Source organism: Rosa chinensis, chromosome 6 (genome assembly GCF_002994745.2).
Source record: "Rosa chinensis cultivar Old Blush chromosome 6, RchiOBHm-V2, whole genome shotgun sequence".
In the NCBI taxonomy this organism is placed as follows: Eukaryota; Viridiplantae; Streptophyta; class Magnoliopsida; order Rosales; family Rosaceae; genus Rosa; species Rosa chinensis.
This window is the reverse complement of record NC_037093.1, coordinates 47,314,885-47,454,349: the sequence shown is the minus strand read 5'-3', so window position 1 is coordinate 47,454,349 and position 139,465 is coordinate 47,314,885. Positions and strand designations below refer to the sequence as shown.

The 139,465-nt window shown below is 39.5% G+C and overlaps 12 protein-coding genes across 18 annotated transcripts; 5 read left to right on the top strand and 7 right to left on the bottom strand.

The window, feature by feature from the left end:
• Positions 1-19,293: 19,293 nt before the first annotated feature.
• LOC112171447 (membrane protein of ER body-like protein) lies at positions 19,294-21,179 on the top strand. Its single transcript, XM_024308630.2, has 3 exons — positions 19,294-19,393; positions 20,554-20,615; positions 20,739-21,179. The coding sequence occupies exons 1-3, from the start codon at positions 19,294-19,296 to the stop codon at positions 21,177-21,179; spliced, it is 603 nt and encodes a 200-aa protein (XP_024164398.1).
• Positions 21,180-43,773: 22,594 nt separating this feature from the next.
• On the top strand, positions 43,774-47,455 carry LOC112174234 (membrane protein of ER body 2-like). 3 transcript variants are annotated; one of them, XM_040509786.1, is made up of 7 exons: positions 43,774-43,956; positions 44,147-44,575; positions 44,688-44,762; positions 44,931-44,969; positions 45,225-45,413; positions 46,685-46,746; positions 46,870-47,455. In XM_040509786.1, exons 1-7 carry the CDS (start codon positions 43,812-43,814, stop codon positions 47,308-47,310), a joined length of 1,380 nt encoding a protein of 459 aa, XP_040365720.1. In that variant the 5' UTR covers positions 43,774-43,811; the 3' UTR covers positions 47,311-47,455. The 3 variants fall into 3 exon arrangements, with proteins under 3 accessions (XP_040365720.1, XP_040365719.1, XP_040365721.1); XM_040509785.1 differs by having other exon boundaries at positions 44,132-44,575; XM_040509787.1 differs by lacking the exon at positions 44,688-44,762 and having other exon boundaries at positions 44,132-44,575.
• A 5,344-nt stretch (positions 47,456-52,799) lies between these two features.
• On the top strand, positions 52,800-56,847 carry LOC112172898 (membrane protein of ER body-like protein). Of its 2 annotated transcripts, none has more exons than XM_040507848.1 (7): positions 52,800-53,106; positions 53,450-53,914; positions 54,247-54,291; positions 54,640-55,098; positions 55,519-55,707; positions 56,011-56,072; positions 56,191-56,847. In XM_040507848.1, exons 1-7 carry the CDS (start codon positions 52,887-52,889, stop codon positions 56,653-56,655), a joined length of 1,905 nt encoding a protein of 634 aa, XP_040363782.1. In that variant the 5' UTR covers positions 52,800-52,886; the 3' UTR covers positions 56,656-56,847. The 2 variants fall into 2 exon arrangements, with proteins under 2 accessions (XP_040363782.1, XP_024166169.2); XM_024310401.2 differs by having other exon boundaries at positions 54,637-55,098.
• Positions 56,848-57,159: 312 nt separating this feature from the next.
• LOC112169311 lies at positions 57,160-60,456 on the bottom strand. The gene is made up of 2 exons (XM_024306323.2): positions 59,860-60,456; positions 57,160-58,788 (listed from the first exon to the last, which is right to left on the bottom strand). The coding sequence occupies exons 1-2, from the start codon at positions 60,114-60,116 to the stop codon at positions 57,390-57,392; spliced, it is 1,656 nt and encodes a 551-aa protein (XP_024162091.1). The 5' UTR covers positions 60,117-60,456; the 3' UTR covers positions 57,160-57,389.
• A 1,036-nt stretch (positions 60,457-61,492) lies between these two features.
• Positions 61,493-64,456, bottom strand: LOC112172977 (dolichol-phosphate mannose synthase subunit 3). Its single transcript, XM_024310515.2, has 4 exons — positions 64,315-64,456; positions 62,057-62,178; positions 61,855-61,962; positions 61,493-61,719 (listed from the first exon to the last, which is right to left on the bottom strand). The coding sequence occupies exons 2-4, from the start codon at positions 62,156-62,158 to the stop codon at positions 61,657-61,659; spliced, it is 273 nt and encodes a 90-aa protein (XP_024166283.1). The 5' UTR covers positions 62,159-62,178; positions 64,315-64,456; the 3' UTR covers positions 61,493-61,656.
• A 37-nt stretch (positions 64,457-64,493) lies between these two features.
• LOC112173428 (FHA domain-containing protein FHA2) lies at positions 64,494-68,063 on the top strand. The gene is made up of 3 exons (XM_024311048.2): positions 64,494-65,211; positions 66,943-67,100; positions 67,517-68,063. The coding sequence occupies exons 1-3, from the start codon at positions 64,569-64,571 to the stop codon at positions 67,724-67,726; spliced, it is 1,011 nt and encodes a 336-aa protein (XP_024166816.1). The 5' UTR covers positions 64,494-64,568; the 3' UTR covers positions 67,727-68,063.
• Positions 68,064-68,633: 570 nt separating this feature from the next.
• On the bottom strand, positions 68,634-70,345 carry LOC112170438. Its single transcript, XM_024307733.2, has 3 exons — positions 70,040-70,345; positions 69,833-69,937; positions 68,634-69,152 (listed from the first exon to the last, which is right to left on the bottom strand). The coding sequence occupies exons 1-3, from the start codon at positions 70,248-70,250 to the stop codon at positions 68,875-68,877; spliced, it is 594 nt and encodes a 197-aa protein (XP_024163501.1). The 5' UTR covers positions 70,251-70,345; the 3' UTR covers positions 68,634-68,874.
• Positions 70,346-74,786: 4,441 nt separating this feature from the next.
• Positions 74,787-78,924, bottom strand: LOC112170436 (ethylene-responsive transcription factor-like protein At4g13040). 3 transcript variants are annotated; one of them, XM_024307731.2, is made up of 7 exons: positions 78,681-78,924; positions 77,525-77,595; positions 77,198-77,298; positions 76,790-76,874; positions 76,084-76,264; positions 75,341-75,462; positions 74,787-75,253 (listed from the first exon to the last, which is right to left on the bottom strand). In XM_024307731.2, exons 2-7 carry the CDS (start codon positions 77,565-77,567, stop codon positions 75,114-75,116), a joined length of 672 nt encoding a protein of 223 aa, XP_024163499.1. In that variant the 5' UTR covers positions 77,568-77,595; positions 78,681-78,924; the 3' UTR covers positions 74,787-75,113. The 3 variants fall into 3 exon arrangements, with proteins under 3 accessions (XP_024163499.1, XP_024163498.1, XP_024163500.1); XM_024307730.2 differs by lacking the exon at positions 78,681-78,924 and adding an exon at positions 78,520-78,641; XM_024307732.2 differs by lacking the exon at positions 78,681-78,924 and adding an exon at positions 78,377-78,510.
• Positions 78,925-86,031: 7,107 nt separating this feature from the next.
• Positions 86,032-87,507, top strand: LOC112170439 (wound-induced basic protein). The gene is made up of 2 exons (XM_024307734.2): positions 86,032-86,192; positions 87,138-87,507. Exons 1-2 carry the CDS (start codon positions 86,122-86,124, stop codon positions 87,208-87,210), a joined length of 144 nt encoding a protein of 47 aa, XP_024163502.1. The 5' UTR covers positions 86,032-86,121; the 3' UTR covers positions 87,211-87,507.
• A 10,897-nt stretch (positions 87,508-98,404) lies between these two features.
• Positions 98,405-100,034, bottom strand: LOC121049758. Its single transcript, XM_040507835.1, has 2 exons — positions 98,847-100,034; positions 98,405-98,548 (listed from the first exon to the last, which is right to left on the bottom strand). The coding sequence occupies exons 1-2, from the start codon at positions 99,781-99,783 to the stop codon at positions 98,514-98,516; spliced, it is 972 nt and encodes a 323-aa protein (XP_040363769.1). The 5' UTR covers positions 99,784-100,034; the 3' UTR covers positions 98,405-98,513.
• Positions 100,035-102,404: 2,370 nt separating this feature from the next.
• Positions 102,405-105,540, bottom strand: LOC112174350 (uncharacterized abhydrolase domain-containing protein DDB_G0269086). 2 transcript variants are annotated; one of them, XM_024312092.2, is made up of 4 exons: positions 105,419-105,540; positions 104,447-104,503; positions 104,089-104,216; positions 102,405-103,764 (listed from the first exon to the last, which is right to left on the bottom strand). In XM_024312092.2, exons 2-4 carry the CDS (start codon positions 104,487-104,489, stop codon positions 102,766-102,768), a joined length of 1,170 nt encoding a protein of 389 aa, XP_024167860.1. In that variant the 5' UTR covers positions 104,490-104,503; positions 105,419-105,540; the 3' UTR covers positions 102,405-102,765. The 2 variants fall into 2 exon arrangements, with proteins under 2 accessions (XP_024167860.1, XP_024167861.1); XM_024312093.2 differs by having other exon boundaries at positions 104,089-104,207.
• Positions 105,541-136,770: 31,230 nt separating this feature from the next.
• Positions 136,771-139,011, bottom strand: LOC112171445 (L10-interacting MYB domain-containing protein-like). The gene is made up of 3 exons (XM_024308628.1): positions 138,661-139,011; positions 137,459-137,657; positions 136,771-136,793 (listed from the first exon to the last, which is right to left on the bottom strand). Exons 1-3 carry the CDS (start codon positions 139,009-139,011, stop codon positions 136,771-136,773), a joined length of 573 nt encoding a protein of 190 aa, XP_024164396.1.
• Between the last annotated feature and the right edge of the window lie 454 nt (positions 139,012-139,465).

The window sequence follows — 139,465 nt, the reverse complement described above, 5'->3', positions numbered from 1 at the left end:
CTTTTGGAGCTTCTAATGCTGTCTTGGCGCGGCGTGTGGTGGCACGTCAGAGGTGATATGGGGGTGAGCCGGGGCTCGGACGGTAACCTGTTTGGCTGTGTTCTGGTAGGTCACTCTTTTGGCGGGAGTTGGTACCGCTGGCGGTAGCATGAGCATGGCTCATTATAGCTAATTATGCTTACAAATGCCTATGTAAGTACAAGTCCCCCAAGTCCCCAGTCAAGGAGGGCAATCTTAGTTGGGGAGTTGCCTAGCAGTTCGCAGCGTTACTTCCGTCAGACTTGCAAGAGCATAATTAGCGTCAGTGCTCTGTCAACCATGGACTTACTAAACGAACGCTTTATACCCTTTCGGGTGGGCCCCTGCTAGGCCCCCAGGAAGTCCCCCACTCCCCAGCGAAGATAGACCTCCTTTTGGCAGGTGTATTGTTTGTTGAGGGGAGCTGCGCTGAGCAGAGGGTGTTGGGTAGCGAACCCAATCTTTGATACCCAAGTGATGGGTGTCAATGTGCCTGATTAGGGCTGTCGAAGACTTTTGACTTGTCCCCTTACTTGTCCCGGAGGACTTTGGTTTGGCTGTAACACCGCCTGGCGGTCATTGTCAGAGTTAGGCATTGCCTCGGGAATCTTTGTTGGTGGAGGTCCATCCGCTGATAGCAAGTGGCCGGCAGTGATGCGGGAACCTGACTGGCTATGGCCTAGTAAATGGCGTTGCGGTCAACGGTGACTGCCTTATTTGCAAGGTCCGCTAGTGGAGATTCGCCTAGCGGAGAGTATCGCTTGCAAGATGAAGAGGAAGAAGTTCCTCTAGCGGGTTTGCACTTAGCGGAGACTCACTTGCAAGATGAAAGGGGAGAAGTTCCACTAGCGGAGTTGCGCCTAGCGGAGACTATCTTGCTTGCAAGATGAAAGGGGAGAAGTTCCACTAGAGGAGTTGTGCTTAGATGAGACTATCTCGCTTGCAAGATGAAAGGGGAGAAGTTCCACTAGCAGAGTTGCGCCTAGCGGAGACTATCTCGCTTGCAAGATGAAAGGGGAGAAGTTCAGCTAGCGGAATTGCGCTTAGCGGAGACTCTGGACGATTTGTTTTCTGCCCATTTCAATGGTTACTTTGGTTAGACGTTTCGGCTGATGGTGTCCAACACATGGCAAGCATGTATTGGGTTGGCGTGTGCAGTGATGTCTCTGCATCATGCCCGTCTCCTCACCATTAATGCGAGTAATTATTGATTTTGTAACTGAGCGACGCCTCGGTTAATCCGGAGAGTAAGTGTGATCGTGGGCCACGTGTATGGCTATCGTGTGATGTCGTTTTTCAGCGGACGGTCAAGATTGGGTTGATGTTGACATAAAAGAGAGGGAAACTTGGTGGTTTGGCACTTTGCACTTTGAACTAGTATTGTCGTCTGCAAGCTTCGCTCTGAGATCCCTGAAGAGATTTCGACGATTCCGTGAAGTTATCGATCTTTGAAGGATGAAGCTCTCTTGCAGCGAAGACAAGCGCCCTCGATCACACTAAAGTTTTCATCTTTGAGGTTGGTATCTTGAATACTATCCCTGTTTTACTGGATTTTCGTGTTTTTGCTTCTGCCAGTTTCTGGGTTTTTGAATTTGACATGGTTTCTGTTACTCACCGGTGTCTCTAAGGGTCTAGAGTTGTGTTTGGGGGGTGGGTTTTAGGTGTTTGATAGAAGAATGGGGTTTTCTACCTTGCTAGATGGTCGAATATGGGTTTTGGTGTGGATGCTCGTCGTTCTTGTTTTGGTATTTTCTGAGTTTTCTAGGTATGGGTTATCTTGATGTTCTTAGGTGAAAACGGAGATGAGGGTGGGTGTAGATCCTGTTGGAACTGACTGATTTTGGGTTTTATGGTTTGTGATGGCTAGCGTTATAGAGATCTAGAGCAATGAGGATTCTGGGTCTGACGTGTCGCTCAACATGGCGGATAAGATGTTTATTGATTCATTGCGTCCGTCTGGCCCTGCAAGAACCTCACTGTCTGAACCGCTAGACATCGTGCCGCTACAAACCATTCCCTGAGAGGTTGCAATGGGTCGTGCCGGTCGTCCTGAGAGTTCAAGGGAGATGGAGGAAGTCGCTGCGCGTGATAGGCGGGAGGAGACGCTGGCGAGCAATAGCGCTGCTAGCGGCTCCGCTGGTGGGGTGAGGGAGACTGGCGGGGAAGAGGTTGAGTCAGCTTGGGTTCTTGGTGACAGCACATCAGTCGATGAGGCGGGAGGGTCGATGACGGTGGCTGCCGTCAATCGTGTGAAGCTGGTGTTCCGCTTGCCAGGTGTAGTGAAACTGTGACCGCCGCTGAAGGAGGAAAGAGCATTGTTCCTACCAGCGGGGCATGCCCCGTGCACGAGACGATCTTCTGCCAGGGTGTGACATTCCTGCTACTGCCAAACCTCCAAATCTTGGTTTATGAGTTTGGCCTCGCCTTTGGGCAAATTTGCCCTAATATGTGGAGGTTGCTGATGGCGCTCAATTCGCTATGGCGCTTGTCTGGCTATGAGGGTCCAACTGTGGCGGAGGTGCTACATTTCTACGAATTAGTATACATGAAGCACCAAGGTCACAGCGGGCAAGTGAACCTGAGTCGACTCCAGGGGGCACCCAAGTTAATAGAGAACCTGAAGGATTCCATGTCACCTTGGCAGGGGACCTTATGTGTTGCCACTGCCGGATGGGAATATCAGGCTGGGTCGAATGATGGAGAGCCGACATTCAGGATTAAGTCGAAATTCCAACCTATCCTAGGTTATCGCTGGTTGTCGCCGTTTAGAGTTGATTTTTGTTGCGCAATAATTCCTTCTGTTGTAATGACAACTTCATTTTTTTTTTCTTTTACTTTTTTGTAGCGGGCCTGCGCTATAACCTGACACTAGAAGAAGAGTGCCGCATAGCAAAGATCCGCGGCTGCTGGCAGAACTGCAACTTGCTAGATCTCCGCTTACTTACCAGGTGGGAGCTGTTGGTCGATCAACAGTTGACATGAGCCCTTGGTAAGTATCCTCTGCTGATGTGTTATAGTTAGGTTTTCGTCAGGCTAACCTGTTGTTTTTTTTTTTTTACAGACTCTCCGCCGGTAATAAAGCTAGTCGTGAGGCATTTGAGAAATCTATGGATCGTGCAGAGATCAACAATTTCCTGGAGAGTATGTACGCCGCTGGGCTGGAGGCCTAACAGACTGTCGTCGACCCTCAGACATTGGCGGTGAGCCAATCTGAGGTTCCTGTGGTGTTGCTGATGCCTCATCACTCACACCTCAGCCCTGATGGCTCGCCCGTGGTGCAGGCGGGAGCTGGCGCCGCTCAGGGTTCAGTTGGCGGGAGCAAGGCCTCTGCTGCGCCAGTGCAGCAGAAAGACAGGGTGCCTGCCAATAGGCTTGGGTCCCAGAAGGAGAGGGTGGCATCCTCAAAGAAGCCAGTGACTATTGCGGGGCTGGAGTCGCAGATAGGAGCGCTTCCAGTCGCCTTCGGTACCACACGGGTGGTACCGCAACGGAAGCGGCTGCAAAACGACACGGTTGACGAGGATGATGCGGCCGATGCGGAGACTATTGGGGTCCGCCAACGGAAGAAGGCAAGGCAAGCCCCTCCGAAGGCGACTGTGACAGCTGGGCCGGAGGTGCAGACGAGCGACCTCGACTCGTTTGCCGCATATGCCGAGTTCCTGACAGAGACTGAGCGGGAGTTTATCTTCCACCTCTGCAAGCGATTGGGGTTCGGCGGGCTGGAGGGGATCGTGCGCTCAACCGCCATTGACCAGTCGCCCTACATCTCGGCCTTCAGGCACTTGTCCATTTGGTTACATGAGATGTTCCTGGCAGCCTCGAAACAGCCCCAGGTGGAGCGACAGCTGAATAAGGAAATTAGAGGTCTTCAAAGGGAGCTACATGAGGCCAAGGATAGATTGGCGGATACTAAGCGGCGCCTAACCAAGGCGGACTGTGACACCATGGACTCCCGAGGCAAGTTGTCTGTCACTGTTCAACGGGATGTCAAGCGGAACAACCAAGTTGCCAAGCAAGAACAGGACATGGCCCTGCTCAAGGATCAAGTGGCGGCCAAAGATAAGAAAGTTGAGATCCTTCAACGGTACGCTACCGCCAAGTCTGTTGAGGTGAAAAGGCTGGAGGGCGAGGTTGCCCACCGGGAGGCTGAGAAGGGCTCTCGGAGGCCGCTGCTGTAGAGTCCTTCAAGCAGTCTGCTGAGTACAAGAAGGCCATGATGGAGGCGACGAAGGCTGTGCCACCTCTAATTTTGACCTGCTGAAGCAGAAGGGCGCCATTGATTAGGCGAAGGTGACCCAACCTGTCAGGCAGATGGGTCAGCGGGAACTTGCGAGTAGCGTGGCCCCTGCTGGAGTTGAGGGTGTCCGCTCAGGTAGTGGAGAAAGTGGTGAGCGTCCGGCAGACGATTCTCAGCGGACCCCTCCTCCGACTCTGTCAGAAGTGTTTCGCGCAGGTTTTATGGCCACCCATACTCGAGCGAATGGCACCATAGTGACGCTGAGCCCTATCGCTCATAGATCTGATCAGATGAGCCGCCTGGCTGGGTAACAACCGCCGCCGGTTGGGGATAATGTTGTTGCTACTCCGGAACCTTTGTAGTGCCGCTGAGGCTTTGTTTATTCTTCCTTTTACTGCCGCTCTGGCTCTATGTATTTTGACAATATTCTTGGGTGGGGAGTCCCGACCATATATAAATGCAGTTTGCTTTTGTGTTTGAAATTTCGAAGTGTTGTATTCTTTATGTTGTTTGCATGTTGTGGTGCCGCCAGAATTTTTGACTTTTGCTTTTGGTAATCAAGGAAACATTAAAGGAGTTAAAATTGTTCCAAGTGCACGATTTAGGGGACGTAGTCCGCCGAATTTTCTTGGCATTGCCAGTTAATTCTTATGCTTGGACTTGGCAACAATGGTTTAAATGGCGCCAAGCTGCTGACAGGGGCGGATCCACATAGAGCCCAGCTTGGGCACTTGCCTAGATTGGATTTTTGATTTTACATTGATTTGGTGTAGGCAAGGGATGTGAAAATGGCAAAAATAGGTGAATTGGGGAAGAAAATGACAGAAATTAGGCAAAATCAAGGCAAAAACTTCACAATTGCCTCCAAAATCTGCAGCTTCTCTCTAATTTTCCTCCCTTCCCCTCCTGCCATTGACTTGCCTTACCTGAAAAAAAATTCTGGATCCGCCCCTGGCTGCTGATAATGGAGCAGTTCCCGGAGACCGCTGCCTCCATCGTCTCCTTTAAGGTCGACTCCGACATCATGTTCCTCAACGGTGGCGACTTCCTCAAAACCGACGTCGAGATCGGCGACGATGGCAAGCTCCACGTCAAGGTGAGGAAGTCCAATGTGTCCAGACAGTCGCTCTCAACAATGACGCCTCGCCCGTCCAACCTCACCGGAGCGTGAAGCAGAGAGAGAGAGAGAGAGAGAGAGAGAGAGAGAGAGAGAGAGAGAGAGAGAGAGAGAGAGAGAGAGAGAGAGAGAGAGAGAGAGAGAGAGAGAGAGTATGAGGGCAATACTGTCAAACACTGTTAGATTGGGTAAATAAGGTTAAAAAACTCTTAGTGGAGTGAGTGGACAATTTTTTAGTCTAAAATTGGGTAAGTGGTCACGGCCCCCAAAAAATAGGGGAAAGAACGATAGAAACAAGAGAAGAAAATATTGTAAGCAAAGAAGAAATGGAGAAGAAAATGGTTGAGAAAATAGAAAACCAGAAAAAGAGGCAGAAAACACAAAAAATTGGACAAGTGGGGGATCAAACATGTCATAGAAAGGTCACACATACAGCAACTTAGCCAACTGAATCAATTGTAGCTCCATGTAAAGGGACGCACATATAATATATAAAACATACGAATAAATTTGAGTTGGGCTATAGCCCAAACAGCCTCCAACGTGGTTCCGCTAGTGGTCTAGTGGTAGATGTCTTCGTTGGTATAAGCTTATTACCCTAGGTACCAACATCAATTATTCCCCTTGTCATAAAAAAAAATTAAAAAAAAAAAACATCAATTATTCCCCTGGGATTCGGTTCAAGTTACCAACATCAATCTTATTCTTAAGATTATTTGAGCCTTTGACTGCGTTTCCCATGCTCAAAGATGCAAGGGTCTCCCCCGGTGCGAGAAGAAAGTAGGACCAACTTAGAATAGACAACAAAAGAAGTCTTGTGGGCCTAAGAATCAACAAACAAATTAAGGTCTGTTTAAGGATATCTCTATTTGTGTTTAATCCAAACTCTAGGTTACTTGACCTAGTGTTAATAGGGTTCAATTAGAAGAATCTAGAGATTCTCTTTCCTTGTATGATTCTATCTCTATGCATTGTAATCCTCTATATAAAGAGGCCCCTATTATCAATGAGAATACACAGCAAATTCCTCTCAATTTCTGATTCCCTAAAACACGTTATCAGCACGAAGCCCTAACCCTGAAATCCTAAATTCGTAGCCTTCAAATCCCAGAAACCACCGCCGCCTACCTTGAAGATCTCAACTCCAGGAGTCTAGAACCGGCGGCCCCACCCCCAGAACTGGCCGGCAAACCACCGAACCGGCCACCGGAAGTAGCTAAAGTCCCTCTGCCCGGTTCGAAGCTTTCCTCCCTGCCTACTGCTACGAAACTTCACCAGCAGCTGTAGCCGGACCCCAGATCACCGGAGCCGAAAAATCAAAACAGGAACCGGCCTAGAACCACGTGAACCGGCCGCCTGAACCACCAAACCATCAAACCGCCGCCTGAACCTGTGCTTCAGTCAACATCAACCTCCGATCAGCCCTAGGCCCAGATACTGAAGCCCAAGTCCAACTGCTGAAGCCCAAGTCGAGCCCACATGCAACTGGCCCAAGCGGAGCCCACGTGAACCAGCCGAGCTGCCGAGCCGCCAAGCCACAGAATCCCCTGCCACGTCAGCTGCCACGTCATCATCCGGACTACCACGTCAGCACCCCCGGTCAACACTTTTCCCGCAACTTTTCAGGCACTTTCCGGCGACTTTTCGGGCCACTTTTCCGGCAACTACAATAACTTTCCAGGCGACATTTTTCGGTCAACTTCCGGTGACTTTTCCGGTAGCTACGGTAATTTCCGGTCCAGATTTCCGGCAACTTTTCAAGGTAAACTTTTCTAAAAGTTCCCGTTTTTGAAGTTTTTTTTTCAATTTCTTCTTCTTTTCTCGGGGACTTCCATCATCCCTTCTCCTACCCCCCTTTCTTCTTCATAGGGGAGACCAAAAGCCAGACTGTGGGGGTTCGTGCTCACTCCAAGCTTGGAGCTTGTAGAGTCCTCCAAACTTAGAGTTTGTTGAGACGAAAACGATCGACCACATACATCGTTGTTTAGATCTAAACCAAAACCCCTCTTGGAATCGGATTTTCTTGGAAGCGACTACGCTCAGAAAATCCCTAATTTCTTGGAAGCGACTACGCTCAGAAATTTAATAGTTTTTCGTGGTAGCCTTTTCGCTCCAAAACTAACCCTAATCTTGTGTTGTTTTTCAGGATAAGTAACCTGAACAAGTTGAACTTCGTTCCACTAGAGACAACTGGCGCAGGATAACATAGGTGGGTCCGAGATGTGCGCCAATATCTTAAGGCTGATGGACTTCTGGGAGCCATCCAAGAGCCTGGTCAAAACGTGCTCTCCATTGAGCAAGCTACTGCTTTCGAAGCAAAACAAGCTACATCCATAATTCTCATGACAAGGCACATGAATGACGTACTCTAAAATGAGTACCTCAATGAGGAAGACCCAAGAAAGCTATGGGTAGAACTTGAGCAGCGATTTGGCAACGTTCGTGACTCCCTGCTTCCTGATTTAGAAGTGCGATGGCATAGCCTCCGTTTTTGTGATTTCAAGTCTGTGCTTGATTATAACTCGGAAGCCCTTCGTATCAAGTCTCTGATGGAGTTTTGTGGCCAAGCCATAACTGATACGATGTTGATCGAGAAGACTCTCTCTACCTTCCCCGTCTCTGCACTGATGATTTCAAAGAATTATCGGATTGATGTAAATGCAGGGCGTATCACAAGGTTTCATGAGCTCATTGGCGCCATGAACGTAGCTGAAAAGCACGACAATATTCTTGTGAAGAACTATAATGCAAGACCCGTGGAAACTAAGTCTATTCCGCAGTCTAACTATAGTCACGCCCCCAATGGAGGACGCAAGGAGCGAAACCCTAAGAGTAGGGACAATTCTGGACATTCTGGTCCATATGTTCGCCCTAAAGAGGAAGGAAATCGCCAAGAGAGGCGTGCACGGAACCGTAGAGGTCAACGTGTGAAGAGAGAGAGGAGGAGCCTCCGACCATGGTGGTAACGCCACCAAGAGCATTGGTTGTCCAAATCGCGCCCCAATGGCGCCTCGATCAAGGGAGCCTGACCATAATGATGTTTGTTTTTGATGTGGATCAACTGAACATTGGGCCAAAGCATGTACAGTACCCCAGAATGTTGCAAATGCATACAAGACGTATCGTGAAGCAAGGGAAGCAAATTACATGGAACAAGAAGATCAAGATGGCGATCTCGATCTAAGGGTGGAAGACTATAAGGATCAAGACCCAGAAACTGGCGATTTTGATTAAGTCTTTTTATTTTTCAAGAGATGTAGGCGATTGCCATGTTTATTGGATTAGATTTTCTTTGATCAAAGAAACAATGATGTACTCCATTGGCTTATGAATAAAATTTCGAGTTCTTTTCATTATGACTCAATTTTGATTCTGAGCATATTACTTTGTGACTACAGATGGCTGGGCCATCAATATTAATTCAAGGACATGGAATAGCCTAAGTTCCACTTGCCAAATGGCACCTTAATTACTGTCACAGAAACTCTCTACGCTCTTAGGGCAAATTGCCCTATGAATAGCCAATGGATTCCATGCGAAAACGCATGTAGAATGGAGATGAGTTCCTTTGCGAATACCTCTAACGATTGCGAACAAAGGCGCATCTTAGAGAAGTTTATGTGTCTCTCTAGTGGACTCTATGTCACTATTCGAGCTATTAAATCCAATAAAGTTATGAGAGAAGATCTCTTGGATTTAGACACATATTGGCTTTGTCATGACAGGATAGGTCATCCTAGTCATGATATGATGATCCGTCTACTAAAGACTTCACTCGGACATCCATCATTTTGAGCAAAACGAAGCAAGAATCTGATGACGCCATAAAAGGCGCCAACCATGAGCATAACGCCATGGTTGTTCCTCCTTGTGGCCATGACGCCATACATGCTAATTTCCATGGCTCCAACGCCATGATGGGAGATGTAGTCACACATTTTGCTTCTAATAGCGCTACAGACGCTCAGGCCCAACCAAAATCCTCATTGATCGCTTCTATGGCCTCTCGCTCATTTTGCAAAGCCAGTTCATTAGGGAAATTAGGACTGAGACCGTCTTACGCAAAGGATATGAAAATACTCATTCTGTTCTTACATCAAATCCATGAGGATTCTATGGACTGATTCAACCAACTTGCGGACGTTTAAATATCTCATGATGTTGGTTGACACGCAAACACGCTGGTCACGTGTCGTGCCATTGTCTACTTGTAATGCTGCTTATGCTACACTCCTAGCACATATCATATGACAACGGGCTCACTCCCCAAATCATCATATTCAGTCAATTGGATTTGACTATGCTGGAGAGTTTACATCGAAGACTTTCGATGGTTATTGCATTGGGATTGATGTTGGACATTATATTCCCATGTACACCCCAAATGGTCTCGCGAAAACGACTACGAGGATAGTCTGGACATTGGTAATGCGCACCATTCTCCTTATATCCGCTTGAGGTGATGCAATATCGCATGTAGCTATGCTAATTCGTCTACGACCGACCGCCACTCAATGTACCCCTGCGTTACAGTTGGTGACTAGGTACAACTATTTTGTACTTACGCACATTTGAGTGAGCCATTTATGTGCCCATTGCGCTGCCACAGCGCACTATGATAGGTCCTTACAGACGAATGGGCAACTCAGTTGGATTTGAGACTCCAACAATCGTCCTCCACTTAATGCCCTTGTAAGGCGATCTCCTTACCGCTAGATTTGCGGATGTCACTTTGATGAAACAGTCTTCCAATCGTTCGGGGGAGATAAGAACACAGATGTTCAACAGGAACGACAAGAATTGTCGAGGTCTGTCCCCACTATGTCTCATCTTGATCCCTATTAAAGTGACGAGATCACACAAATATGCTGCAAACATGCCTGCAAGGAAGTACGCCCCTACGAGAGGACATAGCGCCACCCTACACGGAGGTAGGCATGGTGCCAACGCCAAAGAGAGTGGCACTCTGGCGTTACAGGCCATGGCCCCAGCTAGGATGCGTGGGAGGCCCGTGAGTTCGAAGGATACTTTGGCACATTTCAATCCTTTGATCATCAAGACTCAAAATCCGTCTTATGAGAATCTTCCGGGTTATGGTTATCGTTGGGGGACGCCTCAACGTCAGAACCTATTCCTGAGAATATAGAGCTCTATGAAACTTACACTAGTGTACATGAGACGTGGGATAGAAACTCCATCATAATTGGTGATGTAGTTGCGTATTTCGTTGCGCATGAGTTTGTTGAGTCAGATGATATCGAACCACGCTCCGTTGATGAATGAATGCCAACGTAGAGAGATTTTCCCTAAATGGAAAGATGCGATCCAGGTTAAGATGGATTCTCTAACGAACAGGAAGGTTTTCGAGCTAGAGATGCTAACACCTCCTGACATAAAACCTATTGACTAATGGGTCTTCGTTAGAAACCGTGATGAGAAAAAGAGATGGTAATCTCGCCTTATGGAGCAAGGCTTCTCACAAAACGCCCTGGAATCGACTACGATGAGACATATTCTCTCGTAATGGATGTCATTGCACTCCACTACCTTGTCAGTTTGGTAGTTTCCGAATAACTGAACATGCAGCTTACAAATGTGGTCACTACGTATCTCTATGGGGATCTAGATACGGAATATACATGAAGGTTCATGGTGAACTTCATTTACCTAAGTCAAGAGGCTCTAGACCACGGAGCGCGTTTATAATAAGATTGAAACGCTCACTAAAGTGACTACTTGATTGGGATTGGGAAGGGATATGCCCACGCGTTTCTATGACAAGTTTCGGAGTCTATCGCGGTTCATGTTGGACATGATATTCATTAGAAGCCCTTAAAGAGTTAAGGGAAACCGCTGAACACTTGAAATCCGAGTTTGAGATGAAGGATTTTGGGAGAACACGATTATGTCTCGGTTTAGAACTTGAGCATCGTGTCGATAGATGCTTAAGCATTTTGACAAGGTCAAGCTTTCAAGCACCCCCATGATCGTCCATAGTCTTGATCCTAAAAAGGATCCCCTTCGTCGAAAGGATGATGACGAAGATGTGCTAGAGGCAGAAGTGCCTTATGTAGTACAATAGGCGTATTATTGTACTTATCCCAATGCACAAGACCGGACATCTCATATGTTGTGAACTTGTTAGCTAGATATAGCTCTACGCCAACGCGATGCCATTGGATTGGTGTAAAAGATATCTTTCGATATTTGAGATGTATGATTGATATGGGCTTGCTCTATCCCTACAAAGAGATGATGGATTCAGACCCATCACACACCAGGTACGCCGCCAACACTGGCCTGCGTCCACTACCCCCATCCCAAAACGACATGTGTTTTGGAAGGTTTTGCTAATGTTGGGTATCTCTCTGACCCACACAAAGGTCATTCCCAATTCGGTCAAGTGTTCACCATGGGAAAAGACCGTGACATCTTGGAGGTCTACAGAATAGACCCTAGTCTCTATATCTTTGAACAATGCAGAGATCATTTGACAGGACCCGCCCCGGATTTCACCTTGAAATCCGAAGTGACCCTGCGGGGCCCACCTTAGAAGAAATTCTACCAAAAGTTTGGCGGAACTTCCCCTAAAATGGGCTACCCAAACCTGTAGAAAACATTTACACTCCTCAATCAATTCATCCTTATGCTCCTGGAGCCACCCTGCTCCCCAAATCGACATCAGTCTCCAATTCACAAAACACGCATCCCAACTCAAATATCATAAATCCCATAGGTAATCAGAGCAATTCTAATAGAAAGGTATAAGAGGAAAACCTAATTCAACGACAGATGCGGAAGCCATGCTGTTGACTATGCCTCAACTCCTTGTACGCCCGACCTCAACCAATTCGCCTGCAAACTGGGCATTTGAAACCGAAGGGCCCAGGGAAAAGTACATAAAATACGTTAGCGTGAGTGGACAAAAATAAACAATTTTTAAACCAAGTGGATTTTATACTTTCCCATATATATATTTCCTTAAAAACTCTCGATGCATGTAACGATTCAGAAAACAATTCACGAGAAGCCCTGCTCAAGAAAAATCGATTAGCCCCGCTAGTCACAAACATCCGAGAGGAAAGATCGAAACTCTGATACTCGACAGGATAAAACCAGCCCCGCTGGTTACAAGGAAATCAGACTAGGCCCCACTAGTCGAGAAATGGTAAGATATAAGGAAGAGATATCACCATACGGGAAATGGAGCCTCTCAGGCTCTACCTACCCTCAACTGCCACTCACACATAGATTGTGCGAGGAGGAGAACTAATAACCTCAACTTCCACTCACACATAGATTGTGCGAGGAGGAGACCAAATGACCTCGACTGCCACCCACGTGAGGAGGAGAATAAATCACCTCTACTGCCACTCACCAACACAAAGTAGGTGAGGAGGAGAACAAGCTACCTCAACTGCCACTCACCAACACAAAGTCAGTGAGGAGGAGACCTAATAACATAACCCGCGTATGGTGAGGAAAAATCATCGAAAACCAGTAAATCCATGTAGCTTCCCCATATTTCTCACGAGATAGAAACCATGTATTCAACGACTTGACCCCGCACGTCAAGATTACTCTCAATCTCAAAATGGATAAGTGAGAAATAGGAATAAATCGACGGCGTGTCCCACACGCCCAAAATATTCTTATATCCGTAACCGAAACCGGAAATTAATATAAGCAAATCCCATTTCCAAAAAAAATCTCTCAAAATCTCCAAGAAACCAACCAAATCCAAAATCCTTAATTAGGCACTTCCGATGCCAAAACCAAAGGTCAATAAATAAATGAGAAAATCCAACTCCATCAAAACTCATCTCGAGAACCTTCCAGGAACTTAAATCGGCATTTAGAAATATACTTAATTTCGGAAAATTACCTCGGAAATAAGCAATTTGTCAAATAATATTATAAATCATAATCAACCTTTGAAACTCATTATCAAGAGCAAATCCACGAGATAAACCGAGATCGAATTTCCGAAAATCAAATCATTTGCTCAATAAGTAATATGATTAAAACTAGAGCATTATTTAAGAAAATAATTGCATGCATCAATATTTAAAAATAAAAGTCCACTCACAGTACTATTGGGCAACCACGCAAACGAGTTCCTTCATCTAACCGTAGCTCGCGACATTGCCCTGTACACAATTATATTTCCGTAAACGGCAATCCGATAAAATAATTACGAACTTAAACGAAATCCGAAAATCTCTATCTCCATTACTTCTCAAATTCACCCCAAACCTCTTCCACAACACCAATTCCTCAATTTATATATTCCACAACGAAAACGAGGGAGATCCAACGGCCGGATTTCCCACAATTCAATCACAAAACTCCAAATTTCGGAAATTCACAAACAATTCCAAACTCCTCCAAAATTCACCAAACTTCACATACAAGCTCTATGATAATTATAGAATTTAACTAGCCAGAAATTGAAATTAAAAAGCTACCCTAGCCGCCGTTAAAGCCGCCCACAGTGGCGGCGCCGCCGCCACTGCCACCAACTCCAATGGACACCAAAATTTGACAGCGGCACCTACTCAACACACTGATTCAACTTCTCAACTACAACATTCCCAAATAACAATTAAAAACAGCCGAAATCGATCAATGAACAAAACCCAGAAATCCTCAAGAACCCTAGAATTTCAATTCGTCGATTCGGCATCTACACAATAAATCGTGATACAAGGCCATAGGGGAAATGATCAGTGATGAAAACCGAACCTTCGACGGCGAGATGGGGACCGGAGGTGGCCGAAACAGCCGGAAATCGGCAAAAACCTCAAATTGCAGCCGGAGGGGATTTTGCTTCGATCCGTGCTTTTCCGGTCAAATCGTCGAAAACCAAGGTTACTAGGGTGATCGAAGGGAGGAGGCGCTCCTCTGATGACCGGTGGCACGCCGGTTGGTGGCCGGAAAGTGGCAAATCGAAAGGGAGAAGAAAAATGGCCGAACCGGAGAAGAGAGAGGTCGGGGGAGTGGAGAGAGAAGAGGAAGGGTGGGTTTCCGGAAATGGAAACCTACCCTGGGTAAATTTCTATTTTAATCAAAAATTACCATGAACAGTAACTTCACATTTTTGGCCATAACTCTCGCATACTAAGTCCGATTTTTACGCACCACATATGCACGCGCTCGGTTTAACGTCCCCTACAACTTTCATGAAGAACCTTTCCTCAAATTTTGACCCGAACAAAAAGTCAACTTTTAGGGCCACTAAAATACCGAATTAGGGTAAAAAGTAAGAGCAGTTGTCGTTTACCGTCCAAATGACTAGTAAACGGGTAAGTGAAAATACGGGATGTTACATCATTGCTCTTCACGAAGTGGTTCGTGAATGTATATGGATTGGATCCATAATTACGCATGTTCGCACAATTGTGGTTTGAAGTCTACCACAGATGTGCCTACGAGCGTTTAGGATAATGCTGCTTGTTTTGAACAAATGAGGCAAGGCTACATCAAAAGCGACAAAACCAAGCATAATCAGGAACAACAGACTCTCCTCGAGATCAAAGTGAACTAGATTCAATATGAGGATAGTGAGGCAGACTTGTTTATTAAGTCATTGCCCAAATCCACGTTCGAGAAACATGTGGCAAGAATTGACTTGCGGAAATTATCTGAACTCCCATGATCGTAGTCATCAGGGGGAGGAGCAAACATCAGGGGGAGATGTCTACATGTTCATCTCGACCGAGGTTATTTTTGTCCCACTGGGTTTTTGTTACTCGGCAAGGTTTTTAACGAGGCAACGAGAGAAGCATCGCGTTTGGAGAACAGAAGGGGGAGTGTTTAAGGATATCTCTATTTGTGTTTAATCCAAACTCTAGGTTACTTGACCTAGTGTTAATAGGGTTCAATTAGAAGAATCTAGAGATTCTCTTTCCTTGTATGATTCTATCTCTATACATTGTAATCCTCTATATAAAGAGGCCCCTATTATCAATGAGAATACACAGCAAATTCCTCTCAATTTCTGATTCCCTAAAACAAGGTCATATTTTTCTCTGTCCTTTAGAGTTTTAGTCCTGGGAAGATGAATTATTCTAGCTTATCTTCTATATTTGGGTTTAGATTTGAGTTACCAAATTTTTTTTCTTTTCTTTTTTGATAGGCGAAATGACACAGAAATTTTCAGGTCATGAATGCAAAGTTTTTAATTATCAGTTCCATGCTTTGTGCTTTAGTGCATTAAAGAGTTGTTGAAGTTATTTTAAGTCGGGTCTTGATTAAAGTGTGATATATATCAAATGTAATCTTTGATTTAATATATTATTATTTTTTCATAAATAAATAAATAAATAAAATATCCGTGCGTAAGTTAATGGATGTAAAATAAATTATAAAATATTACACATGGAGATTTTCTACATCTTATTGTGTAAAATTTACACACGATTGTTTATTGCCATTACCTCGCGCCTCTGCACAATAAAATTTACATCTTATTGTAGTTCTCTGCAACGTGTCTGTTTGGTCTTTGCCCTTGTTAGCCTACCTACCCCTAAAACGTTGTTTATACACATAAGATGAAATAACTCGTTTTACTTCTTGTATCACAACCAAAAAAAAAACTCGTTACTCACGAGAATCCAAATCGAGCAATTCTTATATTAGGGGTTACACCTTTAGGGACCCATTTGGTGAAGATGTTACCCTAATCTAATGCTCGAGTCATTATCCACCAATTAGTTTCAAGCTTTTCGTCAACCTAGTATGATCAATCATTCAGGTGAACATATTAAAGATTTAAAGTAGTACAGAAATTTTGACAATAAGTTATGGTCTTTCTATATTGCAAATTGAGTTGATTGATTAAGACCAATGAAAACTGTAGGCATATCCCTGATCAAAAAAAAAAAAAACTGTAGGCATATCCTAGGTAATATGTGATCAGAGATCATGGTTTTGTTTGTTTCAAAGATGTGTTTATATATTTAGCCAAAAAAAAAGGATGCGTTTATAGAAATAGCAAAGTATATTTCTTTGATTCTAGGATCTGCACAGAAACAAAATAAACCTTAGCGGAGTCCTATGAGTTGTGATTGTGAAGTCATGCATGTAAATTGGTGCTGCCTGAGCGGTTTGATATAGTTGTGTTTAAATTAACAATGAGTAATTTAGTACAGCTGTGCTTAAATAATAAACAACTAGTCTTTATTGACACATGCGATGTACGTGTTAAACAGTTTTTGTTTTTATTTTTATTTTTATTTTTATTTTTATTGTTATTTTTACTTTTCAGAGGGGAAAAAAGAATTACATCCGTATTCCGTAAGATGTGGGCAGTTATATATGTAGATGGTGGGATTGAGAAGTTATATTTAGAGAATGTGGGATGAGAAATTATCATTTCCTACTTTTTCTGATTTATATTTTGTTATTTACCATAATATCCCTCATATATTAAAGACTATTTAAAATTAAACTATAGTTTAAAGATATTTACGTTATTTCACACCCACTTTGACCGACAAAGTGGGTGGTCACAGTGGGTTCTCTTAATAATAGTATAGATTATAGTTTTTAATTAGTTTATAAAAGTTGTATGCTGTTAAATGATGATGATGAATTCAACTTTAAAACCTACGTGACCTTGTATATAAGAAATGATACATCTTATTATTACGTACTGAAATTAGTTGGAATACTTTAACCATAAAAAATTCTTGATGTAAGACTAATAGCATTCGAAAATATGATCAACAACCAATTGACTTCAATTTTCTTAGTCTTCTTCAGATCTTTCTTAATCACTGAAGTAATTGATTATTTGCCAACATTGGATCCAAATCATATGTATTCACATGTAGAGATATCCAAAATCTTAGATGGTACGTTTAATCTGACTGTTAGTTGGATCGAGAATTCTATGAAAGGGTGATAAATTGAGTTGGGTAAGAAAAATTGGATCACATGTTGTTTTTGGCTAAACAATTTGTGAACCACTGAACCTTCAAGGACATTGTCCCCAAAGAAAATGCTTTAATTGAAGAGCAAGGACGCACATAGATCAAGGGGGCTGTTCTATCAATGTTCTGTTTGGTAGTTCAACTTCAAGGGGATCACACATTGTTTTTGGCTAAACAATTTGTGAACCACTGAACCCTGAAGGATATTGTCCCCAAAGAAAATGACTTAAGGATCAAAAACTTCTCCAAAAAAAAAGAGAGAGAGACTAATTAATGAACCACAACATGTATAAATATGTACCCTTAATTTTTCTACTGCTTATTTCTTCACTTTCCATTTCAAACGGGATCTGTACTTAATTACAAAGACATGTGATCGACTCTTATATTTTCTTAATGCAAAGTCTGTGTATATACTAACTTTTTGAATTATGATTCTTGATTCTCTTATATAGTTTACACAACCACATAGCTCATCACATTGAACAACCAACTCAGAAACTTGATTTGAAGTCAACTATACGTCTATACTGGTAATTAATTTCTTGGTCCAAAAAAATTAAAAACAAAAACAAAAACTAACTAAAATAAAGTCTAGTAAAACTATGATGAAGACACACTCCAATGCTTATATATTAGAGTTCACACAAGCAGAGTCGACCTAGACCTTCCTTCACAATAACGCAATAGAGACTGTATCTGTGCAGCTGTTAGCTGAAAATGGAAGCACCATTAGAAAGGCTGCCTCGCCAAAACAGCAACACAGACATTACCACCAATAATGGTGGGAATGTTGTCTATTCCTTAGAAGAAGGGAAGAGAAGCCCAAGAAATGGTACTCACATAGTCTCTGATAAAAGAGCAGGTAAAGATATATGTGAAATTTGTAAATGAGTTTATTAATATGTTTACGTATCAAAACTGCCAGTAGGAATATAAATATCAATTGCTGGACTTTAATCCAACATTTGGTGAATGGATATATAGGAAGATCCATGATAAGAGTTTCTAACTTTTCTGATAAATTGTTTAATTTGCTGAATGACCCGTTTCAGGTACTGAATTGCTATACGGAGCTACATCCAATAGTGGACATGGAATAGTGACTGTTGGAGTAGAGAGCGTACGTTTTCAAAAGAGTGTTGGGACCAAGCACCAAGACGAGGATACTAGGAAGTTGAAGGATCTTGGCTCTTCATCCTCCGAGCAGACGGAGCAGTCCCCTGAGGAAAATGGAGTGGCTAAGCATCGAAAAATTAAGTTGAGAGATCTTGAAGGGGTGTTTGAGAAGACGGCTGCGCATGAATTCTACTGTCCTAATTGCAATGCTTGCATCACCGAGGTTATAGTCCGCGATAGAGAATCAAAACCTCCTACTCCACCACTTATTGAGGCAGATGAACCCGCCAGATGCACTTCGTGCTTTGGTCTCCTATTTCGTGCAGGTACTTTTATATAAGAAGTTTTGTTTCTATTGCACTGTATCTATACTGTAATGAAATACGGTTTCCATTTTCTAATGGGCTGGCATATATGTTACTGTTGACGTCGCATTAGTTGTTTCGATCAAGTTTTGGTCAATACGTACATTAACTACTCTTTCACTTTGACAGGCACTGGGATCTTTCGTCGACCAGGGCAAGGTAAACAATCTCTTGATACTATATATTCTTCAAAATTTTTGGGCAATTCTCGATAAAACTTTTTGGTGTAGTTAGATCCCATAATCATGTAGTTCTATGATTTTTTTTGTATTTGTCAGATGCCTGTCTGGTAATTTCTGAAAAACGTTTGTTAACCCTACCAATTTGTCATTCTATTCACACCTACAATCTTATATGCATGTCATGTTTGTTCTCACTTTTGGTTTCTCGATCTCTTTATATTGTGTTGATGCAAAACCTACGGAGAGCACAACAGTTATTACTGTGATCACACCGGAACAAACGCCGGCAGGGTCTGAATTACCACGAGATGCTAATAAGATGTTAGAAATCCTTAAAAGCATCGTTTACGGTGGTTTAAATGAAGCAATTGCAAGCTTAAGTATTGTGGCATCTGCAGCTAGTACTGATACTGCCACATGTAAGTACTGGTTTCTACTCTCTCTCTCTCTCTCTCTCTCTCTCTCTCTCTCTCTCTCTCTCTCTCTCTCTCTCTCTCTCTCTCTATATATATATATATATATATATATATATATATATATATATATCCAGAGCGGAGTTCCGTTTTGAAATTAACGTGTGAAGTTCAAGTTTTTGGTTACTTTTTGGTCGCATATCTACATCTCGATCGTTCAGTTTTTAGGTACTAGTGTATAGATCATCTCTGCAAATTTTCAGCCAAATTGATGACCGTTAAGGCATTGATAACTGCCTTAAAGCTAGTACGGTTCAGGTTGGACAGATTCAGTTCGTCGATTGGTTCAAGCGAGTTAGATACCCATCAATTTGGCTGAAAATTTGTAGAGATGATCTATACACTAGTACCTAAAAACTGAATGGTCAAGATGTGGATATGCGACCTAAAAGTGACCAAAAACTCGAAGTTCACTCCGTAATTTCAAAGCGGAGCTCCGCTCTGGATATGATCTATACACACACACACACACACACACACACACACACACACACACACACACACACACACACACACACATATATATATATATATATATATATACACACGGAGCTGTTCCAAAGAGGACGTCCGCATTGTTGTTAAAGTGCGGACGTCGACGCTGCAGCTCTGCTCGGAGGGCGACGAAGCTGCGGGGCTTGCCAGACGGACCTCAGGGATCGGACGGAGCGGTTTGTAGTCAGTGGAGTCGCCGGCGACAGGGTTGCAGCTCGCTGCAGAAAACCTGCAGTTGCAGGTCTGGTTGATGCCCATAACCTACAACCCCGACCTCCTCCGACCTCAAACGCTACCCAGAATAGTCCGGGATGCCTCCGGCCTCCCTTCTGCAAGCCTCGCGCTGTCGTCGCATCCTGGAACGTCTCAGCTGCGTCGACGTCCGCACTTTAGTGCGGAAGTCCGCTTCAGAACGGACCCATATATATATATATATATATATATATATATATATATATATGACTGGTCCTTTCTAGAAAGAATCTCCTTACTTTTAAAATTTAAATTTTATTATTATTTTACACTAGATATGACATAATTCAACTATTTCAACCGTTGATATAAGTAATGAGCATAATATATGTATTAATAACCATATTGTATATTTGCAGTGAACATTTTCGTTTTGGCACTGGCAAACTTGCTGGGTGGTCTTTTCGTCATCGGACACAATGTCAGTATATTACATCTGAATATTAACCAGATCCCAATTAAACCTCAAAGTTAGCATAGTTTGTGAGATTTAAAAATATGTTTCTTATTGATTGTAATAACTAATTAAAATGATATATTACAGCTCTGGGACCTGAAAGCTAATCAAGTAGACAGCAAATACAAAGAAGTACTAGGGAACAAAGATAATTTCTTTTTTCATGCCCCGGTTGCCATACTCTCGTTCCTCATTTTCGGGTTAGTACCTCCTTTGGTTTATGGCTTCTCGTTCTCTCATAGCGACGACAGCGACCTAAAGATTGCAGCAGTTGCATCATCTTCTATTTTATGCATCATACTTCTCGCAATTGGAAAGGCTTACATCCAGACGCCACCAAAGTACATCAAAAATGTGTTGTACTATATCGTCATAGGGGTTGGCGCTGCCGGTGTTTCTTACTTGGTAGGTGACTTAATTGACAAACTTGTAGAGAAGCTTGGCTGGTTCAACTCAACTGTAGATGGCTCTCTGCCTCTTCCTCATCTGACTATGAGTACAGTGAAACCTGCATGGGAATCCTGGTGACATTCTATATCTCTCAATGGAATCCCAGCATGCACTTGCCATTGTTTAGCTAAGTAACTTTCTTACACAATAAAGTGGCTGAAAACGTTTTGCTCAGCTGGTTTGTAATTGTAGGATTTTTTTTATTTTTATTTTTGGTTGAGATCGAATAATGCCATAGTGCACGTGCAAGACGATTTTAATGCTCTGTAATTTTAGACTGTTTATGTTGAAGTTGTATGTGCAATAATGAGACCGTCTCCTCTATGGGTGGTGTTTGCCAAGTACAGGTTCTATGCCCTAAATCATAGAATTTAGAATAATTTTTAAGTTCACCCTTATGATGAATGAGCAAATGCACCATCTCTTGTGATTAACGCATAATAATTTTATAATTTTCTAATCCAACCATTTATATTGTATAACGTAATATAAAGATTAGCTCTATAAAAAATCAATCAAATTGAAGATCTTTTAGTTATTCATTTGTATGAAATACATGGATGGTTCATCATAGTAGTAGTAAGTATTGTTAAAACCATCCATTTGTTTGATTCAATTAGATAATTAAATGATTTCCGATTCGATTGATTTTTTACAGAGATGATCTTTAAAGGATAATTTAAGATATAGACCGTTGGATTATAAATTTATTAAGTAAAAATATATTAATCGACAACGGGGGTGAATATGCTCATTCATCCTAGGGGTGAACCTAAGAATTGTTCTAGAATTTATATGTATCAATTAATCTTAGAGTGGTTCGTGTGCGTATTATATATTCGTTGATCAAATTAGTATCTCGATGAAATATATTTTTAAATTTAAAATTATAAAATTTTATTGTCACACAACTTGGTATCTCATCCACATTACTGTTAAATGTGAACACATGATTCCAAATTACAATTTTGGACAAATTTAAATATGAAGGTCTAATTATAATAGAAAATTACATATAAGTGTCATTTTGAAACTTGTTCAAGGAAAACCTATTTTGTGTTTAGCCCAAACTCTAGGTTACTTGACCTAGTGGTAATAGGATTTAATTAGAAGAATCTAGAATCCTAATCAATGTAGAATTACTTTCCTTGTATGATTGAGATTCTATGCATTGTAATCCTCTATATAAAGAGGCCCCTATTATCAATGAGAATACACAGCAAATTCCTCTCAATTTCTGATTCCCTAAAACACATTATCAGCATGAGTCCTAACCCTAACCCTAAAAACAAAAAACCCGAAAACTCTTCTCACCAAAACTGCCGCAAGCTCCTAGCCCTTGTTAGCTATGCCCTATGCTGCCCCTGCAGTCCTTGCGCACCCGTGTGCCGCCTACTGCACCTGCAGCATTGCCGCATGCCTGCTGCCCCCTGCAACACAGCAGCACGCTCGTTTCTGTGCAGATCAGTCTGATTTCACAAGCCGAAACGTCTTGTTCGGAACCTCTGATGAAAATACTTTCTTCATCAAAGTTGTTCATCTATGTCTCTTCTATCTGACCTCTAAATTTCAGCCCTATTGGAGTCGTTTTGAGACACGTACACCATTCGAGGTGGGAGCTGTTCAGCATGCTCGTTCCTGTGCATATCAGTCAGTTTGCAAGCCCCAAAACGCCTAGTTCAGAACTTCAGATCAAAATTATTCCTTCATCAAAGTTGTTCAAGTCTGTATCTTCTATTTAACCTCCAAATTTAAGCCCTATTGGAGTCTTTTTGAAACCTGTACACTAATCGGAGTGGGAGCTGTTCAGAAGCGAATTTGCTCCGAATTTCAACAAGTTTGATTCACCTAGGACTGAAGCTCGTCTGCAATCCTACAATAAGGATCGAATACGCTCTGCAATCCTAAAAGGTATGGTTTACTAAAAGTTCCCGTTTTTTAAGTTTTTTTTTATTCTTTTTCGCTTCTTTTTCTCGGGGACTTGCAACCTCCCTTCTTCTACCCCCCCTTTCTTCATTATAGGGGAGACCAAATTAAGCCGAACTGTGGGGGTTCGTGCTCACTCCAAGCTTAGAGCTTGTTGAGATCTCCAAACTTAGAGTTTGTAGAGAATTTATGATCGACCACTTACATCATTGTTTCGATCTAATCCAATATCTCTTGGAATCGAATTTCTTGGAAGCGACTACGCTCCGAAATTCCTAATTTCTTGGAAGCGATTACGCTCAGAAATTTCATATGTTTTCGTGGTAGCCTATTTCGCTCCGAAACTAACCCTAATTTCTTGTTCTCTTTCAGGATGAGTAACCTGAACAAATTGGACTTTGCTCCATTGGGAACAACTGGCTCTGGATATCACAGGTGGGTTCGTGATATCCGCCAGCATCTCAAGGCTGATGGAATCCTGGATATGATTCTCGAGCCTAGCCAGGACGTGATAACTGTTGAGCAAGCTCAAGCTTTGGAAGCAAATAGAGCAGCCTTAGAGGCAAATAAGGCGAAAGCCATCATCCTAATGACTCGTCATATGGATGATTCGCTCCAGTACGAGTGTATGAATGAAGAAGACCCCAGAAGGCTGTGGTTCTCACTCGAAGAAAGATTTGGCAACGTCCGTGACTCCTTGCTTCCTGACCTAGAAGTGAGATGGCATAGCCTCGGCTTCTGTGATTTCAAGTCAATTCTTGACTATAACTCGGAAGCACTTCACATTAAATCCTTAATGGAATTCTGTGGTAAAGAGATCACAGATGCGATGTTGATTGAGAAGACTCTCTCTACCTTCCCCGTCTCTGTATTGATGGTTGCTAAGAACTATCGAATCGATGTTAATGCAAGACGGATCACAAGGTTTCATGAGCTCATTGGAGCTATGAATGTCGCTGAAAAGCATGACAATATCCTTGTGAAGAACTATAATTCGAGATCCGTGGAAATAGAGCATATTCCGGAATCCAATTATAGTCGCACCTCTAAGAGAGGGCGCCAAGAGCGAAACCCTAATATTAGGTATACTTCTGGACTATAATTGCTCTACTTGGGAAGGTAACCGCCAAAATAGGCGAACATGGAACCGAAGAGGTAAACGTGGAAAGAGAGAGGGAGGCAACGCCTCTGGCCATGTTGGTGGCGCCACCAACACTAAGAGCCATCTAAATGACGCTTTCAAAGCGCCTCAATCAATGGAGTTCGAGCAAAGAGATGTATATTCTCGATGTGGAGTGTCTGATCATTGGGCACACATTTGTAGAGCTCGTGAAGAACTTGTCACCGCCTACAAAGCATATTGTGAAGCAAGAGAAACTCACTATATGGAACAAGAAGATCAAGAAGATGATCTAAAGTGAAGGGTTGGAAACTACAAATATGGCTGGGATCAATAGATCGCCAATTCTGTTTAAGTCTTTATTTTTCCAAGAGATGTAATAGGCAATTGCCATATACTTTGTAGTAAATGCCAATGGTTTAGTCTTTCTTCAAAGTAGGCTCACCCACAGTAAGTGTGATGTCTAGGAAGGTTTTGAGATTAGTGGTACTTAAGTGAGCCTTGCTCCACCGACATCTCTCTACTCACCTGGTCACATTTATTTTGGAATTACCGAAAGAAGTTAGACGACTACCATTGTTTTGCATTAGCTAGCATTTGGATTAGATTCTCCTAATGGTTAAGAGACAATGATGTACTATGTTGGCTTATGAATAAAATTTCGAGTTCTTTTCATTATAACTCCATTTTGATTCTGAGCGTATGACTTTGTGACTACGGTGGCTAGACCATCAATATTAATTCAAGGACGTGGAATAGCCCAAGTTCCACTTGCCAAATGGCACCTTGATTACAGTTGTCACAGAAACTCTCTACGCTCTTAGGGCACATAGTACCCTATGAATAGCCAACGAATTCCATGCGAAAATGCATGTAGAGAACGGAAATGAGTTCTTTTGCGTTACCTCTAATGATTGCGAACAAAGACGCATCTTAGAGAAGTTTATGTGTCTCTCTAGTGGACTCTATGTCACTATTCGAGCTATTAAATCTAATAAAGTTATGAGAGAAGATCTCTTGGATTTAGACACATATTGGCTTTGTCACGACAGGATAGATCATCCTAGTCATGATATGATGATCCGTCTACAAAGACTTCACACAGACATCTTTACAAAGCCCGTTCCTTAGGAAAATTAGGACTTAGACCGTCCTATTCAAAGGATATGACAATACTCATTCTGTTCTTACAAAGAATCCGTAGGGATTTTGTGGATTGATTCAACCAACTTGCGGACGCTTAAATATCTCATAATATTGGTTGACACGCAAACACGCTGGTCACGTGTTGTGCCATTGTCCACCTATAAATGCTGCTTACGCTACACTCCTAGCACATATCATATGACAATGGGCTCACTCCCCAAATCATCCTATTCAGTCAATTAGATTTGACTATGCTAGTGAGTTTACATCGAAGACTTTCGATGGTTATTGCATTTGGGACTGATGTTGGACATCATATTCCCATGAGCACACCCAAATGGTCTCGCGGAAACGACTACGATGGTAGTCCGGACATTGGTAATGCGCACCAACCTCCTTATATCTGCTTGGGGTGATTCAATATCACATGCAGCTATGCTAATTCATCTACGACCTACCGCCACTCAATGTACTTCTGCATTACAGCTACTGACTGGGTACACGTATTTTGTACTTACGCACATTTGAGTGAGCCATTTATGTGCCAATCGCGCCGCCACAGCGCTCGATGATGGGTCCTTACAGACGAATGGGCAACTACGTTGGATTTGGGACTCCAACAATCGTCCGCCACTTAATGCCTTTGCAAGGCGATCTCTTTACAGCTAGATTTGCGGGTTGTCACTTTGATGAGACAGTCTTCCCGTCGTTAGGGGGAGATAAGAACACGAATGTTCAACAGGAACGACAGGAATTGTCGTAGTCTGTCCCCACTATGTCTCATCTTGATCCCTATTAAAGTGACGAGATCACACAAATATGCTGCAAACATGCCTGCAAGGAAGGACGTCCCTACGAGAGGACGTAGCGCCACCCTACATGGAGGTAGGCATGGCGCCAATGCCAAAGAGAGTGGCACTCTGGCGTTACAGGCCATGGCCCCAACGAGGATGCGTGGGAGGCCCGTGCATTCGAAGGATACATTGGCACAAACCAATCCTTGAATCATCGACACTCAAAATCCGCCTCATGAGAATCTTCCAGGTTATGGTTATCGTTGGGGGACGCCTCAACGTCAGAACCTATTCCTGAGAATATAGAGCTCTATGAAACTTACACTAGTGTACATGAGACGTGGGATAGAAACTCCATCAGAATTGATGATGTAGTTGCGTATTTTGTTGCGCATGAGTTTTTGAGTTAGATGATATCGAACCACGCTCCGTTGATGAATGAATGACAACGTAGAGAGTTTTTGGCCTAAATGGAAAGATGCGATCCAGGTTAAGATGGATTCTCTAACGAAGAGGAAGGTTTTCGAGCTAGAGATGCCAACACCTCCTAACATAGAACCTGTTGACTAATGGGTCTTCGTTAGAAAGCGTAGTGAGAAAAAGAGATGGTAATCTCGCCTTATGGCGCAAGACTTCTCACAAAACGCCCTGGAATCGACTACGATGAGACATATTCTCTCGTAATGGATGTCATTGCACTCCACTACCCTGTCAGTTTGGTAGTTTCCGAATAACTGAACATGCAGCTTACAAATATGGTCACTACGTATCTCTATAGGGATCTAGATACGGAATATACATGAAGGTTCATGGTGAACTTCATTTATCCAAGTCAAGTGGCTCTAGACCATGGAGCGCGTTTACAAAGAGGTTGAAACGCTCACTAAAGTGACTACTTGATTGGGAAGGGATATGCCCACGCGTTTCTATGACAAGTTTCAGATTCTATCGTGGTTCATGTTGGACATGAACTTCATTAGAAGCCCTTAAAGAGTTAAGGGAAACCGCTGAACACTTGAAATCCGAGTTTGAGATGAAGGATTTTGGGAGAACACGATTATGTCTCTGTTTGGAACTTGAGCATCGTGTCGATAGATGCTTAGGCATTTTTGACAAGGTCAAGCCTTCAAGCACCCCCATGATCATCCGTAGTCTTGATCCTGAAAAGGATCCTCTTCGTCAAAAGGATGATGACGAAGATTTGCTAGAGGCAGAAGTGCCTTACTTAGTACAATAGGCGCATTATTGTACTTATCTCAATGCACAAGACCAGACATCTCATATGTCGTGAACTTGTTAGCTAGATATAGCTCTGCGCCAACGCGACGCCATTGGATTGGTGTAAAAGAAATCTTTCGATACTTGAGATGTATGTATGATATGGGCTTGTTCTATCCCTATAGAGAGATGATGGATTTGGACCCATCACACACCAGAAACGCCGCCAACGCTGACCTGCGTTCTCTATCCCCATCCCAAAACGACATGTGTTTTGGAAGGTTTTGCTAATGTTGGGTATCTCTCTGACCCACACAATGGTCATTCCCAATCCGGTTAAGTGTTCACCATGGGAAAAGACCGTGACACCTTGGAGGTCTACATAATAGATCCTATTCGCTATATCTTCGAACAATGCAGAGATCATTGCTCTTCACGAAGTGGTTCGTGAATGTATATGGATTAGATCCATAATTACGCATGTTCGAACAATTGTGGTTTGAAGTCTACCACAGATGAGCCTACGAGCATTTAGGATAATGTTACTTGTTTTGAACAAATGAGGCAAGGCTACATCAAAAGCGACAACACCAAGCATAATCAGCAACAACAGACACTCCTCGAGATCAAAGTGAACTAGGTTCGATCTGAGGACAGTGAGGCAGACTTGTTTATTAAGTCATTGCCCAATTCCACGTTCAAGAAACATGTGGCAAGAATTGGCTTGCGGAAATTATCTGAACTCCCATGATCGTAGTCATCAGGGGGAGGTGCAGACATCAGGGGGAGATGTCTACATGTTCGTCTCGAATCGTGAAGGGTGTGTTGTGCTCTTTTTCCCCTTCGACCGAGGTTATTTTTGTCCCACTGGGTTTTTGTTACTCGGCAAGGTTTTTAACGAGGCAACGAGAGAAGCACCGCGTTTGGGCAACACAAGGGGGAGTGTTCAAGGAAAACCTATTTTGTGTTTAGCCCAAACTCTAGGTTACTTGACCTAGTGGTAATAGGATTTAATTAGAAGAATCTAGAATCCTAATCAATGTAGAATTACTTTCCTTGTATGATTGAGATTCTATGCATTGTAATCCTCTATATAAAGAGACCCCTATTATCAATGAGAATACACAGCAAATTCCTCTCAATTTTTGATTCCCTAAAACAAAACTTTAATTATCAATAGAGCCACTAAATCTTTTTTGTCAACATAAGGCCACTTTGAAGCTAAAAATGTGATTACTTTGACTATTATACCCCTCTGGAATTATATCGGAGAAAATTCTTATCCGGGTAGATTTCAAAACCAGATCTCATTGCTCTCTCTCTCTCTCTCTCTGGCGAAATCAACATGAACAATCTCCTCTCTTTCTTGCCGGCGAAATCAACCCCAACTATCTCTTTAAATACCAATTTCCAGACCTCAGGATCTGAAAGACCGATTCGAATATCATAAAAATGGTCAATTTCTCAGCCGAAACTCTTCGGCGAATCGTTTTCTTCAGCCGCCGAATATGCCACCGGCGGGAGTCCAGATTAAGGTAGATTTGACGGCGAGTCTTCGATGATGATTCCGATTGCTGGTGAGTGTTCATTTTGACCTGAAATTCTTTGATTCTTTTAGGGATGTGATATCAATTGAGTGTGATTTTGATTTTAATTGAGTGTGATTTTCAGGTAAGCTAGAGTGCAGAAGAACAACTCGCTAAAGGCCAAGCTCACTTTAATGAGGCTAGCTCAGGTTTGTTCGAGTGATTGTTGACTTCTCTTCATACTTGAAAATATAATTGCTCATGTATTTTCATTTTGGACAAGTTAATTCTTCTGCTTTGATTTCAATTTTGAATTCAACTAAAGGAATCTTCTTGTGCCCGTTATCAAACTTGGAAGAGCTTGTCGAATTATGATCTATTGGTCATGGATGATTCAATCTTAGCATTATCTCTTCTTTTCCTTCTGTCTTCATAATCGCTAACATCATTATCATTTCACTATAGCTCCTTTTGTTCAACAAAATTCATTAGGAATCTAATATCTGTGTCTATTAATCATGATGTGAAAGCTTTGCATAAAACCAGTACTTGAGAGGCTTGGTGTGAAATTCAAGCTAGATTCATCCCTACTTGCTAGCTTGTAGTTGCTTGTGCCTATGTATATATTTAGAGAAGCCAGAGCAGATAGCATGGTTAGCAATTCAAGAATATATTATGGCTTATGCTATGACCAGGGAGCTAGAGAATTAGAAGTTAACCAAGACATCATGCATGACAAGACTGAACACCAAAGAGAACTAACCAAATTAAAGTTTTGAGAAAATACATAATGGAGATCAGGATTTATATAAAACTTTGGAAAAAAGATGGGATTGTCTATTTCAGTTTTGTTTTAAGATTGATAAAAATATTACAAATAGTCTATCATTGAATCATACTGCCTTGCAATTATTATTTGCTGGAACTTACATTTTTAATTGCATTTGGCATTCACATTCTATGCATTTTGATGGAATGGAGGCAGAGATTTTGCTTTATAAACTGAAATTGTGAGGCCAATGCGGTGATGGTAAGAAACGTTTTGAGTTTCGTGATTGAGTCATTCGTAGATTTCTGTTTGGCTGAACTTGTGCTTAATAGGAGGTCTATTTTACTGAATTTTTGCCTAATCAGAGCTTTGTTTGGTTGAATTTTTTTCCTAATTAGAGTTGTGTTTGGTTGAAATCGGAGTGTTTTGATTCAAGCATTTGACATTGTAAATTTATAGTTTTGATGGAGTAGCTTCTGTATTGGTTAATAATAGTTTTCTCAGTCACTGGGAGTAGCTTTGTTTGTCTCTGGGAATAGCTTTTAAGTCTCTTGGAGCTCAACTTCTGTTCTGTTTGGTAGTAGCTTTCTCGATTGTTGGAAACAGTTTTGTTAGTGTTTGGGAGTAGTTTTATTAATTTCTGGGAGTAGCTTTTGTTCTGCTTGGGAGTAGCTTTCTATCCCATTGTTAGTATCTTTTTAATCTGATGTCAGTAGTTTTTTTTGTTTTCATTTTGATTGATTTCAAGTGGTCTTTTGTTTTCATTTTGATTGATTTCAAATTGGAAAATCATGATCTTGAATGAAATTCAATTTTCTTCTTGTTGTGATTTAATATCTCTACCATTTCTTGTTTGGAATTTGTGTTACACTAGTAACATGTATAATCAGTTGGTTTTGTATAATCAGTATCTATGTCAATAGCTTTTTATTACTGGTTCAGTAACTTTGTAAATATGTTAAAGTAGTTTCTGTACCTATGTTAGTAGTTTTTTATTACTAGTCCAGTAGATTTGTACATGTGTTATTGTAATTTGTTGTATCTATGTCAATAGATTTTTATTATTGGTCTAGTAACTTTATACATGTTTTATAGTAGCTTTATGTACCTATGTCAGTAGTTTTTTGTTATTGGTCCAATAACTTTGTACGTATGTTATAGTAGCTTTATGTACATACGTTAGTAGCTTTTTATTATTGGTCCAGTAACTTTGTACGTGTGTTATAGTAGCTTTATAGATTGCTTATTTTTTATTCTCAAGTTGATAAAGAGTGCCACGTTTGCAGCGCAGCGGTTAGTTTTCATTTTAAATACTAATATTTTGTTGTATCTTTGTTCTTGCAGGATTCTTTCCCTTTGTATTTGTAGTAGTAGATTTCGAAAATCATGTGAATTTGGATATTGAAGCCTCCATTGACCAAGAGATCATTCGGCCAGCTAAGAAATGTGGAAATGAAGTCTCATGCTGAATGTGGCAAAATTATGCTTATGGGCTTAGAGCGTCACCATTGAAAAATGACAATAGCATTATAACATTGACAGTAGTTTTATACAACTATTGCAATAGATTTTCACAACTATATTAGTGGCTTTTTACAACTATGGAAGTAGCTTTTTATATAGTTATATTATTGTTGAACCCTGTATACTTTTTATTATTGAATATGATTTCTTTTCTCCATTGTACTATAATTTTTATTATAGTGATAGTAGCTTTTGTTGCTGGCGACAGTAGCTTAGTGTTGGTGGGAGAGAGTAGCTTTTAGTGTTGGTGAGAGTAGATTTTGTTGTTGGGGACAGTAGATTTTGTGACTTTGCCGAAAATCTCACCATAATAGCTTTTGTTGCGGGTGACAGTAGTTTTTCTTGCTGGTGACAGTAGCTTTTGCGACCTCGCAAGCGGTTGCCGGAAATCTCATCAGAGTAGTTTTTTTTGCTAGTCACTGCAGTTTTTTGTGTTAGTGACAGTAACTTTTGTGGTCCTCAGAGTTCGCCGGAAGTTAGCCGGAGACCCGCCGGAGGTCGGCCGGAGTTAACCGGAGACCTCGCCGGAGAGGAGAGAGATAATTATTGTTGACTTTGTACTCTAGTGGCATTTATATAAATATATTGGTTTTTAATATCCAAAATATAACACCATTTTTAATCTAGTGTCCTTATGAGGGGAAAAAACTAGTTAGTGGCCTTATAGCTAAAAAAACATTCAAAGTTACACTAACATGTAATTAACCCTAATTATAATCTTTTTTTTTTTTTAATTATATGTACACTCACTTCAGAAGGAATCCATTTTGCAAATAAAATTCTTTTAATAGTCGTGGTGTAATGATCCAAAACGTAGTTTATCAAACTACTCTTTTTCATGGGACAGCGAGTTTTGTTTGTAACTTTAGTCTATGTTTGTAGCTTTCCTCTATCTAGAAAAAAAAAAACAACCCTGTCTTTTTCATATATATTAAAATGGGCACATGATTAAAAATTTAAAATAGTGTAGAAAATCTTACTAGAAAGTTTTTTTTTTCTTTTTTCTTTAAAGGCTGGGCCTAGGCTCCCTTTGCCAGTGATGTTGCGCTTTCTGTTTTGGTTGCTAGTTACTCAGTTGGTTTTACCGACCAAAAAAAAAATACTCAGTTGGTTTTGATGCTGTTTTTTGTTGCTTCTGTTTGTCAGTTCTTGAATAAGTCTATACTCTATCGAGTTATGGTTGTCGTCGTGGATTCTAGCGTATGGATTGATTTGGATAGCTGGTTCGTAGTTAACAGGACCCAGTCTTACTATGGCTTAACGCCGGGTGTTTCTTTATCAGCTTGTGTTGAGGAGAATGGGAGATCCTGGGATAGCCCGCTCAATAGTCTTCTATTGTGGTCAGTTCCTATTCCAGTAATTGCTACTTATTGTGGTCAATTTAGCAAGATCAGCGACTCAAATTGGTCTCCGTTGTTGGATTCATTGACGCGTCAATCTCTCTTTGTTAGAGTGAGGATACGTGTGGGTAGTCTTTTGTTGTTGTTCCTTGATGTAACCCTAGTTGGGTGCTGTGATTGCTTTGTAATTGCAGTTTATGAATGAAGTTATTTCCAATAAAAAAAAGTTGGGTCCTTTTTTATTGTCAATTAATTAAGTTAGGTTATAAATGATCACCATCCTTTAGAGATTGTCATGATTTTGTTTGTTTTGAAAATTTGCTTGTACTATGTTTAGATCTCGTAAAGCTATTTCCTGATATTCTAATCTATACAGAAACAAAATAAAACAAAATGGACTCCCAAGGGTTATGATTGTGGGATTCTCGATTTTTTGCATTTTTCTTTTCATGAATTGATATTTCATTATTCTGAGACTATGTCTTCTTCTCTTCTTTAAATTCCCTTATTTCATTAGATTGATCAACAGGCTAATGAAGTTGTCTATAACCTTAGCTCGTTTTTCAGCACCATGGCTCTGCTGCCCATAAGAAATAGATAATTCAAATTTATCAACATCGCAAATGAGAAATACATCTTTCATTATTCAGGTACAAATATGAGAAGTGTGTTTTTATGATACATACATCCCTTGCATTCAAAGCATTTAATGTTTTGAACTATAACCTTAAAAAGGTCACAAGTAACACCTCAAAAATGTGAGACACGCTACTTGACTTCAATTTCTTTTTTTTCTCTTTCCACATTAAATTGTCAGCATTGGATCCAAAATCATGTGTAACACATCACATAATCACATGTAGAAATATCTGGTAAATTAATCTGACTGTTAGTTGAGAGTTTCATTAAGTGGTCATAAATAGCTGAGTTGGGTAAGAAGAAATGGGTTCACACAGCTTACGTATGATCAAGAACCACCGAACCCTAAAGGTAGGCCTGTAAATGGACCGGGTTCGGATCGGATCGACCGAAATCCAAATCCATTTACTAAAAAAAAATTCGATCCAAACCCGCTCCGTTAATACGGCTGATCATTGATACCTCGATCCAAATCCGTATCCGTCGGATTAACGGATACCCGATCCGCTAATCCGATCCGTTTATAATTTCAAATATTTTTAAATTTTAAATAGTAATATTAAATTTATATCATAATATCTCATAAGATATTAATAAAATATTAAAATAACCTGATCTACATGAAGAGTATCACCAAAAATAAAATTACGAAGACTGCCTCTTAGATTTCTGCTAAAAAGTAATATTAGAAATCTTTAATATTTTATATTTTTAAATAATAATAATATATTAATAAAAAATAATATTTTTTTTTATTACTAAAACAAGTCGGATCATTAACGGATCGGATCGACCTAAATCCAAATCCAATCCGTTTATTAAACGGGTTAACGGATTCGGATCATTAGCGGATCAACGGATCAAAATGTTCCATCCAAACCCGTTTAATAGCTACGGATCTGGAGCGGGTCCAGATCAAAATCCAGTCCATTTACATGTCTACCTAAAGGACATTATCCCCAGAGAAGGTGACTTTTAGGACACACATTCATGGTTTCCTTGTACGTTCAACTTCAATATGTGTTTGGTAGGAGGACTAAATAAGTGCACCAATTAATTTTTCTACGGCTCATTTATTCCACTTCCCGTTTAAACGGGATCTGTTCCTAGATTTGGCACATGGGCAACTCTTAACTATTACCATGCTTCCCGGCCATGATGCCCCATCCCTCATAATTTTTCTTACTAAAATCCTTTTCAGATCTTGATGACACCAAGATCCGAATTTTGTAACATTGTCTTATACCACTCAAGTGTTCGATTCTGACAGACTCCTTGGTGGCAGACTCCACCAGCCCTCCTCGAGCTTTATTTACCATGTCATTGCATGAGTCAAAATCAGTCTCATGAAAATCTTCCGGATTATGGTTATCGTTGGAGGACGCCTCAACGTCAGAATCTATTCCTGATAATATAGAGTTCTATGAAAATTACACTAATGTACATGAGATGTGGGATAGAAACTCCATCATAATTGATGATGTAGTTGTGCATTTCGTTGTGTATGAGTTTGTTTGAGTCCGATGACATCGAACCACGCTCCGTTGATGAATGAATGCCAACATAGAGAGATTTGACCTAAATGGAAAGATGCGATCCATGTTAAGTTGAATTCTCTAACGTTTTTGAGCCGGTGATGCCAACACCTCCTAACATAAAACATGTTGACTAATGGGTCTTCGTTAGAAAGCGTGATGAGAAAAAGAGATGACAATCTCGCCTTCTGGCGCAAGGCTTCTCACAAAATGGCCTGGAATCGACTACGATGAGACATATTCTCTTGTAATGGATGTCATTGCACTCCACTACCCTGTCAGTTTGGTAGTTTCTGAATAACTGATTATGCAGCTAACAAATGTGGTCACTACGTATCTCTATGGGGATCTAGATACGGAATATACATGAAGGTCCATGGTGAACTTCATTTTCCCAAGTCAAGGCTCTATGAAAATTACACTAGTGTACATGAGATGTGGGATAGAAACTTCATCATAATTGATGATAGTTAATGCTTAAGATTTAATGGTAGCTAAATCTTGTTTAACGCTGATCCGATGGGCGGAACGCTACTTGTAATATTCTCAGAGCTTCCGCTACCTGTCAAGTAAAATACAGGGGGTGTCAGAGGGAGACCGCGTTGGGCAGTCTTCTCTTCTCTGATGCCTAAGTTAGTCAATGTATTTATGTTGACAAAGTAACAGTAGGTAAGTAGTAAATGCGTAATTAATGAGGAGAGAGGAGAGAACATTTTGTAGGTGAGGAGGAAGCTGATCTTCTCCATGTTTTCGATGTGGGACTGATATGCTTCAGTCCCCCAGCTTCTAGAGCTTCTAATACTGTCTTGGTGCGGCGCGTGGCGGCGTGTCAGAGGTGATCTGGGGTTGAGCTGGGGCTCGGACGGTAGCCTGTTGGGCTATGTTCCCGTAGGTCACTCTTTTGGCGTGAGTTGGTACCGCTGGTGGTAGCATGAGCGTGGCTCATTATAGCTAATTATGCTTGTAGATGCCTATGTAAGTACAAGTCCCCAGTCAAGGAGGGCAATCTTGGTTGGAGAGTTGCCTAGCGGTTCGAAGCGTTACTTCCGTCAGACTTGCAAGAGCATAATTAGCGTCAGTGCGCTGTCAACCATGGACTTGCTGAACGAACGCTTTATACCCTTTCGGGTGGGCACCTGCTAGGCCCTCTAGGGAGTCTCCCACTCCCCAGCAAAGATAGACCTTCTTTTGGCCAGTGTATTGTTTGTTGAGGGGAGCTGCGCTGAGCAGAAGGTGTTGGGTAGCGAACCCAATCTTTGATACCCAAGTGATGGGTGTCAACGTGCCTGATCAGGGCTGTCGAAGACTGTTGACGTGTCCCCTTACTTGTCCTGGAGGACCTTGGTTTGGCTGTAACGCCGCGTGGCGGTCATTGTCAGAGTTAGGCGTTGCCTCGGGAATCTCTGTTGGAGGAGGTCCATCCGCTGATAGCAAGTGGCCGATAGTGATGCAGGAACCTGACTGGCAGTGGCCTAGTGAATGGCGTTGCGGTCAGCGGTGATGACCTTATTTGCAAGGTCCGCTAGTGGAGATTTGCCTAGCGGAGAGTATCTCGGAAAATAATTTATGGTTGTTGGGCGGTTTCGTGGCTCGTGGATGGAGCGGAAGTGTTTCGGACGAATTTCTATTTGAAAAATGTGACTTTAGGGGTGCCGCAAAGGTTGACTTTTTATTCGTTGGGATTCTCCGAAAACTTCCTTCACGAAAGTTGTAGAGCGCGTCGATACGAGTTCGTGGACATATGGAACGTGAGAATCGGAGTTCGTATGAAGAAGTTATGGTTATGGGAAGAAGTTTCCATTTTAGTATAAATAGAGGAAAATCAGAAATTATTTTCATTTTCTCACTTTCCATTTCCGGAAAGATTTTTCTCTCTCTCTTCTCTCTCGGCTGCTACCTTCAGAAACGAAATTTTCCTTCTGACCCGACCCGAACCCGGGCGATCCGACCCGGTCATAACTCGTAGCTCCGGCGACCTCTTCCGGTGAAACGAGCCCAGATCAGTTCGCCTCCTTGCTCCGGTCGTCTCTGTGGTGGTCTCTAGTGGCGATTCTCCTGCACGGCAGCGCTGCAAGACGGCACAGGTTGAGGAAATCGGACCCGACCGGAAAACGCAGCTCTGGCAATGGCACGGCTTCAAGTTTCCTTCCTTGGCTTCGTGGGGGTCGTCTGAGTCGATCCATGGTGTTTGTTTTGATCGGTTTACGTGGAAATCGGTTCAACTCAGTTTGGATTACTGTTCATGGCTTGTGAGGTAGTTTTCGACCCTTTATGCTTGTTTTCTGACTTCGAGCTAGTTAGGAAAGTTCACAAGCATGCTTAGATGAAGAACTTTGATGTTGGGAGTTTTGTGAAATATTGAGTTTTGGCCGGCGGCGGTGCGCCTCCGTCTGTGGTGGCGTTCCGGCGGTGTTCCGGCCACTTAAGGAACTATTTTTGGTATTATATATGTTCTACTCGTTGATACGAGCGTTTCGATATATAATATGCAAATTTTGGAGTTCGTATGGAATTGTTATGATTTTTGCAGTTTCATACCGATCGATTATTCTATCCGTGAGGATTTGAGCGTCCGATCGACTTGTGGTTTGGTCACATCGATCGTGGACGTATTCCAGAGACTTTGGGAGGTCTCGGATGTGGTTTCGCCTCGATTGGCGCCACTTTGGGGAATTTTAGTTCAAAACAGGGGTTTCGGACTTAATTTGGTTATGAATCGTTACTGATTTGAGATCATTGGTGAATAGGTGCTTCTAAAAGGTGAATTGGACGAGTTGTTGGTGATAGTGTTAGTTCGGTTTTGTATAGAAGACGCAGCGGGATTCTGAGGTGAGTAATCTCACGAAGTTCATTCACGAACGGGAATACCTTATTGTTTTGAGAGTTATTAGTTAACTGCAAACTATAGTTAGTATTAGTGGTATTTTTGAGTAGATGACTATGTGTGTATATATATATATATTATGGGATGTATATATATACATACGTATTCATGTATTAGTAGATATATATTTACGTGAAATATATATGTTTTGGGTGGTTTGTGGATTTATGAAAACAATATGCATGAAATGATGCTTTTTATTGTTTTGGGGTGTGGCTTTTGGAAAACAAATGATTTGTGGAAATGATTGATTTCGATTTGTTTTGAAAAGCGTTGAGATTTGAGAAAAGTGTTGAGATTTGGGTATGAAAACAATAGGCATGAATTGATGCTTTTTATTGTTTTGTGTTATGGCTTTTCGGAAAACAATAATTATGGAAATGTTGATTTCGATTGTTTTCAAAAGCGTTGCGATTTGTGCAACATTTTGGGTCCGATGCGACTCCTTTAATGATTTGCTCCAAGGGACAGTGCGGCCCGAGGATCAAAGGTCTAAGACCTTGGGCAGAATCTCAGGTGACCACGTCTTTGGCCGGACGAGTGGTTACGTTTTCAGTTAGAGCTCTAATATGTCTGCCATATAGGTAATTCATGGGTTAACGGGAATTGGTTATTTACAACTCATGACATTACGTATTTTTAGGGAACAAGGTGTGAGTTGCTTCCTTATTAATGGTTTTTAAGGGGACAAGGTGTGAGTTGTTTTCCTTATTAACGTTTTGATAGAAATCAAGGTGTGAGTTGCTTTCTATGGTACGATTATGGTACATTTGATAGGAAACAAGGTGTGAGTTGTTTTCTATGTTTTACTGATAGAAATCAAGGAGTGAGTTGCTTTCTATGTTTTACTGATAGAAATCAAGGAGTGAGTTGCTTTCTATGTTTTATTGATAGAATTCAAGTGTGAGTTGTTTTCTATGTTTCGTTTTAAAAGAAAACAAGGTGTGAGTTGCTTTCTTTTATTTCGATTTGGAAGGAAATTAAAGTGTGAGTTATTCTCCTTTATTTCGTGTTTTAGGAATGCAAAGCGTGAGTTGTTTTCCTTATTTTGGCGTGAGTTGTGCATGTGTGTTTGAGTTACTCATACGGGCTTGCAAAAGCTTACCGGGTTTGTTGTGTGGCAACCCGGTACACTATTCAAACGGTGTAGGGGTTAATCCTACAGGTTAGGATAATCAAGGTTGAGGCAGCGAGCTAGCAGCTTTACGGTAGGAAACCATTTTTGTAACTTTACCGTTGATAAGGACTTCCGTTGTATAGTTAACTCTGAGCAGCATTTACGTTTTATTTTGTTGTTGACAATTTAATTCGTATGCTTGTGTAATATATAACTCTATGGACGAGTGTATATTAACTTTGAGGGTTCAGGGCATCAATATCTGTGTAAGTTAAAGGGAAAAAGATTCCAGGTATTTTGTATTGATGACTGGACGTTCACGCATATATAATTATGGGGTTATATATATCGATTTTCATGTGTGTAAAATCTGGGGCGTGACAGTATCGCTTGCAAGATGAAGAGGGAGAAGTTCCGCTAGTGGGTTTGCACTTAGCAGAGACTCGCTTGCAAGATGAAAGGGGAGAAGTTCCACTAGAGGAGTTGCGCTTAGTGGAGACTATCTCGCTTGCAAGATGAAAGGGGAGAAGTTCCGCTAGCAGAGTTGCCACCAGATCATATTATTGCCCCCCAGTAATCATATTATTGCTCTCCAGAAACCATATTATTGGCATCCAGTAATCATATTATTGTCCCCCAGTAATCATATTGTTGCCTCCCAATACTCATATTATTGCCTCCACTAATCATATTATTGCCCTCCAGTGAATTGTATAAACTCGCGAAACCAAAATGAATACACTACAGACACAAATGATCAATTTATATGCATATTTTTGCCCCCCCCCCCCCAATACTCATATTATTGCCTCCTAATAATCATATTATTGTCGGCAATAGACATGTATAACCACTCAAAAACTTGTTTTTTCATTCTTCTTTCTTCTTTCCTTACAAGCCTTCTGCCAAATTTACCAAAAAAAAAAAAAAGGACCCGGACTTGGACTCAAACTCAAACTCTCTCTGTGTTTCGCTTTTCTCTCTCTCACATCACCCATATCACAGCCAGCAGAGATACTCAGAAACAGAGCAGCTAGCAACTCTAGCAGAGAGTACGTATATATACATATCTGCATCTTCTCTCCCAATTTGTTATCTAACGATTTTTCCCTTCTCTACCACTTCTGCCCTTTCCCTCTCCTCTAATTCTCACCCTAATGCCATCCCCACTCTGCCACCAGATCTGAAACAACCCGAGAATCGACACGACCACCCTTGACAACTCCTCGAGTGGATGATCACGATTTTCTCGCTCTCCATGCTTCCCAATACTCTGGTCATGGGAATCCCACTGCTGATAGCCATGTACGGCCACCGAATCCCGGAGTCCGGCAGCCTGATGGTCCAGGTCGTCGTGCTCCGGTGTATCATTTGGTACACTCTGTTACTCTTCCTCTTCGAGTACCGCAACGCCAAGCTGCTGTTAATGGAGCAGTTCCCGGAGACCGCCGCTTCCATAGTCTCCTTCAAGGTCGACTCCGACGTCATGTTCCTTGACGGCCGCGACTTCCTCAAAACCAACTCCAAGATCGGAGACGATGGCAAGCTCCACGTCAAGGTGAGGAAGTCCAACGCGTCCAGACGGTCGCTCTCGGCAATGACGCCTCGCCCGTCCAACCTCACCGGAGCGTGAAGCAGAGAGAGAGAGAGAGAGAGAAAGAGTATGAGGGCAATACTGTCAAACACTATTAGATTGGGTAAATGAGGTTAAAAAACTCTTAGTGGAGTGAGTGGACAATTTTTAGTCTAAAATTGGGTAAGTGGTCACAGCCCCAAAAAAATGGGGGAAAGAACGATAGAAACAAGAGAAGAAAATATTGTCAGCAAAGAAGAAATGGAGAAGAAAATGGGTGAGAAAATAGAAAACCAGAAAAAGAGGCAGAAAACACAAAAAATTGGACAAGCAGGGGATCAAACATGTCATAGAAAGGTCACACATACAACAACTTAGCCAACTGAATCAATTTCAGCTCCATGTAAAGGGATGCACATATAATATATAAAACATACGAATAAATTTGGGTTAGGCTATAGCCCAAACAGCCTCCAACGTGGTTCCGCCAGTGGTCTGGTGGTAGATGTCTTCGTTGGTATAAGCTTATTGCCCTAGGTACCAACATCAATTATTCCCCTTGTCATAAAAAAAAATTAAAAAAAAAACATCAACTATTCCCCTGGGATTTGGTTCAAGTTACCAACGTCAATCTTATTCTTAGAGTATTTGAGCCTTTGACTTCGTTTCCTATGCTCAAAGATGCAAGGGTCTCCCCCGGTGCGAGAAGAAAGTATGACCAATTTTTTTTTTTTTGATCAAGAACAACTTCATTAATAATGAACTGCTTACAATGAGTTTTAGCAACATTTCTTACACAGAAATGGCCACAAGACTTCACACTGGAACTCTATATTGACTGACTCAAATGACCAAAGGACTCTGACTGCAAACTTGCACTACAACTATATGGCAAAGACAATAAACACAGGAGCAATGAATCTTGACATCTCACCTCTCGTCCAGCCAAAAAGAACCCTGAAACTAGACAACTCACCTGTGTCAACACTAACTCGCCACTCAGAGTCCACCTGACCAGCTTTTGATCGACCAAGGCGACACTCGTTGTGACTTAAACCCGACCAAAAGGATTGCCTGACATTTAGACCTGGGACTAAAGGAAACCCAATCCCGTCACCGCCCCATTGTCAACACCGTCAACCCACAACTGCTCCAAATCGCCATCGCCTCCAACCCAAAACCAAACAGGAACGACCCACTAGAAGGCCAATAATGCTCATCTATGGCACAGCCAGACTTTTTTGCTGACCCAAAACTAGATAGGAACGACCCACTGGAAGGTCGAAGAGAAGATTGTCACTGCCACATCCTGTAGTGCACTCGACCCAAAAGCTAATACCTAACACAACTGGAACACTAGCTAAAACGCAGCAGAATTAAACAACGAAAGTAAATAACAACTAAAAATAAAAAACAGCATGATCTAGGCCAAAAAAATGAACCCAAGCCCAACCACAATTCCAGGCAGCAAAGAGGCCATATCTCCCAAGCCAGGCCCAGCGCAACTCTGGTGCCCCAACCAATAGCCCAAAGTAGGCTCACCACCGTTGTCGCCACCATCCGTGCTTCAGCAATCTGAAAAACCCAAAACAGTTTTGCCACCGCCGGGTCTCCAACCGGCCGGACGCTCCACCGACGGAGTTTCCCAGTCCATCCTCTTCCGATCCAGAGCACCTCCCTTTCGATCGGATCTGGGGTTATCCACAGATCCAACCCAGAAAAACTGCCCCAAGAGCCCTCCGATTTCACTCGCGCTGGTGTCCAACATTAGGCACAAACCGACAACCTCAAGAGAGACCCACAACCACGAAGTCCACCACCAACCCGGTAACCAGAATTGAGCCTTCTCCTGACAGAGATTACGATCTCCTCCACCACCTCCCTCTACTTGCGGCGGTCCAGGACCCCCCCTATCACCACCTCAGCCAACTCAGACAATGAAGCCCGTCTGACGACAACGTCCCGTGGACGCGCCGTCGGACGGAGAGGAGGAGAATTTTTTGAAACCCTAGTTCTTACTTTCGGAGGACTGTTTACGCAAGAGAAGTAGAGAACAGTGGCAAAAGTTAATTAAGTAGGACCAACTTAGAATAAACAACAAAAGAAGTCTTGTGGGCCTAAGAATCAACAAACAAATTAAGGTCATATTTTTCTCTGTCCTTTAGAGTTTTAGTCCTATTCTAGCTTCTCTTCTATATTTGGGTTTAGATTTGAGTTACCAAATCTTTTTTCTTTTCTTTTTTGATAGGCGAAATGACACAGAAATTTTCAGGTCAGGAATGCAAAGTTTTTAATTATCAGTTCCATGCTTTGTGCTTTATGTTAGTGCATCAAAGAGTTGTTGAAGTTATTTTAAGTCGGGTCTTGATTAAAGTGTGATATATATCAAATGTAATCTTTGATTTAATATATTATTATTTTTTCATAAATAAATAAATAAATAAAATATTCGTGCGTAAGTTAATGGATGTAAAATAAATTATACAATATGTGAAATAAATTATATAATATTACACATGGAGATTTTCTACATCTAATTGTGTAAAATTTACACATGATTGTTTATTGCCATTACCTCGCGCCTCTGCACAATAAAATTTACATCTTATTGTAGTTCTCTGCAACGTTTCTGTTTGGTCTTTGCCCTTGTTAGCCTACCTACCCCTAAAACGTTGTTTATTCACATAAGATGAAATAACTCGTTTTACTTCTTGTATCACAACCAAAAAAAAAAAACTCGTTACTCACGAGAATCCAAATCGAGCAATTCTTATATTAGGGGTTACACCTTAACAGAGAATATACAATGTAGCCCGGTCCGTTTTATACGCTTTCTCTCGCCCTCTCTCTCTGTTTTTCTCATCTTCTTCTTCCTTCATCTTTGGTTCAATAGCTCAGCTTTCACCACTGAACCTTCAAGGACATTGTCCCCAAAGAAAATGCTTTAATTGAAGAGCAAGGACGCACATAGATCAAGGGGGCTGTTCTATCAATGTTCTGTTTGGTAGTTCAACTTCAACGGGATCACACATTGTTTTTGGCTAAACAATTTGTGAACCACTGAACCCTGAAGGATATTGTCCCCAAAGAAAATGACTTAAGGATCAAAAACTTCTCCAAAAAAAAAAACAGAGAGAGAGAGAGACTAATTAATGAACCACAACATGTATAAGTATGTACCCCTTAATTTTTCTACTGCTTATTTCTTCACTTTCCATTTCAAACGGGATCTGTACTTAATTACAAAGACATGTGATCGACTCTTATATTTTCTTAATGCATAGTCTATGTATATACTAACTTTTTGAATTATGATTCTTGATTCTCTTATATAGTTTACACAACCACATAGCTCATCACATTGAACAACCAACTCAGAAACTTGATTTGAAGTCAACTATACGTCTATACTGGTAATTAATTTCTTGGTCCAAAAAAATAAAAACAAAAACAAAAACTAACTAAAATAAAGTCTAGTAAAACTATGATGAGGACACACTCCAATGCTTATATATTAGAGTTCACACAAGCAGAGTCGACCTAGACCTTCCTTCACAATAAAGCAATAGAGACTGTATCTGTGCTGCTGTTAGCTGAAAATGGAAGCACCATTAGAAAGGCTGCCTCGCCAAAACAGCAACACAGACATTACCACCAATAATGGTGGGAATGTTGTCTATTCCTTAGAAGAAGGGAAGAGAAGCCCAAGAAATGGTACTCACATGGTCTCTGATAAAAGAGCAGGTAAAGATATATTTGAAATTTGTAAATGAGTTTATTAATATGTTTACGTATCAAAACTGCCAGTAGGAATATAAATATCAATTGCTGGACTTTAATCCAACATTTGGTGAATGGATATATAGGAAGATCCATGATAAGAGTTTGTAACTTTTCTGATAAATTGTTTAATTTGCAGAATGGCCCGTTTCAGGTACTGAATTGCTATACGGAGCTACATCCAATAGTGGACACGGAATAGTGACTGTTGGAGTAGAGAGCGTACGTTTTCAAAAGAGTGTTGAGACCAAGCACCAAGACGAGGATACTAGGAAGTTGAAGGATCTTGGCTCTTCATCCTCCGAGCAGACGGAGCAGTCCCCTGAGGAAAATGGAGTGGCTAAGCATCGAAAAATTAAGTTGAGAGATCTTGAAGGGGTGTTTGAGAAGACGGCTGCGCATGAATTCTACTGTCCTAATTGCAATGCTTGCATCACCGAGGTTATAGTCCGCGATAGAGAATCAAAACCTCCTACCCCACCACTTATTGAGCCAGATGAACCAAAACCTCCTACTCCACCACTTATTGAGCCAGAAGAACGCGTCAGATGCACTTCGTGCTTTGGTCTCCTATTTCGTGCAGGTACTTTTACATGTTAGTTCTCTTATATAAGAAGTTTTGTTTCTATTGCACTGTATCTATATTGTAATGAAATACGGTTTCCATTTTCTAATGGGCTGGCATATTGAGGCAGATGAACCAAAACCTCCTACTCCACCACTTATTGTGGCAGATGAACCCTCGTGCTTTGGTCTCCTATTTCGTGCAGGTACTTTTATATAAGAAGTTTTGTTTCTATTGCACTGTATCTATACTGTAATGAAATACGGTTTCCATTTTCTAATGGGCTGGCATATATGTTACTGTTGACGTCGCATTAGTTGTTTCGATCAAGTTTTGGTTGATACGTACATTAACTACTCTTTCACTTTGACAGGCACTCAAGGTAAACAATCTCTTGATACAGGCACTCAAGGTAAACAATCTCTTGATACTATATATTCTTCAAAATTTTTGGGCAATTCTCGATAAAACTTTTTGGTGTAGTTAGATCCCATAATCATGTTGTTCTATGATTTTTTTGTATTTGTCAGATGCCTGTCTGGTAATTTCTGAAAAACGTTTGTTAACCCTACCAATTTGTCATTCTATTCACACCTACAATCTTATATGCATGTCATGTTTGTTCTCACTTTTGGTTTCTCGATCTCTTTATATTGTGTTGATGCAGAACCTACAGAGGGCACAACAGTTATTACTGTGATCAAACCGCCGGAACAAACGCCGGCAGGGTCTGAATTACCACGAGATGCTAATAATATGTTAGAAATCCTCAAAAGCATCGTTTACGGTGGTTTAAATGAAGCAATTGCAAGCTTAAGCATTGTGGCCTCTGCAGCTAGTACTGATACTGCCACATGTAAGTACTGGTTTCTACTCTCTCTCTCTCTCTCTCTCTCTCTCTCTCTCTCTCTCTCTCTCTCTCTATATATATATATATATATATATATCCAAAGCGGAGTTCCACTTTGAAATTAACGTGTGAAGTTCAAGTTTTTTGTCACTTTTCGGTCGCATATCCACATCTCGACCGTTCAGTTTTTAGGTAATAGTGTATAGATCATCTCTACAAATTTTCAGCCAAATTGATGACCGTTAAGGCATTGATAACTGCCTTAAAGCTAGTACGGTTCAGGTTGGACAGATTCAGTTCGTCGATTGGTTTAAGCGAGTTAGATACCCATCAATTTGGCTAAAAATTTGTTGAGATGATCTATACACTAGTACCTAAAAACTGAACGGTCGAGATGTGGATATGCGACCTAAAAGTGACCCAAAACTCAAAGTTCACTCCGTAATTTCAAAGCGGAGCTCCGCTCTGGATATGATACACACACACACACACACACAGAGCCGTTCCAAAGAGGACGTCCACACTGTTGTTAAAGTGCGGACGTCGACGCTGCAGCTCTGCTCGGAGCGCGACGGAGCTGCGGGGCTTGCCTGAAGGACGTCAGGGATCAGACGGAGCGGTTTATAGTCGGTGGAGTCGCCGGCGACAGGGTTGCAGCTCGCTGCAGAAAACGGGTTGATGCCCAGAACCTGCAACCCCCACCTCCTCCGACCTCTAACGCTGCCCAGAACAATCTGGGATGCCTCCGGCCTCCCTCTTGCAAGTCGCGCGCTGCCGTCGCATCCTGAAACGCCTCAGCTACGTCGACGTCCGCACTTTAGAGAAGTGCGGACGTTCGCTTCAGAACGGGCCCATATATATATATATATATCTATATATATATCTATACTATTATTAAGAGAAGAGAGCTTGCTCTCCAAAACAGTAATTTTTTTTTTACCAATTTAACCTTTATATATTAAAAATCTATGAAATATAATTAATCAATAAAGATAATATGGTAAATTGTAAAATAGAAGAAGAAAAATTAAAAAGCAGAAAATGTGGTAGTTGTATCGGAAGTTTTTCCACTACTTTAACTTCTCTCCACACACTTAGTGGGTGGGGCCTGCTAATATATATATATGACAGGTCATTTCTAGAAAGAATCTCCTTACTTTTAAAATTTAAATTTTATTATTATTTTACACTAGATATGACATAATTCAACGATTTCAACTGTTGATATAAATAATGAGCATAATATATGTATTCATAACCATATTGTATATTTGCAGTGAACATTTTCGTTTTGGCACTGGCAAACTTGTTGGGTGGTCTTTTCGTCATCGGACACAATGTTAGTATATTACATCTGAATATTAACCAGATCCCAATTAAACCTCAAAGTTAGCGTAGTTTGTGAGATTTAAAAATATGTTTCTTATTGATTGTAATAACTAATTAAAATGATATATTACAGCTCTGGGACCTGAAAGCTGATCAAGTAGACAGTAAATACAAAGAAGTACTAGGGAACAAAGATAATTTCTTTTTTCATGTCCCGGTTGCCATACTCTCGTTCCTCATTTTCGGGTTAGTACCTCCTTTGGTTTATGGCTTCTCGTTCTCTCAGAGCGACGACAGCAACCTAAAGATTGCAGCAGTTGCAGCATCTTCTATTTTATGCATCATACTTCTCGCAATTGGAAAGGCTTACATCCAGACGCCACCAAAGTACATCAAAACTGTGCTGTACTATATCGTCATAGGGGTTGGCGCCGCCGGTGTTTCTTACTTGGTAGGTGACTTAATTGACAAACTTGTAGAGAAGCTTGGCTGGTTCAACTCAACTGTAGCTGGCTCTCTGCCTCTTCCTCATCTGACTATGAGTACAGTGAAACCTGCATGGGAATCCTGGTGACATTCTATATCTCTCAATGGAATCCCAGCATGCACTTGCCATTTTTCAGCTAAGTAACTTTCTTACACAATAAAGTGGCTGAAAATGTTTTGCTCAGCTGGTTTGTAATTCTAGGATTTTTTTTTTTTTTTTTTTGGTTGAGATCGAATAATGCCATAGTGCACGTGCAAGACGATTTTAATGCTCTGTAATTTTAGACTGTTTCTGTTGAAGTTGTATGTGCAATAATGAGACCGTTTCCTCTATGGGTGGTGTTTGCCAAGTACGGGTTCTACGCCCTAAATCATAGAATTTAGAACAATTTTTAAGTTCACCCTTATGATGAATGAGCAAATGCACCATCTCTTGTGATTAACGCATAATAACTTTATAATTTTCTAATCCAACCATTTATGTTGTATAACGTAATATAAAGATTAGCTCTATAAAAAATCAATCAAATTGAAGATCTTTTAGTTATTCATTTGTATGAAATACATGGATGGTTCATCATAGTAGTAGTAAGTATTGTTAAAACCATCCATTTGTTTGATTCAATTAGATAATTAAATGATTTCCGATTTGATTGATTTTTACAGAGATGATCTTTAAAGGATAATTTAAGATATAGACCGTTGGATATAAATTTATTAAGTAAAAATATGTTAATCGACAACGGGGGTGAATATGCTCATTCATCCTAGGGGTGAACCTAAGAATTGTTCTAGAATTTATATGTATCAATTAATCTTAGAGTGGTTTGTGTGCGTATTATATATTCGTTGATCAAATTAGTATCTAGATGAAATATATTTTTAAATTTAAAATTATAAAATTTTATTATCACGCAACTTGGTATCTCATCCACATTACTGTTAAATTTTTTTTGAGGGAAATGGAATCAGGTTCCATATATATTACGACGTCACTGCGTCAAGCTAGAGGGTTTCACGAAACCACTCATAATACAAGTTCAAGCACAATACAGACTGCACAAAGCAGCCAAAAACTAAAAAACTGCCCAAAGCAGCCAGATTATTACTAGCCAACAAAACTAAAACCTAAAGGAACTGCTGAAAAAAAAAAACTAAATCTCTAACCCTACCCTATCCAAAGATGGAACCACTGCCTTGAGCATCTTGACGCCTCAGACCCAAATGGTGTACGTCGCAACAAATCAACACAGTTACACGGTAACATCAAAGAGACAGAAATAGGGCTAGAAAAAAATTGACTACCTCCCAAAAGCCTAGACCAGCCCGAACTAGGTGAAAAGAAATAGGAGAATTGGGCCCAAATAGACCCAGATCACTAGGCTGCACAATACAACCCAGCAAGGCAGAGGCCCAAGCCCGCAGCCAAAATCCAACTTCCTCACACCATCCGGGCCCGACCAACCTTCCCGGAAGGCAACCCCGCCCTTCACAGATCCGGCGGCCTCCATCGCTCCTCCACCATCACTGGGTCCTCCTTGAGTCCTACCCGAGAGCCTGCCTCAAAAAGACGATCAACGGAGGCCTGGATAACCTCCCCCGCCGATTGAGAAACCTGCACCCGCTCCGCCTAAGATCCGAGACCCCAACCGGTGATCAAGCAACCACGATCAGATCGCCTCCCCCAAGCAAGCCAATCTGCTAGCAACCGAACCAACGCCGTCGACGAACCAAGGAGAAAACACCGCCTCTCCGTATCCACGTCGTCGCTGTCTTGTCGCCGCCTGGTCTGGGGACCGTGAGATCGCCGCCGCCAGCACGCGAAACCCTAGGTTTCACCAAAACGAGGTCGCTCCGAAATCCCCGGAGGCCTCAACTCTTCCCCACTCAACTCTCTATGTCCAATGTGCTATCCACATTACTGTTAAATGTGAACACATGATGTGCATATAATCTTTCCAAATTACAATTTTGGAAGAAAAGAAGAGTTTTAAATTTAAATATGAAGGTCTAATTAAATTACAATTTTGGAAGAAAAGAAGAGTTTTAAATTTAAATATGAAGGTCCAATTATAATCCTTTTTTTTTTAATTATATGTACACTCACTTTAGAAGGACTCCATTTTGCAAATAAAATTCTTTTAATAGTCGTGGTGTAATGATCCAAAACGTAGTTTTATCAGAGTTGGGACAGTGAGTTTTGTTTGTAACTTTAGTCTATGTTTGTAGCTTTCCTCTATCTAGAAAAAAAAAACAACCCTGTCTTTTTCATATATATTAAAATGGGCACATGATTAAAAATTTAAAATAGTGCAGAAAAATCTGACAAGAAAGTTCTTTTACTTTTTCTTTTTCTTTAAAGACTAGGCCTAGGCTCCCTTTGCCAATGATGCTGCGCGTTCTGTTTTACCGACCAAAAAAAAAAATACTCAGTTGGTTTTGATGCTGTTTTTTGTTGCTTCTGTTTGTCAGTTCTTGAATAAGTCTATACTCTATCGAGTTATGGTTGTCGTCGTGGATTCTAGCATACGGATTGATTTGGATAGCTGGTTCGCAGTTAACAGGACCCAGTCTTACTCTGGCTTAACGCCGGGTGTTTCTTTATCAGCCTGTGTTGAGGAGAATGGGAGATCCTGGGATAGCCCGCCCAATAGTCTTCTATGGTCAGTTCCTATTCCAGTAATTGCTACTTATTTTGGTCAATTTAGCAAGATCAACGACTCAAATTGGTCTCCGTTGTTGGATTCATTGTCGCGTCAATCTCTCTTTGTTAGAGTGAGGATACGTGTGAGTAGTCTTTTGTTGTTGTTCCTTGATGTAACCCTAGTTTGGTGCTGTGATTGCTTTGTAATTGCAGTTTATGAATGAAGTTATTTCCAATAAAGAAAAAAGTTGGGGTGCTTTTTTATTGTCAATTAATTAAGTTAGGTCATAAATGATCACCATCCTTGAGAGATTGTCATGATTTTGTTTGTTTTGAAAATTTGCTTGTACTATGTTTAGATCTCGTAAAGCTATTTCCTGATATTCTATCTATACAGAAACAAAATAAAACATGATGGAGTCCCAAGAGTTATGATTGTGGGATTCTCGATTTTTTGCATTTTTCTTTTCATGAATTGATATTTCATTATTCTGAGACTATGTCTTCTTCTCTTCTTTAAATTCCCTTATTTCATTAGATTGATCAATAGGCTAATGAAGTTGTCTATGACCTTAGCTCGTTTTTTCAGCACCATGGCTCTGCTGCCCATAAGAAAAAGATAATTCAAATTTAGCACTTTAATCAACATCGCAAATGATGATTATTCATCTTTCATTGTTAAGGTACAAATATGAGAAGTGTATTGTTTTTAAGATACATACATCCCTTGCATTCAAAGCATTTAATGTTTTGAACTATAACCTTAAAAAGGTCATAAGTAACACCTCAAAAATGTGAGACACGCTACTTGACTTCAATTTCTTTTCTTTTTTTTCTCTTTCCACATTAAATTGTCAGCATTGGATCCAAAATCATGTGTAACACATTACATAATCACATGTAGAAATATCTGGTACATTAATCTGAGTGTTAGTTGAGAGTTTCATTAAGTGGTCCTAAATAGCTGAGTTGGGTAAGAAGAAATGGGTTCACACACCTTATGTATGGTCAAGAACCTACCACCAAACCCTAAAGGACATTATCCCCAGAGAAGGTGACTTTTAGGACACACATTCATGGTTTGCTTGTACGTTCAACTTCAATATGTGTTTGGTAGGAGGATTAAATAAGTTATAAGTGCACCAATTAATTTTTCTAGGGCTCATTTATTCCACTTCCCGTTTAAACGGGATCTGTCCCTATTTGGCACGTGGGCAGCTCTTACCTATTACCACGCTTCCCGGCCATGATGCCCCATCCCTCATAATTTTTCTGCACTATATTTATTTTTCCTTTTCTTTCTGAACAAGATTATGACGAAAATCCTTTTCAGATCTTGATGACACCAAGATCCGGGTTTTGTAAACATTGTTTTATACCACTCAAGCGTTCGAGTCTGACAGACTCCTTGGTGGCAGACTCCACCAGCCCTCCGCGAGCTTTATTTACCGTGTCATTGCATGAGTTGTGGAGTCATGAATACACCAATTTGGAATTGTTGGGATATGGTTTTGTACTATTGCAGCAAAGAGACTTCCATGGACCAAGGTCCACCTGCATCTGGGCAGAAAAATCAGATATTTTGCAACCAAATGCCCTATTTTACCTATGGTCTACCTGCACTTGGTCCATATTAGAATTTTTCCTATTGCAGGGGTAGTGATGATTGCGTTTAACTGTAATTAAAGTTATCCAAGTTTAACTTAAATTGAAAATTGAATTTCAAACATTTTTGATACTAGTGAAGTTTGATTGATAGCTTGATCATAATATGAGCTGTAAGCTCAAACACAAACAATAGATGTCAATTTTTTGCTAACTTTATGAATTTTGATTTAATCATTACATAAATTGTGAGCAGTAACGTAATTTGTAAAGTTATTTGTAAAAGTGTGAAAACAAATAAACAATTATAAAGATATTTTAATCAATTTATAGTTTTTTCATTGTATGAAATAAAAAGACTATATTGTGTAAATCTAATTGAAAGGAGTTACTGAAATCAATCAAAAAGAGATGATTATCTCAGGTCCTCATTACACGTTTCACCATTGGTTGTAAGATCGATTTGTCTGCATCAATGAGATTTATCTTGCTTGATATACTCTCAAAAACTTTGAATACCATTCTAATCATCTATGACTACAAAATTATTTGGTTATTTAGAGCATTTTTAGCAACTCTCTATTTTGACTCCTTAGCTATTTTAGAGAGCATGTTTAACTTTTTATCTATTTTAGCAGCTGCACCAGACTCCTAAGTGGCTCTCCATTATAACTTTTAGCTATCTCGCTCCTAAATATAAAGAGCAAGATAAAGCTCTCTATAATTTAAAACATTTATTTTGAGTTATTTTATGTAATTTATTTTTTTGAATATATTTTATGTAATTTATTTTTTTGAATATATTTTATGTAATTTATGTATTTAATGATTTTAATCTTCACTTAAAAAATAATATAAATTTAAAATTAGTTAAAATAAAGAGCACTGACACAGACATATTTCTAAAGTGGCTAGCCAAAATGACTTTTCAGTTACTTTAACTAAAATTTAACTCAAAAATAACTAAGATTGCTCAAAATGCTCTTATTTATTACCCCCTGCAAAACTTTGAATACTGTTGTAATCATCTTGATGAGACAAGGACCGGAAAGTGAAATGTTTTTTTTTTTTTTGCAGCAGGATTCCTGAATTTTTTTTTGTTCTTACTTTATCTTACGGTCAACAACTTAATGTCTAAATCAGACATTACACAATGCCAACTATACGGGAGTGTATTTCATGCGCAGTCAGTGTATGGGTACTTGCAATATGAATGGATGTAATTTTTTTTATATTAAAATATATAAAAGAGTGGATTAGATGAGTGACTGTTATTTATTTAAAGACTAAAATAATCATTCCAATGCTAATATTTTGTACAGTAACTCCTTACTTCACAGAGGGGCAATAGAGAAGTAAGCGGCTCTCTCTCTCTCTCTCTGGTCTGTGGTGCTACAGTGTGCTAGTAGCTGAAAATGGAAGCGACCCGAGAGCAGTGGGAGGAGAATGAGGAAGTGGGCATGGACTTGCGAGGAAGGCCGCCTCGCCAAAACATCAACACGATCACTAGTGGTGAAGATGTTGTCCATTCCTCACAGAGTTCAAGTGAAGCTGAATCTCTCAATGCAGAGGAGGAAGAAGAAGCTAAGGGAAGACCAAGAAATGGTTTTCGCATGGTCTCTGACAAAAATGGAGGTAAAGAATGGAACTTTGAAAATGGGTTCATTAGTTTACGTATCAAAAACCTCCTTTAATGCGGTTCCATATGAAATTTCTGGTCTGGCATCCATTTTTGATTTCACTAACAGTGAACGGTTCTTGTAGTCATTTTCCAGTTTTTAATCTGTTTTATTTGTTAGGAATGATCAAAATCTAATAGGGTCCATTTTATTGAGCAAGCTACTAATTATACTCTGGGATTCAGTAGGAATATGAGTATCATGTGCTGGACTTTTATCTAAAACATGGCGTGCATTGTTTTGTTTTTCCAAGTTCAAGGGTGTTTTGTTGAATTGCTTCATTATCTATATGATTCCAGGTGCCGAATCCTCATATACGTCTGGTTTCAATGGTGGAGAAGTTGAGTATCTTATTTCCGAGAAAATTTCTGGGAGTGAAATAGTGGCTAGTGAAGTACAGAGTCTAAGCTTTCAAAAGAGTGTTGAAGCCAAGCGTCAAGATGATGACTATATTAAGTTGAAGGATGAAGAGTTACCTGGTTTTGGTGCTTTACCTTCCACGCAGTCCATTGAGCAAAATGAAAGCTATGCTTCTCTGGAAAATGGAAAGGCTGAACATGGGAAAGTTAAGTTGAGAGACATAAGTGAGCAAGAAGTGTCTGAATTGTATCTTGAGAGGGTATATGAGAAGCCGGCTGCACATGAATTCTACTGTCCTAATTGCAATTCTTGCATCACCAAGGTTCTTATACGTGAGAAGGAATTGGAGAATAGACCTGAAACATTTAGATGCACTTCCTGCTTTAGTTTCCTCTTTCCTCAAGGTACTTTTTCAAGTTAGCTCGATCTGTTATAAAATCGTCTTTCCATTTCATTGTATGAGTATCTGTAATAAAAAAGCCAATTGGTACAATTTACTATGAGAAAAAACTATGATGGACGTTTGAGTTTCAAAGGGCAAAGAGTTCAATTGCCAAACTACCGCTAATATATGATAGAAGAAAGATTACCATTTATGGATGTTAATGTATACAGATGTGATTTGCATCTAATGTATCTACACAAGAGTTCATTTACCAGTGAGGCATGTTATTGGCTCGCATTAGTTGTTTTTTTCGAATTTTGGTCCATACATTAACCAGTCTCAATTTGACAGGCAATTGGTTCCCTCTCAAAAAAGTGGAACATCCGACAGTTCGAGGTAATCTTTTGGTTTGTTTAAATAATGTTGGGCTGATCTGCATAAAATTTTTGGTGGAGTTATATAGTTCTATGAATATCCTGCATTTAGTAAGTGCCGTCCGGTACTTGATATTTGGTTCTTTTTAACTAGCAGATTAAATTCTCTTGCTATTCAGTAAAACAAAATAGAGCATGGTTCTCTCTCCCACATTTATACTGTTCCGATGGAAAATATGAAATCTGGCGTATTAATCACTGGTGTTTGGTTGTTCCGGCTAATTTATTTTAAACAGTTATTAAATCAATGGTATTCAAGCTTTCTCCTAATGTCTTTGTAGACTAACCTTTGGATGTGCTGTATCAGTAGATAAAGCTCCAGAGCCCTATCTCGAGAGTAGAGTTGGAGTTGAATTGCCAGTTTCACCACAAGACTCGAATGAAACATTTTATTATCAAAATCCTCCAATTCCTGCTCAGTCAGATGGAGGTAGTGAAGCCACGTTGATTGGTAAAGCTCCAGAGCCCTATCTCGAGAGTAGAGTTGGAGTTGAATTGCCAGTTTCACCACAAGACTCGAATGAAACATTTAATGCTCAAAATCCTCCAATAGGCGCTCAGTCAGATGGAGTTAGTGAAGCCTTGTTGATTGATAAAGCTCCAGTTCCTGGTGACTCTGTTGAAGCTAGCATTAATGGAGTTCAGGTGCCAGTTCCATCATATGACTCTAGTGGAACATTACATGATCAAAAATCTCCATTGCCTGGTCAGTCGGTTGTTAGCATAACTGTAACAACTCAGCCACCAGCACCTGAAATAGATGATGCAGGTATGCCAAGACATTACTGTTATAAGACTGATAAAAAAGGTCATTTGAAGCTATCTCTGACCTTTCTACTCGTCTCTTTCTTGCTCCTCTGCACTTTTCTAATCTACTGAACCTTAGTCTTTTGTGCTGTAATGCTGTTACATAAATCATCACTATATTGCTGCTCAAATGATTTCCAATGTTCATATGACTGCTTATTTTCATATGAGTTTATTAATGCTGGAGAAAGTACTGTCATGAAATTGAGATACCCAAGGACAGCCAAAGAAGAACGCAAGAGGCTAATAAAAGAGCAAGAAGAAAATACAATGCAGCTATTAAAAGAAGTTTATTTACCTTTCCAAATCCTTGGTCTATTCATACCTATGCTCTTATGTATATTAAGTTTTTTCTCATCTCTTTGTATTGTCTTCAATGCAGGGCCAGCTGAAACAAAACCTCATGATAGCACAACAGTCATTATTACATCCGGTGGACCAACAATAATATCTGAACCAAGTGATGCCAAAACCTTTGAAATCCTCAAAAGCATCGTATATGGAGGTTTAACTGAAGCAATTGCAAGCTTAAGCATTGTGACATCTGCAGCTAGTGCTGGTGCTGCCACATGTAAGTGGTTTCTCCTCTAATATATTTTTTGACTGCTTGAGAAAATATTATATAAACCAGCTGCTGACATGCCTTGATTACCATGTTTGTCCTTGTCTTTGTTTGATAGATTAGGTCACAGTAGATTGTTTATACTGTAGCTATTAGTATGACGGTACATCTTTGTACTTATAGTTGCCCTTTGAATCTAGGATATTTTATTTACTAATGATCAACAATTCACTTGTTGTATCGGAAGATGGATTTGTGATGTTAATTTTGTTACGTATTGCTGCACCTGTATTAACTTTAATATATCTGCAGTGAACATTCTAGCTTTGGCCTTGGCAAACTTGCTGGGTGGTCTTTTCATCATTGGACACCACGTGAGTAATTTTACATGTGAATATAAGATCCAAAAAAAACTTAAAGCACACTATCTGAGATTTAGAATCTGTTTCTTACTTGTTTTGATCTTGAACTAATATGACATGCATATTATAGCTTTGGGAACTGAAAGTCGATCAATCAAGAGTTACCTCCGGTGAAACAGATGAACAAGTGGATAGATATGCAGAAGTACTGGGGAAAAGAGAGAATTTCTTTCTTCATGCCTCAGTTGCCATATTATCGTTCCTCATTTTCGGATTAGTACCTCCTTTGGTTTATTGCTTCTCATTCCGTCAGAGCAATGACACGGACTTAAAGCTTGCAGTAGTTGCCGCATCTTCTCTCTTATGCATCATACTTCTTTCAACTGGTAAGGCTTACATCCAGAGGCCACAAAAGTACATCAAAACTTTGCTGTACTATATCATCATTGGGGTTGGGGCTGCCGGCGTTTCTTACTTAGCAGGCGACCTGATTGACAAACTTATAGAGAAGCTTGGCTGGTTCAACTCAACTGTGTCTGGCACTCTGCCTGTTCCTCAGATGAGTATAGTGAAGCCTGCATGGAAATCCTGGTGACATAATGGGATCTCAACATGGAATTTTGTAGTTTTACTTGGAGTTAGTCTTATTACGGCAGCAATTAGCATTAGCAAATTAACTTTGCTCTAGAAATAAAGTAGTTGAGATATTTGCTCATTTGTAATTGTAGCAGTACTTTTGTTGTTTTTTGGGAATAATTCCATAGTGCACAACCCAGTTTAGATGGTTTCTTTTTGAGTTAATGAGAAATTCTCCTTTCTAGTGTTCCTCTCAATGATTGTCCAGGCTTGTCCCTCAGTAAATTTGCCATGTTCATGCACTCGCAGTGCCCAGGAACGACAACACTAATGGCTTCATTCGACACTCTAAAAATGACTTCCTACTTGATGTCATTTTACCCATGGCAAAAAGACACCTTCCTTCGGCTGTCATTTCCCCCAAAACACCCTTCTAATCTGTGAAGGTGAATCCCATGGCCCAAAAAAACACTTTTGCATTCCTATTATTAAATGCAACTAAAAGTGCAATTAGGAGTCATTGACCCTCAAAAAATAATTTTATAGATGATATTTAACCAGTAACCACTCACTAGGAGCAAAATTACAACTTGCTGAATTTTCTTATTCACCTGATATATGTGTCTCTGCACAGTCACAACAAATTTGTTACACTATACCATAGTGGAAACTAAATGGGCGTTGACTTGAACACCGCAAAACACTATATTTCCGTTGCTAATCACTTTCAAGTATCACACTGTTAAGACTCACTTAGAAGTTCCATCTTGGAGAGGAATGAACAGCAGCTTGCCGGGGTTTGACAATAGTAGTGACAGGCTGCTCTGAGTTTCGCTTCTTCATGATTGAGGACACAGTTGGGCTGTAGTAGTCATTGCTTCTTTGAGAAGTTGCTCCTTGTGAATACATCTTCCTTCCATGGATAAAGCTCCTTTGCTGTTCTAGCAATGCCCTTCGAGCCACTGGGTTCCTTTGAACAGCTCCCCATCTATTATAATTCACACAACTCTGGCTTCTTCCCACTGGCTGAAACTTTCCCCCAGGAGGACTAGGATAATTTCTACTCTCAGCTGTTTCTGCAGAGTACATAGTCTCTCCCTCACTACTATACCCATTATGCATATCTGAAGCTTCGACTGGGTATGAACTAGACTGAACCTCACTATGGACCCCATCTACCGAACCTGTTGAAGCAATCTCAGCATCAGCACCAGGGCTGCCCGGTCCTCTATCCTTGACTTGATTTTCTTGTCTTCTTGGGCTATTCAATAGAGATTGCTTCACAAAATTCTCATCAGAATTCGGGGGTAATCTTTTGGTAGGCTGCGGTGTAAATGCTGGTTTAGTGATCCTAGGAGGAAAATTAATATCCAAAAGCTGAACTTGGGAACCTTCTCTTTTCCGAAGAGGAATAGATGTTAACTTCGGTGATTCATATATTTCAGGAGTAGGAATTCCCTGTACATGGGCAGCATGAGCATCCGTTGGGGTCTCTTCTTCAAATGTGTTTGCTGCAGCAGAACAGCCTGGTCCAAGCTGGTCTCTAGGTTTTGAGACAGTATTCGATGAAGAAGGTGTCCCATCGTTATCGGCTTCAGTTGATTTGAAAACCCGCCGCAGTGTGAAGGAAGCACAGGAGTGGTCACTTTTTTGGCCAGTAGACATTAATCGAATGAGTGGTAGCTTAGGCTTGTTAAGATCATCAAGGCTACCTTCCCAATGTTGATTTAACCAATCACATATGATCGGAATGGGGATACCAAATTGCATAGGATGATCCTTTTTCCATGATGACGACGACGATGAAGAAGTAGATGAGGATTTGGTGTTTGGCGAGGTTGCTAGTTTCATAGGATCGCATATCATAAATGCAAGGTTGCCTTGCACATCAAATCCAGCTGAACCAGGGCTCCATGTTACTCCATCAGTTGACAATTTTATGAGATTGTCAGTGGCTATAACGACCTTACCTTCGCCAACTGTTAATTCCTTAGTCTCGGTGTAGCCTAGAAGGTAAACTCCACTTCCCAGATCCAGGTTTGGTTTGGAGCAGGTCTTCAAGTAGTAAGGGAGGCCCTGAGAATTTGAATCTCCATCTGCTGCATCCAAACCTACTATAGTAAGATCTAAAACGGAGCTGGTGATGAAAAACCTGCAAGTCAATGAGAGAAACTCTATCAGATGCCCAATAATGCAAATGTTAACAAAAACCATGAGCTTTCTGAGAAGAATGACACCAAATCTTTCTTTCCCCATCAGTCTACAACTAATGCGGTTCTATCATATTCAACAGGAAAATCAATAATAACTGAAGCTTGAATCATCATGATCATGCTGCTACTACCCCAATTTCTTCTTACCCTTTCTTCATTAGTTAGTTATTCAATAGTAATGCTGATAGGCCTTCACAAGACAGTTGAATAGATTAAATGAACAATAATGGTACCAAGAAGCCCTAGGAATTGAATCCTTTTCTCAACTACATTGTTGTAAATGTCCTCCATCAACATGCTAAAGGTTACAGGAGTTTCCCCCAAGAAAGTTTGAGAAAGCAATTCAAAAATAATTTCACTTCTCAGAGAAAAAGACTAGCAGTTTTTTCCATACTCCTAGTCACTAGGATCACCTAGTGCCTCCAACTTGCCTGTTCTAGCTCTCTCGTGCTGTTTCACCTGCATAGTTACTCCCCCTAACTCTCACTCTTTCAGCCCTCAAACCCCAAATCTAAATCTACATGCTAAATAAACTTCAAACTTCTTTAAAAAAAAAAACTGTCAATCTGTAAGCTTACAGCTGAAACTCCATATTTTTCGGCTAAGCAGTAATTTACTTGTAGAAAGTGAAAATGATCCAGTCACATACAATATCTGCACAATCACAAAAAGCTGCATAACTACATAGCAGCATCAACGCCATTCCCATCACTCATTTTCACATTAGAAACTTGACCAATTCACAGGTCGCCAATACAAAACACACAGAACACAACCAACAATGCAACGCAACAAACACCATCACTTTTCCATTGTCGCTAGGAAAATGTGGTAGAGCTATCAGCATCAAAACTATTCAACATTTTCAACTTCCATCACTTGGGTCCCACTAAAATTCAGCTTTCTGAAGACCTCAAAAACAAGTATAGAAAACACAAAAAACCCAGTATTCATTTGCATTTAATTTCTCAGAAAACTTGTAAAGACCAAAACTTTAGAAAAGCCAATACCTGTGGGGAACGAGACTCGCAGCGACGCCGTTTTGCAGCCGGATCTCGGAGCTCTCGGCAGCCGCCACCGACGGAAGGTTGACGTGGGTGGTCAGCAGGAGGCTACGGTGGATCAAGAACCCGGTACCGGAGATCCCATTCCCGGCTCCAGAAATCCAGGCCAATGCCGGAGCTTTGCCGGAGAAAATGGCCGCCTTCATCTTCTCAGACTTGCTCACTCCTTTGCAGAAGCACCATGACTCTCTCAGACCACCCATTTGGGGATTTCAACCAAATGGGGTTGTGTTTATTTCCCTCAAAAACTTGGATCTATACCTCTCAAAAGCTAGTGTGCCATTTTGGTGTGGCTTGGAAGCCCTGGTTTTTATAAATGGGTTTTCATTATTTTTTACTGAGAAAGCAAAACAGAGAGGGACGAGAGGGACGTGAATGGAGTAAAGGAAGGGTCTTTGGGTTATTGTGAGTGAGCTGGAACTTAGGCCAAAAAGAGAAGAATTGATTTTGATGCCTCTATCTCTATCTCTATCTGTGTCTCTCTCTGTCTCTCTCTGTGAGAAAGAGAAAGCTGAGTTATGGTAGTGTGAAGAAGCAATGTGGGAGTGAAACAAATAGTGAGGTGACTCTGCTGCTATTATGGAAATGGAATATTCATGTGAAGCTCATCAAGACCCTTTATTTTTTTTTTATTTACTTTCAATAATTACATGCTAAAGAATGAGAATTTCCTGGATTTTGATTCTGATTGAGAGAAGAGGGAAAATGAAATAAAGTAGGGTTAGTGTACTAGTCCTGCAGAAAAGTGATGGGTCCTATTTTGAACGTGAGGTCAAATTACTCGATAATTTTCTCATATCATAGAGTAGTTATTTATTTAAGATCTTCTTCAATGACTTATTAAGAAGGGTGGGCATCATTATCAAAAGACTCTTTACTTTATTAGAGCATGACTGAGATCATTGTGTCATATGCTGTTATGGATGTAGGGTACTTCGAAGGTGAAAACAAAGATCAGGTTGACAATTAAATCTTAGCTCAGGTTAGGTTATGCTACAGCTGTTTTGTCTTTTCCAATCAAGTGTAGATTTAGAACTTGAGGTTAAGTTAACGCTTGGAATAGTGGCATTGGTGGTTTTTAATAGGTGAAAGTTCTACCAGATGGAGGAAAAGAGAAAGAATAAAGAATGAACTTTGACCTTTATTCCTTATAATTTCTGATGTGATTATTATGTGAATGTGATGGAAAAACCAAGACTTGAATAACAATGCTATCTCAGTATCACATGTGATGATCGGATAACAACTTTGAGCTTTATTCTTCTTTTGATCACCAGCACCACCAGAAACTTTGACAATGCGGCACATGATGCATTGACCTCTTGATGAAGCCAGCACATCATGTGGCTGTTAGCCATCCTCGATAGATCAGGAAGCCCTTTGATGACAACTGGATGCAGAAAAAAAAAAAGACTAGGCATCTGTCTGGCCCTTTTGGTTTATATGGACCACCGTGAGCATAGAACATTTCAGGGGGAAAAGAGAGAGGCTCACTTGACAGAATTCATGTCTCTCTAAGGAAAAGCATCAACAATCACATGTACAAAAGACCTTTCCTTTGTTGCAAAACGGCTCATTGTTTAACTGGTAAACTTTTCCCGATTTTCATTCACAAGGAAGCAATCAATTGCTATAAGACTTCCACAATATCAGTGCTACAGTAAGTGAAGTTCAATAAATTCTACAAGGGTCTTTCTTTGTGTCTAAAATTCAAAACGTGAAAACAGAACTCTGGTCACAACATCAATCACAGCCACCCACATCGATCCCTTTCTGCTTCAAATATTCCTTGGCCTCAATTACGTCCTACAGAGTATAACACATATTAAGAAGATTAGTTTTAACCAGGTCTTCTTTTCAAAGAATTGTTTCTTAAAAGAAAACATGCATACATTTAAAAGATGACTGATGTGGACAACAGTTAGCAGAGGATGAGAGTACCTGCTGCAACAATACTGCTTCTTGAGGACAAGTTGGAAATTGTACCAAACCAACTCCAACCAGTAGAAGCCCATAGCATCCTAGCGACACAATGAAATATATGGGAAGCTGGGAAGAAGATAAAAACAAGGAATAGTAAGCTTTATACAACTAGAAATTGTAAAAACTGTGACCTAAACTAAACAAAAGAAATACAACTCACCAACCAAGTATGACTACGTGGAATAATAGCTGTCTGTAATAGGCCAATCCATAAGGCAGAGATGGTCACCAACAATGTCAGAATTTTCACAATATGTTTCATTGATAAAGAGCTCAACTCCTCTGTAAGTTTCAAATAACATAAGTGAAAAGAAAATTACCAAATCTCACTCTTAATATGGAGAATAATGTATTTGATAAGATATAATGTTTTCAAGTACACAAGGCAACAAACATTATGACCAACGCACAAGGAAATGCATGTCTGCAGGATGATTTCTATGTGATGTATCCTTGGCAAACAAAATAACTTATAATTGCAAGTCAAGCAGCAAGGGGAAGAAAATATACATACAGTAATACAGTATACACAAGACCAATCAACATAGCAGTAATTGCAGCTACTTTAACTGTTTAGCTATACTCATAGGGCCAACATCATCAATTCAGTGGCTAGCTTAACTTATAAAAGCTGACAATACCAGTTTAAATTTGCTTTCAACTGAACTACAGGCTGAACAAAAAAAATGCCACTTGAAAGCAAACAAGACACCAAAGAAAGAAAAGAGAGGGGGAGAGACACCAGCACATAATGCATAGTAGCTTATATGCATTTTAAAAGACCTTAGAGCCAATAACTAACTCTTCCTCCTTACCACCCCTTCTGGGTTTGCTGCCTACTCTATTAGTAGTCAACCCATAAACCACCCAATAACAGAAGGAACTGGTATTCCTCCCTTCCTCACCAACTGTTAACTTAAGCATCATATTTTCATTTAAGTATGACACAATGGTTCAATCATCCCTATGTCCAAAACAGGATGAGATGGGTGAAAACAGGTCAAGGTGAATGTCAAAATGTTAGCTTTGTGTAATAGTTGACCAATAGCTGCCATCAGAAAGGATAGGTAATAGTATTCATTTCATTTGTCCCAGTGATACTAATCTGGAACTCAAAGCCCTTGCACAAATTCCCAACATCATATGGACAACTGAGACTTTCAACTACAATTGACAGCTTATAAAGTCTAAATCTCTTTACAAGCACAACCAACAATCAAGAGAAAGCATAAGCAAACATGCATGTCAAGCCATTATTTATATGACATCCCAAACCGGAAGCAAGAGCATCCAAATTCCACAATCATCAGTTTGCCTAATCCTGGAATCGCCCATTTCTTAGAGTAAAACAAGGAATTAAACAAAATTTGATATCTTCGTGAATGAAAAGAAAAAGTTAACATTACAACTGACTCAACTTAAACAGAAGCACAGATTTTGGCTATAATTTAAGTCTTCGAATACGGATATATAACTTCGTGCAATACTTGATCAATAGCTGCCATCAGAAGGGATAGATCATAATATCCATTTCATTTGTTCCAGTGATACTATTCTGGAACTCAAAGCCCTTGCGCAATTTCCCAACATCATATGGCAGACTGACACAATCAATTACAAATGCTCACTCTTTGAACCTAAATCTCATTACAAGCGCAACCAACAATCAAGACAAATCCATAAGCAAACAGGACTATCATGCCATTAGTCATATGCTATCCCAAACAAGAAGCAAGTTTATTTATACTACACAAAATCCTGAATAAGGTGGTTGCTAATTTCAATAAGAAAAAATACAATGCACAATCATGAGTAATTGCCAATTTCTTAGAGTGACAAAAGGAATCAAATAAATCCGATCAACATTATGAAACAAAAAAACAAATATATAGCATCATACATCACTCAACTTAACAAAAAGCTCATGTTTTGGAGCAAAAACCCTAATCCTTTAGAGATGGGTAGATAAACTCTGCAATATTCAGTCAATAGCTGCCATCAGAAGGGATAGGGTAGTAGAATTCATTTCATTTGTTCCAGTGATACTAATCCGGAACTCAAAGCCCTTGCGCAATTTCCCAGCATCATTTGGCAGACTGTTTGAATGTAACTAGTTACAAATGCAATAACAATGGAGCAAAGTATAGCTTCAAACTTGAGATCCCAAACAAAAAGCAAGAGTTTCTATAACACCAACAAAAGATCCATTCATTCCGAACCAAACAAATGCATATGCCCATTATCATTCCGCATCATAAACCGGAATCGCAGATAGTAGAACTAGGAATTAAACAACAAAACCATAGAACTTTAGGAATTAAAAACAAAAATTAAACCATCACACTTGGCTCAACTTCGAATAAAGCACAGATCTTTAGCAGAAATTTCAAGTTTTAAGAGATGGGTAGTGAAAATTACCGTGGAGAAGACCAAGAATAACGAAGGAGACGAAGGTGTTTTGTTTAGGTCAGGCGGGTTACAAGAGAGAGCTCAGAAGAATATAAAGGAGGCAACTTTGACAATATAAAAATTGATGATTTTTCCACTTTGACCCCACAAACTTCTTTAAATTCCACAATGCACCCCCACAAAACTTCATAAACCCCACCAACCCCAAATTGGGCATTACTATATGACCTCTGCTCCTTCTGCAATTCACAATCTGAGAAACAATGACGACGAGCAGTGACGTGGAGGCCGGATTCGCGAAGCTCCAAGGCGAAGACTTTGAGTACTACATGCAGACCTACTCCATAATCCTCGGCCGCAACTCCAAGAAGTCGACGGTGGACGTCGACCTCTCCAGCCTCGGCGGCGGAATGAACATCTCCCGCCACCACGCGCGCATCTTCTACGACTTCACGCGCCGCCGCTTCGCTCTGGAGGTTCTCGGGAAGAACGGGTGTCTCGTCGAGGGGGTGCTCCACCTCCCCGGAAACCCTCCGGTCAAGCTCGATTCGCAGGATCTGCTTCAGATTGGGGATAAAGAGTTTTACTTTTTGTTGCCGGTGAGGAGTATTCTGGGTGGGCCTATTGGGCCCAGGCATTACGCGGCGGCGGTCGGGGTTTCCGGCTCGGCGGGGACGGCCCATTATGGATATGGGCATCCGGGCGCGTCGGCAGGGTCGGTGGCGAAGAAGAGTAGGGGGAGGGAGTTTTATGAGGACGAATATGAGGATGAGGATGATATTGGCGGCGGGGGCGGCGGCGGCGGCAGTGGTAGTGGGAAGAAGAGGAGGGAAGGGTATGAGGGTTATGGGTACAGTGGTGGGCCGGGTTCTGGATCGGGCACCAAGTCGGGTTCCTTGGCTTTAGGTTAGTGTTTGTTCCTGTCTAGCTTTCAGTAGAGGTGATGATGTGATGTTGGTATAGCAATTGGAATTGGGATGCAGTTTGTTTTCTGAATCATATGATAAGACTTAATTTCTATTGATATGAGTTTACTTACCTTTTTTCCGCTCTAGAGTTGATAATGTGATGATTGTTGCTAGTATAGCAATTGAAATTGGGATCAAGTTTGTTTTCTGAATCATATGTTAACTTTGATTGATATGAGTTTAATTACCAGTTTTTGGCTCTAGAGTTGATAATGCGATGGATTGATGTTACAGAGAAGCAATTGAATTGGGAAGAAATTTGTTTTGTGGATCATGTGATAAGACTTATTTTGATTGATAAGAGTTTAGTTACCAGTTTTTGGCTCTAGAATTCGTAAGGTGGTGAATTGAGAAGAATTTGTCTTTGGAATCATTTGATAAGATTCATTTTGATCGATATGAATTAGTCACCAGTTGTTGGCAATGTCAAGTGTTTACCTTAGGTCTTAAGGTCCATTTCTTAAGCCAATTTGTTCTTAAATCTGTTTTACTTATAAATGATGCCAACTCCTGCTTTGAACTTTCTTTACAAAGTTCTTATGAGGCAATACCAGTTTGTTTTACAGTCTAGAGGAGATAGTTTTCAAAAAGTTAAGTCTGTTCTTTGTTTGAGGGAACGAACACTCATCCTGTCTGCTATACTACATTGACTTGCTTTTGAATTTTTGTGGCACTACTGGTGATGCAGGGCAAATAAAGCTGAAGGACAAGGTGTTTTTTTCATTAGATTCTAGGGTTTTATGGCAAGGCATCATATGTTTGTTAGGTTGTATCACACAAACCTGGAGAGAAGCGAAGGCTTTCAATTGATCAGTCCTCTGAATAAATAAGATAATTCTAGAACAACTAGGATAAAATAAACCCAACAGAATCCCATAATAAGAACCTTCCTATTCTGTATTAAGAAGTTGTCCTAGTAGTGAATCCTTATAATATCGAACTTTCCAAACCAAGCAACATCCCAGGGCCCATCATCTTCTACAGAATGCCAAATACCTTTTTCACAAGGTCTTGGACATATCCTAGTGCTCTTCCACTTGTATTCCTCATCAACTGGTTTCAGTTGTTTCTGGTGGTCTTATGTTGATAATCAACATGCAATTATGTTTTATATGGTATTAGCGTTTTTAATATCTTCAATGGCAAATCATAGATGAAAGCTATTTCTTTAGCTCAAAGCTCCCAGCTGTAAAATTCTTTGCAGATCATGCTGACATTCTGGCTAATTGTGTCTTGCTAGGTTTTGGTATGTGTCCGTGTATGCATGATTCTAGTTCTTCACATAGGATTTTACGAGCCGGTGCTCTTTTCATTGTAGTTGGACCTCTGAATATGGGTATAGCTACTACAGGGCATGAAGGGTCAATTGACCCTTTTCAATTTCTGAAAAATGAATATGATTGGTTAAATATTTAGACTTCTGTAAATAGAAATAGGATATTGACCCTCCTAGGTAAAATTTCTGGTTACGCCACTGCCTATGATAGGATTGATCTGGCTAGATGCTAATATTGAATGCCAGCTTTTTCCATAATTTTTCATACGCTTGCATTGATGTTCTGTTTCCACTTTTTATGAATTTAATTAAAACTACTTTTGTCTTTCTAACAATCTTTGTTAACTATTGTTGTGCCAATTCTTTGGATAATTTTATCTTCTGTTCCTGCAGAAAAGAAGGGAGATGGAAGATCAAGGGTTGATCGAGACAGTGACAATCAGCAACTTCTGCATTTGGAAGAAAAGGATGTGGTGTCATCTGTTGCTACAGTGCTCTCTGATCTTTGTGGTCCTGGCGAATGGATGCCTATGGAGAAACTGCATGCTGAGGTTAGCCTTGAGTCCTTGACATATTCTCGTGAACAAAATATATGTTAATGAAAACCTCTGAAACTAGTCCTTTCTTTCATTTAACTACACCCTTCAATATCCATTCCAGTTTCTAGGTAACGAAAGCAACTGCACATGTTGTTTCTTTTCGTTTCTTATCATATATGAAGCTGTTTCCACTATCTAGTCTGATCCTTTGATGGATGCTACAAGTATCTATTGTCATATATAATGTAGAAAGGCGCCATTAGTTGTTGTTCTTTTAGTACAAATCACAAGTGTAACATCCTACTGTATGTTTTGACTGGCAGCTTTTGGGCTTTTTCTGTGGATGTTTGTTTATACTTTATATGTGAATTCATGTTCTATGTTTGAACCCTGGATTTGTACCTGACTCCAGTATCACTCTTTTTCAGTTGGTGGAACAGTATAGTGGTGTTTGGCATCACACTCGAGTGAGGAGATATCTTACTTCTGAGGACTGGCCTGGTCCCGAATCAAAGGGGAAACCATGGTACGGCTTGCTTATGCTGCTAAGGAAATACCCAGAACATTTTGTCATCAACACAAGGTCTAAGAATCGTGTAACTCTGGAATTTGTATCTCTTGTTTCGTTGCTTTCATAAAATGGTGAGACGTCACAGCGAGCTTTTGTGATGCTGGTAATTTACAATGGAGTTTATCCGGAAATGAGATTCCTTTTCTGTAAATTGGTGGCAGGCCCTTGGTTGATTGCCCAAATTTGTACAACTATTGTAAGTCGCTGTCGAGCAGTATTAAGAAATGTGGTATCCCTCCTTGGATGCATGTAATCTAATTTGCAATGACATTTTCTGTACATGACAGTTGTTGCATTATTTATCCCTTCGAGTCTTGGGCAATGTTGTTGTCTTCCAATTTAATGACTCTTGTATGCAATTCCAGCCAGAATTTCATATATCAATTTGTTGGAAAGTTTCATCACCTCAATTTTGATGCAGGACAAGTAGCAAAGAACTGTAGAACTAGGGTTTGTTTGAGTACTCTTGGATTTGGTTGCTGGGCTCTTGTATTTTTAAGAAGAAAAGGGATTTAGCATCACACCATTAAGATTCTAGGATAAAGCTACTAGCATCACACCAGTAGGGTTTGTAGGCATCACACCAGTAGGGTTTCTAGGCATCACACCCAAGGTTGCATCACACAAACCTGGAGAGAAGCAGAAAGCTTTCAATTTTATTAATCTCAATCTGAAAATAAAAGACTACAAAGGCCTCTATATATAGAGAGGCTCAGACGATTCTAGAATTACTAAGAAAATAATCCTAAACAAATAATCCTAATAATAAAAGCCTAGATTTATTTGAATTACTTTCCAAATCCTGACTTTAAATATTCTGCTCGTATTCTTCATCAAATTTGCTTACGTTATGATGTTACAGTTCACAATTTGATTATTGAACTATCTAATTTTGAAAATGAAAGGATGGATCACATGCAAATTTGCAATAGTATTAACATTTCCCAACTTAATAAAAGAATATGAGCTAAACAAACAGAAACCAAAAAGTTCATTTTTGATTGTAAATTTGTATCCAAAAATCTCTGCATCCATCTTTTTGCTGGTTTGAAAATACCTTACCAGTACATAGGAGTAGATAGTGCAAAGTCATTCCCAAAATGGGAGATTAACAGTGACACGAACAGAAAGACAAGAGAAACTAAAAATGCTAACAAGCAGACACCAAAAGATTATTATTGACATTATACAAAAATTTATGCACCAAATAGAACTTTAAGACTCTTCTTTGGTGAAGTTCCCAAGTCCCCTCTGTGCATATAACTGCTTTTCTCGAGCCTGCTTTGCAGCAAGGGCTTCTTCATCAAGTACTTTGATAGGGGACCAGTCAGGCAGTTTCAGCCAGCCATCATTCTTCTTTGAATCATCATTACTCCCAAGCATAGATTCTTTGTAGCTCTTCAAGACAGGTCGTAGTTTAACTGTACCATAGTCCAATGTTGTCCCAGCAATAGTAAAGAGTATTGAGTAGCGGACAGCAGCAACTGGACCACCTACAAGCCGATAAACAAAACAATTTAACCACAGGTGAGAGAGGAAGCATTTCAAACTATATTGAACACTAAAGCCAGACTATTAGCAAATACAACTTTTCCTTTTCTGCTAGCAACCAAGAAGTTTAGTGATGCCGATTGTATGTTTCACACTTAAGGAGTTGTATTGAGGGGCGTCAATGCAGTTCCAAGGATTCTGGGACTTAGTTGAGTTGAGCAGAGCTCCCATATCCGGAATCTAATGACTTTTTTTGTGTATAGAAGAGCCCTAACTTTGTCAGAAAGAAAACTAAGTGTCCACTCAGAACCTCAGACAGTTTAAGCTTCAAACCTGCCCTCAATTTGGGAAGTCCTGCTCAAAGCTTGCTATGGATAAATTCTTTAGCCAATCTATATCTGAGCTTCCTTCGTACCCGAAACTTTCCACTTCTCTCTAAGCAAGACTACATAACTAAGATAACAACCAGCGGCCTCACACACTAGTCAATGAAAACCAAACAAATCAAGTTCATTATTCATTCACATGCCTAGAAACTCACTCTAGAGGCTGAAATGCAAGATAATTGAAGATCACTACTATCACATTTGTCTCTAATTCTATCCGAATACAAAAACATGAACACAGAAAGTAACCCAATTCCTTGGTCCAGTCTTGAAACACAATCAGAGAACAATCTAACCGTAAAGCCGCCCAAGAATAGCCCCACTGCCAAAACCGGCAATTGCAGAGTTGAGCAGATCATCAGGCCCTGTTTTTCTAGTTATTCCTACATACTCACGCGCCCCTGCCAAGTCAAACAAACCCAATATCAGCACTACTCGCCCTAATCCGGCATTTACCGATCAAATCAAACTGAAAAATTGAAGAACAAAGGATGGGTAATTACCGCAGTAACAAGCTGTGACAATGGCGAAATTAGCAGCGTAAGTGGCGGAGCTGGTTGGGAGGCCGACGACTTTCCGATGCTTGGAGACCAACCCAGCTCCGGCGCCAACGATTCCGGCAACGAGTGTGGGGACGACGATGCGGTCCTTCCAAGACGAGGATGGAGGAGCCTCTGATTCTGCGTCTGAAGCTCTGGGGTCGTCGGAAGCCATAGTAACAAGAGTGAAAGAAGGGGCTCTCTGAAATTGTGTTTGCTGTTTGATTCGCCTGAGCTCACCCCAACACCCTGGCCTCGCTTTGTTAAGGGAAATGCGGTGCAAACCATGGGTCGGATCCGGTTATGCTATTTCGGGTCTTTCCTTTTTCCTATCCGTACAAAAAAAAACAAACATAAAAAAACGTCTTTCATTCTTCTCTTTCTTGTTCTAGACAGATAAAAAGATGTGTTAGTACTCACAATGGAACATAAAACTAGGTCCACTCATTAGATATCAAATACAATGAAATAGCAAGTCCTTCATTTGATTCTACTTCAGAGGATTCACCAAAAACATTTATCTCCCGAAAACAATAGAGAATTATTGAAAATAACCTAGTTACTAACATAGGGCTCCTTAAACAAAAGGAGTTAAAAGAAAGCGAAAAAACCCAGCTAATTGTAAACCCAAATGCCCAAAAGAAAGTCTGAAACCCGAGGCCCAAAACAGTTGGTCCACCCCAGCTCCCCTTCACCTCCTTGTGCAGGGCCGCCACCTCACTCTGACAACCACTGCCGCCACGACTCGCTGTCTTCTGAAACTCATCGCAAGCGGATCAATGTCGCCATGACTCAAGGACACCACATCGAGAAGACCCGACTCCAAACGGATTCAAAGCCCCGGCAAAACTCGATGTTGCAATATATCACCCCGCCCACTCGTCTCTTGAATCATTGTTCATGGCTGCCCCGTCGCAAAGCAATCCAAAAAAACCACGCCAAACCAAACCTATCAAAACCACAGGCACAACAATCTAAAGGTCCATGGACTATATTTCATTCATCACCCATCCTGCAATATCACGATGTAGGCAAAGCGACGTCGGATCGCCATCGGACGAGAACGATTTTGCAGAAGTCGACTGAGGCTTCTTTAGAGTTTTCTGGAGAAAGACATCTATAAAAGTCAATCTCTTTTATTTTGCCATAATAATGTTTCTAAATGATTTAATTGTTAATTTTTATGAGTCATGTTTTGGTGATCTATTAATTGGTACTCAGTTGTGTATAATTGTCATTGAATTTAAATTTAATGGTGAAAAATAATAAGCATTTTAATCGCTTTATTATTTTTCACCATTAGATCTAAACAACGACAGTTGAGTATGACTGACCACATGAGCGGGACTGTAATTTTAATTATTTTATTACTTTGAGACTTTCAAATTTTGAAAAAGTTTTGACCACAAATGAGGCCTCGCTTTAGTAATTTAGACTTGCAAAAAAATAAATAAAAGAAGGTGATATTCACAATTTTTTCTTCTTCTAAAATTAGGGGTGAATGTTTTTATCACGTATATAAAAGGACGACAAACCAGTGTACATGCTTATTGTATATATAGTAGGGGGTGGATCCGTGGCATCACAAATTATAGTTAAAATTATACTTCAATTGCCAACCATTAGATTAAAAGACTATCAATGGATGAGATGAGTCATAAAGAATCAATCAATTATCTATCATTTTTCTTTTCTTTTCTTTTCTTTTCTTTTTAATTAATTAATTAATCAAAATTCTTTATTGTGACATAGTAAAAATGAATGGGTGTTTCTATTTGAACCCAGCAAATTTCTTAATATACCAGGCAATTAAAAAATTTTCCAGTATTTTCCAATTTTGCCCTCGTTATATTACACCCAGCATAAACGAACCCACAACGCCACAAGTATAGCGGTTGCTATTGTTTACCGACGACAACCTGGAACAAAAGAAACCACCGACGACGACCTTTGAACTGAAAATGGCTTCTACCGAGATCTTATTATTTAGAGTTTGCTTAGGCTGAAAGAGTCTGTTGTTTTATTGCGTTGTCGTGAAGATGGCCTGCATATGGTGGAGTCTGTTTTGGAAGCAGCACAGGAATATGCAGAGAAAAGAGATGTTCATGCACCAGAGATCATAGTTGACGACACTGTCTATCTTCGACCCATCATAATCCCCATGGTAATTCTTGTTCTCAAGAGCCTTAGAGATGCTCAGCTTGCTACTGTGTTTACTGGGTTTAATTAAACAAGGATTGCTGGGTTTATTTAAACAAGGGTAAAACGGGAAATATATAATAATATTTAGAATGCTGGGTGTATTTAGATATTTGTTGGGTACATTTAGAAAGACCCAAAATGAATAATTGCTACTCTGATTTGGATTACAATTAAGGAATCAAATCTTTCAATTGTTTTCCTATTGAAACTCATCTATTACTGGGAAAAGAAAAACGAATTGATCAGATGAGGTCTTTGATAGAGAACGATGAAAATTGATTGAGTTTCAATCTCTTCTCTACCTTTTTCTCATCTCTTTCCTCATCAATATGGCAGAAGCATAATCAAGATTCATCATATTCTAATGCAAATCTCCAGTACGTTACCCTTAATTTTTTTTTTTTTGTCTCTCTAGGACTTTGTATGACTTTTTATTTGAGCAATTTTAATTGATTTTGACGGTGTAGAAGTATATTGGTGAAATTACTAATTTTGGTAATTATTGATATTCCAAAACAGGGTAATTCTTAGCTTTGAAAATAGAAGACTATTCGGCTACATCAGTTCGTCGCTAAAATATCATTACCTCCTACTCGAATGAAAATAATCAAACTTTGCAAAAGACCCAACTACAGCTCATGGCGGCTCTAGATTTTCCTTTGACGGGGTGGTATTATTAAGAAGAAAATATATTTTTGGGGATCTATTGGTGAAGCAATAGACCTAATATTAGATATAGAAGAAAACTTCTCTTGAATCTGGGAAATGGGCTGTATTGGATAATTGGAATATCACGTACTCTTTATTTTCAATTAGAGGATTTTGAACGCAACACATAAATAGCTATGAAAGTGAACGGCGTTAAAGGAGAATGTTCTTGTGCTTAATTGGCTAACACCATGGAGAGAGACAGCATTGAAGAAGAGGAAATAATTTCTCTGAAGATTGTCTTTCTTTATTTTTCTTTAATTAATGAGTTTTAGTTGTGATTAAATTAATTAAGTGAGAGAGGAAAATAATAAAGAGATTTGATTAATTAATTAAAAAGAAAAGAAAAATGATAGATAATGATTTATTCTTTATGACTCATCTCATCCATTAATAGTCTTTTAATTTAATGGTTGACAATTAAAGTATAATTTTAACTATAATTTGTGATGCCACGGATCTGTAAATAGTAGACATTGTGTAGTTAATTATGGTGCTTTCCAAACAGTTCTCCAGAAACATGTATCCAATTCATTTAATAATTATAGTGCTTTCCAGAATCTTAGCATGCATGTATTGTATTTTCAGTTTTGATTTTCCAAACCTCCACATTGAAATCGTTCTCAATCATAGCATGCATGCATGTATTGCCTAATATAATATATTATAATATAATATAATATATATATATATATATATATATATATATAACACTACACATAGAGTATAGTATATAATTTACAGGTCTACTGGCTAGGTATTTACAGGTCGGCCGAACGGGGTTCTTCAGGCCTTTGGCAGGCCGGGTTTCAAACCTGCAAACCAAGCTTGGTTCTCAACACTAGCGGGCCGGGCTTTTTGGGGCCTAGATGCGGGCCAGGTGAGCCTTCATCTACCCATTGATCCGCAGGGTAAATGATGACCCTTAGTTTGTGTTGGTGCCTTCTTGTCATGTAAAATAGTGAAGGCAAACTTTTTCCAAACTTGCAACCGAAGTTATAGGTCTCGTTCCACTTCCACTTTTAATATTGCACACCAATTAGCTAAGAATTTAGAGTTTTTATCACAAACAGTCCCTGAAGTTTAGATCGTTTGACACTTTGGTTTATAACATTTTAAAACTATCATATTGGTACCTCAAAGTTAATCTCCGACATACTTTTAGTACCCTCCGTTAATAACACCGTTAACTCCTAATTTTTTCCAAATGCATTTTCATCTTTCTCTCTGTCAGGTTAGTTAATTAATAGTGACCCTAATTATTTCTCATTTTGGATATACTAGTACCATTTATGCTTTATAATTTTCTTATTTTAGTTAGTGATTTGTGATTAATTATCTCGATCTTTCTCTTTCGTGGTGACTAATTTTATAGATAAAACCCCTATTGCTATTTGAATATGATGATGACGAAGGTGGCATATTATAGGTATCGATGAAACTATTCCTTTCTGAGAGCAAAATATGAATAAAAGCATTGACAAATTTACATGCTAAGTGTTGTATATGATCATTTTACGTCTTTATTGTATTTTCTATCTTTGTGAACAAGCACAAAAATAATGACCAACATTTCCAAGACACATCAGCATCAACTTGATTAATACGCCTTCTTTTCTTTGTTTTTTGTTCAAGTAATCATACTAGAAGAGTAGAAGTTGACTAAGTACAGTTAACCCCCTTTGCAAGAAAATTCTGGGTCGATTTTCAACTTAAACAAACCCAAACCATACGAAACACTAGTAATACCATTCACCATTGTGAACTGTTAAAGAAAGTACTGCTATTTGATTGCAGCATATTAAAAATTAACCTTCACATCACGTTTCTTCTTCAAATTATTTCTCAAGCATTATTCGTCCGACTGAGCAGCGAACAGCATTTAATAAATTAATAGATTTCTCGTAGAACTGGTTCATTTGAACGTTGAACCAACGGCAAATGACCACTAAGATGCTTCTAATCTGAAACTACTTACTGGGAATTTGCTTAATAGAGAGTTAAAGACAACAAAATCTACCATCTTTGCCCTAATATGGGCCTTTATACTTTAAAAAATGGAGGATTATCAGCTAGCACTTAACTGTTAGAACTGGAAATCTTAAGCATTGTCCTTGAACCATTAGGATCAAGAGAGTCGTGTGTCTTCCTCCCCGTCTTCCGAAGTTGACAGACCATTTACTTCTTGCTTGTCATCCCAGTCACCATCTTGTAATGGAGGTGTCTCAGACCTCTTTTCTGAGGCAGACCACTGCCACTTCTTGAGCTCTGAAATATTTTGTGAAAGCAAACTATTAAGATCTGTGGCACATAAAGGCCTGAGGAATGTTAGACAAGACAAGAGAGGAAACCAACTTTTGTTGTTAATGGAGTGACGAGTCACCGCCAAGAATTCATCCCACTTGAACTTCATCAGTTCCTGCTTCTCCTCTTCAGGAAGCTCAAAATTTGGCTCCCTCCCACACATGAAAGCAGCCCTGGATACAAATAATAAGAATAGTTATATGTGCTAGAACACAATGCTTATCATCCCTTTTACATTCAGATTATCATATTGACTTTTGCATTGTGGGGGAGTGGCATAAGCCACTATATATCATATGACACAGAGGGCGCAAAAACAGGGCCAAAATAACAGAAAACAGTATGACATGGAGAACCTTAGGAGCCTAGGAAAGATGCAAAGGAAAATAAACACATGAAGCGTTTAAACGTCTAGCAGAAACTTGACTGCAAATGAACATAAACTGGAGAAGCAAGAATAAAGATACTATTGTTGAACTTCAAGCTGCTACAAATTCAACGAGCATAAGTGTAGAAAGATCTGAGTTCATATTGTTTGTAACAACATGATGCCCAATCTCTACTACTATAATCTCTAATAAAGAGAATGCACTAGATAAACAAAAGAGAGAAGAGACAATTGTGTAGCCAACTTTGTGGTTGTCCAAATTATTTCAACTGGTAGAAGTTCTATTTGAATAAAATATATCACTCTATCAGTGGGTTACGCACGACTGATTGAGCTTGCATATTAGTTAAAAATACAAAAAATAAAAAATAAAAGTTGTTTGTATTGTTGAAGATGCAATTCATACCTATCGTACAAATGAGCAGCCTCTTCTTGTGAACCAACAGTGCCCAAGTGGATTTGTTTCTTGTCAACCTTAATTGCTGCCTGCCATTTCATATTTTTGAAATAGACACCTCTCATTAGACATGGTTCTTGGTTATGAATATGCTTCCTGCGATGTCGCTTTCTGCGTTTAATTGGTGGCCCTGTAAATAGCATATTGTGCATTAGAATTCGCTGTAACAGTGGCTTAAATCCCAAAACCAATTCAACACCTGAAAAATATTTATAAGCATTGAATATTATTTGAAATATTTCCATTTCTACACATTTACAAGATCCTTTCTGTCGATATTCTAAGATAGATATAAAGAATCAAACAAGGGGCATAGTCCATCCCTTTCTCATAAGATAACAAAAGGTAAAAAACTAACAGCAAAATGGAAAACTCATCTCCTCCAATGAGTTAAAAGGAATATAACACACACACACACAGATATGTACATAAATATTAACACACAAACACAATGTTCATCAGAGCTTAAAGCCAGAGGATATATGAGTGTCATAAGACTGAGTTTGCACATCAGTGCATGATATGAAGCATTCTAATCAATTCAATATGAGAATGAAAGTTTAACTAAGCGTGAAATATCAACTGCCCCAATCCAAGAAGATGGCATTGATAACTCAAAACACATACCAATTGTAATTTGGTTAAAACAACAAACCTGGAACATATTTTTGAGGTTGCTCTTTCGCCAAGCTAGAACCATATGCTGTTGATGATAGAGGTCCTATTTTTCCACCATTACTCTAGTAAGAAATGAAACATCAGATAAACTGAACATGCAGGAGAGCATCAACTTCGTTTTTCCAAATAAGATTTTTGATTTCCTACTTCCTGTTCTTGTCTTTCCCCTTTAAGGTACATTGAATTATTTATACCACAGCTTATTGCCAGAATTGATGCTGTTTAAACTTCCATATCAAGAAACTAAGAACAAATAGCATTTTTTGTCACAAAACAAGGTTTGGAGGCACCAACATCTCAAATTCGTAGGCCAAGTCACCTGCTTTGTGGTTTTGGCTTACTAGAACTATATTGTAATATAAAGTGACAGTGAATCCAGTCTTACCCCATCTAGCAGATTTCTATCTTTTGAAGGCCTGGGATGCACGCTATCAGGTTTTGCGTTGTCACAAAACATAGGAAGTGGAGTTAGAAAAGCACTTATCCCTGCAAAGACCAAAAATTTGGTAAATACCATCATTCCAGCACAAACAGGAACCTATTAACTAGATTCCTAGTCATGAAAGCTGTAACTTTATCTCAAACCTCTGACAAGGTATAATAACAGAACTTAAAACTCAAACTGATTAAGCTTAAACAGTATTAGAACAATAGTGTATTAAACAGAAGTAATAATCGTATCTTGTATAACAGATTCTAACTAAATTTTTACCAGAGCATAGTCCCAAGAGCCTGCGCCTTCTTAAGCTCACCATTGTTGATGGTTGCAGCTTAACACTTAAACTGCAATGAAAAAGCAGTATACATTTATTATAATAGCGGAGACAATTTCTGAAGATTTTCGTACACTATTCAAGTCCCTACGTATAGATATCAAAAGGAAAATTAAAATGGAATGCTACTAATTATAATAACAGCATTAATTTTAGTGCACGCTGTTCTTACCATACATCAACTAGAACCAAAAGCAATATCAAGGAAAATTAAAGGTGGTTCTAACAAAACTACCATAACACAATTCATAATAAGCAGGATATAAGATCACCGCGTATTCACATGATCCAGAACTGTAGTCTCTGATTTCAATTGCTACCACCAAATATTAATGTCAATAAAAGCTATAATAAGCAGCTGTTAACTATAAATTCTTAAGGTAGTGAGCAGGTTCCCAATACATGTAGGCTATGAAGCTAAGTAACACAGAATTCACGTAGCAGGAAGACATAAGAAGAAAAGAAAAATTAAGAACAACTTCCCTACTCAAGAACCTTGTGATAAAAGCGAGTATAGAAACAATGCCATTGATGCTCATACAACCAAAACAATCCCAACATAAGGTATACAACTCCAAGTAAAATTCTTCCATGCCGTGAGATCAATATCTATCAGCAATCAAGTTATCTCTAGGTTGTTAATCATTCTATTTGAAGCAAGCAGGTTCAACCTCTGCTCATCCTTAACTTCATTCAGCAAAGCAAATCATACATCATGTTAAATGCGATCAGAATCCAAAGAATCTTGATAAAGATCACCACACACTGATAAAAAAAGCCTAATCTCTGACCTGAGAAAGTTAAGTCAACCCAACCAACCTACCACCTTTCATGGAATGGCCATCAGTAAAACCAAAAACCCACACAAGAAATTCAAAAACAAACTCCAAATATACTCTCACACAACGCAGAAACACAGAAAATCAAGACCAACCCACAAAGCCAAAGAACGAAGAAAAGCAATTCCAGTCCTGGAAGCTCGTCAACGCAAAATGCCCATGACCACAAACCGAGTAGACAAGTCAACAGTGGACCACCCATCAAGCAAATACACAAAACACGCCAATGGGGATGAGAAAGTCAGTTCCTTTTTACCTGAGGAGGCAGACAAGGTGGCGGTGATGGTGGAATTTGCAGAGTCACAGAGGACTTGGTAAAATTCCACAAAGGCAAAGAGAGAAAGAAAGATTGGGATTTTAATGAATGGAAGGTGGTGGTGAAAAAACAAAACCAAAAACAAAACTGTGTATAGTTTTGTTGTGTCTCATGCATCTACCACCTTTTGTTTTTGTTATTTTTATTTTTTTCTTTTTCTTTTTCTTTTTCTTTTTCTCTCCCCAAAACTTTTGGGCGTATAAATGGTGGTGGACTGGTGGTGGTATTTTAGGTGGGAGACTGGGGAGAGACAAAGTCTCTTGGTCTTCGATAGAGAAGGGTCGAAGAGAACGTATGCTTCTGCATACTTTAGTTCAATTCGTGTTCCGATTTTGCCCCTTGGATTGGACCTTTGCGAACCTTAGCAAATAGTACCATTGCATCGAGGAGACGAGGATTCCATTGGTTGACCAAATTGGCCCTGGATTTGTGTTTTGGCCTCATTAACGTTCTTGTTAAGGGGTTGGTGTTTGTTCATATCATTCTTGTTGTTTCCGCTCCTGGATATAATAGTCATGGATAGCTAGCCAATTGGGGGTTTCTTCTAAAAGAAGAAAAATTAATTTTGGTATAATTGTTGAAACCCATGTAGTAGATTTGGGATAATTGCTCAAGGTGAAACCTTATAGTTAATGGTTGCTTCCAAAGGCTAAAGTCCATAACACGTGCTAAGCAGGTCTTTCTAGTTTCTATTAACTATATAAAAAATTGTTTGTTTATGAGTAGAACTCAAAACCTTCTATACTTATAAAAAAATAGCTTACATCACTATATATATATTTTTTAATAGGGTTGATTTTATTAATAATCAAGCCATGAAACACAGGCCAGAGTTTAACAGGACTTATATAAAAAAAACTCCGGGATAAACCGAATACCCCTATCTAAGCCACAGGGAACTCATTGGATTCTAAATGGACGCTCGCTGAACAACAAGCTTAATCTACGCAAGACTAATCTCGCTCTCTAAGGAAAAAATATTCATCTAGTCTAATCTACCAAGCACGCAATTGTGGTACAAATATCAACTAGAAACGTCTTAGAAAAACTTATAGAAATTACCCCTACTGCAACAGGCTCGCGTCCAGAATGTCTTGTTTTGTTGAAAACCCTAGATATGTACCTTCTCCGTCCCCTGGGGGTCGGAGCTAGTACCTGCATCAGGCTCTTCAGCATCCAACAACCTCGGCATCAGGTTGGTCCTCTTGTTTTCTTTATTCCGACGACCCTTAGGCCGACCCTGGGGGTCGGAGCTAGTACCTGCATCAGGCTCTTCAGCATCCAACAACCTCGGCATCAGGTTGGTCCTCTTGTTTTCTTTATTCCGACGACCCTTAGGCCGACCCTTCTTCTTTGGAGTCTTCCCAACAGTCACCGAGACCTCCACAAGTTCACCAAGATGAAACTCATGGGGTATCTCCGCCAAGGTTGGTTTTTGCCGCTTCTCCATATGCCACTCACCATGGCACCATTTGTGCATCCCCAAAATTTTAGGGTAAACAACATCAGTCCCTGGCCCATTTGCAACTGGCCCATGTGCAGCTGGCCCGCCCACACTCATCAGGCCGACACACTCACCACCCAGGCCCAAAGTCATCCCAACCTCCCCTTCAGACCCGCTGCTACCCTGCCCAACAGGAAACCCTAACTTCAAATCTAGGTTTCCCGCCGAAAATCCCAGGGCATCCTCAAGCTCCACAGCAAATCCCGACGTCACCGACCCAGTCGCCATAGTGTCCTCCATCCAGACCTCCGGACCCAGCCCAACCTCCAGCAGCCCCTCGGATAAGGCCGGGCGACTCAATTCCGACCACATCAACAGCCACCAACGCTGGAGGAATGCAACTCGATCCATCTCCTGACACCATCACCGCCGACAAGGCGTTGTCACAACAACCCAGCCCGTGGTCAAAGAAGCCGCAGCCCCGACAAATGCCATGGCATTTCTCATATCTCAACTCCAAGTCCACTGCCATCTCTGCCGAAAACGAGTACGTACGTCGTGCACAACCTGAAGCCTTTGCACGGGATCCTTCCTCTGCAACGCACCTTGGTCGTACCTGACAAAACGCCCCAAGGAGTTCCCAAGTACCGTTAGGGCACGGGCATTGCGCATAGCCATGCGCAGACCTTTCACCGCCACCCAAACCTCCATTGAATTCAGCGGAACCTCTGTCAGATCCCGGAGGCCTTCATAGTCCGCCAAGAGAAGCATGGAATTGTTAAAAAACCAAGGGCCGCTGTTGAGGACGTGATCCTTCGTCTCCTGCTCCTTAAATTGAAAGACAAAGATCCCTCCTTCCTCCTCACGGATCAAAACCCGCTCTTTCAAACCCCAGATGTCGGAAATAGCCGCCAAAAACGACGGAAGTAACTCCCCTTTTTGGGAGAGCAACCGGCCACATACATAGAAAAAAGGATCTTGGATTGCATCCTTGCCCCCAACTAGGTGCACAATAGCCTCCTCCGCCGCCATCACAATTCGAAACTCGATCAATTTCCCCGCTAGAGAGAAACCCTAGCAGAGAGAAAAAGTCGACATAGCAATAGCTTACATCACTATATAGTAAATAGACATGTGATATAAATAGGGTATTAATTTTGGCAACAAAAAATTAATGTTTACATATATAAGAGATTACATTACCGAAATCCAACCAACAACAAATTAACAATCACAAACTTTAGCAATGAGACGTATAACAACTAAACAAGAGCATGAAAATTAGTCCATAATCTTTAAGACTTGCAACATTGTGTCAATCAAAATAGGATTTGCAACTTCACATCAAGATCTGATTAAGTGATTTTCTTTGTTTTTTTTAAATGAGAGAAATTTTATTCTAAATCATCAGAGATCATACATCGGAAGGGATTGTAACAAAAACCAAAACTCTAAAAGAATCGGGACCATGAGCTTATATTACTCTATCTATGATAATCATTTCTTTCCACATGATACATAATGAGTCACAATAAATCCTCACAACATCAAGACGAACTGCACCCTCTTTTACATCGTATTCCAAAAGCACCGGCTCATATGTGCAGGGTGGCTGACTACTGCATTGGCAACAAATACACATCGATGATAAAAGCAGTTGGTCCCTAGGAAGCACATAACTATGACAACAATAAGATCATGAATAAAACTGGGACTAAGATCTCAATTCCCACCAGGAAACCATCTAAAACCACCTATGCTTCCATGACACGCATATCCCCTTCAAGAATTTGACACCAGCCTCTTAACAAGTCTGATAAAGACAGGTAACACCAACTTAGAAGGACGGAGAGCACAGAGAGAAAATAGATGAAAATATAATGAGGTACAGAGGCGTTGCAAAAAAATTAAATTGGGTGTCCCGTTCGACAAAGAAAATAAATGCCGCTAGATAGAAAAGAAAGAGAGAAGTTGACGCTAGATTTTTTTTTTCCGCTTCAGCAACTGTTGCAATCAGGAAAAATCTTTTATAATATTAATAGATAACCAATGTGACATATAAACATAGTACATTTCTAAGTTTAGTTACTAAATTTCAGAAGTCTTATGTCAAAATTTTGAACAAGTGAAAACCAGTCCATATATATGAATAAAGACTATTAACTCTTTTTTTTTCATTAATTCTCCTGATTACTACATTTCGGCCTTGAATCACCAAGAATTTTTCAGTAAATAATGAAGAACATAACTAACCACAATTATGTGTAGTAAAAATAACAAAGAAAAAAAGTTATAAATTTGCCCAACTCGTGAAGAAATATGTAAGTCAATAATTGAGTAGACATAATACCATGATTGGCCATTTGGGTGACACCTGACAGTGAAAGGACAATAAGGGCAATCATGTCAACCCCGTAGAAACCCAGTGCCGACTGTGCCGTGTTCACGAGAGCAGGTAATAATTAAGAACGGAAAGGGGCAAATCGGTCACTTACAGAAAAAGAGAAGACAAAGGGTTAGAGGGGGAAGGGGAAATTATTAATACTGTGTTTGTGTGTGATACTGTGATTGGGGGTTGGTTGGTAGGGCGAGGGAAATGAAAAGGAGCCACCGACGAAACGGTGATTGGATGGACGGCCCCGTCTAATAAGAACAAACAAGATAATGTCCCGCCAACCAAACACGGCTCAAAATGATGAGAACATTGGCCCCCCATCCTAAAACCTACATTTCTTGATGATTTTCTACCTAATTATCACATTAATAAGTATTAATCTCCCTAATTATACAAGTCATTAGTTGATTTAATCTAATGTCAACCCACATTGATGAGTTGATAACAACTGTTTCCGAATCCGATTTCAGTGCAAGAAAATAGTATAGGATCTGTTTGGGATTGCTTCAAGAAGAAAACATATATTGATCCGATTTGTTAGACAACTGTAAGGAAATAAAGGAAAACGTTTAGATAAGCTATCTAGGAGCCTAGGAAGAAGACGAACATGAAGTGAACGAGAACATACAACCTTTTGAACACCAATTATCACTTAAGATTTAAGAAGTACTTTAATTTTTTTTATTTTTTGAATTTTTCATGAGTCCTAGAGATACATGGGTATGTCTAGCTTGTACTTGAAACTGTACAATGAAATTCCGATTTCGTCCAATTTCCATATGCAATGTTTAAAGCAACTCTTCATAAACCATTCGTTCTCAATAGAAGCATCAAAAGTTTTATGTCCGCCGCTCCACTGCGTATTGTAGAAAAAAAGATTTGTTTTGAACATGATAATGCGAAAATGCCACTGGAACTCATTGCTCACCAGAATCTATTGCACCCCTAAATCGTCTTCCTTGGATTGACATCGAGCTTGAAGAATGAAGAGTCTCATTTTGAAAATCATTGAGGATATGCACATGGATCTTTTCGAACATTGAATTAGTGACCTGTGGTTGTCTCAAGCTGATAAGCAAGACGAGTAAAAGCACACAAGTATTTTGTGGGCATAATCTCATCCACTTCATTATTTCAATTCTCTACTGCAAATCTAGTTGAATTAGTTTTCCTAATTATTCAGCTTTATATAGCCATGAATCAAGCCTCTAGCAAGAAGGTTATACATAATTAAACACTCACAATAATTCCAACATTGTAAATGTTATAAATTCGATTCTCACTGACATATATATGGGTAAAGTGGGCTGAGGTTTTTTTCTTTTGAAAAAAAAAAGCACTCACAATAATTAAGTGAATCAAGACAACAAACAAACAACACAGGATGGAAGTTTACAACATTTGAAAGACTACAAAAGAAAGTTGATTTAAACCGATGCAAATCTTACAACAATGCCAAGCATTGTAGGATTTGTAGCAAGAATACGTATGTACATGAGATCTGTAGCTCTTGTATGACTAATGAGAGATTGGGTAAGACTGTAAGAGCAAGTCCACTCGTTGAGTTTGACCGGTCAAGACTATTCACTGCTTTTTTGCCTTGTATTTCCACTATTGGGGTTGGCAGGTCAGATACTATTCACAAAATGTCAAGAATGGTCACTTTTGTAGTCAAGATTTTGTGAACAGTATCTGACTTGCCAACCCCAATAGTGGAAATATAAGGCAAAAAAGCAGTGAAAAGTCTTGACTGGTCAAGCTCAACGGATGAACTTGCTCTAAGAGAGTGTTGCTTATGTTCACAGTTCACTTATCTTCCACCTCATGTGTAGTAAATTTCGAGAGCAGTTTGTATATATCGACATAATCTTACCTTTATGTTAACAATCGGATACACATGCATGTTTAAAATAGTTTTTTTTTTTTATTGGATTTACGATAGTTAACTACTGAATAATAAATAACAATAGCTAAAATTAGTTACCCTTTGTAGTTGGCAACCTCTCTCTCAAACACTGTCATTAGTATCGAGAGATGCAGTTTCAATATCTTGCTAATTAGAGGCTATATACTAGGAAAACCACACAAGTATGATAAATTTTGATAAGCAATTCACAAATTAAAAAAAAGAACCCTCATTACATTCTCTAAAACCAATCTATTGAACAGGGGCGTAGGGACACTAGGGCGAGAAGGGTCAATTGACCCTTCTCACTAAGCTGTCATTAGTTGAAACATTTGATACCTATATACATACTTATATTTAATATATTAGTTTGACCCTTACATGAGAAAATGAAAAGAAATAGTAAAGCTTTTGAACTTTTGTCCCATTCACCCATAACTCCACAGTTTGGACATACTCCACCATCTTTTAATTTTTTTAATTATATTTTATGCATATGCCCTTCATTGATCAATTAATCAATGACAGTTTCGTTACATATATATTTAGGTTTATACACTTATTTTCTTCTCTCTTGCTCATTCTCTATTCTGTCTTCTCTCCTCTCCTCTTTCCACTTCTTCTCCTATGAAACGCAAGTCGAAGTCTGCTACTCTTTCTTTGATTTTTAGTAGATTTATGAATCAAGGCAACATTAATCAATAAGGTAACTCATCAAATCTTAATTATAATTGTTTTATAAAAAAAAATTGTTATTTTTGAGTATTTTATGACTTATGATTTTTTTTTTTCTATCAAAAGAATGACATATAGACGAATATATATAATTTTTTTTTAACAATCAATATATACAATTTTATGTTATCTGATGAAGTTCATTTTTGTATAATCATTGTTATTTAATTCTGACCCTCCTAGCTAACATTTCTGACTACGTCACTGCCATTGAACACTCAAACACGCCACAAAACCTCTATTCTATTTGAAAATAACACACGTTCAGTAGTAAACATGCAATTAACCCTACTTGATTAGGAATTTTAAGAACAACAGTTTCAAGCCTCCACGAATCTATTTCAGCTTATCAAACAAGAGAAGCATCCATCAATATCGCACTCGAGCTCAATTGTGTGAGCCCACAGTTCAATAGAGAAAACAAAATTACACTTAGATAGTTCAACTAACTCTAACTTCATAACCAAAATATGAAAAAAGAGAGAGTAAATGATACAAATTTTGGCCATAACATGCATGTTAGAGCTTAAGTAGTAGAATGTACATTTACTCTAGTTTTTAGGCCAATTTAAAGTTCTATTATTTTTATTTTGCACTCATTAGAGGGAATATAAATCCTATGCTCTTAACCAAATTTTCAACCCCCCTCCCATTAGTTGAGCTAATTTTCAAGGGTTAAGTTCTTCCTTTTTTTTTTTTTTGGAGACGTGTAGTTTTATTTTCCAAAGTAAATACACGCCGGTTAACAACGTCGACCCGAACCGGCCCATAAGCCCAATAGTGACCTGATGCCACTATAAAAGCGATGACACCGCCTCTTGGCATGAGAACGCAAAAGCAGCTGGACTTTGGAGAGAATTAGGGTTAGGGCTTTTCTTGAATCTTGAGAGCAATCGGAACGATGATCTACGACGTCAACTCCCCTCTTTTCAGGTCCTTCCTCAGCCAGAAGGGTGGCTCCTCCGATAAGAGGTTTGTACCTCTCTTCTACTTCTATCTCTTTCACGCACACACAGAGACATCTATAGTCTAATTAAACATTTGATTTATTAATTTTAGGGATTCTTTTTGTTGCTATTCGATCCGAAACCGGTGCCTTTTTTTTTTTGAGAAATATGTTTTGAGTAGGGAAATTCCAAAATGACATTTGTGAATTGTTTACTAGTTTTGGATATAACTTACCGGGTCAATTTGTAATTGGGGTGTTATGAATCTCTTGTGGGGAATGGGGATGATTACCATTTCATGTGAAAGTTGAAGTAATTGTATGGGTTTTGGTTAGCTGAGGCCACCCGACTTGTCATTTGGTTCAAATTGCTTGGTTGGTGCAGTTTGATGATTTTACATGTATAGTTTGGCTTTGTATTATAGTCTTGTGGTGAAGCACTTTGAGCTGTTTGGCCTTGTCTAGTTTAGCCTTTATTAGGTTTACACTCTGTGTTAAGGAGCATCAAGCTGTGGTGGGGATTGTACAGCTGTTAAAGTGCATCGTATTAATAATATATGCGCAATGAGTTGGTTTTATAATTTATAATTTGGTTTCTGTATTACCTATGCTTTGTAGTGAAGGTTGTATAGTGGTTAAGGTGCCAGGGTATTTGGCACTGTCTGTTTCAGTACCTGTTTTTGAATCATCGCCTTTGAATACTATTGAATTTTATCATGATGTTAGTTAGTAGGACGATAATTAGCCGAAATGTGTATTTTCTAAAAGAAGAGAGCCCCCCTCTATATATTTTGCGTTTCTTTTGCCTTTTCTTTTGCTCCTTATGTGGGGCTTTCACCTGTTCCTTTGCATCTGGTATTCTGCTCAGTGGATGCGTGTGTAATTTTCCCATTGTTTATTATTGTTCTGGACTGTCTTGTTTTCATGAGACGCTGCTTGACATATGGTTGTATCTTTGTTGGGCATTGCAGGAAGATGGAAGAGCAGAAGCCGAAGGAACACAGGCCCAAGGCCAATGAGAACAAGCCCGTTATGAATGAGTGACAGCAGCCTGGCATAGTAACTGTGGAACGCTTTAGGGGTTTAGGTTTCAGGAGTACTGGTACTTTGTTAAGACAATATTGTTGTTATGTGACTTGGGGTTTACACATCCTTTTAAGCAGCTGACCCTAAAATAGATATCGGAAGAATCAAATCTGTTTGGTAATGTAGATGCCATTGGAATGACCAGGAAATTGTTTTCTTGGCAGTCTTATGCATTTTCATGCAAAACAGGTCAGACATGATGTACTCATGCTTTTGAATATGTATTTGGGATTAATATTATGCTGAGTTTTGGTATCTTGGTCGTGTGTCTTGTTTCCTGGTTCACTATCCCCTGCACATGTCTTGACCAAACGGCTGGTTTAGTAAGGTCACATGATATTGAGTTTCACACTCAAATTATCTTACCTGAACCACTGAATGGTAGTAGTCTTGTAAAGACAAGACTTGCCATTTGCCTTGCTTGCTTCCACTGCATGTGGATGTGGTACTAGTGCTAGCAGAAAGGCCTTTGCTTTGAGATATCCTCATTTAGCCCACTGGAGCTGTATGGGAACATCCTTTCATATTTTGCTGATATTCCTCAAAATTTTATCAGGTACAATCAGAGCATAATATAATAGCTATCTGCACCAGTGGGCAAGCCAATTCTGGATGTTAGAACCATCCAAATCACGACATCATCTATACACAAAGCACGGGAAGCCAACTGATGGGCTTATTTGCCACCTTATGATCTATTGAAATTCACTGGCTAGTAGTGAATAGGTGACTGAGTTGTTCAATGAAATAAAAAATAAAAAATAAAAAATAAAATCAAACTTTTAAACTGGTAATGGTAATTAAGAAATTTTCAGGGATAAGAAAACATGGTTTCCCTCTTAAAGAGGGTTTATTTATTATTTATTTACATAAGAAGACAACATAGTTTCCCAGACGAGGTTTATTTATTTTACTTATTTTTGTTTTCCCCTCTTTTGATTACTCATTAACCAACTCACGGAGCATCCTGAGCCTCCACTTTGACTGCAGCCTGTCCATCTTCTTCAGTCTTCACCCATGAGGGGCTACTCCATGGATAGGACTTTGGAGATGAAACAGTTTCTATAGCAAGAAAAGCATTTCGACATTTGGGGCAGCGAAGCCTGCGATTCTGATAGATCCTGATATACTGATACTGGACTTTGCAGTGAATGCAAACCGTCCAGAAATGTCTAGGATCCCTGGCCCCTGGTTCCCTGGCCACACCAAGACCTTCACTCACCTCAGCAAGCAGCATGTTGGCGTCGTTAAGCTGCTTCAAGGCCTTTTCCAGACGAGTAGCCTTCTCCTGGTGCATGGCCTCCATATCCTTGAACTTACTCTCCAAGACCACAGTCACATGCTTCTGCTGGTTAACCTCATTTGATAGACTCTTAATCTTAGACTCGTACTCCTCCTTCATGTTACAGTACTCGTAGACCTCTAGGCTCAGAATCTCATTTTCAGCCTCCTGTTTCACAAAGAGCTTTTCAAACCTCCTAACTCTTTCCTCCAGCTCTGCAACACGAGCTATGGCTTCATCACGCTGCCTCGAAACATCTCCAGTTTTCCTCAGCCACATGGCTAAGTGGAGGGAGGACTGAGAAGCAGTCAACAGATCAGTTAACCAACAAAGAAATTGAAAAAAAGTTTAAAACAGTGAAATCTTGAGAAACAAGCACTCACAGCAAGGGCATGGTGGGCTAAGTTCTGCCTTATATCATTGTCAGTATACGCCTGCATGATACTGGCATCAACAGTGCCAAGCAGGTCAAGCAAAACCCTCTCAGCAGTAGCCGGGTCCCTCGACATGCTGGTATTCTCAAGGGAATATTTTGTAGCAATAAATTGCTGGAAATAATACATTTTGGAATATTATACACATCTTAGTAGTTGTGTTACACATTAGTAAAGCAAATGTGATGCACCTGACCTGGCTTTTGGAAGATATTTAAGAAGAACATTTTGGTCATACATCTGAAAGTGGCAGGCAAATTAAACTAACCAGAGGAAAGCAAGAGATGATTGATCTATAACCTGTATCTCAAGTCGGTCTTTTCAAATAAGAGTTTTAGATATCATAGTTCTGTTTCTTTTCTAATAATCTGTTTAATATTTCCTAGATCAAACAACTAGGAAATAGCAATTAAGAGCATAGTTCCAGGTTCTGGGTAGCAAAAACATCGAACAGTTTGTCAAGTCATCTGCTTGGTGATTTCAGCTTATTAAGAAGCCATGACATCCAAATCTCCTTTCTTTCTTGTTGAGTTTTGTTTGTTTAATGAATGAAAACTTATCAATTTCGATAGGTTTCCCCTCTCAACTTGCTTAGACGAAAGACAGCAACATCATGCTATTACGACATGAAGCTGTGATATATATAAGCTACATAGAAGTACCTAAACCAGAATGATGCGCTTTACATGACATGGTTGCAAATGCAACAAGAAATATCAAGCAAGAGCTACTATCAGAATCATTTTCCAACTTTATTTATCAAGATTAGAATCAGCAATAGTTACAAAATCTTGCAGTATCATTTTCAGTAGTTAAGATTGCTTGATATATATCCATTTTCGGACAAGACACATGCCAGACAGAGAGTAATCAGCCAGACAATAATGTGCATCCTCTCTTTCTTATGGTGGTGGATCAAGTATAAATAGACAGGACAAGTTATTTGCAGAACGAGTCACAACACATTAATTTTACTCACAACCAAAACATGTGCGCATAATTCATATCAAAATTTTTCTGGGATGTGTCGTAAGTCGTAACCATGGAAAGGGTCTTAAGTATTAATCATGTTGATAGAATACTTCAAACGACAGGGGTACATGTCATGGATGTGAAAAACAACAATGTGCTACTACCTACTGATGCAGAACGGATGGCAGCCCGATTCGAGGAGTAGTTTGATCGCTCAAAAGGAGGAAAACGAAAAGGTACTAGTAGCCACGAATGAGCTCGGTGTCCGATTGGGGTGCGCCATAGCTTTCCGGAAAGGGAATCGTGCCAGGAACAAGACTCATGGCTTTTGCCATGAGTTGTGGGATTTTTCGGGCTTTCGGGATCGTTTAGGGCCTCAAAACTGCATTTTTCTATTTTTTCCGAATTTTGGTTTTCTAGTCTATTTTGGATTGTTTTCGTTTTTACCCATGGGCTTTAGGGTTTCATTGTTAGTCGCCCTTTATTTTCTCTTATTTAAGCAGCCTTAAGCGGCTGCAGAACGCATCTTTCATCTTTTATCAATAAAATAGAGAATTTTCTCTTTTATCTCTGGTGGACTCCAGAACCCTTTGTTTAGGTTTATCACTTGTAAACCTAGTTTATCATTCCGACTGTGTCAGGTGGTATCAAAGCAAGGAGCGCATACAATCAGGTTTTGCAATGGTAGAAAGTAGAAACTTGAACAGCAGTTTTGTTGTCAACCGATCCAGGAAGTGGAGCAAGATTGACGCTGCGTCCTGCAATTTGGAAAATAGCTGTAAATAAAGGCAAAAAAACAAAATCATATTGAATCAGAGTTTTAGTCATGGAGATCTTACTTCAAATAACTGATGTATTAGAATTAGAAAACTTAAAAGTTGTATGAGTAACTTGGCTCTAAATACTAACAGCAGCGGAAGAATAGTACATTCAACAAAAGCAATAAGTCATATTGTGTATAGCTCATTTCAACTAACTGTTACCTGAGCTTGATCTCGAGCGTTTCTGACTTGAACTTACCATGGTTAATTCCATCAAATTCGATGAAGTGAACTCACTCGGTGACATTACTCCTTGAATAAACAAGCAGACTGATTATCAAGATGTAAACTTATATCTTACTTCCAACTGGGAACAATACGACAATTCAACTTTCATTAAACAGTTACTCATTTCATTACAGCTAAAGAAAATGGGGAAATTATCAAAAGACTTTATTCTGCTGATAGCAAGAACAACATTAATGAAAGTTAACTTTAATCTTTTCAAGACAATAACAATAGCGACAATGTCCCTAAGAGAGAAATCTCCACAATTCCACAGACAAATCTAATAACCATGAAAACTTGAAAAGTTAAGTGAAGCCCACCCACTCCTATCTCACTTGGAGGGTCATACTAAAATCAAATGCATACCAAAACACATCAAAGACTCCAAATATGAACTCATCCAAGCTAGAGTACTGATATCAAGAGCAACTCACAAAGACAAAAGCCCCACCAATCAATGAGAGGACTCTGTGCTTTCAACATGATTAACCTAAAAGTACACACGACCAGAAACTCAGAAAACAAGCCCAGAATGAACCATTCAGTAAGAAAAACACAAAACAAGCAATTGGGCTCATCATTTTGTTTGTACCTCAGAGTAATTAGTTGACAAAACCCCTGGAAAATGCAAAGAGCTTGGGGGTTTTTAAGGAAGATGAGTCCCTATAGTGTGAGTAAGTGAAGGAAGATGTAGCAGTGATCAGTGATATGAGGGTGACTACACAATGAACACAAGCTTTTGACGAAGAAAACAGAGGATCGAGGTGGCTCAGCCATTTCTGAATAATTGAGCACTGAAAGATAAACATGGTCGTAACCAGACTAAGCTCATATATGAAACCTCGACGCCGGAGACGAAACTGCTAAACCATGTTGCAGGCAAGCCAAGAACAGATCAGGACTTGGGTTGCTCTTTGGGCATGCAGAGCATGATTAGGAGGAGTCGCCGGTTACGTTTTCGCTCTTTTACGTTTCATGGCCAGAATAAAAAATATAAAAAATTATAACAAAATAAGAAAATAACTGTTCACTGGTTGTAAAAAAACTAACTCACTTGGCCAATTTTTTTTATTTTTTATTTTTTGAGAAAACACTTGGCCAAGCCATTAAGTTGGGCTAGAAAAATAAATACAAATATTATGAGATGTCAATATAACAACCGAATCGGAGATCGGATCTGCAACATGTCGGCCGAACAAAATGATGACGGATATCGAAAGGTAGTGGATAGTCCGACTGGATAGGGTGAGATGGAGGTGGGAAGAAGAAAAATGTAAAGAGAAATAACTCCTGTTTAGGCACAAAATTAGGACAAATTATAGAAACAAAGAACATAAGATCGAGTTCTGAACTTAAAGTTAACACTAACACAAACTTGCCACCGCATTTATCGATGAAACAAAACACCAAAACACATTCACAAAATTTTGACCTATGTTTAATAATGATAAATTGTGGGATCAGTTAATTCCATATGAATGAAATTTGATCTTCAATTTTGGTTAATTTCATGTTATCTTTGACATCTACGCCTTAAATTTATCCCTACATTTATAATTTCATCACCCGGGCCCCTTTAGCTACTCACCAACTATAATTGATTTTGTCACATTGAAAAGCAAAATCAAAATAGGACGAAACATATAAAAGGTCTCATACTTAAGATTGACCTCAAGACCTCACTATTTGAACGAAATTCAGCATCAGAGCTCAAACTCAGAATTGAACAAAAGACGTTGCTTCACACAAAAACTTATATGAGAAACAAATTGACTTCAAGAAAGCTCAAATTTGAAGAAGAAAGATCTTGGTTTGTAGGAAAAAAATTGAGCAATGAAGAAAGAGCAATTTGAATTCAAGAAAACTCTAATTGAAAGAAAAAATAAATAGATACAAGGAGCACCTCAAATCTTCAAAGCACTTGATTTAATCTACAGAGAAAATTCAGAACGCTTTGAATTCCAAAACTTCACTGTCAAATTAGAACTTGAAATAGAGTGAGAGAGAGATCCAAGCGACCACCTCAAAAGAAAAGATAAAGAAAATTGAAGTATAATAAATCAAGATCGCAGTAGGTTAATGCATTTTCAATGTGACTAGCTTTATTTGGAACAACAAATGGGTCATAAGGACAAAGAAATCCCATTGACAGATATGACCTTCTTGGATTTTGTTTTATGATTTTAATTAAAAAAATGTAGATATGATTTAAAGGTGTGAATAAAATTTGCCATGAAAGTTAGTGTAGGTTGCATGGAAATATGATTAAAGACACTAAGGGCAAATATGTCTTTTACTATTCTCCTCGTTTAGTGTGAATGCGTTTACATGAACAAACGGTCTTACTAATGACTAAGTTGAGTGCATGCAAACATTTTATCAAACGCGTATATTTCCTCCCTGTAGAAAAATATGAAAATTAGTCAAAGTTGTAACGTCAGTTAATAATATCAATAAAATGAAAACCAGGGGTTAATATAAACCCATTACCCCTATAACAGGAACTCATAGGGCCGGCCTTGAAGACTTAGAGGCTCAAGGTTTTAGTAAATTCACGGTGCTCTAGATCTTACATTACATTATTCAGGGGTTTCAAGTTTGAACAAATTTTTTTAACTAACCCATATTGAAAAATTATTAAATGAACCTAAAATAAAAATTGCATAGCTAATCAACAGTTTTGTTCACCTACTCTGTTGTACTCAACTCTCATTGAATTCAAGTCCAATGGTGAAGAATAATGAGGTACATAACCTTATTCCAACTATTTTGTTATTTAAAAAGGTATAATTTAGATCCAATGAGCACAATTGAGTAATGAAAGTTTGTTAGCAAGATTATTTTCTTGGCAAAATAGACTTTGAACTTTTTTTTTTTTTTTTTTATCAAATGGGACTTCATTAATAATGAACTGAATACAATGAGTAATGGAACAATGCTCTGTGATAGTACCACTTTGGTAGCTATTACAAAGAACTGACTACACTAGACTTCACACTGGAAATCTATACTGACATACTGATGGAGCCAACTAGGCCCCGACTCCAAAAAAAAAAATAGGTTGACTAACTTTCAAAGTCTCCTTTGCCAATTGATGAGCAACCATGTTGCCTTCTCGATTCACAAAATGGCTACTACAAATAGTTAATGACTTAAATAAAAAACTTAACTTCATCAATGACATGACCTTCAGAACTAAGATCCTCTGAGTTATCTTGCAAGGCATTGATAATTGAGAGGGCATCACCTTCGACTTCAATGTTAGAAAAACCAAAGTGATTAGCAAACCTCAGTCCATGTAGTAAAGCTAAAGCTTCCACGGATCTTGGGAGAAGATTACCCACCTGTGGGACTGCCAAAGCACCTTTCAGTACACCTTGGTAGTCTCTGAACACTACTCCTAGGCCACAAACACCATTCTTGGTGTCACAAGCCCCATTGAAGTTCAATTTGATATGCCCTTGTGATGGAGGCTTCCACTTTACTCGATGTCGTGCAGCAGCTACGTTCAGATCATGGTTCGAGCTCCTAGTTTCACAAACTCATTCTGCCATTCAGCAGCTAAGTGTGCCACTTCTGTTGGCTCCAAAGATTTCTCCCTATACCTATTGAGATTTTTGTTTCTCCAGAGCCACCAATCTATAAAACAAAATGTCTCAAATTCAGTTCCAGTAGCTGTGTAACATACGTGATGCACCAAGTCAAAAAAAGTTGGCTCCTGCCACACTTTATACACTCCATTCAAGATAGTCTTCCTCCATGTTTTCTTGGCTTTTGGACACTCCCATAGCACATGTATCACTGATTCAGTACGCCACCCACATTGCCAACAGCAAGGATCCTCCAAAATCTTCCTTTGCTTGAGATTGGCTGCACAAGGTAAGAACCCTTGCACCGCCCTCCACATAAATACTCTGATTTTGTGTGGACCATTTACACTCACAGATTTTCTCCCATACCTCCTTGCTACCATTAGAACTAGGCCTAGCTTCACAACCACGCTGCCTAGCTTGTAAATCTCTAGCAACCCTATATCCGAACTTCACACTATAGATCCCATTTTTGGTAAAATGCCATACAAGCTTATTCGGCACACTTCTAAGGCCAAAAGGCATACCCAAGATCAACTCCGCTTCATGGGATAGAAATATGGATTTAATCAAAGGTACATTCCATGCTCCGGATTCTGTAAATAGAGATTCAACCTTCTGGTGCACATTAAGATTTACAGGACTCACCACTTTAAAACTAAAGAAAGATATTTGGCTGAATTAGTTTTCAATATATTGATTACCAATCATATATACAAAGTAGTATTCTTGTACAACACGAAGACTCCTTAAGTTCAGGAGAACAAGAAAGGAAAAACATCCTATGCTAGCCATACAATTAAAACATAATGATATTACAATCAAGGTAGAATTCTAGGATATTGAATCTTCTTGATACACAACCAAATTGAGCATACTTTCCAATACTCCCCCTCAAGTTGGAGAGTGTATGTCAATAACTCCCAACTTGCACAATAGAGACTTGAATTTTTCTCTCCCCAAGGCTTTAGTAAAGACATCAGCCAACTGTTGCGATGATGCAACATGCCTAGTTACAACTTGACCCTCCAGTATTTTATCTCTAATAAACTAGCAGTCCATTTCAATGTGCCTAGTTCTCTCATGAAACACCAGATTCGCGGCAATGTGTAACACCGCTTGATTGTCACAATGTAAAATGGCAGGCATAGAAATAGGCAAATGCAAATCCGCTAACAAGTAACGTAACCAAGTGAGTTCACAGCAAGTACCTGCCATAGCCCTATATTCCGCTTCCGCACTTGACAATGACACAGTCTTTTGTCTCTTTGTTCTCCATGAAATTAAAGAATTGCCCAAGAATACACAGTAACCAGTAGTTGAGAGGCGAGTAATGGGACAACCCGCCCAATCTGAATCGTAAAAAGCTCTTAAATTTAATGAATTATTAGAGTGCAGTAATAAACCTTGGCCTGGAGAGGATTTCAAGTATCGTACAACTCTGAGGGCAGCCACCATATGTTGTGGGCGTGGTTCATGCATAAAGCGGCTTAGGACATGTACTGAGTATGTGATGTCTAGCCTAGTGATCATCAGATAAATCAATCGACCCATTAGACGCTGATACACTGCTGGATCTCTTAGCGGCTCACCCTTGTTCGAAAGTTTGCACTCCTCCATAGGAAACTCGACTGGTTTAGCTCCCAAGTAGCCACTGTCCTTTATAATTTCAAGTGCATACTTTCTTTGAGATAAGTAAATTCCCTTCTTTGAACGTGCTATCTCAATGCCCAAAAAAAACTTCAACTCTCCAAGGTCCTTGATACGAAACTGTGCATGGAGAAACTGCTTGAGAGCACGTATAGATTTTGTGCAATTGCCTGTAATCATAATGTCATCTACATATATCAAAAGAGTAATGAAAGAATCACCATCTTTACAAACAAACAACGAATAATCTGCTTTGGATTGTGTAAACCCCGCACGAATAATGGCCGTAGTAAACTTTGAAAACCACTGCCGAGACGCCTGTTTTAATCCGTACAGGGATTTGTTGAGGCGACACACAAGGTTCTCCCCCTGTCACCGAAGACCAGGAGGAGGGGACATATATAATTCTTCAGACAAATAGCCATTAAGGAAAGCATTATTAACATCCAATTGATGTAAAGACCAACCAAAACTAGCAGCAATAGCAAGGAGACAACGAACAGTTACCATCTTTGTGGTTGGAGAAAAAGTGTCATGATAGTCAATGCCGGCAGTTTGGGTGAAACCTTTGGCCACGAGATGAGCTTTGTAGCGCTCAACAGATCCATCAGCATGATACTTAATGCGGTAAACCCATTTGCATCCGATAGGACGCTTCCCAGGGGGTAAAGGGACAAGAGTCCACGTATTGTTGTCAACAAGAGCTTGCAATTCGGAGGTCATGGCCTGCTGCCATTTTGGGTCAGATGCAGCAATTTCATAAGAGGAGGGCTCCACGGCCTGACTGATATTGGCAACATAAGCAAGATGAGCAGGTGAATATCTATGGTAAGATAAAAATTGATGAAGAGGATATCTCGTACCGGAGCTGGAACTTGGTGAGGACGATGATTGGGATTGTGGAGGCAGCTGCAAATAGAAGTAGTCTTGGAGGCGGACGTTGGGTTCCCGGGAGCGTTGGGATCTACGGAGAGGCTGAGCAACGGGATCTAGAATAGGAGCAACCACATCAATGGGTTCGATGGGTTCAATAGGATTTGAGGCTGGAATGACATCCAATCCGGCAGGAGGAGAAGGAGGAAGCTCGTGGGCTGGAGAGAGAGGCACATGGTCGGATTGGGTAGCCGGAGCTGGGTCGGATGGGGTAGCCGGAGCAGGGGAAGAAGACGGAGGTGGAAGAGCAGCTGCGTCGGTTGTGGAAGAAGGAACAGGTGTGGAAAGGTCGGTGTGTGGTAGATGTGGTGTTTGTGAATGAGAATGGGTGAGGGAGAATGGATCGGGTATAACAGTAATGGGTAGAGATTGGGCCGGTGGGCTTGATTCTGAATGTGATGCTTTTTGTGGTGAGTGATGGAAAGTGTCTTCCATAAATATGACATCCCGATTTGTGAAGATTTTCCCAGTTTCAATGTTGTACAATTTGTAGGCTTTCTGCCCCATGGGATAACCGATAAAGATATATTTACGGGCTCGAGGATCAAATTTGGAAGATGGATTAATGGAGGTAGCAAAAGCAATACAACCAAATACCCTCATACGAGAGTAATCAGGAAGTTTTCCGTACAGAAGCTCAAATGGTGTTTTCTTGTTTAACAACAAAGTGGGAAGACGGTTAATATTGTAAACAGCTGTAAGGACGCATTCACCCCAAAAGGAAATAGGGAGATGTGATTGAAAACGAAAGGCACGAGCTGTTTCAAGGATATGTCGATGTTTTCGTTCAACAACACCGTTTTGCTGAGGTGTATAAACACAGGATCGTTGAAAAATGACACCTTGCTCAAGGAAAAAATCTTGTAAAGAAAGAAATTCAGCTCCATTATCGGAGCGAAATTGTTGGACTTTAGTATTAAATTGAGTCGCAACATAATTGAAAAATTGACGGAGTAAAGTTTGCGTTTCACTTTTGTGACGCATCACAAACACCCAAGTGAATCGAGAAAAATCATCAACGATGGTCAAAAAATAATAGGCACCAGAATGAGAGGGAGTCTTATATCGACCCCAAATGTCACAGTGAATAAGGGAAAAAATCTTGGTAGTTGAAATTGAACTAAGTGAAAAAGGTTGACGTGTTTGTTTTGCCAATGGACAAACATCACATTGATGACTAGAATCAAACTGGAAATGAAGATTATTATTTGCTAAATATTGTAAACGCGAAGGAGACGGGTGGCCAAGGCATCGGTGCCATAGGTTGGATGAAATGGTTAAATTGCAAGCAAAGCGGTTGGATGGAGGAATGGAAGCCAACGCCACAAGATAGTATAGGTCACCACGTCGCTTACCCACACCAATCATTGTCCTCGTAACCAAGTCCTGCAAAATACACCAAGAAGGAAAAAATGTCACTGAACAACTCATGTCATCAATTGTCTTGCCAACAGATAAAAGATCAACTTTGAAACTCGGTACACATAGAACATTATTTATGCTAAATGAATATGTGAATTGGATGGCACCACTCATAGTAATACTTGCTTTATCCCTACTAGGTAAACAAACGGGTGGCACAGGAGAATGTGAATCAATAGTGCTTAAAGATTGTGGAGATGAAGTTAGTGATGAGTTGCCCCGCTGTCAATGATCCAGCGATTAGGAGCAACTAAAGACAAACCTTCAGAAAATTCAAAAAGTGATGCCGAGGCTGCATTAGCTTGAGGAGCAGTTGCTTTGGGATTCATTGCAGTAATTACTTGAACATATTGTGCTTCATTGAGGTTCGGCAGGACATCTTGGAGTTCTTGAAGACTAGGAACTTGATTACTTGCATCCACGGAATTGGCAGAAGCATATCTCTTGGTTCGGTTCCCATAATTGCCAGATTTCTTGCCATAATGTCCTTGGAAAGAATTCCATGTTTTATTTGCAGCAGCTTCTAAGCTTTGATCTTCATCTACACTCTTGTGTTTTGGATGCCCAGGAGGGTATCCATTCTTCTTCCAACATGTGGCCTCCCTATGAAATTCTCCCCCACAATATGTGCATGCAAAAGGCTCTTTGTTTTGATTTCCTGGAGTGCTTGTTTTTTGCCTCCAATTGTTGTTGCTACTGCGCACCATCATAGCTGCCATATTCGATGGCACAGCAGAAGAGCCCAACTCACGCTGCTTTTCTTCCTGTTTAACTGAAGTATATGCCTGACGAACAGAAGGTAAGGGATTCATTAACAATATTTGTTCACGCGTACCTGAATATGTCTCATTAAGTCCCATGAGAAATTGCATCAATTTGGTACGATCATTTTGATCGCAAGTACATGCAGCTGAGTTGTATGAAGAAAGCTCATCCCATAATCCCTTCAACTTTGTAGAGTATACAGAAACTGACATCTGACCTTGTTCGATCCTGTATATGTCTCTTTGAATATGAAATATGTGTGGAGCATTCCCAAGTGAGAATTTCTCACGAAGATCCTCCCAAATAGCACGAGGAGTGTTGCAGGAGAGAATGGATTCAACCAAGTCTGGTTCCAACGAGTTGAGAATCCAAGAAAGTACCATATCATTGCATCGTTGCCAAAAGGGCATGCTCATCAGGTTCAGATTCTTCATCTGGTTCTTCAATCTTTCCGGTAATAAAACCAGTTTTGTTCTTGGCACTGAGGGAAATCCTCATAACACGGCACCAAGAATAATAATTATCGCCATTTAAGGGCTTCGAAACAAGCAAAAGACCAGGATGGTCTGAATGGTGTAGGAACAAGGGATTTGATGAATCAAAGGATGATGATCCATTAGAATTTTGAACAACATCTCCTCCTGGCATGATGGAAAGAGGAAGAACGCAGCTGTTGCGTTGAAAAGGAAGGAAAAAAAAAAGAAAAGAAGAGCTAGGACGTATCCTGCTCTGATACCATAAATAAAGATATTTGGCTGAATTAGTTTTCAATCTATTGATTACCAATCATATATACAAAGTAGTATTCTTGTACAACACGAAGACTCCTTAAGTTCAGGAGAACAAGAAAGGAAAAACATCCTATGCTAGCCATACAATTAAAACATAATGATATTACAATCAAGGTAGAATTCTAGTATATCGAATCTTCTTGATACACAACCAAATTGAGCATACTTTCCAATAAAAACTTACCGGACAAGGTAACCAACGATCTGTCAAGACACTCACCCTTCTTCCATCACCAATCCTCCATCTTGTTCCCATGTCAATCACCTGTTTGCCCCACATCAGCCCTCTCCAAATTGCAGAAGGGGTGCACCCTAGGCTTGCACTTAGAAAGCACGTATCAGGGAAATACTTGGCCTGAAGTAATGCACTTACAAGTGAGTGTTTGCCCCAGAAGATTCTCCGCACTGTTTTTGCCAACATAGCTTGGCTGAAAGCTCTTAAATCCCGAAATCCAAGACCTCCCTCTTCTTTTCTCTTACATAGTTTATCCCAATTACACCAATGAATGCCTCTTATGTTACCACCCTTGCCCCACCAAAATCTGCTTACTTTAGACTGGAACTTTTTACACACCCCAACAGGTAGTTGGAAAACACTCATAGAATAAGTGGGAATCGCTTGGGCTACCGCTTTGATAAGCACCAGCTTTCCCGCTTTTAAGAGGAACTTTCCTTGCCACCCTTGTAAATGCACATCCAATCTCTCATTTAACTTCTTGAAGACATCCTTCTTATTGCTCCCAATTGTTGTCGGTAATCCAAGGTATTTTTCATGGAAATCCACTACCGGTACATCCAAAATAGCCCTAACATCATTCTTTACCTGTTCAGGGATATTCGGACCAAAAGACAAGGCTGATTTCTGAAAATTTATTCGTTGTCCAAACGCGCACTCATACAGAAGGAGGCATTGCTTTATCGAGACACATTCCTGTACAGTGGCATTAACAAATAAAAGGCTATCATCCGCGAACAATAAATGTGAAATTGAAGGTGCGGTGGGAGCAACACGAACTCCATGAACCATCTCCGTAGAGTCAGCGTGGTGGAGTAGCCCGGTCAATCCCTTTGTAACAAACAGAAATAGATACGGAGACAATGGGTCTCCTTGCCTTATACCCCTAGTTGGCCTGAAATGTCCAACTGGTCTCCCTTTCCAAAAAACCGAAAAGGATACAGAAGTGACACACCTCATAAGTAAAGCTACCCAATCCTCCACGAATCCTAATTTCAGCATGACTTTTTCTAGAAACCCCCCCCACTCCACCCTATCGTACGCTTTGCTGATGTCTAACTTGAGCACCATCTTCGGTTGGGCCGTGTTCTTTTGTACTCTAATAGTATGAACCGTTTCAAAAGCTGCAGTCACATTATCCTGGATGTTCCTACCAAGTACCAAAGCACTTTGAGTACACGAAATAATCTCAGGTAAGTATGTCTTGAGCCGGTTTGCCACTGTTTTCGAAATCAGCTTGTAAACTATAAAGCATAAGCTAATTGGTCTAAATTCTGTCACATTCTTGGGACTTAAACACTTCGGAATCAGGGATATGAGAGTATGATTAAAATCGTCAATGTTTCTCCCTTCATTTAACACCCCAAGAGACAAAAATCACACACCGAATCCCCCACAATAGGCCAATAAGTTTTGAAAAAGAGTGCAGGCATACCGTCAAAGCCAGGTGATTTTTGTGCTGCCATATGCTTCAAAGAAACCTCAATCTCCCATCTTTCAAACTTCTTCAAAAGCTTGACATTCACATCATCAGAAACTCGACGGGGTATTTTATCCAAGATGAGATCAAGATTTTCACACCCCTCTGTAGAATACAGGTTGGAGAAAAAGAGATAAACTTGAGTTCGTTGTTTTTATTGAAATATCATTCATGTCAACTTGGTGTTTCCTTCAATAGCTTCCCTGCCAACCTAGGTCACCGTCATTGCACATTCAAACTGGATCTGATTAATTATGTTCAAAATGACTTGGTTTGAAATTCAAGGGTTAAGCGTTTAGGCTTTACGATATCGCACTTCAGATTGAGACTTAAGGACAAGAAGAACATAAAAGAATCAGATTGTTGGTCAATTCATCATCTTGTTAATTGCAGCAGATTTTCAGAATGAAGAATCTCCATACAATTTCCTTTTCAAGTGTCACCATCACCAAAATGTTTTATAGAAACAAACTCTTGCTATTGCTGGAAGGAGTGCTATCATCATTAACGTAATTAGCAATATTTTATCAAAGAAAGTAAATTTGGCACTTCATTGTAACATTGTTGTTGTACCTAATATCATTTCTCGATCTCTACTGTAATAAACCTTCCTATGGATCCAATTTGGAGGAAGCACAATGCATCCGGTTTACAAAATTCTCTCCAAGTAATGTTGTCACAGATTAATAGACGAGTAGATCCCACTATTATAAACAAAAAGGGCTTTACTAGGATAGGACTATAGGAGGGTTAAATAGGACAAGAAAAGAAAGTTTCCCAAAGCTTTCTGTCCTCTCTTCTTTTGATTAATCTAATAATACCTTCTATTATCTATGCTTAATCTCTTAATCCTTTTAGCCTTTTGGAGCTGAATCAGGAACACAGTCCCCAGGAACCTCCCTTTGCTTCTTCAAGAGCTCATCTTCGGATCTGTCCGGAAGGAGTAGCAACTTTTCAGCTCAGAGATCAGAGCAGCAATATATTTCCTCTTTTTCCTCATCTCGATTTCATTTTGCTCTTCAAGCTTGTCCTTCTCAGCTTTGAGGGTAGAAGTTTCAGCTTTGGCCATGTCCACAGCCACCCTGCTAAGCTCTGCATCTCTGCATAGCTTCTCACAAGCCACCATTGCAGCTTCAGCCTCAGCCTTTTGCAGTATCTTCTTGTCCTTTAGTTTTTCCACCATGGTTTTCAAGATGTCAATCTTGTTCTTCATTTCTTCAGTTTGCTCTTCAACCTCGTCCTTCTCAGCTTTGATGGCAGCAGCTTGAGCTTTGGCCATGTCCACAGCCACCCTGTCGAGCTCAACAACATATCTGCACAGCTTCTCTGTTTCCACCTTTGCAGCGTCCAGCTCAGCCTTTTGCAGTCCCTTCTTCTCCTTTAGCTTATTCACCCAATCTTCCGAGATGTCAATCTTATTCTTCGCTTCTTCATTCCCCAATGTATCAGTGCCCTCGTCATCCACATTCTGGTCTTCACCTTCTAGCCATATATTTTCCAAAGACTGGACATAGGACTTATCCAGGAGACAGTAATCCCACGAGAAGGCATGATTATTGTCTTCAGCCTCTTTCAACTCTTTTTGGCAGGTCTTGATCAGCTCGGTCGTTAGCTTGCTCTCATTTTCCTTCTTCTTGTGGAGCAGATCCAGTTCCTCCAGGTAGAAGTCAGAGTTTGTCCCTAGTTTCTTCACTATCTTCTCAAGTTCATCTTTGGTAACCTCTGACACCTTCGGGGACTTCTTCTTTTCCAGCACTTTCTTCCATCGACGCACGGGTTTTTTCAAATCAACCTTAGGTGACTCGATGACCTCAGTTTCAGTAATCTTCATCAACTCATCAATCTTCCTCATTTTCCTCTTGGCACTGTTTAGTACTGAAACTGTCTTGGTCTCTTTGGGTAAGCTCAGCTGCAAACCATACGTGCATCCTGTCTTTAGCTCGAGAACAAATTCTTTTAAAATAAAGAAAGTTTTGCCATTTCCTTTTCTATTTCTTATTGGGATATTGGTGAATATAGGACCAGCTACTTCCAAGTCACCCTTCTTCATGCTTTTTCAGGTATTTATCATATAACTGCTCTAAAAAAAATACAAATCTTAAACTGTTTTGGACAAAATCAGGAGGTGTCCTCACAAGTGAATTCAACAAATTGATAAAACATTCATGGAAGCAGTAGTACATCTGACGCAAGATGCATGCGATACAATATTATGCACTGAATCATTTCTTACCTCCTCTGGTTCGTCTTCATCGTTCAAAGGCATGGGATGCACACAATCAAGTTTTGCATGAGTGTCAATTTCGCTGTCAGTGAACCCAGGAAGTGGAGCTGGAACATAACTACTTCCAGCTGCAAAGACTACAATTTGGTAAACAATATTTTACAAACAAGGAAACATGTATTGAACTCAGATTCTTGGTCACTAAAACTAAAAGTTTATTTCAAAGGGCATGCAGGAGGAAACTACTTGACCATACAACTTTAAACTCATATGGACAGGCAAGCTAAATACTAAGAGCAGCACAACAATAAAGGGATATGCACATTTTTTTTGACAGAAAGGTGTATGCACATTTAATTAACATTACCAGGGGATAGGCTTGAGCGTTTGTGTCTTCTTAAGCTCACCATTGTTCATTCCAAACCTGATACAGATAGCTCAGGTTACTCGTTTGATACAAGCAGACATAATGATGTAAAAATAAAAAATAAATTTGACTTCAAGTGGCCGGGAAACACATGTTGGGACTATTATACAATGCTGGACATATGGATATGCAGGACTTCAAGAACAGTTTGTGTTTACCGTTCATTAACTGAATTTGTAAGTAGTATGCTGAAGGTTAAAGGATCATCTGATGAAAGTAGCCACCAGGAGAAAAGACCACCAACTAGTCATTTAATGTAAAAGTGTATTTCTATTTCATTTCATACCCCACAAGATTATCTAAGTGAGAGCTGAAAAATGAGCTATTAGGAACTCTAAATTAGAAGTATATGCGGTTATGAGAAGCCATACTGACAATATAAGTGACTCAGAACTCTCACATTAGTAGGAAGAGAACTATAGGAAAAAAATAAAAATAAAAATAAAGGAAGCTTACCAACTTCCCCATATAGTTAGTTACTGAAAAGCCTTGTGAGCAATTTTTCATTGCATGACTTCAATGCTCTCAGTTGAAAAGTTCAAGAGTTTATGGAATTGAAGCACAGTGACGATTTGCAAATGCTAAATGCGACTACAGTTGAAACTATCAAAGAAAATAACCTAACTTCATAAGAATCCCCTATTTCTGTTCCCCTAGGAAGGGATGTCAGAACAACACAAACCCATACCCAAAGTACGGAAAAAAAAAAAATTCATACAAGCCAGAGGACAGAAATCAAGAACAACCCAAAAAGCCAGTATTCAAAAGATGATACCTTTTGTACCTCAAAGTTGATCAAGGCAAAACACACATGACCAGAAACTCAGTAAACAAAACAAGCCAACAATGGAGCACCCACTAAGCAAAATAGCAGAACAAACAATTGAGAAGACAAAGTATTGTTCTTTTTACCTGAGGAAGGAAATAGAGAGAGCCAAAGGAAAGAGCTTGGGATGGTTTGTGGTGAGAGAGGAGATTGGTATAATAAACGAGCCAGTTTTCATTTCTCCATTTGTCTCTCGTGTGTGTCGTTACTTTGGAAGTCAGACGCAGATCGTCAGGATATGGACATATATGGTCCATGGTCCATCACTAGGTATTCAGGTTCGATTTGGACCCCCTCATTTTTTTTTCCCAAATTTCAAACATGACCTTGATCCCCGCCACTTTTACCCTTTTTTTTTAAACTCAAACTTTTCCCTCCTAATTTGAAAAATGAGACAGAAACACGTAACAACATCACATTATCAGTCCCACATTCAAACCACTAAAAAGATTTCTTCGATCAAATTAAACCTAAGTTCTCAGTGCAATATTAGTTGAACACGCATCTATTCTGTGCAGCCAATAAATCATGCCCAAGTTTCAGCTCCAATGAGTTTCCTGGGCCTAGACGGACGAGATCTGGGTCTATGACTCTCACCCTAATGAGCCTCATTAGATAAGTAAAATAAAAAAGGATTCACCATTTCACCTTACCAACGAGTTATTTATCACCAAAGATTTTCTATATAAAAGAAAAAAGAAAAAAAAGGCACACATTCGATAATGAATTATTTACCGGCAAAAGCTCCCTAAAAAAAGAAAAGAAAAAGAATACGTTGTAACTAGCAAAAGCCTCCCATAAAAAAAATATAACCAGACATAAATTTGCCAATGAGATTATTCGGAATCTTTCCAAAATACTTCAAATATTTCTTCTAGTCAATATGAGCTTTTGGGGGAAATAAGCGTGAGAGCTACTTCCTGGATCTGAACAAAGGCCATGTATAAAAAAAATATAAAAATGGATACAGACGAATTGTTCATTGACAAAGCCTCTTATAAAAATATTTAAAAAAAAAAGATGCACCAAAAATTCCTCATCAAAAGTCTCCCATGAAAAATAATTAAAAAGGTTTAACTCTTATTATCTGGGGTGCAACACTCCAGAGCTAAGCATAGTAGCACAATGTTTTCCCGGTTTACGCTGCTCTGCTCACTACTAAAATGTGAAATTTTATAAATAGAAGAGAGGTTAGAAGCATCCCTAGTTTCAACTCCAACTCCAATTGTCTTATCTTCTTTTTTAGTTGAGATGAAATTTTCTTCCATAGATAATTCTATTTTTATATGTATCATATGAATTTAATTTTCTATTGTTGGGTCTTTCATAATTCGATTTTAGTTCTAAATTGCACAAAAAAAAAAGCGTTTGATAGGAGTGTGTTTTCTTTCAATTGAAGGGAATTGGAATACATTCATCTAATGTGCTATGCAATCAATGATTTTGTTTTATTTTTTTTTATGTTGCTGGCCAGCACAATGAATTTCAGTCATCTTGAGCACTGAATTCTCAAAGTTGGCCCTGTGTGTTCTTGTACCCATTTGCAGGGACGTAGCTAAGTGAAAGGCTGGTTGGGCTATAGCCCAAACCCAAATTTAGGCAGAAAATCTCTCAAGTATACCTATACTCAGCCCTATACCTAGCCAAATTAGATTACTTCAAGAAAAAAATATTCAGCGTGAATTAGCCTTCGTTTTTCGTCTTCGTCCTTTAGACTTTCAATCGCTATAACTAGGGCTGGGCAAGGTCCCAGACCGGCACCACATTTATAGGGATCGGGACCGGACCGGCAGAGTTAAGTTCGAGCCGAGCTTGCATATGACAGACACAGGGACTGGCCTCAACCAGGACAGTGACAGAACGGGCCGGTTTCTCCGGGCTTTCGGTTCCTGGCATATTTTTCCGCAGTGCTGCATCTCCAAGCAAAAATGCAGCAAACAACAATCAAACCACACTAAAAGTTCCATGTTTACATAGTTATCAACTGAACAATATCACTAACTGATCTGACTTTTACAAAATAAAAAAATCAACTGATCAAGATCAGAACGTCGTCGATGGTTGTCGCCGCCGGTTTGGTTTGATCCAGAGACTTTGAGGTGTGAAGGCTCCAAATTTCCAGGTTCTATCCAGAGCCTTTAAGAGATGTTGATAAAGAGAACAAATGGAAAGGCTTGGCCACAGAGACCATAGCTAGAAGAAGAAAAAAAGAGATGAATAAGAAGAAGAATTGAACTGACGAACAGAGACAAGGAAGAAAACATGAAGAGAAGTTGAGACTTCAGAGGAGATAGAGAGGAGTTTCAGAAGAAGAAGAGAGCTCTGTGTGCGGCAGAGTAAAAAGAGAAAAGGTACAGTTATGAATTATATATTAGAGGGAGTTATATGGTATATGGAGGTCTACAATAGACAAACCCACTCAAAAGATGACACCTAAGGTCATTTTATTTTAACTAATCTCATATTTTCGGGCCTAACGAGCTTAGAACTATACATATGATAAGGACCGGGACTGGCCCGAAACTTATAGACACGGGCCCGGGCCCGTAAAAACTTTCATTTTTTTTCAAAAAACCCGGACCGAACCGGCCGGTCTGGGCCGATTTTCGGCTTTACGGTTTTTTTTGCCCACCCCTAGCTATAACACAGGACGGTGAGAATTGCATGCCTCCTAACATCCCAAGTATTTGAGTTATTTTATCTTTTCATCTTGAAAGATTAAAATCTATCTATTCTGATTTTTGAATCTTATTAAAGTCCTAAGTCCCAATAATCTGATGACTTCTGCGCTAATTTTGCTCCAAATTTCTCTTGTTATGATATGGAGGCATTGATTTTATGCAAGTTAGGCTATGGAGACAAAAAAAAAAAAAAATTGGTCTTCACCTAAAAAAGGAGCACCAATAAATTTAACCCACCCCATTTTCGAATCCTAGCTACGTCCCTGCCCATTTGGATTCTCAGCCTGATATGTGTGCTTAGCTAGGCTGTTGGCGGTATGGTTAGTGCTCTCATAGCAAATAATGAGCTCTCGGGTAAAATTGAGAGTATATATATTAATGGTGATATATATATATATATATATAAAATATGTACGTTTGTGGTACCATTTAAATCATCATAAGCAACCACTTGAAAGCATAGAATAATATTCATTCAACATCTTCAAAGCATATGAATCATGATGACTTCAAAAACTTTTTGGGTACACAGTTTTTGAAGTCATCATGATTCATAATCCGTTAAACAACTAGATACACTCAAAAAGTTTTTGAAGTCATCATGATTCATAATCCGTTAAACAACTATATAAATTCATGTATCTGTGAACTAGAAAAAGGAAAACACAGCAAACCGTATACATATATCTATTACTATACAACTCTTGTATTCATCCATGGAGCAGTACTTGAAGCTTCGGTTCTAAGTCGACTTGGGCGTTAACGGTGACATCTCCATGCTTCTCTGCAGAGGCGATACTAGATCAGCTACAAGGAGGACTTGAAGGGAAGAAACTTTTTCTTTGAGTTGAGCATTGTCATGAAGAATCTCCTGAATTAACGTACCGTATAATTTTTCATATTAATTAACCACAACTCACTTAATCAGTCTAGCATCCAAAATTCCAAATGATGTACCTATACAAAGTTTCCTCAAAAGAACCACTGCAAGTGACCTAGTGGTTCTTGCCTAGTTGAGTGTGCTCTCCAACCTAGATTTGAACCCCGAAGCTGTCAAAGTGGCCAGGCACACTACAATGCACAGTTAGAGCATTTCACATGCGCCAAAGAGGTTTATCTTGGGCCTAGAAAGCTTTTGAGTTTCTCTTGACAAAGTCAAAAAAACAAAGTTTCCTCAGAGGATTCTATCCTTTTAGGAGTTTTAGATTTTAGCCATCTCTATGGATCACGATGATGCGATCAAAAGAATATTTCATTTGCCTGTCTCAATTTCCTAATATATATCCCTTAAGTTTTTTTGCCACTTTTTTTCCCCCAAATTTATCCTAGCTCCTTTACCTTCTCTCTCTCTCTCTCTCTCTCATACCCCATCTCCTCCCTTCTTCTCCTTTCTTGTCTGCAACTTCCTTCTTTCTCTGGCGCTCTTACTTCTCTCTCCATCCCATTTTTCTCTGCCTCTGTCCGTCTCTCTGATTAATCACTCTGTAATTAAATACCAATCCAACTACAATCGAATTGCAGATAAATAAATATACATTAAATCCCCTTTTATTCTAACAAGGAAGACAATCTTTGCCTTAGCAATTGATTTTTTTTTTTTGAGAGAAATGTTAACTCATTGTATTGATCAGCGAAATTACACATAACGACTCAGCAGCCGTCACTGCCTAAGTAATTCAACCATTTTAAAGATTATAAAGCTCAGCCAAAATCTACCCTAAAATGTCCTAGAAAATCAAGAGGCCAAGACATCCTGAGTATTTTTTGGCAACAAATCTCAAAAAGAAACTACAGATTCCTCTCACAAAATAGGAAGAATCTCTATAAAATAAAGCCAAAAAAGGAAAACAATAGCCCAAGCTCAAGTCAATAGACTCGAACCCAAGTCCAAATACATTGACCCCCAGCCCATGAACCTAGAGAAAACCCTAGGCCACAAACTAGCCATCAACAGCTCCACACCATCTACACCACCACTGACGACCATTCCCCTGCCGCCAACATGGACAGAGCCAGATCCAATCGTTGTCGGTTCATGACCCATCACGCCCCTGCAATGCCACATCAGATGGTGGCCAAGCCCATCCAACTTGCTTCGCTAGCCTTCCATCCCGATAGCCCTAAGATCAGCAGCCCCCGGTTTGACAAAGTCGATGCCGGACGTCCTCCCAACCCTGATATTGTTAGATTGGTACCAAACGCCATTATCCTCACCTTGAAAGTTTTTAAGAAGATGACGACAAAGAAACCCGCCACCCTCCATCTCCCTACTCCTTGAGGAAAACAAAACCCCATCCATGTGAGTTAATATCAGGCCGTTGCTTGACGCCACCACCCTACCTCTCCAGAGAGAGTAACATGTTCCTAAATTTAGTAAGTAACGCCTTAGCAATTGGGTTGCTTGCAAATAAGCTATCAACATTAAAAGAAAATGGTTTTCTATGTTATATACTCGAAACAAGCTGAAAATTCATGGAAGTATCATATAGATGACATAATAAATAACTAAATATATACACTGAACTTCTCAGTCTCACCATATGAACGAATGATTAATCAATCATAATATAGTGCAATGAATTGTATTTTGCTCATAGATCTTTTTTTTTGAGTAAGAGATCATCTCATTTGATCATTCAAACTTAGGCCAGAATGATACATTACATATGCTTTTATTGCTAGAGACAATGTAAAGCAGGATAGTACCACTTATATGAAAGCACACTTACAAATAAAATAGGTTGTGACCAATAAAATAAAATAAAATAGCTTGAATTATCCGTCGTCAATGCTATTCCAGAAGATTAGTTAATACCACATGTGTCAAATATAAGTAAAGTTTGTTGGATATATCCTCCGGGATCCCAAGTATGAAACCCCAAGTACCAATCATTTGTCAGCCTGATCCACACTTGGGCGGCCCAAATCTAAATCCCAAAAGTTTGGGGCATCCATTTAGTTCTGGGCACCCTAATATACCACCTGCGTTATCGGCGGTCGTTTCCAAATAAACCAAGCTCCGCCACTGCCCCAGCAAATCAGTACTCACATGCATTAGCCACCACACCTCGAAGTGCATAGCCTCGCACTGCCCCCTTGCCAATTGGAGCGGGACATCCCTCGCCACCTTGTTCTGGGCACATGAAAGGTGCCTCTCCCACTACCTGTATCGCCACCACTTGCATCCAGCATGGTCCAATCGTCGCCTGCAAATTGATTCCTTTTGGCCAATCTTTATAGTCCTTAAGCCTTCCTCTTTGTGGTCAGACCCGACTTGAATCGTCAGATTCAATCTTCCTTGCTAGTATGTGCCACGTCGCCTCTTCCACAGCAGCCCAAACAATTCTGCCTAAACCTCCACACTAGGACCACTGAGATTCTGGGAGTTCCTAATCCATCAGTCGTTTGAGTCGTCCCTTACGTGGTTGAATTTGCAAAGTAAGACACCACGCCTGCCTAACCCTAATTCCACAAGATCTACCCAGCGATAACAAGCATCTTCACCAAAATCACTCTGATGAGGAGGTTGGCTTGATTGGGTGTTCTCTGAAAAAACTCTGTGCTAGAGGGCTAATGATAGACCGCAAAGCATAGAGAGAAAACTTCCACTTAAAAGAAAGGCCTGTGTCGGCTTCCATGAAAGAAAACCGAAGCCAGGGCGACTAGGTTTTGGAGAGAGCTAAAGCATCTCGTCTACCATGAAGTATAAGAAAATAACTTATAATTTTCTTTTTCTAATAGACTCTTTTTCTTTCTTTTTTTTGAAATAAACTTCCAAAATTTTTATTGATCAATTATGATGATTACAATCATACATAATGACATCTAAGATTAAATATGGAGCATGAACGAACCAATCAAAGTTACATTCGTTTTCAAAGGCATGACTAGCTAGCCTATAAGCAATACAACTTGCAGAACGGGAAGTATGAACAAAAGAGATGGACCGAAAAACTCTTGTACCAGCCTTGATATCCTCAATAATAGCACTATAAGCAGACATATCAGGCACCTCTGATGTTATAGCTTGAATGGCAACTAAGCAATCACTTTCAATAATCACTCTTAATCATCATAGCTTGACACAAATCCATACCAGCTCATATAACTAACAACTCAACTTGTAAAGCTATTATAACATAACTAACCTTATGCGCTATAGCAGCAACAAAGTCACCTTGATCATTCCGGATAACACCACCGACTACACCATACCCTACTGATGGTCAGTATTCAACTTGAAAATGCCTTCCCTTGGTGCTTTCCAAAACCGATGAACACGGGCTTTCTTCTGCTTAGGATTGGGATATCGATTTATCAAGAAACTTTCATACCAAGTCCTAGTACTCAAAGAAATAGCCATTGCACTTTGAGATTTGTCTGACCATAGCTTGTCATTTCGATTCTTCCACAATGCCCAAATAGTCATAAGAAGCTTGGCAAAAATATCAGCAGACATTTGAATAGCTTGTTCCAAAATCCACTCTTTGAAAGAACAAGAATGCGACATGTAAAGCCACAAATTAAAAGGAGCAGCACTCAATATTTCTTTGGCCACCAGACAAGCACAAAAAACATGTCTGCTATCTTCATAAGGGTGACTACGTAGCAAACAACCCAACTCCTCTGTGTATCCTTTAGTACTTAATCTATCCCTTGTAGGCAACAGATTATTACAAGCCTTCCAGAGGCAAATTTGAACCTTCCCTGGAACTTTAGCATTCCATAAAGCCTTCCAAAGAAGTGCAAACGGATCACCAATAGATGTTGAAGCCCTTAAATGAGCTAACACCATATCTCGAGCCACCTAATAAGCATTCTTTACAGAATAAAAGTTTGTTTTTTTCAAATTTCCATGTTACTCTATCTCTTCTACCATTTGGACTCAAAGGAATACACATGATTTTTTCCACGATATTAGGAGGAAAGAGAATATGAAGTACATGTATGGACCACCTCCTTGAATCTTCATCTATCAAATCTGCCACCTTATCGAACTCACAATGTACCGGTCTGGTCAGAGTTCCAGAAGGCACATCCGGTATCCAATTCTTATCCATATATCAATCTGCTGCCCTGTACCAATTTTCCACTGAGTCCCAGCTTTAAAACTGGTCTACTTGTTAGAATGGACAGCCAAGAAAAAGATGGAGACCCCCCATATCTACCTCCCAAAAAGAACAATTAGCGTAGTATCTAGCTTTAAACAATCTAGCAATCAAAGAAGACGGATTCGAAATCAATTTCCACCCCTGTTTCGCAAGTATAGCCAAATTGTAAGCATACAAGTTTTTAAAACTCATTCCATCCTCTGCTTTAGTAAGGCACATTCTATCCCAAGATCGCCAATGAATCTTCTTTTTGTCATCTGTATCACCCCAAAAAAATTGAGCACATAATTGCTGCAAATAATCACATAACCCTTTTGGTAACAAATAACAATTCATTGTGTATAAAGGCATGGTTTGTGCTGCCACCTTTATCATAATCTCTTTTCCTGCCGAACTCAACATTTTTGTTTTCCAACTAGTCAGCTTCTTTGTAATACTCTCTCTTTCTAATAGACTCTTAAATAAAGTTGATAGGGTGTAATAAACTATATTGAGCTAATACTCTCGAATTATTGTTAAAGACATTAAATATTAATTGGAATATGAAATCAAGTTTTGCATCAAATCAGGATGTTCTAGGTAGAGAGAGACAGAGACTCCTCGATCTTTCGCTCTATAATTTCATCTCGCTTTGAATGGCCACTATTAAGAGTCGACAACGGTAGTCTCAGTCTCTTGCGGTTCCGTCCATCGCTTTAGTGGCTCTATCTGTAGTTTTGAGGATTCCGCCTACCTTGGCAGCGACAAAGTCTGTCTTTCCCTTGTTTCGTTTTGTTTTCGATCTTCTTGTTTTCTGCTCAATTATGGTTTGGATTTGTTATTTCTATCAAGCCTCGGAATCTTGCATGGCAAGCCTTCTCAAAGCTTAAACTCCTCTTTCATCATATCAACATTCTTAGGTGGCTTCCTAGGATGGATTCTCGAAACCACACATCTACACATTCTTATGCTTGCAGTAATATGGAGGTTCTTGTACCTTTCTCTGGTCCCATGGTAGGTTTCCAATGACTGTAACTTTGTTTACTGATTTGCGGGGGTGAGAGTCTGCATTGATTTGTGTATAGGAGGTTTGCAATCGGTGTTTGAATTTGCTCGTGGTAGGTAAAATAGGGTCTTTTTGTCGTGATCACTATTAGATATGGGTCGAATTTTACTATCGGAGCAAGCTTTACATGCTGTTTCGATGATGAGATAACGGTGGCGGCAGTCTTCTTTTCTAAATTGTTGTTTGGTCAACAATAAGGCTTGTTTTGATGTGGGCTTGTTTTTTGGTCGAATAGATTATGTTGTTGGGCTTGCTAGGTTCTTTCTTTTGTATTTTGGGTCATATATATATATATATATATATATTTTAATAAATGATGATTTCATTGATACTAGTCTGCAATCATATGCTCTGCATATGTTGACAGGACCCACCCCGAATTTCACCCTGAAACCCGAGGTGGCCCTGTGGGGCCCACCTTAGGGATAACTCTACCAAAAATTCGGCAGAGTCACCTCTAAAATGGACTACCCAAAAACCTGTAAAACACACTAAACACTTCAAGCAAACCAACCTTATGCTCCTGGAGCCACCCTGCTCCCAATTACCAACAAATCCACTTTCACAAAACACAAAACTCAAAAATACAAATCCCAAGGTTATGCAGAGCAATACTACTATACACAGGGATATAACAGAGGAGTAAAGGATCAAGTGATCCTACACTGCGGAAGTAGTGACAACTATGCCTCAAATGTCATGTACGCCCGACCTCCACTAATTCGCCTGCAAACTGGGCATTAGAAACCGAAAGGCCCAGGGGAAAGTAGACGAAAAACGTTAGCGTGAGTGGACAAAAATAAACAATTTAAAGGAAAAAGGATTTCATACTTTCCCACATTTATTCTCTTTAATAACCGATGCATGCAACAATTAGAAAAATACATTTAGCTTTAAATCCAAGAATTCCAAAACGATAAATCGACTAGCCTCGCTAGTCACCACATTCGAAAACTATATCGTAAAACCGAAATCTCATTTCTCAAGAAAATAAGACCAGCCCCGCTGGATACAGTGAAAATCGGACTAGCCCCGCTAGTCAAGCAACAATAAAATATGGGGAAGAAATTTCACCATACAAAAGAAGGGAGCCTTATTGGCTCGGGTCGGAGTGTCCCACACTCTAGAGCATCCCATGCTCTCCTCTACTCACCTACGAACACATAGTAAGTAGGGAGGAGTACTAATAGGCTAGCCAGTAATATAATATATATATAACGACCCTGGGTATGGTGGTTAAAAACCGATAAATCAATAAAGCTTCCCCATGTCCCACGTATAAAGACAACACGGGTACAATTCCCAACCGTACCCGGAAATACTCAAAGAGTCGTATAAATTAACAGCGTGTCCCACACGCTAAAGAAATAAGTAGATTGTCAATGAGGCATTCCCAATGCCAAAAATCGAATAAATAAACAAGAATTTATTCCATCGAAATCCCATTTCGAAAATCTTTCAGAAATCTCAAATCGACGATTATAAAGATAATATAAACAGTATAAATCTCGAAAATCACATCGAAAATCAATTCGTCGAAAATCAACATCATTTATAATTTCGAATCCGAGCATAACAACTTAATAACCGAAACTCACAACCGGTATAAATCATAATTACTCGTGAGAATCATTACTTAAAAGCAAATCCATGAGATAATTCGCAATCAACTTTATATGCTCGGAAAATATGTTAATAAAATAGAACATGCTTTAATAAATAAATGCATGCATCACTTATTTAAAACAAACGTCCACTCACAGTACTATTGGGCAACCACGCAAACGAGTTCCTTCATCTAGCCGTAGCTCGCGACATTGCCCTGTACACAATTATATTTTCATAAACGGTAATCCGATAAAATAATTACGAACTTAAACGAAATCCGAAAATCCCTATCTCCAATACTTCTCAAATTCAACCCAAATCTCTTCCACAATTCCAATTCCTCAATTTACATATTCCATAATGAAAACGAGGGAAATCCGACCGTCGGATTTCCCATAATTCCACCACAAAACTCCAAACTTCAACAATTCACAAACAATTCCAAACTCCTCCAAAATTCACCAAACTTCACATATATGCACTATGATAATTATAGAATTTAACTAGCCAGAATTTGAAATTAAAAAGCTACCCTAGCCGCCGCTACCGCCGCCCACAGTGGCGGCGCCGCCGCCACCATCTCCGATGGCCACCAAAATTTGACAGTAGCACCTTCTCAACACACTGATTCAACTTCATAACTACAACAATTCCAAATAACAACTAGAAACAGTCGAAATCAATCCAAGAACACAAACCCAGAAAATTTCAAGAACCCTAATTCGATCCGGCCTCTACACTTCAAATCGCGTTACAAGACCATAGGGGAAATGATCAGTGGTAAAAACCAAACCTTCGACGAAGAAATGGGGACCGGAGGTGGCCGAAATCGCCGGGAATCGGCAAAAGTCCCAAACTGCAGCCGGAGTGGTTTAGGCTTCGATCCGTGGTTTTCCGGCCAAATCGTGGAAAACCAAGGCTGCTGGGGTGCTCAGAGGGAGGAGGCGCTCCTCTGGTGACCGGTGGCACGCCCTGTGGTGGCCGGAATCGCCGGAAATCGGAGGGGGGGAGGAGGAGGCCGAACCGGAGAAGAGAGAGCTCGGGGGGGAGAGGAGAGAGAAAGAGCTGGGGTGGTTTCCGGAAATGGAAACCTACCCGGGTAACTTTCCATTTTTATCAAAAGTTACCATGAACAGTAACTTTACAATTTTGGTCATAACTCTCACATACGAAGTCCGATTTTTACGTACCACATATGCACGCGCTCGGTTAAACGTCTTCTACAACTTCCATGAAGAACATTTTCTCAAATTTTGACCCGAACAAAAAGTCAACTTTTAGGGCCACTAAAAGTACTAAACCGAAAGTAAAAGTGAAAGTAAAGGTCGTTTACCGTCCAAATGACTAGTAAACACGTGGATTTAGGTTCGGGACGTTACAATCTCCCCTCCTTATAATAATTTCGTCCTCGAAATTTCATACTGTTAAAGTAGAGGTAGCACACATGTAGTAATCTGCAATGCAACATCCTCAACGAAGGTAGTACTCAGATCATAACAAAGTGGGGATGATATCGCACGATCGATATGCAAGTCTGCTCAACTCATGCAGGAACTAACTTTAGATCTAGTCCAAGAGGTGGCCAAATAAAATAAGGGAATCGACATATAAAAAGGAACAGTCCTCAAGTAGAAATATGACCAGTCACTGTAATCTTGAATACTGCATAAGGAATAATCGTCTCGCCCGTCAAGAAAACCAAGATGTGGAAATAACGATATAACCCACAACCAGAATGAACTTCTTTTCATAGTCTCCCAAAAGACTAATCAAAACAATATCTCATCCAATGTTTCCAAAACCTTGAAGCTTGTCGACTTATCCTTGGTCAAATTTTTCTCTTACAATCACAAGTCAACTACTTTGACAACCCCAAAGATTTTCCTATAATTCCAACTACTCAAGCAAATCAAAACATGCTTATAGTTCAGATAGCACGAGGTATTGACATCACTAACCATTCGATCGAAATAGTAGCATTCGTAACCTCTTCAATTACGTCACACAGTGAAGATCCACCCCGTTCTCCAATAATATTGTGATAGTATATCAATTCCATACTTAATACCTTTCCCTTCGTACGTGCGTTCATGGGGGTAACCCAACCGCTACTAATATGCCACAAAATAGTCACTGTTAACCAACAAGTCCAAAACAATTAACTTAGCTACCCCAAAACAACACTTCCTCTTTTGCCTGTTGTGCACAGATTATTGATCAAATATCATTCACATAAAGATCCCACAATTGTCAAATATAACAAAGGTAGCTTCGAACAACCTATAAGTTCTTAATCATGTAGTTATGGGGCCCCTACACATCCACTGCGTTACCCTGATACCTGACTAAAAATCATTGGTCCAGCCTTGAATTTATGTTCCAAGTCGACTACGAAAACTCAATTGATAGTTGCCCTGCTGGCCACACCTATAGTATCTCAAACTGGTTAACTAACATTGTCTCTTGAAAACTTCTTATAAAAATAATGTGGTGGAAAACTTTTCTGACTCAAATGTGTTTCAAGGAATCTACTAATTACCAACGTCCCCAATCAAAACTGCTAAAATTCCTCACATGATAATACTTACGGTACGCAACGAGTACCCAGTCGTTCGAAACTCGGTGTAAAGCAAAACCATTACTACTCACTCTACTCCAGCCCAAAAACTCAAATCCAGGAGGAGATGCATCACTAAAATTGTTCTTAACAAAGGATACACTTCTTTAATAATCATATGTCAGAAATCTGGTTAAATTCATTTCGTTCTCACTGTCCTCTAATGCCACAATTGATAATTCTACTTCATATGCCAATGTAATTCTCACAACCAAAACACCACAATCTGTATTATAAGATACTTCACTAGAATTCTGATTAAACTTAAGTAAAATAGGATCCTTAGATAACTAGAAAAACTCTCTCTCATAATTGCTCCACCTGATCCAAGTAGAACATTTCCAACCATCTGTCCGACATCACCTCATAACAATTCTACTTCAGGTATGACATTATAGAAAAGTTCTAAATTCTGTATGTGTCAAATCCTCTAATGGACACATACCTCTAATGGACTATCCAACAACACTAGAAATTTCTCCAAATCTGATCCAAATCTTGACCAACAGGAAAAGAAATTCAACATTTAAAAAGGAAAAATCCTCAGGCTGGAATCTAGTCAGAGGCAACAATCCCAACAAAATTCACAGCATCCCTTGTTGACTCAATAGTTTTAAAGTATAGATATGCCCTCAAGCATTACCAACAACTCTTAGCCACTGCTAAGCAAAAATTCGTAAAAACTCTTTTGCTCAAAACAACCTGGAGAGAAAGTCGAATAAGAGCCCAAATAGAAAAAACTCAAAGTCACTTAATTAAACAAATAACACTTTGTGTACCACAGAAACGGAGTCTACTTCTCAAGATAGGAAAATATGATATCGAAGAGGTTCATTGTCTGATGTTACAAGAATCAATGGAAATCAGTTATGTCAAACCACGTTGAACTTGCAAGTACTAGAATATAGCCAACTCCTTTTATTTAACTTAAGGCCAAAACTGATAAACAACAATTGCCCTTACCAAAAAGAGGATAAGATAACCACAAATCCACTCCTCAATCGACACTTGACTTCTAAAATTTTAGTTACAACAAGGATCTCAATGACTTTCTTGTGCTAACCAAAATTGTACCAAAAACTTTCCAAATCTTTTCACCAAGAATTAATTCAATAACATAACCATAGTAGCTCAACAATTAGTACTTAAATATCTATTGAACCCTTGATAGAACATAAGCCCAATCAATTTATTTCAACTCACCTCCTACTTCCTGTTCAAGTTGTCTTAACTTTAGATAAGTAGTGACCGGATTTCACTCATACCAACAACTTCCTATACATTTCCAATTAAAGGTCACCAGGGTGGCAAAGTTCGCTCAATTCCTCCAAAGAAATCCCTTACACATAATCGATTCAAGCAATAATCAATCCCCCAAGGTAGCTAACACAATTCACAAGATCTTTCCTTTATATAATTCATAGGACACCCGTCCAACATCTTGTAGCACACCAAGCGATATCCGGATCCGAACGTGGTCCCACCACAATAATGATCCAATTTCCTCAAAGTAATCATCACTGAAGTACATCACTTAAAACAGACTACAATACCTTCCACCCAAGATAACAAGAGTCTTGGTCAAGCCTTAACTTAAAATATTTCCAGAGCCAACAAAAAACTTATTTCCTTTAAGTTATTCCACCATCCACTAATATCATATCACAACCCATTCGTCCGGCAAACTTCCACTAAGAGTCTATCACAATTCAACCTTCAAGGCTCCGTGATTTAAAATTCGAATCAGATTCCGTATCACAAAGTAATTCCGTTTGAACTTCTAAGAACACCGAACTATGTCACTATCACTATTCCCCAGATTACGTACAACCGTTTCACTCATAAATGGATAAACAAAGGAATCCGTTTGAATAATACCACATACGAAGAGTTGATTCCAACTCTCCCAATTATTTTCAGACCAAAGTCGTAACTCTATTATAAAACCTTAAGCATTCTTCCGATTCTTGCACTTCAAGCACATATCAATTGTAAAAGCCCATTCTTGTTAATCTCCCTACTCGCTACCATCCAAGACTCAGGTAGACAAAACTAAAAGTCATGGTATCAAAAATCAATCTCTTTTATTCCGAGCAAAACTATGCTCATACACCTTGGTTAGGTCAACGACCCAAATCGACAATTGTTAAAAAATCTCATTCTACTTACAAGTCTCATTTACTATTATCACTTCTCACTTACCAACATCAGTGACCATAGCCACTTGAAAACACAACCTCTAGACATAACAACCCAGAATAATTATTTAATTTTCTCTATAAATGGTTTCCAACACTGAGGTTCCCAAAGAACCACCAAAAATTTCCAATAATATTTCAAATGCCACTTAACAACCAATCACATCACAAAACATCTTTCCCGAAACTTGGTTCAAAGTCAGAACCACCATTATTACCAAGTCCATTTCCACCCACAATCCTGATTTCCGAAGCAATCATATCATCTAGAGACAGCCCAAAGCTATTGTCGCTCGTCTCAAACACTCAAACACAACTCTAACTCTGATTTCCGCACCTTAATCCCTGCCCCAACAAACTTGTTGCCATCAAAGAAAAGACAACCACAACATTTTCCTCAAATCACATTTCGTAGCACAATTCGAAACTGTAGAGTAGTTTTACTCTACCATCACCAGGGATAGGCGCAAGATAGTTAACCAATCGAATACGCAAAGAAAGTCCTAGGAGGTCGGCGTACAAGAGGCATAGCACCAGAAGAAAACCAACTGACTTTGTACCTTACACACTTGATGAATACCACAGCACCGAAGAGTACATGATGGGGAACCGCTGCAGTCGGGCCATCACTCGAGAGGTACTGGGCAACACCAAGCACATAAGGTAACAGAATAGAAACGAGTCTACAGAACCTAACAACCTAATGCTCTGATACCAAATTGACAGGACCCACCCCGAATTTCACCCTGAAACCCGAGGTGGCCCTGTGGGGCCCACCTTAGGGATAACTCTACCAAAAATTCGGCAGAGTCACCTCTAAAATGGACTACCCAAAAACCTGTAAAACACACTAAACACTTCAAGCAAACCAACCTTATGCTCCTGGAGCCACCCTGCTCCCAATTACCAACAAATCCACTTTCACAAAACACAAAACTCAAAAATACAAATCCCAAGGTTATGCAGAGCAATACTACTATACACAGGGATATAACAGAGGAGTAAAGGATCAAGTGATCCTACACTGCGGAAGTAGTGACAACTATGCCTCAAATGTCATGTACGCCCGACCTCCACTAATTCGCCTGCAAACTGGGCATTAGAAACCGAAAGGCCCAGGGGAAAGTAGACGAAAAACGTTAGCGTGAGTGGACAAAAATAAACAATTTAAAGGAAAAAGGATTTCATACTTTCCCACATTTATTCTCTTTAATAACCGATGCATGCAACAATTAGAAAAATACATTTAGCTTTAAATCCAAGAATTCCAAAACGATAAATCGACTAGCCTCGCTAGTCACCACATTCGAAAACTATATCGTAAAACCGAAATCTCATTTCTCAAGAAAATAAGACCAGCCCCGCTGGATACAGTGAAAATCGGACTAGCCCCGCTAGTCAAGCAACAATAAAATATGGGGAAGAAATTTCACCATACAAAAGAAGGGAGCCTTATTGGCTCGGGTCGGAGTGTCCCACACTCTAGAGCATCCCATGCTCTCCTCTACTCACCTACGAACACATAGTAAGTAGGGAGGAGTACTAATAGGCTAGCCAGTAATATAATATATATATAACGACCCTGGGTATGGTGGTTAAAAACCGATAAATCAATAAAGCTTCCCCATGTCCCACGTATAAAGACAACACGGGTACAATTCCCAACCGTACCCGGAAATACTCAAAGAGTCGTATAAATTAACAGCGTGTCCCACACGCTAAAGAAATAAGTAGATTGTCAATGAGGCATTCCCAATGCCAAAAATCGAATAAATAAACAAGAATTTATTCCATCGAAATCCCATTTCGAAAATCTTTCAGAAATCTCAAATCGACGATTATAAAGATAATATAAACAGTATAAATCTCGAAAATCACATCGAAAATCAATTCGTCGAAAATCAACATCATTTATAATTTCGAATCCGAGCATAACAACTTAATAACCGAAACTCACAACCGGTATAAATCATAATTACTCGTGAGAATCATTACTTAAAAGCAAATCCATGAGATAATTCGCAATCAACTTTATATGCTCGGAAAATATGTTAATAAAATAGAACATGCTTTAATAAATAAATGCATGCATCACTTATTTAAAACAAACGTCCACTCACAGTACTATTGGGCAACCACGCAAACGAGTTCCTTCATCTAGCCGTAGCTCGCGACATTGCCCTGTACACAATTATATTTTCATAAACGGTAATCCGATAAAATAATTACGAACTTAAACGAAATCCGAAAATCCCTATCTCCAATACTTCTCAAATTCAACCCAAATCTCTTCCACAATTCCAATTCCTCAATTTACATATTCCATAATGAAAACGAGGGAAATCCGACCGTCGGATTTCCCATAATTCCACCACAAAACTCCAAACTTCAACAATTCACAAACAATTCCAAACTCCTCCAAAATTCACCAAACTTCACATATATGCACTATGATAATTATAGAATTTAACTAGCCAGAATTTGAAATTAAAAAGCTACCCTAGCCGCCGCTACCGCCGCCCACAGTGGCGGCGCCGCCGCCACCATCTCCGATGGCCACCAAAATTTGACAGTAGCACCTTCTCAACACACTGATTCAACTTCATAACTACAACAATTCCAAATAACAACTAGAAACAGTCGAAATCAATCCAAGAACACAAACCCAGAAAATTTCAAGAACCCTAATTCGATCCGGCCTCTACACTTCAAATCGCGTTACAAGACCATAGGGGAAATGATCAGTGGTAAAAACCAAACCTTCGACGAAGAAATGGGGACCGGAGGTGGCCGAAATCGCCGGGAATCGGCAAAAGTCCCAAACTGCAGCCGGAGTGGTTTAGGCTTCGATCCGTGGTTTTCCGGCCAAATCGTGGAAAACCAAGGCTGCTGGGGTGCTCAGAGGGAGGAGGCGCTCCTCTGGTGACCGGTGGCACGCCCTGTGGTGGCCGGAATCGCCGGAAATCGGAGGGGGGGAGGAGGAGGCCGAACCGGAGAAGAGAGAGCTCGGGGGGGAGAGGAGAGAGAAAGAGCTGGGGTGGTTTCCGGAAATGGAAACCTACCCGGGTAACTTTCCATTTTTATCAAAAGTTACCATGAACAGTAACTTTACAATTTTGGTCATAACTCTCACATACGAAGTCCGATTTTTACGTACCACATATGCACGCGCTCGGTTAAACGTCTTCTACAACTTCCATGAAGAACATTTTCTCAAATTTTGACCCGAACAAAAAGTCAACTTTTAGGGCCACTAAAAGTACTAAACCGAAAGTAAAAGTGAAAGTAAAGGTCGTTTACCGTCCAAATGACTAGTAAACACGTGGATTTAGGTTCGGGACGTTACATATGTACAAAAAAATTTTGTCGTTAAAAAAATAAAGGAAAATGCTTAAGATCCCAAAAAATTATACAAAATGATTTGGCATGTGCCACATCATCATCTCAATCTTAATACTTTCCAGCTTGGCTTTCTATTACATTCTTTTAGATCTAAGATAAAATTTTGTATTTCCTTTCAGAAAAGATAAAATTTTGTATTTTATTTTATTTTAATATTTTGTGTATCAAAAAACTGATGGTATTGATGAATACGTCTTAACTGATGGATTTTCTGGGCATGTTATCAAGGTAAATTTTGAGCAAACCCACTTCCATTGTTTCTCACAACAAGCTTATACAGATCCTAATGACTCAATTAGATATGCCTTGACCATTATTGAATAATGAAGGCTGCTTCTTCATCGATTGAGCCATGTATGGATTGCAAAGGTGCTTGTGCTTTGTATATTTTGGATACAAAGAGCATTTTGCTGGAACTTCCCAAATTTGGTTTTTTTGACCTCTGCTCACTGAATTTGGGACCACTCCCTCCGTAGTTATCGTAATCTTGTTCTGTCAACTCCATTGGAAAGTAGACATCAAGGGTTTTCAATAATATACAACACGTTCCATAATTCCAACCGAGTCCAAAGATATGGCCTTCTGAATTCAACAGACATGTAATGGCAGATTCTAGATTCACCTTTAGCTACTCAAATAGCAATATCTGAAGTTACAGGTGCCCAATGAGAGTGATTCCAATTGGTAATTAAACTAGACACTTCCATCTTTGCATCCATATAATATTATCTCCCATATTCCATTGGAGTCTTAAACTGTGCTGCTCCAAAAGCAACTGGTCTTCAAGAAGCGGAGCACTTCCTCTGTTTTTAGTCAAATCACTGTATTGTCCTAGATATAATTAATTAGGAAAGTTCATAGCAAAGAAAATTGTACAACGAGTAAGAGAAATAGAGAAGGAGAAGCTGCATGGCTCTACATCCGTGAGGACTTTTGAGGCAAGCAACAAGATGATTAGCCTTGATGAGAAAAGAGATGTTCTGCGATTTAGAATACGCTTGGTAAAATTATTTAACTAAAAGTGATGACGTGGTAGATGCCATGCAGGACACCATGTAATTTGGTATTAGTTTTTTGTATAACTTTTTGGTGTATGTAGCGCTACTCAAAAATAAAAGTAGGTAGTTATTGCAGAGAGAAAAGTGGGGGTTGTGGAAGCATTTCTTTTTAATTTTCTTAATAAAAATCTATTTTATAATTTTATGCTAAGTCTACTCCCTAGCTTCCCCTTCTTTAATTGTCGCATAGCAGCAATTCAAGAGCCCAACGCATAAAGGGCTCCATAGTCCCAAATAGTAGCCTCACGATAAACATACGGGGCCCTAAACATCTAATCCCAAAAACAGTTTTCAGCCCATCTAGAGACCCAAGAGACAACCCTAGTTGCACTGTTGGTAGCCACCGCCCAATCATCAGCCACGACCAACGTGTGATGCCTTCGAAGTCACAAAGAAGAGAGGAGGTTTGGAGGTCCAAAAGCTACCTCCACCCTCGTTTTCTTCTCTATCTCTAGCTTGTCCCTACTTTTGTGGGATTTAATGAATTCTCATTATTTTGTAAAAAATAATAATAATAATAAGAAAATAAAATAAAAACATAATCATAGTTTCCTCTGTAGCTCTCTCTAAGAGCTCTGTTTAGGTATGTACATTTCAACTGAATGTGTGCATTTTATGTGTTAAATTCCTTCATATAAACATTGTTTAATATTTTACATTTTGGTTGATATCCAACACGTACATCTTCCGAAAACGTAATAGATCACAAAACTAGTATTAGATCAATCTGATAATCTTGAAATGGCAAAGTGACAGCTTTTATATATGTACTTGGCGAAGTCCAACAAATTTTCAACCCAGAGAATGCAAAGCTAATAGCAAGAATTAAATCAGAGAAAGAAAGTATCAAACATGCCAACAAATACTTGTAAGATCACATACTACAATCAGCACCAACTGTACATAGGAAACAAACAAAGAAGTATATAAATTAAGAAGGCAAGCCAATATCTTGACGGCGCATAATACAGTTTTAGCAACATAATGCGCGCCTTGATTTATTAGAAATTCTAGGGACATTCCCTTACTCACAAGACTCAAAACTATTACTTATTCATAACTTCTTTTCATCCCTCAAATACCTACAGCACTGAGGTCAGTTTATTGAAATGCGTCGACCTTAATCAATATAACTTAGCACACTCTTAGATATAAAATTTATAGAGTCACCATCACTGTGGATCTGATCGACAACGAGTAACTTTTGAGCAACCGCGGCTATAAGGATTAGCAGGCTTTGGCTCACCGCTGTTGTTTTTCGGATGACAACCCGGGTGCGGTCCACCTGGTCTTTGGCAAGGATCAAGAACTCCAGGGTCAATAAATTTGTTATTTGCTGTGACTCCATGGTTCAACGCCACCATGTGAATGATGAGCACACAGAGGATCAAGGATTTCATGTTTGATAGCCCCATGATCTTGGCTATAACGTACATAAATCTATCGTATTCACTTAAAGCTATTAAAGACTACGAGCCATTGGTTATTTATATAGAGTTTTGGCTACGGTTTCAAGTTTTTTTTTTTTAATTTTTTTTGAGAGAATAAAGACATTCATTCAATGACATAGACCAAAACTCCAAGAGAAGACAGTTACATGTACCATGACCCGATAGGGGCTCAACTATAACCGCAATATGCCAATTTCCCAAGCTATTGAGACCAAATTTACCCGAGTTTCTCAGTAAAATCTTGTAATCAACAACATAAGAGACTATGTCCTCTTCGACACCGTGGCTCAAAAAAGCTAAGACCACGTGCAAGGATCGCATGTCAGCATATTGACACCAAGAGTAAACTGACCATAAACCTAATCGTCTCCGGGTATGACACCATAACCATGGCACCACAAAATAAACCAACAGCTCAAGAGAGTGGGGACTTATTAACCCTAACAAAAAAACCCTAACAAAACCTAAAACCCTAATCAAGAATAAGAACCAACCACAACCCTCTCCCTCCTTTCCCCAAATCTCCAACACCAGCCTAAGAGCAATCATCAGAAAACCAAGAATTGCCCAGTTGATCTTCTCATCTCCAGGCCACCACCCCCCTCCACTCACCCAGCCATCAGCCCTACGCCATAGGGCCTGACGACCACCAACATACCACTGTCCCCATCCATGGTCAACTGACCATCGACACTGATCAATGCTCCACCAGTCATAGCCACCACGCATCAAAATCAGAGAAGCCTAGCCTTTGAATCCTTGTCTCCCCGTCCACCATCGTGCTCCATGAACCGCCGCCGTCACCGTGTGGAAGCAATTACATCCCCGCTCGGCTGTAGCCACCATACTCCGACTAGGCAGAGCCTTCATCGGCGCTGGGGCGCCGCCGGACAAGGGAAACCACCGCACCAAGAAACCCAAGTTTTGACTCCGACTTTTTTGGAGCAAAACCTAAACCGCTACGGTTTCAAGTTTGAATTGTGGAATTTAGAAATTTGGGTTTGTTTTGCGGTTAATTTGTTATCTCTTCATGGTTCATTTGGTAATTTATGACTAGAATATTTTCTTAATTTAGCAAAAGTACACTATTAAATAATAGAAAATTTGGGATTTACTAAATTCACTTAGTAAAAAGCCTGTAATAAACTAATTGCATAAAACATATATTACTTTGTAATGTTATGCTTGCAACAGTTACACAGTTTAAAAAATAATAAAAATAATTACAGACTGGAAATTTGCATAAAGAAATTGTATACAAATTAACAACAGTAACCATTAGTCATTACATGAGGAACAAATTGCAAAATAGTAAAAGGTCATAGGTTTTACTAGGCAATGAGTATTTTCTAGAGGGTTGTTTAGTTTGCATGAATATACTCCTTTAATTTTGAATTGAAATTGATATCATTATGATCAATAGCCGGCATTCAGCCAATAACTAGATTCTAGCTGCACTTACAAAAAGATAGCAAGCAAGAAAACCCGGAAACCCAAATCTAAGCTAAGCAAACTCATTACAAGTCAATGATAAGCTCACTCTAATTAGTGAACTTATAAACAAATAACCTCTATGTATTCTAGGGCAAAATCATTCACTAGCCTCCCATTAGAAAATCACACAATTGTGATACCAACAGAAAGCCATTTCCTAGCCAACAAATAGGAGCAACTCCTTATTCATAAGTCGCTTGAAATGCACCAATCATATCCAAAATAATTACCAACTCTCGAAGAAGTCATGATCCGAATAGATTGGCACTTGAAAAACATAGGTATGCCAAAACATGCCCAAGTAGGTCTAAAACTCTTGAGCCGGGCCTGCCCAAGTCACTAAGTAACAAGTGAGGGTGGCAAGGCACCCTCCTTGATAGCCCATGAACTAGGCCCAAGTAGCCCAAACTCAGAATTAGACCCAGAACCCCAGGCCTAACTCTAAGCCCAAGAAACCCCTTTGAGCAACAACACCGCCATTGCAATTCTAGCGACTATCTTCTTCAGAGGACCATAGCTGCCCTTCTGTATCCAAGCAAACTGGTCCACATCAGAAGCAGCGTCGCCATGACAAGCCGCACCGCTATCAGAAGCCACGTTGCCTTCCCAAAACACCATCAGTTCGTTACTCGCGTCTAGATCTAGTCTGTCTCCCCACAGAACCACCGACTTGGCTTGTGATACACCACATGAACCTCGCCGCCTTCGCTTGGGCTCGTCACAGCAATCTCAGTGCCGTGCACGACCCTCAATCTCTGTGTCAATCACCACTGCTCGCCTCCAATGACAGCGTTGCTAAAATGCGGCTAGGGAGTAAAGTTAGAAAACCCTAGCAGAGTGTTTTCTTTTTTGCTTTAGAGTGCATATGTCCTCTTTTAATTTAAATAAACTACTTAATGAATATGGTCATTTCATCCGTTGTGAATATATTTTTCTAAGAACCTCACCATTTATAGTTAGTATTGTTCACTTGGGTGACTAAGAAATTCATTGTCACCTAACATTTGATTTAATTTCAATCGTTGACATTAATGAGTGCTTAATTAATCTCAATTTCTAAACCCTCAATGGTGAGGAGAGATTCGAACTTGGAAACTTCTTTATCAACAATTTATTAGAGAAATATCTTCTGTACTAGACCAAAAAATGCTAAATAAAATGACATAGGTGATCATAAACTACTCAGGCACACCAGGTGAACAAATATTTAATCATAATTTACTGTAATGAACTGTATTTTGCTGATTGACTCTTAAATTATGTTTATAAATATGTAATAAACCATTTAACTGATACTCTTAAATAATTGTTTAAGAACCTCTTAAATATTAATTAGAAATCTAGGCCCAGTTTGGGATCGCTGTGCTGTGAGAAGAAGCACTTCTGATATTACTGCGGGAAGAAGTAGCTGATGTGTTTGGTAAACTGTTTTTAAAAGTGATGTGTGAACCAAAAGCAATTTCTGAGTGTTTGGTAAATTTTAAGTAAAAAGTGCTTTGATTTGGTATAATTACCAAAATGGGCATAGATAATAAAAGATGCTACTAAAGTACATAACTTTGTTTTATGATTATGTAACTATACCAAATTAAATAATTTATCATGTATTGTCCTTTTTTTTTTTTTTATTTGAATAGGGTTGATTTTATTAATAATCAAGCCATGAAAAAACATGTCAGAGCCTAACAGAACTTACATAAGGTTCCGGGACAAACCGGATAACCTATCTAAGCAACAACTAAACTCATTAAAATCTAAGGGATGCTCGCTGAACATCAAGCCTAAAACTACGCAAGAATAATATCGCCTTCTAAGGAAGAAATATTCATCTAGTCTAATTTGCCAGGCACGCAATTGTGGTACAAATATCAACTAGAAACGTCTTAGAAAAGCATATAAAAATTACCCCTACTGCAAAAGCTTGAGTCCAGAATGTCTTGTCTTGATGGAACCCTAAACAAGTACTTTCTCCGTGCCCTTAGGGTCGGAGTTAGTACCTGCATCAGAGTCCTCAGCATCCAACAACCTCGGCCTGAGGTTGGTCTTTCTATCCAATTCTCCATCATAAACCTTCTTGTTCTTGCAACCCTTAGGGCGACCTTTCTTCTTCGGAATCTTCCCAATATTAACAGGGACATCCACAAGTTCACCAAGATGAAATTCACGAGGGATCACTGCCAAGCTAGGCTTTAGCCGCTTCTCCTTGCTCCACTCACCATGGCTCCATTTACGCACCCCCAGAACTGTATAAGTTACAGCAGGCCCATGTGCTGCAGGCCCACCAGTCACCTGCCCATTAAGAACATGATCACTATTAGTCCCCACGAGCCCAACAAGACCCTTTGCCATCTCAACACACAGCCCAACTGTCGGGCCCGACCCCTGCTCCGCGGTCCGAACCGCCCGACCCAACAGGGAAATCTAAAATCAAATTAGAGTTTCCCACCAAGTATTCAGGATATGCCATGCCCTGCAGTCTAGACGCTGACCTATCTACAGCCACGACCCATCTGCTTGAGCCTCCTTCGTCCACAGCTGCGGTCCCCGACCAATCGCCGGTCGTATCTCAGACCGGCTAGGTGGCCCAATTTCGACCATCCGCCACCACCAACGTGGCCTCCAACGCTGGATCCATGCCTTTAGACGCCATCACCATTGTTAATAGGTTGTCACAGCCACCTACCCCATGCACAAAGAAACCACAGGCCCTACATATACCATGGCACTTTTCATACCTCAGTTCCAAATCCACCACCACTTCCGCAGAGAATGAGTACGTACGGTGAGCCCATATGCGGCGGCGTACGTCGTGCATAACCCAGATTCGTTGCACGGGGTCTTTCCTCTGCAACTCCTCCTGATCGTACCTTACAAACAGGCCCAAGGCGTTCCCAAGCAACGTTAGAGCACGCTCATTGCCCATAGCCATGCGCAACCCTTTCATCGCCACCCAGACAGTCATAAAATTCAGAGAAACATCTGCCAGATCCCGGATTCCGTCATAATACCCCAAGAGCAGCATTGAATTATTGAAGAACCACGACCCACCGTTAAGAACATGATCCTTCTCTCCTATTCCTTGAACTGGAAGACAAAAATCCAATCTTTTTCTTCGTGAATCAGAACGCGTTCCTTCAATCCCCAAATGCAGGAAATCACCTCCGAGAATGATGGAAGCAATACCTGTCTCTGAGACAGCAGTCGACCACAAGCATAGAAGAAATGATCTTGGACTGCCTCCTCGCCCCCAACAAGATGCACGATAGTCTCCTCCGTCGCCATGGTAAAACCAAGCTCGATCAGTTTCCCCGCTAGAGAGAAAACCCTAGCAGAGAGAAAAAGTCGACTTTTTTTCATTAGATAGAGTTGACTTCTCATGTATTGTTCTCGTACACTAGTTTAAATTATCAATTCATCACTTTTATCTCAATATGTATATTAATTCTACAAATTATATAAGCAATTTTAGTTTTTTGTAATTTGTTTGCTTATATATTGCTTGGATCAAATAAAAGATTACACTTGGATCAAATAAAAGATTATACAACTTTGCAACTAAATGCGAAGTAGATGCATTCATTAGACTTTGTGCAATTGTATTTGTTAACATCTCCATTTCTTGTCTTCCCGGACCATCTTTTTCATATGCATTGTCTTCCATCTCTTCATTGTTGTCTTCACTTGACTAATTTTCACTTTCATCAAAATCACGATCTTGTTGAGCATATCTTCTTATGTAGTTATGAAGAGTCATTGTAGCAATAACTATTTTCACTTGTTTATTATAAGGAAAGCTTGGCATATCACGTAAAATACTCCACTTTTTTTTCCATACTTCAAAAGTGCACTCAATAACACTCCTAAGCGAAGAATATGCATGATTAAATATTTCTTTATGACCCCTCGGTTCATCACCTCTACGAAAATGTGGAAGGTGATACCACTCACCTTTATACGGTCCTAAAAAACCTTTCATTTGTGGGTATCCAGCATCCAACACATAATATTTTCCTGAAATGAAAAATTATAATAAATGATTGATTATGATATAATTTAGGATTAGTATTTGTGCAATGTAGGTAAAAAAATTACCATTTGGGGGTTTAGGAAAATTCGATCGAGGATTGCGGAAAGCCGATAAGAATACTCTGTTGTCATGGGCATTGCCTTCCCACCCTGCACATGCAAATGTGAATTGCATGTTAAAGTTTCATATAGCCAAAATATTTTGGGTGGGTGTTCCTTTTCGGCCATTGTATGGCACTTGGTCACATGGAGAAATCGAAGCTTGAACATGAACACCATCAATGGCGCCAATACAATCCTACAAATTATTTGTAATAAGTATTAAAAAAGATTTGTAATTAATGTTGCATAACAAAACAGCAAGCATTAATGTGTGTGTGTGTGTGTGATGACATATTCAGTTTATATAAATGGAGCAAAAAAGCAAAGCATATAAATCAAAACATAATACATACCTTAAAATGAGTCATGTATCTTGAGTCATTTAGAATTTCATTTGGGATGCTCGCAAATTCGGGATCCTCTGGCTTTATGAGCACTTTCGCCATATTATAGAAAATCTTGAGCATTATATCAAAATATCTACTAACCGTCTCACCGGAACGTTGAAAACGCTCTTGTGTATTCCTATTTATTTGACCTTGTCCCAAAATATATAGAGACATAGCTAACATTTCAGCGGTGCTTATGTTTTTTGAACCCTTCAACATCTTATCAACATCATTCAATAGCATTAAGAAGCAGTTTTTATCCATCCTAAACTGGTTATAACACCTACTTTCATTCCCCTGTAACACTACCATTAACCAAATATAACATGTTTGGGAGCTTGTCATACATGGAGTTTTCTGAATGTATTTTTCAAGATAGAGTTGAATAAGACTACTAGTTACACATATAATTAGGTCTATCTCCTCTTCATCTCCAGAAGCCTCCATACTTCACAAAACGAACCTGCCAATTTATACTTGTTCATCAAATTTCAAAATATATAATGGCTGTAACAATGAAAGCATAAACATGTAATGGAGCAGCAAACACAACTTACTAATCATTCACAGCAAACACAACTTCAAAGAAACATACAGAAAGCAATAATTAAAAGATGCATCAATATCACTTTCAGATTAGTAAAATAAAGTACCATACACAATGGACATCACGCAATCTTAGTTCCTGGAAAATCACAAAAATAGAAAGGAGTTCAGCTTAGGTCTAAACAACAAACAACACCCATCTTATTACAAAGTAAGATCAACCTACTTAATTTTCAGCTTTTTTCTGATTAAGAATCAGAAACTGGAGCTTGAGATCATCATCTGTCATAATAGAAAACATTTTCTCGCTTCTCTTGAGAGTAGAACAACTTTGTTGCAAACCACCACAGCTTGGTACCAGTTTCTGCTCTTGGTAAAGTTGCAACAACTCTCATCACCTCTTGAACACTACACCAATTTTTCAATCAGACGCTGTCGTTTGAGTATAAGGTTTGCTGTTGTCTATCTCAATGCCGTCTGATACATGAATCAGACAATACCAGAAAACTGTCATCTGATAAAATTTAGTACAACAGCAACTACTACCCAATCTGTTGTCTGAACACCACAAAGAACAACAACAATTTGTACCAGAACTCTTGTGCAAAGTAATTTCAGTTGGCAGACCCTGGAAGAATGTTGACGTGTAATGAATATTTAGAGAACATTGATTTGTACAAAAACTGTTGTCTGAATGAAGCTTGTAGATCAGCAATGTAATTGAATACTATTGTCTGACTTTGAACAAGACAACAGGAAAACTATTAAAGCTATTGTGTGTCATTGCTTCAGACAACAGTTTTTTCTTTCTTTTTTCTTTATGTTCATTTGTTAGATAATGGTTTGCGATTGGTATTGAATTGTCTGAGATAGAAAAGAAGATATACACAATTGAACAACATATCCTTGATTCCAAAAACCATTTCATTCCAGTATTCGTCCCAACATTTACACAGGAATTAACCTTGCCCAAGTGCCTATATCTTTTTCATTAGCTTAACAAGCTTTCAAGTTTCATGAGCTTTACATGATAATAAAAAAGAATACAATTTGCTCGATCTCTCAAGATATAGTTGTAAGCAAAATCACTCAAAAGCTTGAAGCCTATTCCTTTGGTGTTGTACCACTAAGATAGTTGTAAGCAAAATCACTGCAAGGAAAGAAAAGTAGATGCAATTAATAAATTGTCAAGGTATTGAGAGCATCATGATCAAATACTAAAGCTCTTATAAAAAGTAGATTGACACAAGTCAATCAAATAGTTTACGTGCACTCGGGACTGATAAACTGGAAAACCCGGAATTGTTATAAACTACTAAGAGAAAGACAGGAGCCATGACCAGCATTTTTGTAGCAAGCATTTTAATAAGGACATGAAGTGAAGGTCTAGCTGTGTCTTTGAATGGGTCTCCCACTCTGCAAAACAAACAAGAGGATATCATTTTTGAGAATTCAGAGACTGGTAAATGATTGACAGAATATTAGATAAATCATAATGACGAAAACAATAAGAACTTGGTCAAATCTACTGCCACAGTACCACTAGACATCTCCAAATTAACAGAAAAAGGAGGACATCAGGACTTACATGTCTCCTGTAATTGCAGCCTTATGACAATCACTTCCTTTGCCTCCGGATAGTATCCAAATATCCGGAACGTAATACCTGCAAGGGATTCAAGCAATAATTATTCCTTCATGATCTAATTAATATGGAAGCAATAACAAACTTATCTCCACTCCACGCCCAAATTTATAAAAACATAATTGACCCACCAACTGCTATAGGTGAAATAATAGCCAAGGCACCAGGTTTTATCATCTCCCTCAAAGATGCAGATGCTACAATAGCAACACAACGTGCATAATCTGGCTTCTTATATTCCTGCAGCAACATGTTACAAAAGGCATTACTAAAAGGAATGCAAAACATCAAAAATTCACACTGTACCTTGAGCAATAGGTGAATAGGCAATCAAAGTGATCCCAAGTTCGTCACAGGTAGCCTTACCTCCATTCTCCTCTGGTGCCTTGTATATGAGACTATAATTCACTTGCTTTGATGCTAGTGGGATACCTCTCTTTTTGAGTTTCTCGTATGCATCACGCAATCTCTTTTCTAAAATAAGGAACTTTATGCATCATGTTCTAATTAATTAAGGAGGGCATGCAGTTTCGTAAAATTGATATCTTTTCTGTGTGCCAATATCTTCTATACTTACTAAACTAAAGAAGAAAATAAAATAGACAAGATGCTTATAATGTAGAGAAAGTATTTCATTGTTCGTTCTGCTAACTTATATCAATAAGAACAAAACAATAGACTTGTCTTTCTTTGGAAGAAGCACAAGATAATATATGGAAATCATAGAACCATGACAACTACCAAGAGCACTACCGTCAAATTCAATCAATCTAATGCTTTTATACATCAACAAACCCTGAAAATTTCACACAGCCACTCATCAATATCAACCCGATTATAAGAAAATAAAGGGGAGAGAATACCAACATTAACAATTGGAACCAGCATAAAATCTAAATAAGGAAGGAAGAGAAAGAGGGATTGGGTACTTTTTCGTGGATTTTCCCTGGCTTCCACTACCTTTATCCTTCTTCTGAAGGAATTGTTGAAGCTGATGATAAATGTACAGGGACCAAATATTAAAAATCAGATTGATCATTTGTCTCTCTCTAGTCGTTTCTATAACAGTTAACAAAATGAAAGAAAACACCTACAGGCATTACAGGATTTCCCTATCTATCTAAACTATACCTAATAACAAATATACCTCGACAAGTTACAGTTCAAGTGTGTGGCAAATGAATTAAACCCTTGAGCTCTATTTGCTAACACAACAGCCGAATTACGAAAGCTAGTGTGCTATGAGCCAATGTGTATGTACCTTTTTACGGTCAGCAGCGAGCAGATCGGTACCGCTCTTGTCCTTGTCCATCCGATCCACTCCGTTCTTGCTCCCCACTGTGACTCCCCAGAATCACCGCGGCTACGTCTCAATCACCATTAAACTCCGCTTTCTCCACCTTCAACACAAACACCATTACATTTGCATAAACACTCGATTTGTTCATTCATAAAAATGCACAGAAATAGCAGACAACCATAACTTAAGCTGAGCTTCGTGCTCAAAATCACAAAAAATTAGGTTTCAATTCGATTGGAACGTAGCATCAATATGAAATCTGATTCAGAAGATCTAGAACCTAATTCGCAAACTGAATCAAGGAGAAAGTTGTACCTGGATTTAGCACCAGCTCGATCTCGTGGTTTTGGTGCGAATTGCTTAATTGCTAGTCTCTTAGGCCCTTCTCTCTTGTCTCTGGTTGGGACTGTGGGGACGTGTGGTTGCTTCCCTTGGATCCAACGCAACCTTCGTTTTCCCTTGGTCCGATGATCTCGATCGATGGAGGGGTGGATGGGGTTTTATTCTTCATCGCTTGGGCTATCTTTTGGTGGTGGCGGTGTCAAAAGTCGACGACCGGAAGTCGAGCTTTCCGGCATGACAGAGAGAAGGTGAGAGGAAGAGAGAGAGCAGAGAGAAAGAGGCATGTGCGGCTGAAAGACGAAGAAGGAGAAAATGAGAAAGGCTAGGGTTCTTTTCTTTAAATACTAAGTCGTGAAATGCAAAATTTGGTAGAATGGAGGGAAGTGAAAATTGAAACTTTGGCCAAGTCTTGAAGTCAATTAACTAGGGCGCCAACATGTTGAATCCTAAAATTCAGACAACATCAATTCAAATACATTGTCTAAAAGAGAGTGGCACAACAGAAGATTAAAAACTGTTGTGTGAATAAAAACAATCAGACGACATCTTTTTCAACCATTGTATTAATAGTAATTACACAACAGAGAAGTAATAACTGTTGTGTGATTAAAAACAATCAGACAACATCTTTTGCCAACCATTGTGTTAATCAATCTTGGACAACATCAATCTAATAACTGTTGTCTGAATTGATTGATTCAGAAAACATCGGAAAAACAACCATTGTCTGATTTACAATTGCACAACAGCAACGTAACAACTGCCGTCTGATTCGAAAAATTGGACAACAGAAAAATTCTTGCTGTCGTCTGATTATTTCAGACGTCAGTTAAAATGTTTGCTGTCGTCTGATATGTGTTGTCTGATTCCGAAATTGGTGTAGTGGAATACTAGTTCCTTGTTCCATACTAGTATTACAGATAGATGTAGCTGTACTTCTACTCTTGAATACTTCAACAAGACGATCAATTTGTTTAGACAATTGAGCTGCACCTCCCACCTTTTCTTTCTTCCCTTTTGGTCCCCCCATAACTCCTTTATCTTTTTTTTTCTTTATTAGGCCCAGTTTGGCACTCCACAGTTGTTCTCTTTTTCCCTCTTGGTTCATTACCTTGCTGGTCTATCTCCTCATCATCTCCAGAAATTACATTATGCTCAGAATCCTCCACCACCTCTTCAATATCTATAGTAGCTGAGGGAATCATGACAAAGTGACCTAGGGCTGTGCTACCCCTAAACATGTTATCATAAACAGCCATCATTTCAAGACTAATTCCAACATCACGAAATTTGTGATACTTTGGATTGATCTACAAAAGAAGAAGATAAGAGAAGATTGTTACTTATAATAATATTGATCACAAAGATTTCAAGCAAATGCAAACAATAGATATAACATGTTATCATAAACAGCCATCATTTCAAGACTAATTCCAACATCACGAAATTTGTGATACTTTGGATTGATCTACAAAAGAAGAAGATAAGAGAAGATTGTTACTTATAATAATATTGATCACAAAGATTTCAAGCAAATGCAAACAATAGATATATCTCCAATCAAATAAAAGAAACTTTAAGACCGGATCTTCTAGGAAAAAACAAAGAAATAGAATTTTGGGAGAGGCCGGCTAGCTTGGAAAGTCATTGGCTTCTCAGAGCCCATCGATCAATTTATTTCTTAAACTTGTATGAGGGAGATTGGGAGAATAAGCACAGCTCATATTGATCATTTGACCGATATATATTATTGAGCTACAACAGCATCCTAAACCTACCGCAACAAAATTTAATCGTTTTTTCAGACTCAGACTAGATCTACTCTGTTACTTGTTCAAAATATAATATATGATGATTCTTGTACTTGCTATATATTGATCTTTGAACCCTGTAGTACTGTGATTAAACTACTTTTGGAAAAAATTTGAGTTCTTTCATATATGTACAACATAACCAATTTAATACTAGTACAAGTGGGATTAAGGAAAATCAATTCAGAAACTAGCAAGTACTTAGGCTATAGCTTCTATATACTTGATATCAATTGCTTGCCGCTCCATTTTAAGGAACAAAAAGAAGAAAGAAATTATGTATGTACTCAATAATCATAAGATTGATAATGGACTTAAAAAAATGCTTTATTACATAATATTGAAATTCATTATAACGGAGAATTACAAAAGCTAATATTACATATGAATGCCTACAATAGACCACAGTGCAGCTTCATGTACTGAAAACTAAACAAAGAAACAGAATTCAGACTAGGAAAAAAAAGATTAAAACCACAAGCAGAGAAGGAAAAATACACACCTGAATTTTGGATTCCCACCACTCAGCAGGTGCATCGACAGTCTTCCTAGCTGGATCCCATCCAATACCAGTTTCCTTATGCAATAGTGAACTCCACAATTTCCAATCATTTTTAAGTGAATCCCACTTATTTTTCAATTGCCTTTTATCATAATCCATTCTGGTTAACTCCTTGAAGGCCTTGATAACATTTGACCATCCCTTTTTATCAAAATGTGTACCAGGTCTGTTTCCCCTGGCCACTTCCTTAACAGCTATATCACACAATATAGCTACTACCTCATTAGACCATGTGGCTTTTGGTTTTCCAGATCCCTCATTTTCAGTACCCGTGGATTTCTTCTTTCCCATCTAAAGATAACACATGCTTAGTAGTAAACAAACAATTGTTATAAACTACCATATCCAACACCTAACATGATCCTCACACAACAAAGCTGCTGACCACAATAAAGATCTAGATATGTCCTTTGTTTCAAACCAAAGGATTCAATGACCAATTTATAATTGGAACTAGGGACCAGAATGCATCAATTTGACACTAATATATAAAGGGTTGAAATATATACATATAAACTAACCAGTAGCAAAAAAAAAAAAAAAATTCCTAGGTAGCATTATAATTAAGAAATGAAATCAAACTACAAAAATGTGGAGGGATTGGAATTGAATTGAAAGAGTGATTCTTACTTACCCCGTCTCTGCCTGCGGAAATTTAGTACCCAAATACCACAAATCGACCAAATATAGAAATAGGGCCGCACCTCTTGTTTCGATCTGTGACTACTTATTCTACAGGGGACGA

Bases quoted from the DNA above. Each gene is read 5' to 3' on its own strand.
- LOC112171447 (XM_024308630.2), top strand. From the start codon at position 19,294: ATGTTAGAAATCCTTAAAAGCATCGTTTACGGTGGTTTAAATGAAGCA. The intron at 19,394-20,553 runs GTAAGTACTGGT...GTATATTTGCAG, and splicing joins TAGTACTGATACTGCCACAT to TGAACATTTTCGTTTTGGCA. The intron at 20,616-20,738 runs GTCAGTATATTA...GATATATTACAG, and splicing joins TTTTCGTCATCGGACACAAT to CTCTGGGACCTGAAAGCTAA.
- LOC112174234 (XM_040509785.1), top strand. From the start codon at position 43,812: ATGGAAGCACCATTAGAAAGGCTGCCTCGCCAAAACAGCAACACAGAC. The intron at 43,957-44,131 runs GTAAAGATATAT...TTTAATTTGCAG, and splicing joins GGTCTCTGATAAAAGAGCAG to AATGGCCCGTTTCAGGTACT. The intron at 44,576-44,687 runs GTACTTTTACAT...ATATTGAGGCAG, and splicing joins TGGTCTCCTATTTCGTGCAG to ATGAACCAAAACCTCCTACT.
- LOC112172898 (XM_024310401.2), top strand. From the start codon at position 52,887: ATGGAAGCGACCCGAGAGCAGTGGGAGGAGAATGAGGAAGTGGGCATG. The intron at 55,708-56,010 runs GTAAGTGGTTTC...ATATATCTGCAG, and splicing joins TAGTGCTGGTGCTGCCACAT to TGAACATTCTAGCTTTGGCC. The intron at 56,073-56,190 runs GTGAGTAATTTT...TGCATATTATAG, and splicing joins TTTTCATCATTGGACACCAC to CTTTGGGAACTGAAAGTCGA.
- LOC112169311 (XM_024306323.2), bottom strand. From the start codon at position 60,116: ATGGGTGGTCTGAGAGAGTCATGGTGCTTCTGCAAAGGAGTGAGCAAG. The intron at 58,789-59,859 runs GTATTGGCTTTT...ATTGACTTGCAG, and splicing joins GCGAGTCTCGTTCCCCACAG to GTTTTTCATCACCAGCTCCG.
- LOC112172977 (XM_024310515.2), bottom strand. From the start codon at position 62,158: ATGAAACATATTGTGAAAATTCTGACATTGTTGGTGACCATCTCTGCC. The intron at 61,963-62,056 runs GTGAGTTGTATT...TCTTCTTCCCAG, and splicing joins CACGTAGTCATACTTGGTTG to CTTCCCATATATTTCATTGT. The intron at 61,720-61,854 runs GTACTCTCATCC...TATACTCTGTAG, and splicing joins AAGCAGTATTGTTGCAGCAG to GACGTAATTGAGGCCAAGGA.
- LOC112173428 (XM_024311048.2), top strand. From the start codon at position 64,569: ATGACGACGAGCAGTGACGTGGAGGCCGGATTCGCGAAGCTCCAAGGC. The intron at 65,212-66,942 runs GTTAGTGTTTGT...CTGTTCCTGCAG, and splicing joins GTCGGGTTCCTTGGCTTTAG to AAAAGAAGGGAGATGGAAGA. The intron at 67,101-67,516 runs GTTAGCCTTGAG...ACTCTTTTTCAG, and splicing joins TGGAGAAACTGCATGCTGAG to TTGGTGGAACAGTATAGTGG.
- LOC112170438 (XM_024307733.2), bottom strand. From the start codon at position 70,250: ATGGCTTCCGACGACCCCAGAGCTTCAGACGCAGAATCAGAGGCTCCT. The intron at 69,938-70,039 runs GTAATTACCCAT...TTGACTTGGCAG, and splicing joins TGTCACAGCTTGTTACTGCG to GGGCGCGTGAGTATGTAGGA. The intron at 69,153-69,832 runs GTTAGATTGTTC...ATCGGCTTGTAG, and splicing joins TATTCTTGGGCGGCTTTACG to GTGGTCCAGTTGCTGCTGTC.
- LOC112170436 (XM_024307730.2), bottom strand. From the start codon at position 78,626: ATGGGTGGTCCACTGTTGACTTGTCTACTCGGTTTGTGGTCATGGGCA. The intron at 77,596-78,519 runs GTTGGTCTTGAT...TTTTCATTGCAG, and splicing joins TTCGTTCTTTGGCTTTGTGG to TTTAAGTGTTAAGCTGCAAC. The intron at 76,875-77,197 runs GTAAGACTGGAT...ATTTCTTACTAG, and splicing joins ATAGAAATCTGCTAGATGGG to AGTAATGGTGGAAAAATAGG.
- LOC112170439 (XM_024307734.2), top strand. From the start codon at position 86,122: ATGATCTACGACGTCAACTCCCCTCTTTTCAGGTCCTTCCTCAGCCAG. The intron at 86,193-87,137 runs GTTTGTACCTCT...TGGGCATTGCAG, and splicing joins GGTGGCTCCTCCGATAAGAG to GAAGATGGAAGAGCAGAAGC.
- LOC121049758 (XM_040507835.1), bottom strand. From the start codon at position 99,783: ATGAAGAATCTGAACCTGATGAGCATGCCCTTTTGGCAACGATGCAAT. The intron at 98,549-98,846 runs GTTTGTCTTTAG...TGTATTTTGCAG, and splicing joins ACTTTTTGAATTTTCTGAAG to GACTTGGTTACGAGGACAAT.
- LOC112174350 (XM_024312092.2), bottom strand. From the start codon at position 104,489: ATGGTGAGCTTAAGAAGACACAAACGCTCAAGCCTATCCCCTG. The intron at 104,217-104,446 runs GTAATGTTAATT...ACCAAATTGTAG, and splicing joins ACGCTCAAGCCTATCCCCTG to TCTTTGCAGCTGGAAGTAGT. The intron at 103,765-104,088 runs GTAAGAAATGAT...TATGGTTTGCAG, and splicing joins ATGAAGACGAACCAGAGGAG to CTGAGCTTACCCAAAGAGAC.
- LOC112171445 (XM_024308628.1), bottom strand. From the start codon at position 139,011: ATGGGAAAGAAGAAATCCACGGGTACTGAAAATGAGGGATCTGGAAAA. The intron at 137,658-138,660 runs GTGTGTATTTTT...CTTCTTTTGTAG, and splicing joins GGTGGGAATCCAAAATTCAG to ATCAATCCAAAGTATCACAA. The intron at 136,794-137,458 runs GTAATGAACCAA...TCTGAATTTTAG, and splicing joins TGAGGAGATAGACCAGCAAG to GATTCAACATGTTGGCGCCC.